At 41.0% G+C, this 142771-nt stretch overlaps 9 protein-coding genes across 17 annotated transcripts; 4 read left to right on the top strand and 5 right to left on the bottom strand.

The window, feature by feature from the left end:
• Positions 1 to 16629: 16629 nt before the first annotated feature.
• Positions 16630 to 34642, bottom strand: msrb3 (methionine sulfoxide reductase B3). Of its 6 annotated transcripts, none has more exons than XM_028570510.1 (7): positions 34442 to 34642; positions 27329 to 27414; positions 21592 to 21700; positions 20493 to 20570; positions 20292 to 20320; positions 18860 to 18957; positions 16630 to 17449 (listed from the first exon to the last, which is right to left on the bottom strand). In XM_028570510.1, the coding sequence occupies exons 1-7, from the start codon at positions 34585 to 34587 to the stop codon at positions 17270 to 17272; spliced, it is 726 nt and encodes a 241-aa protein (XP_028426311.1). In that variant the 5' UTR covers positions 34588 to 34642; the 3' UTR covers positions 16630 to 17269. The 6 variants fall into 6 exon arrangements, with proteins under 6 accessions (XP_028426311.1, XP_028426309.1, XP_028426312.1 ...); XM_028570508.1 differs by having other exon boundaries at positions 27329 to 27447; positions 34442 to 34636; XM_028570511.1 differs by lacking the exon at positions 27329 to 27414 and adding an exon at positions 26003 to 26152 and having other exon boundaries at positions 34442 to 34532.
• A 4700-nt stretch (positions 34643 to 39342) lies between these two features.
• Positions 39343 to 59243, bottom strand: lemd3 (LEM domain containing 3). Its single transcript, XM_028570849.1, has 13 exons — positions 57798 to 59243; positions 54966 to 55006; positions 53800 to 53869; positions 53201 to 53274; positions 51651 to 51730; positions 51365 to 51510; positions 50291 to 50392; positions 48690 to 48792; positions 47360 to 47538; positions 44863 to 44944; positions 44624 to 44729; positions 44466 to 44544; positions 39343 to 41543 (listed from the first exon to the last, which is right to left on the bottom strand). The coding sequence occupies exons 1-13, from the start codon at positions 59155 to 59157 to the stop codon at positions 41374 to 41376; spliced, it is 2592 nt and encodes an 863-aa protein (XP_028426650.1). The 5' UTR covers positions 59158 to 59243; the 3' UTR covers positions 39343 to 41373.
• A 4770-nt stretch (positions 59244 to 64013) lies between these two features.
• On the bottom strand, positions 64014 to 70347 carry tmbim4 (transmembrane BAX inhibitor motif containing 4). Of its 2 annotated transcripts, XR_003691653.1 has the most exons (8): positions 70145 to 70347; positions 68986 to 69094; positions 67587 to 67692; positions 66622 to 66655; positions 66407 to 66524; positions 66238 to 66283; positions 64195 to 64478; positions 64014 to 64104 (listed from the first exon to the last, which is right to left on the bottom strand). XR_003691653.1 is itself a non-coding variant. In XM_028570812.1 (7 exons), exons 1-7 carry the CDS (start codon positions 70233 to 70235, stop codon positions 64272 to 64274), a joined length of 711 nt encoding a protein of 236 aa, XP_028426613.1. In that variant the 5' UTR covers positions 70236 to 70347; the 3' UTR covers positions 64014 to 64271. The 2 variants fall into 2 exon arrangements, 1 of the variants encoding a protein (XP_028426613.1); XM_028570812.1 differs by having other exon boundaries at positions 64014 to 64478.
• Positions 70348 to 73660: 3313 nt separating this feature from the next.
• LOC114549982 (beta-2-microglobulin) lies at positions 73661 to 76683 on the top strand. Its single transcript, XM_028570368.1, has 4 exons — positions 73661 to 73813; positions 74888 to 75160; positions 76071 to 76104; positions 76188 to 76683. The coding sequence occupies exons 1-3, from the start codon at positions 73750 to 73752 to the stop codon at positions 76082 to 76084; spliced, it is 351 nt and encodes a 116-aa protein (XP_028426169.1). The 5' UTR covers positions 73661 to 73749; the 3' UTR covers positions 76085 to 76104; positions 76188 to 76683.
• Positions 76684 to 78511: 1828 nt separating this feature from the next.
• On the top strand, positions 78512 to 83078 carry LOC114550153 (beta-2-microglobulin). Its single transcript, XM_028570735.1, has 4 exons — positions 78512 to 78741; positions 80821 to 81093; positions 82228 to 82265; positions 82353 to 83078. The coding sequence occupies exons 1-3, from the start codon at positions 78675 to 78677 to the stop codon at positions 82239 to 82241; spliced, it is 354 nt and encodes a 117-aa protein (XP_028426536.1). The 5' UTR covers positions 78512 to 78674; the 3' UTR covers positions 82242 to 82265; positions 82353 to 83078.
• A 2628-nt stretch (positions 83079 to 85706) lies between these two features.
• irak3 (interleukin-1 receptor-associated kinase 3) lies at positions 85707 to 99854 on the top strand. Of its 2 annotated transcripts, none has more exons than XM_028570391.1 (12): positions 85707 to 85769; positions 87944 to 88132; positions 90129 to 90266; positions 90814 to 90977; positions 92176 to 92240; positions 92846 to 92960; positions 93793 to 93911; positions 95678 to 95876; positions 98020 to 98082; positions 98228 to 98395; positions 98555 to 98912; positions 99561 to 99854. In XM_028570391.1, exons 1-12 carry the CDS (start codon positions 85754 to 85756, stop codon positions 99674 to 99676), a joined length of 1710 nt encoding a protein of 569 aa, XP_028426192.1. In that variant the 5' UTR covers positions 85707 to 85753; the 3' UTR covers positions 99677 to 99854. The 2 variants fall into 2 exon arrangements, with proteins under 2 accessions (XP_028426192.1, XP_028426191.1); XM_028570390.1 differs by lacking the exon at positions 85707 to 85769 and adding an exon at positions 86269 to 86612.
• Positions 99855 to 104092: 4238 nt separating this feature from the next.
• Positions 104093 to 109210, bottom strand: cdnf (cerebral dopamine neurotrophic factor). Of its 2 annotated transcripts, none has more exons than XM_028570953.1 (4): positions 108988 to 109167; positions 106735 to 106862; positions 104604 to 104745; positions 104093 to 104508 (listed from the first exon to the last, which is right to left on the bottom strand). In XM_028570953.1, exons 1-4 carry the CDS (start codon positions 109025 to 109027, stop codon positions 104336 to 104338), a joined length of 483 nt encoding a protein of 160 aa, XP_028426754.1. In that variant the 5' UTR covers positions 109028 to 109167; the 3' UTR covers positions 104093 to 104335. The 2 variants fall into 2 exon arrangements, with proteins under 2 accessions (XP_028426754.1, XP_028426753.1); XM_028570952.1 differs by having other exon boundaries at positions 104094 to 104508; positions 109077 to 109210.
• A 1393-nt stretch (positions 109211 to 110603) lies between these two features.
• hspa14 (heat shock protein 14) lies at positions 110604 to 119248 on the top strand. The gene is made up of 14 exons (XM_028570684.1): positions 110604 to 110734; positions 112435 to 112515; positions 112760 to 112842; positions 113272 to 113320; positions 113933 to 114038; positions 114113 to 114203; positions 114293 to 114397; positions 114981 to 115142; positions 116010 to 116165; positions 116933 to 117035; positions 117572 to 117787; positions 117930 to 118094; positions 118926 to 118993; positions 119082 to 119248. Exons 1-14 carry the CDS (start codon positions 110678 to 110680, stop codon positions 119161 to 119163), a joined length of 1524 nt encoding a protein of 507 aa, XP_028426485.1. The 5' UTR covers positions 110604 to 110677; the 3' UTR covers positions 119164 to 119248.
• A 12070-nt stretch (positions 119249 to 131318) lies between these two features.
• Positions 131319 to 141324, bottom strand: prl2 (prolactin 2). The gene is made up of 5 exons (XM_028571362.1): positions 141282 to 141324; positions 136821 to 137002; positions 133923 to 134030; positions 133526 to 133705; positions 131319 to 131651 (listed from the first exon to the last, which is right to left on the bottom strand). Exons 1-5 carry the CDS (start codon positions 141322 to 141324, stop codon positions 131457 to 131459), a joined length of 708 nt encoding a protein of 235 aa, XP_028427163.1. The 3' UTR covers positions 131319 to 131456.
• Positions 141325 to 142771: the final 1447 nt, after the last annotated feature.

Here is a 142771-nt window from a genome sequence, read left to right as displayed (position 1 = left end):
CCCTATTGGTTTGTATGCGATCCATCTCACCTGCACATGACACAAATCACGTCACACTCCAGCACAGAAATAGCAGACGTCTGTAGCCTAGTACGAAGATGTCCATGGCAGAGACCCAAAGAGAACTCAAGAGAAATGTCCCGACCAAGCACCGGCAATTTTCTTGTCCAGTTTGGTTATCTTACATCCATTGCCATCACAGATTCCTGCATCTAGGCTTGCAAAACGCATACCGAGATTTCTTCTGTGCTGCAGCAGTAACGTTAAGGTGTCCCGAGATGCTCGGAAATGTCTGTCAGAAGACAGTGATGTGGCCAGTAACGATCACTGAAGTGCCAATAATATGACGTTAAATCAAATCTTCAAGTGTAATATTGTGATTATACAAAAATATTCACCAACAAAATAAACGTTATAATCAAACTGTATTTATATTGTGGAGCAATTCGCTCTCAGAGAAAAAACAACAGAGGATTTCTCGTCCCTCCCTGTTTAGTCAACCAGCTAACCTAAGCTAACATTAGCTTTGTAGAGGTCGTTGGATTTCACGAAAAACTTTTGGGGCGCACAAGATACTTTCTAATGTGCACGAGAAACCAATCTGAGTAGCAGTCAGAATGGCTGCCGAGGAAGAGGTATTCATAAGGAGCCCCTAAAGGGACATTTTTTTAATTCGTTGTTCTGGTGAGCGCAACATACTTTCTGGTGAGCACGAGATACTTTCTGGTGCGCACACAAAAGTATCTCATGCTCACAAGAAACCAATCCAACGCTGGCAAAATGATACCAACAAAGTACTGCTAACGTTATGTGGCTAAAGTTAATATTTCACATTCACAGCATAAAATCAGTTAACATTCGACTGATCATCTTTAAGTTTGTTGATGACACTATCAGGTACATTTCCAGAAAGGTTTTCGTGCACATCATAAAGTATCTTGTGCGCACCAGAAAAAAAAAATGTCCCATGTCCCTTTAGGGTCTCGTTTTTGGTTTCAAACGATAAAACAAATTGTACACAGACTTTTTCATTCTTTAATCCAAAAGTATAACGATAAAAGGAATTGACAAAAGTGGGCCATTTTGGATTTCTTATTTTTTTTCTGATTCTGACACAAAAAAAACAAATACGTGTTTTTCATTTTGCTGATCTCAAATGAATTATGGATTATCCAATGATACCCTGACCACTAATGTGCACATCTTTGTCACTACCCTTTGAATTAAAACACTCTAAAACCACAGTTTCCCAAAGTCTTCATGACTGAGAGCAGAACCCAATGGTCTGAGGACTTGCTGCTATAGTGTCATTTCTATAAGGAACTCATATCTCCTTTCTTCCCGATGGCTAGCTCAGAGCTGTGATCTAGTCTTTTCCTCCAGATGTGTTTGGAGGCAAATGATTTGAGTTCAGATGCCCCAGTTGCCCTGGTCAGTGTTACAGCATTGCCATGTCTTCATAAAGACAAACTGTCATCAGTCCCAGATTCTCAGAAGTCAACAGTGGGCTCAAAGAGGAGGCTCCCAGGTTCATAATTGATCCCAGAGCTGCATCTTCCACTAACTAACCCCCAATTCCCACCCCAACCCCCATTTCCGCCCCTCCAAGCCTCTTAATTAATCAAGAGTAACATGAGTAGGTAACATAATCCAAACATCCTTTGCTTCAAGAACAGCTTGCCTCTCACTTCTCCTTCCCTAAATCTGTTTCCACTCCTTCCCCCATCCCCAATTGTCATCAGTATTATCATTTCCTCCGAAATACAAACCCCTCTTTTGTGTCTCCTGTTTCTGTTTCCAGAGAGGAGGGTCTAGAGCTGTGGTTGTTGGCCAGTCCCTGCACTGTCTACAACACACAATAACACCATCCAATGTAACCCTACCCCTTGGTGCTTTAAATGGCCATGCTCCTATGAGTGATGCAAAGTGCTCCAGGCCCATTTAATAGCATTGGCATTTTTCCATGAGGCTGAAATACCCATGCTAAGTCATGCTGGCAGCAATCAAAATTCAATCTTGTAATGCCAAAAATGTGAATAGGACAGGAGGTTGGCTGCTTCTCAGGTCAGATCCACTGACTTTACACCTTTCAGACACCAGACACGCACGCGACGTGAGTTAACCCATTCATTTGAAACAACTGTCACCCTGCTTCTCACTTCTGGCCAAAACCCTGGCCTCTTCAGCAGAGTTCCATACACTCCACTGATAAAACCTGAGAATTACATTGAATTACATCCAAAAAATACCAAAACCCTAACCTGATCCAGGCAGTGATAGCTGAAGTGATGTTCAGGTGAACTAAAGGAAATATATGAAGCAATCAGGAAAACCACGGAGCTGTGCCTTACGTCATCAGCTGTGGCCTGTCTGCCTCTTTCTCCAAGGGAGTCAACCAATAGGAAAGTCATCCGCCGGCTCGTACACTTCTCGGAAGTCTCCTCTTCCTGCGTGGCAGTAAACTGGTGTGGGATAACTTGCAGACATGTTCTCTTCAGTTACCAGACTCGCTATCCAGCTGCACATGCTCCTGGTTCACCATTTAGTAGGTGACGTAATGAGTGCTGTGTTGTTGGTAGACTTTTACACGGCCTTGCTGTTTAAACGCTTGAGTCCGATTTACCTCAAGTGCCGCTAACATGCTGCATAAAAGCTGTAGATTATAGCTATGTAGCTAGCCAGAATGTGTTGAGGTGCGGATCCACATGGCCGTGCAACGCTTCTGTTGCGTCGCGCTCCACTTTATTCCTATGGGTGACGTCAAGTGACTTTAATGCGCCTGCAAAGCATCCCGTGAAGGCGCCGCTGCATTTGAAAAAATGCCTCACGTCCAAAAAGCTGCCCGATGGCCATCTTTATGCAAATGAATCCGTTGAACGCAACGCGACTATCCAGTAGACGAAAATCTTTTAAACTGACCTTTGTCGATCAGAAATGAAGACAGATTCAGCAACTGCACAGCCTATTTCTCGCTTAGAATGTTTTCAGAAACACGTTTCGGTGAACCATTTTCATAAAATACGAGATCGTATTCTCAACGAGCCGCCACGATGGTCGTTTTGAAATTCGGGAGTAGCCAGACCCACGTGACGCGTTCGTCCAATCAGCTGCTGGTCAACGGCATGTGTAAAGCACTTTTCTAAGCAGAGTAACCAATCCACAGTATGTATCACACAAGTCATTTGTTACGCACTTTGTCTTTGTCTTTTATTCCTCCTTAAGAAAAAGAAATTTACTGAACCAGAATAATCCAAAAAACTCTATTTATTCTCCCCAGATGAGTGCAGAGTATTGTATGTCATGATTCTTTTTAAATAAAAAAGTAAGTAATAGTGGTAGTATGTAGTATGTACTCTCTACACTGTGCATGCCATAAAAGTGGACGTAAGGCAGAAAATGTATTTCTTTCCTAAACCCAACAGTCCCGTTCATCTTAACTGAAAGTACCGAACCTGGTAACAACCCCCAGGGGTGTGGGGGTAAGACACTTGGAAAATCCTGGTAGCATTGGGAGTAGGAAAGTACTTATCCAAAAGCACTCCCGACTGCAGCCAGGGTTTCTCCAAGTGTCTAACCCCTATGCCGACCTGAAGGGATGAGTTTCTCGACCACAACTGAGAAGTTCCTTCACATCATTCATGCCTTCTTCATACTTCTTCATGTTTTTTAAAAAAAAAAGTAAGTAATATAAGTTGTATGTGTTATGTAAAAGAAAATCAGGTTGTCAGGTTCAAGATGTGCTCGCTGCCAGCGTATGTGCAAACACTTAGATAGGACACACATAGGAATAGACAAATACAAAGTGTGAACAACAAATAATAGAACCAACATTTGACATGTTAGCTTCAGGAGTAGTTCACTGAGATAAGCTACGGACTCAACAGTCTGAGGTTTAAGGATCAAATCCAGACTTTGTCTTGACAGTTTTTCAACTTCTCTCCTCGAAAATGTGAACGATAAATACAACTTCCAACCAGAGCCTTCACAAGCCTTGCGTATAGCTCAGCAAGGTAAGGTGAAAGTGAAAGTTAAAGTTCCTTGGAGGTTGAGAGTTCAATCCATCAGAGATGCTGTGCTTTTTTAAAATCTAAAACTGGAAGGGAAAAGTCAAATACTCAAAACAGAAGTACAGAGTAACGGATCAGATAGCTCAGTGTGATAGAATGCTAGTTAGAGGGCATGCAGGTCATGGGTTCAATGATCATGACAGAAAATTTATTTAGAGGTTTATAATACAAAGTGTGAACAACAAATAATAGAACAAACATTTGAGATGCTAACTTCAGGAATAGCTTGCTGTGATAAACTGCTGACTCAACGATCTCAGGTTGAAGGATCAAATCCCATATTTGTCATTGCAGTTTTTCAACTTCGCTCCTATGAAATTTGACCAATAAATACAACTTCCAACCAGAGCTTTCCAAGTTTTGCATAGATAAGGTGACGTTTGTAGTCTTATGAAGATTTTAGGTTACGAGTTCTGTCCCTCCTACGTGCTGTCAATTTTTCAAGTGTAAAACTGGAACAGAAAAGTCAAGAACTTGAAACAGTAGTAGGAAGTATCAGATCACATAGCTCAGCATGATGGAACGCTAGTTGGAAGAACACAATAGTCTGGAGCTCAATACTTGCGAGGTGCACAATTTATTATGAGGTGTGACACCCAGAAACACAAAGACTTCCACCCAGGAGGGTCACGGTAAAGTACTTTCCTAAACCCAACTGTCTGAGTCTCCATAAAGATGCAGAGGACAGTTAGGATTAGGAAAGTACTTAACCATGACACGTGGGACACGAACCACGGTCTCCTGGTCCTGTGTTGTCCTTATAACCGTTAGGGAAGATCATGGTTGCAGTCAGTAAAAGGTAAGGTGCACAAAATCCTTTGCTGCCTTGAAGGAAAAAGAGTATTGTCGAAAAAAAAAAACATAGCATAGTATGTCAAAAAAAGCCACATTATATTATGTCGATAAAACCCATAGTATAGTATGTCGAAAAAAGAGAAAAAAAAGCCATAGTATAGTATGTTGAAAAAATGACTTTTTTCAACATACTATACTATTTTCTCTTTTTTATACATACTATACTATGGCTTTTTTTCTCTTTTTTGGAGATATTATACTGATTTCTTTCGACATACTATACTATGACTTTTTTTCTCTTTTTTCGACATACTATCCTAGGACTTTTTTTCTCTTTTTTGGAGATACTATACTGACTTCTTTCGACATACTAAACTATGGCTTTTTTCGACATACTGTAATTCAATTCAATTCAATTTTATTTATAGTATCAAATTATAACAAGAGTTATCTTGAGACACTTTACAGACAGAGTAAGTTTAGACCACTCTATAATTTACAAAGCCCCAACAATTCCAGTAATTCCCTCAAGAGCAAGCATTAGCAGTGGCTAATGCGACAGTGGCGAGAAGAAACTCCCTTTTAGGGAGAAACCTGGGACAGACCCAGGCTCTTGGTAGGGGGTGTCTAACAGTGCCAGTTGGGGGTGTGATGAACAGTGGAGTAATAGTCGGAACAGTGACTAAAGTGGTAGTTGTAGTAGTTCATGTCATAGCTGGGCACAGCAGGGTGTTACAGGATGTAGCGTGGCCCAGCAGAACATGGGTGGACGTGGCCGGACGCAGCGGGACGTAGACGGACATTGCAGCGAATCGCAGAGCTATGAAGAAACATAAGGACTCCGGGGAGTTAACTCCCCAGAGCTAGGTTAGTAACAAGCTTTTCTGGGACAGGATGCACATAGAAGGAAAAAAAAAGAAAAGAGAGCACAGCTCATTGTGTCATAAGAAGGAAGGAACTTCCCCGGCAGTATAAAATAATAATAGAATGACTAAGAGAGGCAGGTTAAAGAGAGGTGCCTGGTTGGGCTATACTATGGCTTTTTAATCACTTATTTTGACATACTATACTATGGCTTTTTAATCACTTATTTTGACATACTATACTATGGCTTTTTTTCTCTTTTTTTGACACACTATACTATAGCTTTTTTTCTCTTTTTCAACGTACTATACTAGGGCTTTTTTTCTCTTTTTTGGAGATACTATACTGACTTCTTTCGACATACTATACTATGATTTTTTTTGACATACTATACTATGTCTTTTTTTCTCTTTTTCAACATACTATACTATGGCTTTTATTTCTCTTTTTTCTACATACTTACTATGGCTTTTTTTCTCTTTTTTCTACTTACTATACTATGGCTTTTTTTCGACATACTATACTAGGGCTTTTTTTCTCTTTTTCAACATACTATACCTTGGCTTTTTTATCACTTATCGAAAAAAGTGATAAAAAAGCCATAGTGTAGTATGTCAAAAAAGAGAAAAAAACCCTAGTATAGTATGTCAAAAAAAGAAAAAAAAGCCATAGTATAGTATGTCCAAAAAAGTGAAAAAAAGCCATAGTATAGTATGTCCAAAAAAGTGAAAAAAAAGCCGTAGTATAATATTTAGAAAAAAGTCATATTGTACTATGTCGTATGACTCTTTTTTTCGACATACTATACTATGGCTTTTTTATCTTTTTTCTAAATACTATACTATGGCTTTTTTTCTCTTCTTTCGACATACTATACTATGGCTTTTTTTCTCTTTTTTCGACATACTATACTATGGTTTTTTTCTCTTTTTTCTACGTACTATACTATGGTTTTTTTCTCTTTTTTGGAGATACTGTACTATGGCTTTTTTTCTCTTTTTTCGACATACTATACTATGGCTTTTTTTCTCTTTTTTCGACATACTATACTATGGCTTTTTTTCTCTTTTTTCTACATACTATACTATGGCTTTTTTTCTCTTTTTTGGAGATACTATACTGACTTCTTTCGACATACTATACTATTGCTTTTTTCTAAATACTATACTATGGCTTTTTTATCTTTTTGGGAGATACTATACTGACTTCTTTTGACATACTATACTATGACCTTTTTTTGTCTTTTTTCGACATACTATACTATGGCTTTTTTATCTTTTTTCTAAATACTATACTATGGCTTTTTTTCTCTTCTTTCGACATACTATACTATGGCTTTTTTTCTCTTTTTTCGACATACTATACTATGGTTTTTTTCTCTTTTTTCTACGTACTATACTATGGTTTTTTTCTCTTTTTTGGAGATACTGTACTATGGCTTTTTTTCTCTTTTTTCGACATACTATACTATGGCTTTTTTTCTCTTTTTTCGACATACTATACTATGGCTTTTTTTCTCTTTTTTCTACATACTATACTATGGCTTTTTTTCTCTTTTTTGGAGATACTATACTGACTTCTTTCGACATACTATATTATTGCTTTTTTCTAAATACTATACTATGGCTTTTTTATCTTTTTGGGAGATACTATACTGACTTCTTTTGACATACTATACTATGACCTTTTTTTGTCTTTTTTCGACATACTATACTATGGCTTTTTTATCTTTTTTCTAAATACTATACTATGGCTTTTTTTCTCTTCTTTCGACATACTATACTATGACCTTTTTTGACATACTATACTATGGCTTTTTTTCTCTTTTTTCGACATACTATACTATGGCTTTTTTCTCTTTTTTCTACGTACTATACTATGGCTTTTTTCTCTTTTTTGGAGATACTGTACTATGGCTTTTTTTCTCTTTTTTCGACATACTATACTATGGCTTTTTTTCTCTTTTTTCTACAAACTATACAATGGCTTTTTTGTGTCTTTTTTAGACATAATATAGTATGGCTTTTTAATCACTTGTCGACAAAAGTGATAAAAAAGCCATAGTATAGTATATCGAAAAAAAAATGTAAAAGCCATAGTATAATATGTCGAAAAAAGTCATATTGTAGTATGTCGTATGTCTCTTTTTTCGACATACTATACTATGGCTTTTTTCTCTGTTTTCGACATACTATACTTTGGCTTTTTTCTCTTTTTTGACATACTATACTATGGCTTTTTTCTCTTTTTTCGACATACTATACTATGACTTTTTTTGACATACTATACTATGGCTTTTTTTCTCTTTTTCGACATACTATACTATGACTTTTTTTCTCTTTTTTCTACAAACTATACAATGGCTTTTTTGTGTCTTTTTTAGACATAATATAGTATGGCTTTTTAATCACTTGTCGACAAAAGTGATAAAAAAGCCATAGTATAGTATATCGAAAAAAAAATGTAAAAGCCATAGTATAATATGTCGAAAAAAGTCATATTGTAGTATGTCGTATGTCTCTTTTTTCGACATACTATACTATGGCTTTTTTCTCTGTTTTCGACATACTATACTTTGGCTTTTTTCTCTTTTTTGACATACTATACTATGGCTTTTTTCTCTTTTTTCGACATACTATACTATGACTTTTTTTGACATACTATACTATGGCTTTTTTTCTCTTTTTCGACATACTATACTATGACTTTTTTTGACATACTATACTATGGCTTTTTTTCTCATGACTATGGCATATTGGATCTCAACCGAGTGTTAACCTGAAGAGGTCTCCTGCTCACCTTTCCAGGAGAGGAGAGGAGAGGAGAGGAGAGGAGAGGAGAGGAGAGGAGAGGGAGAGGAGAGGAGCTTCCAAAAAACTTCCAAACACAGGAAGCCTGAATGGGACTCAAATTGTCCTGAAAGGTTCAAGCCTTGTTTGTATTATACTTAAAATAGTGTCTTCTAGTCTGGTTTTCTGAAGGTTCTTCTGCAGACGTCTTGCTACACTACACAGTGATGTACACCCTCTTCATGTGGTTTCCATCAAATTGCATCATTTGTACCAGGGACTCTCTCAGCGCAGCCCCCCCATCTGCTCTCTCCCGTTGCTGAAAGAAAAATGATTGGTGAAAGTTTAAAGAACAAAATGAGATCAGTTCCTTTCCTCCCAGAAGTGGAGCCAAGTCATGGACCTGCCAGCCAGCACGTCTGTCTGTCTGTCTGTCTGTCTGTCTGTCTGTCTGTCTGTCTGTCTGTCTGTCTGTCTGTCTGTCTGTCTGTCTGTCTGTCTGTCTGTCTGTCTGTCTTTCTTCCTCTCGCTCTCTTTCTTAGCTTAACAATAGATTTAAGGGCCCCATGTAGCTAATGCATGGGGTTCATCACACTACAATACACCTTCAAAAAAAAGGTTGTGAAGTAAATTTATTATTTATACATTAGTATAAAAAGTATATCTTATAAATAGGGCTTGAGTCTTTGTACTGCAATTAAATCTTTTTCTCTCAAAGAACAAAAAAAAAAAAAAAAACTTACTGGTTAATACCAGCTAAATGGGCTCAACAATCAGCTAGACACATGAAGACACTCATTAGAGTTCATTCTGAACCATAAGGAGGAATGTGTCAGGTGAGGGCGCACACACACACACACACAGGCTACACAAGTCCTATTTTAGGCACTAGCATGCTTGAGGGAGTGGGAAGGGAGGTTTTGGTTGAGGTAGTGCTAAATGTTCTGCTGGTCTGGCTCCTTTGTTTGCCTTTGGATTTCCTCCAGGAAACAGAGAAAAGCATAATACCAGCTTCAGTTTACTCTTACCGGTGTAACCTCCAATGGCCGCCTCTAGGCTCACTGGGTCATACGCTAAATGGCCAAAAGTGCGTGGACACCCCTGTCTTTTGTTAAGTGTGTGTTGGATATACGTAGCCTTAAGGAGAATACTTCAGAAGTTGAGTTGTCTGCCTAAACTTGCTCTCGCTGTTGCAAATGTGTTTTTTTTAGACCCCAGCAGGCCAAATATAAAGTCTGCTGTTGAGCTGTAGAGATAACCTCAGCTTTACATACAGACAGGACCAGCTTCTTACTCCTAACCTGGAAATCTAGATTAATAAGCATCAAATGCTTACTATAAAACAAAGGTCCCTTACAACTAAACAAACATGGACGCCCAAACCATTTAATAGATAGATAGATAGATATTTATTGATCCCAAAAATGGGAAATTACAGTGTTACAGCAGCAAAATATCAGTCACACAGAACAGAATATACATCAAATAATAGGATACAATATACATACTGTACATACAATATACATGAAATAATAATATGATAGAATACAAGAACAAATATTTGAAATATATACATATAAGTATATATTATATATATAATATATATATATAGAAGTTGGGAATACAAAATGTACAACTGCTTAACTAGTAATGATGATGTAGATAAACCTATTGTGCAAGTTGCACTTAGTGCAGATGTGATGTCTAAGAGAGGGTGGTCGGGGTTATCCATGATAGATTATTCAATTCAATTCAATTTAATTTTATTTATAGTATCAAATCATAACAAGAGTTATCTTGAGACACTTTACAGATAGAGTAGGTCTAGACCACACTCTATAATTTACAATGCCCCAACAATTCCCTCAAGAGCAAGCAGTGCGACAGTGGCGAGGAAAAACTCCCTCTTGGTAAGAAACCTGGGACAGACCCAGGCTCTTGGTAGGCGGTGTCTGACGGGCCGGTAGGGGGTGTGATGAACAGTTAACGGTTTGTTCAGCGACCCCGTCTCCACCACAGCTTCAAATGTGTCCTGTTTGCAGCCAATAACGGAGCCAGCCTTCCTGATCAGTTTGTTCAGTCTGTTTGGGTCGCTGGCCACGACAGACTGGTAGAACATCTCCAACATTCTGCTGCACACGTTGAAGGATCTCAGCTCCCTCAGGAAATAGAGTCTGCTCTTCCCCTTCTTGTAAACAGCAGTGCTGTTGATTTTCCAGTTCAGCCTGTTGTCGATGTTGACACCCAGGTATCTGTACTCCTCAACCATGTCCACATCTCCACCCAGAATGCACAGGGGCTGTGGAGCCGTTCCCTTCCTCCTGAAGTCTACAACCATCTCTCTGGTCTTATCCACATTCAGCAGCAGGTGATTCTTACCAGACCACTCCACAAAGTTGTCCACCAGGCAGCGCTCTGTACTCTCCCTCCTGTCCATCCCTTACACACCCAACAACTGCAGAGTCATCAGAGAACTTCTGTAGGTGACATGACTCAGAGTTGTACTGGAAGTCTGAGGTGTATAAGGTGAACCGAAAGGGAGACAGCACAGTCCCCTGTGGAGCCCCCCGGTACCACTCACCACCACACCAGACAGAACACGGTCTAGACGCACAAAGTGTGGTCTGTCTGTCAGGTAGTCAGTGATCCAGGAGACTGTGGACACACCGACACCCATCCTCTGCAGCTTCTCACCCAGTAGCAGTGGCTGGATGGTGTTGGCAACGTGAGGCAATGCAGAGCGTTGGATATTGCCCAGTGTGTCAGGGTCTTTGTTGGTCCATTTGTTCAATGTGTACAGTCTAAATAATGAGCTTGTTTCAATGCTTTATTGCATTTAGGTTTAATTGTGAAAATCAATCAGAAGTACAGGAATCGGTCTCCCTTACTCATCTCATGTGTAGATAGATCATTTCCTCCTACTGATGCTCTCCCGTGTTTGTGTGACCTCACAACGGAGATGACACGTTGTAAAATGCTGGCGCTTTTAGATGCTCCAGCTGCCCCTCAGCCCCCGCCACCACCCCGGCTTTATACTGCCACTTTGCAGTCTAAACACACCTCACTTGTAAATATTCCGTATTGCATCCAGAACATAAACGCCCTCATTGCTGAGGCTTAGCCACCAGGTTTTCCCACGCTCAGACAGCTCGCTGGGCTGATGTCACACTCCAGCATGCCACCCACACACTCCATACCTCCAACTTCTCGTGACTTCCAGTGTTTAGAAAAGCACCTTGTGACCCGAAGGCTTCTAGTCTGGAATCCAATAATAGCTGGAAAATGACTCTAAACATCCCCTGTCAGGATACCCTTAGAGGCACTGAACCTCCATTGGAACTGCCAATAGGAGACTTTGACGGGCAGCGTTTACTGTTAATTGCTCTGCATGAATGTGTGGACACTACCATTATTTGACTGGAAAAAACTAGCTGAGACTAGCTAAAGCAGAATTAAGGATACATTACCACAAAGGAAAACTGGGCATGTGCCCCCATTGCCTGGAGTGGAAAATCTTAAGGATTTATGTCTAAAATAATTATGTTGATGTGTACATGTACATTGTCTATGTTCCACCAATCATGTGGAGCTAAGGTGACGGCACAGGGTGTAACTCTTATTATTGTCAATTAAGAGAGCGTTAGCAGCAGGGAGAGATAAGTTACCTAAGATAGTTTGCTTTTGGGATTTCAATTTCCTAATTCTGTTGGTCATGTCAAGTCACGAATTGTCTTTCTGTTAGAAATGGAGTTTAAGAGAGTGGTTCAAAAGGATGTTGTCAACTTTCCACATCAGGGGGCGCCCTGGTAGCTTACCTGGTTGAGCTTGCACCCCATGTACCAAGGCTCAGTCTTTACGGCAGCAGCCCGGGTTTGATTCCAGCCCTGCCGCATGTCATCCCCAGTTTCTCTACCTCTATCTGTCCTATCAAATAAAAGCCCCAAAAAGCCCACCTTGAGATATTTTTCAAATACACTGCATTGTTTCATCAGACTTATAGCTGACGCTACCTGGAGAATGTTCTTTTTCGCATATGTCAAAGTTTCTACAACAAACTCAAGAACGGCTCGGTTACGTTGTAACCTTGGTTCTCTGAGTGAAGAGACTATCTCGATACGATAGAGAACGAGGATGACGCAGAGACGTCCTGAAAATGCTGTAACTGAAGTCATGAAGTCACCTGGGAGTTGAACTTAGACAACTTCTCTTCACAGAAGGCCAGATGAAGCCTGTGTGTGGTTTTGCTGTGTGGTCATTGCTCTTGCCTCTGTACATTTTAATCTTGGACGTTATTTGATCCTAATAATACATGTTGGGTAACGATAAATAATGTAACGAAAACCACAAATTAAAATGTGACTATCCTTCGTTGCTTTCTAGGTGATAAAAGAAAGCGCTGTGGGGTACAGTGTTTGAAGTGGACAGAGACCTTAGCATCCTATCACTTATCTTCTCCAGCAGTAAGACAACATTTGTCAGGTAAACATTGACTTTTCACGCATCAATGCATGCGCTCAACACACATGCACCGGACATAGCGGTTAAAGTCATTGTTTTAAACGCCATGACAGCATTAATGCTCAGAAATACTTCAAACGTGTAAATCAACATCCCATCAATAATCGTGATTACATGCCTTTTGATTTCCTGAATAGTTTAAAGCCAGCCATACATTTTCATACTTATTGTAGTTTTCCTTGATAATATTTTATTTAGCACTATATCACAACATTTGATTCACTTGTAACTGTAAGATATAAACCTGTTCTTGGAACAGAAATGTCCAAAGCCTGTCCAAAATAAAAAATAAGTTTAGAAGAAAAGCAGCATTCCTGGTCAGTGTCCCAGGAGACCCTGACGGTCCACAGCCTCCCAACACCTCCCACTCCCCGCACACCACCTTCCTCCCTGTTAGAAAGGCTATTTTAAGAGCAGTGTGTAGGATTTAGTGGCATCTAGTGGTAAGGTTGCAGATTGCAACCAACTGAACCCCCCCCCCTTCCCTCACCTCTCCCTTTCCAAACACATAGTGGCCTTCAGGTAACTTAAAAAAAAATCAAAGGCCCTCTTTAGAGCCACTATTTAGTTTGTCTGTTCTGGGCTACTGTAGAAACATTGCAATGCTACATGGCGGGCTCTGTGGAAGAGGTCCCGCTTCCTATGTGATGTAGATATGAAGGGCTCATTCTAAATGGAAACACACCAAATCTTAGTTTCAGACACTGATGAAAACATAATTAAGAATATCATATTCCATTTCTACCAATAGATGCCCCTAAATCCTACACGCTGGTCCTTTGACTGGTTTTATTAAATTTCTAATCAACGCAATCAATTACATTCAATAACAATCACAATGTTCACTATGATTCATCAAAAGTCTATTAATATGTGGCAGGTATGGCCCTTCGCCATAAGCTGGGTATGTATTGTTGAAGTGATGCTGCCGTCATATTACGCACAAACATGGCGGACCAAAGTAAATGTTGGGTTGATGGAAAGAAACCTTTTATTAATGCACATATTGCATATTAATTCTTTGCTCGCATGTAATTTGTAATATGGTATTAGGATGTAACCGTTAGTTGCTGTCCACGTAGAGTGAGCTATTTTAGTTAGAAAAGTTGTTTATTAGCATTAACCCTGATAACAAATGTACTGGTACAGCAACAAGTCTGGGACAATCTGACCAATAAAATACAACACATCTTCTTTGTAGCGTTCCATTACTCATAAGAAATCGGTACAATGTCCAGAGAATCAGGTAGCACACAACAGGAGATTGTCCATGTCAGACGTGTTCTGACTTACTGGAAATACTCATTTGGTTTAGGCGAGGGGTGGCGCTGGGTAGAGCGTAGGGTTGGGTACTGACACCCGCTTCCACTATGGAACCGGTTCCTACACAACCGGTAGGAATCGGACCGGATTAGACCGCACATTTCAGTTCTTCATTTCTGTTCCACTTAATGTGTCGACTGAAATATTTGTCCTCTGTCGCTCCGAAACGGACGTAAAAATATCACTTTCTCTGTAGTCTACAGTTAAGCTAGCTACCGTAAATTTCCCCTCTGGGCTCACCAAAATGGACGTAAAAATATCACCCTTTCTCTGTAGTCTACCGTTAGCTAGCTACCGTAAATGTAGGCTACTTTTAAAATAACCACCAAAACGGACGTAAAAGCATATTAACCATTCACTGCACGCGATCGCTAGTAAACATATTACATCTTTGATGTCATTTTCAGTTTTTCAAGAATCGGTTTAGGAATCGGAATCATTTCAAAAGTACCGGTTTGGCTTCGGAATTGTAAAAATCCAAACGATACCCAACCGTAGCAGAGCGTGCAGACGGCAGGACATGACCCAGATTACACCGTGGTCACGTAGCCAGTTTGTCGGTGTCGGCCCCTTACCGACAAAAGTTCCTGAATCTCGTCTCTCCAGTTAGACATTTTCATTGGTGTCTCCGTGTAAATCACCCGTTTCTTCTTCACCCTTGGATGTTTTTTTTTGTTCTTCCAGTTTCGTGCCAGCAGCATGTTAGAAACGACATTTACACGCCCACTTGCTCGCTGTGAATTCTCCGGATAATGACCTGCTCTATTCACACATGGTCTCAATCAGACATTACGCAAACGTTGTTCTACAGAGCTGGCAGGGTAAGTACTGTGTCTGGTCCAACTGCTTTGGACATTTGCCCTTTTACATACATTTACATGTCTAGGTACGTTGATGGTTGCAGTGCATGTGAAAGGCGCTTTCAAAGCTCACGGACACATTAACTCGGAGGAGCATGTGAATGTACCATAATCCATGTTGTCCTCATATTTTGGAGCTTTGCTCCTGGGATTGTAACTGACGCTTCCTCTTCACCGATTGGAATAGCATGCCGAGACCACTAATCGGCTCTCGTCACGTCATCAGCCCAGTCCACCAATCAGGACTCAAGTAGTCCAGAACAGACATCCTGCACTTCTGTGATTTAATCGGAGCAGTCCACCACTGTTAAAGTGATGGTTCCGAGTAATTTCACCCTAGGGTCCTTTGCACCATGACCTCGAGCCAAACACCCCCCCAGAAGCTTTTTTCACCTGGGTCTAACATTGGGAGAGTTAGCGTAGAATAGTGTTATCAGCTGAATAGCTTATTAGCGCAGGGGCTAATGGACCCACGTTTGTATCTAGTAAATGACCCCACTAATAATGCCCAAAATGATACCAAACTTCTACACTAGTACAAATAGGTTATGTACTCATAAAACGATGGATTGGAAAGTTTGTAAGTACACCAGAAGTTTATGAACACTTGCCTGCTGGCTTCTACTCTCTGTTGCTGCTGCTGCTGCTACCTGCAGTTAGATGAGTGCTTAGGGCCGTCTACAAATTACTACACCGAAAAGAGATGCAACAAAAATATTTATTAATTTAATGATTAAATAAGGTAATGTCTCCAAACTTATCTCAGTTATTACTTGTCTCCTGCTAGTAATATTACAGCACTTACTTTAAAAAAAGAAATTTTTGTTGCATCTCTTACAAACGTGGGTCCATTAGCCCCTGCCCTAATAAGCTATTCAGCTGATAACGCTACTCTACGCTAACTCTCCCAATGTTAGACCCAGGTGAAAAAAGCTTCTCGGAGGGTGTTTGGCTCGAAGTCATGGTGCAAGGACCCTAGGGTGAAAATACTCCGAACCATCACTTTAATGGTTAATGTGAACCAGGCTTGTTGTATTGTATTCCGTTTTTAACCCATAAGATTTCACAGGCAGGTTTTTTGTTTTCCCTTTTTCTTTCTTGGAAATTACAAGCTACATATCTGTGAACTTAAGTTAGTAGAAAGTAGAGTTTGTGTTTTGTTTATTGATTTGGCTTTTCCTTTATTCGCTCACATTACTTATCCGTTTAACTTTCTAACATTTAACAGTATTTGACCACCAATGATAAATACACATTCGCCTAATGTCTCTTCCCCTACCTCTGGACCTCTCTGGGACATAACAGTGGCACACCAAAACGCGAAAGCTCTAAAGAAACTAGAAAGTACACCTTGAGTTGAGATGGTTTTGTATATACCTACTTACAGTTTTCAAAAACCATGGAACGAGAAGGTCAGCGTTTTCTAGATACTTTATTCACACAGTAACTATTTTAATGCAAGCTGTGAACACAAACTCAAAATATTTCCTACTGCAAAGAGGAATAAATACAGGAAGTGACCTAAAGACTACAGTACTCTATTTGTCCACATTTAGATGCTATCGGTCACAGTATGCTCTGTTACAGCTCACAGGAGGACTTGCATAGACAGTTTCATTAAATCAACCTCTCAGTATCAAATTCACTTCAAAAATATACTCCAATAAAATATCTTTTAGTTAGAATATAAAAAAAAAAGGCTCTACATTTTATATGCGCGTGCGGGTGTGTGTGTGTGTGTGCGTCTACTATTATACAGCACAGACCAAATGCTACTGTCCAGACTGAGAAAATAAAAGGGAATTAGTAAGGCAATCAGTGGATACAGTGTGTCTTGCAAACTGGGACTTTTTTTGGAAGCGTGTCCTTTCCTTTGTGATAGAGAATACATCCGAGTCTAAAGCCTGAGCAACTTCTTTCCTTTCGTAATAATAGAACCACCTACTATCTTTACATTGCAAATCAATAACACAGAACCAAAAACTCTTTTTATGTATGCGAGCTCTCCCTACACAGGCACAGCTGTCAGCCTGCTGGAGCTCATGAGTGTCTTTCAGAGCTCCGTCTTCCCGTTGCTCGCTGAGCTGCTGGCAGCTCCGTCCTCTGCCGCAGAGCTGGAGGTGGAGGAGGGGGCGCCATTGGGCTGGAAACCCAATGAGGCCGAGTTGACGCAGTAGCGTTTTCCTGTGGGTCTCGGTCCATCATCAAACAGGTGTCCTAGGTGAGCTCCACACTGAAACACAACGGGAAGGATTTATTGACAGCTTTTTAGAAATTTTAGTAACACGTTGTGCATTATCAGCATGCAAACAACATGCAACCAACCTGCAAAAATGATTGCCTTGCCATCCATGTAATTTACTGGGGAAAGTGGAGGCAATGTCCCCTGCCGTCTCATTTCTTACTCTAGTTTGAGTTCTAATAATAATAATAACAACTTGGACTGATATAGCGCTTTTCATGGTACCCAAGGTCACTTAACAAATAGAGGAGGGGGGGGCGGTTAGGGGTCAAAGGACTTAGTGAAAAGAAATGTTTTGAGGTGCTTTTTGGGCAGGGATGGGGCAGAACGGACGTGGAGTGGTAGATTGTTCCTGAGTGTGGGAGCATTGGCAGAGAAAGCCCTGTGCCCAAAGGTCTGCAACCTGGTGCGGCGGGGAGAGGGGGTGCCCAGCAGGTCCTTGTCAGAGGACCGCAGGGAACATGACTGAGTGTAGGGGTGGAGGAGATCTGTGAAGTATTGTGGTGAGAGTCCATGGAGAGATTTGTAGGTGATGCGTGACTTGACTGGCAACCAGTGGAGCTGTTGGGAAGATGGGAGCGATATGCTGCAAATTTCGGTTCCAAAAGCGTCTGAGCGCAAGTTTATCTGTCCTCTCTGCATATTGACACAGAGCTGCGCTCCGACCGACACACACACACGGAGAGGTGCGGACGGAGTAAACCGTCTGTAGTTTGGTTGAAGTCACAGAGAGTCACCGTTGGTTTCAAGTGTGGTTACAGTTTTTTTTAAATCTTCCCCCAGACAGCGTTTGATATTAATGGCGAGCCGAAAGTGGTCGCGGTGCTGTTGCCGTTACACTTCCTCTTAGACAAGCAGGCATAACAGTGGTTTCTCTGCCCTGATGACTGACTGACAGGCTGAGCTTGCAAGGCAAGGCACTTTTAATAATGTTACTCTGAGTGAGCAGTTTTACCAGAATCTTTTAATTTTGATAACCGTTTTGATTCACAATTAAGGTGGAAAATAAAACCTTTGTGTTTAATGTATTGTATTGTATTGTTGATGTTGAAATGGATTTTAAAACATATCGTATCAAAAAAAAGTATCGTTAGGAACCGGCATCGAAACTGAGGTATCGAAATTGGCACCGGATCGAAAGATTCTGAACGATACCCAGCCCTAGACACACAAGAGAAGTCAAACTAAAACCAAAATATTTAGATAGAGAACAGGGTTTATTTCATATTCATTGATTACAAGTATTTCATTGTTTTTCTGTGACTAGTTTTTTTTATCTGTGCGTCTGTTTAAAAACTGCGGGAAAGCTGCTGTGCATTTGATTTTATTCTCACAGACACTTTGCGCTAAAGGATTAGACAACAGGTGTGGTTCTGGTGTAATGCAGTGTTTCTAGTGTACCTGGCTGCAGGTGATCTCCACTCTGTGCATCCCATAGGAGAAATCATCGGAGACCGTGACGGACTCTTCCTTCACAAGGTCAAAGAAGGATGGCCAACCTGAACACATGACGGCATCATGTTAGGAAGGGGGGGGGGGGGAGCACACAGGTGGAGGGACATGCAAAGGACAGCACTGGTCATACTGTGTGTCTGATGTGAGCTGGTGCTAGCTTTGAAGACAAAATCAAAACCTATCGATTGGTCGGTCCAGCACTACGGTGGCCGAGATGGTTCAACACAAACACAAAAGCCACAACACAAAAGCTTAAAACACAAATAGAAAAGCTACATCACTAACGCAAAAGCTACAACACAAACACAAAAGCTACAACACAAACACAAAAGCTACAACACAAACACAAAAGCTACAACACAAACACAAAAGCTACAACACAAACACAAAAGCTACAACACTAACGCAAAAGCTACAACACTAACGCAAAAGCTACAGCACAAACACAAAAGCTACATCACTAACGCAAAAGCTACAACACAAATATAAAAGCTATAACTAGGGCTGGACGATATGGAGAAAATCGGGTATCACGATATATTCTTGACCAAATACCTCGATATCGATATTGCAGCAGGATTCTAGGGTTGACAATTGGTTTTTTAACCAAATATCTTCACACTTAGATTTTAGATGACTAATTATCAGTAACGTGGACATAATGTCTAAGTGGGGAAAAGGCAAATAATAGAACACCTAGAACATTCTGGTAAATTCAGAAAAGTACATCACTTTACTGTAATGCAGCCTTTAAAACCAGGAAAAGATATCACGATATTACCATATCCAAAATCTAAGACGATATCTAGTCTCATATCACGATATCGATAGAATATCGATATATTGCCCAGACCTAGCTACAACACAAACACAAAAGCTACAAATATAAAAGCTACAACAGAAGAGAGCGTGGTGTTGACAAACGGAGCCGGCGGATGAGCAGGAGGAAAGTTCTTGTGTGTTTGAGAAGTAAGTGAAACATGGTTCCTTGCTAATTCTGATTACGGTCACTCTCGTTGCTCAATATCCGGTTATTTTTCATATGCATGTACTCTGCCATTTAGGCTACGAAGCTACAGCTATAACGTTACCTAAATGGTGCCCAGCGTCTTTTAATGTGTGAGTGCTACATTTAAAGTCCATAGTTTATCCGGTTTAGTGAAGCTGTTTAAAATCACACAACCCCAAACCAGAAAAAAATGTATGTATATAAAGACAAAGCCAATCATTTTATGCAGTACGTTGAAAAAAAGAATTTCAGGCTTCGGAGATGTGACTTGCTCGGGCTGAAATAATCCCGGCTTGTAAAGATAGCGGAGCAGAGAAAAGACCTGCAGATGAAAATAGTGGCCTAGTGGGTTACAGTGGTTCAACTTACCCGATCCCGAGTCAAATTTAGTGTTGGAGCTAGAACAGGAAACAGAAATGGTAGTTAGAAAAAGTTTGTTCATTACAAGGTTTAAAAAAAAATAAAAGTACTGACTCATCTTTCTTACATTACTCTTTAATATTGTAGTGGAGTGTCATGGCTCCCAACATCTGGCCACGCATGCATGCACGCACACACACACACTCTCACCTGAACAGCAGGGCCCCGCAGACAACACAAGTGTAGGTCCCCTCATCTTTATGATGGGTGAACCCTCCAGTGAAGGCACTGTGGAAAGTGGCTGTATTAGTCACACTGAATGGCCCATCATGATGAACATATTAGTTATGGTTTAGGGTGCAACAAATACTGTATTCATGGGAGCAATTATTTGCTTGGTGTGATTTATTCTTCAGCTGACAGCGCGGTAAGCAGTCGGGCAGGAGACGCTCCGTAGTGCGCAAGGATTTTGTATCCGAATCACAACCCAGGACTCACATTTTTCATGTCTTCGTTCATTATTCGGGACGCGACAATTTCCCAATTTCACAGTCAAAGACATCACATAGGCTGTTAAAAGAAGCGATTGTCGGGTGTAGGTGTATTTAAGAAAATACATCAGTAATAATTTGTGTGTGTGTGTGTGTGTGTTATGGCATACAAGATTAAATGAAATGAGAATATTCAATGAAATTCTGAAAACAAGAAAATTAAGACTATAAATTAAAAAGTTGAGAAGTGTCCCTGGATATTTTCATGATATTCCTTTCCCTTATAAGCTGGGGTTGTGGATTGTCACGATAAGCGTATAAACACTGCCAAACAGCTTTTGTATTAAAGGTGCCGTAGGGAGGATTGTGAAGATCCAGGACTTAGCCAACAAATTTGAACATAGACAACTTCTCAGTCCCTCCCCCCCTTTCCACCAAAGCCCAAAACTGTCTCCTAAGCCCCTCCCCCCACAAGGGAGAATGAGCAGTGATTGACACCCCGGCCCTGATTGGTGCATCTGAACAGGGAGCGGTGGATTTTTGCAATTCTCCCTACAGGAGCGTTTTTTTTTTTTTTTTTTTTTTTTTTTTAAATGACCTGCTTCATGTAGTTCTACTGGAACATTGGGTCAGTTTCAGCAGATTTGACAGAAAGGTAGTTCTATAAGGCTTACCTACTGCACCTTTAAATAGTGCAAAAGTTCATAATATGACTTGTTAATTTATGAAACTGAGGAAAATGACAGCAGCACAGCGGAACATGTAACTTGATGTATAGGTGCTTATGGTGAGCAGGTGGTTCCAGCGGCTCGTCCCACCTCTCCGTTCCTCTCTCCTGGGTAACATGGTACTGCGTAGGTGTGAGCCGCTTCTTCAGCTCCTCCTGAGGGAAGCTCACTGGCCAGGTCTTCTTAGTCCTACATGCTCCTGATGGGGGGGCAGAGGGGGGGGGGGGGGAAGCAAGGAGGACAAAAATGATTAACTATGCAAGTTTTCTGATGCAGATTCCTCCGTCTCAACGTCATGCTTAGTCATACGATAGAAATAAAAGCAGGGTGGTTGAAAAAAAGTGAGCTCAGAGACAGTGGATGCAGTTGTGCTGCTCGTCATATTTAATTGATGTCGCCTTGACTCCTCTCTCCTCTTCCTCAACTCCTCTCTCCTCAAGGCTCTTCCTCGACTCCTCTGCTCACATCTCCCGTGGGCGGGACGAAGACGCAAGTAGAGGAATCGGGGATGTGCAAACTGGGAATTAGGAAAGTGCTATTTTCTTCAGTTTTTATTTACGTTTTACACAACATTAGAATTGGGGTTTGTAATATCGTATTCATAAAAAGGCTCATGAGAAGAAGGGCTCTGTATCTATGAATGAACTGTACGAGAGAAGTGATGGTCGTTCTGTGTGTGTGTGTGTGTGTGTGTGTGTGTGTGTGTGTGTGTGTGTGTGTGTGTGTGTCAGCTGTTCTAGATAAACTGGATAGTTGTTCAGGTTCTTTTTAGCAAGTTTTTTTTCTGACATGATAAGTAGTGGTGAAATGTAACTAAAGTACATTTACCCAAGATGTTTATTATTTGAGGTAATTGTACTTTGAGTCTTTTTCTTTTCATTCCACTTTCTACTTCTACTCTGCTAAATTTCAGAGAGAAATATTTCACTTTGTACTCCGCTACATTCATCTGTTACAGCTTTAGTTACTAGTTACTTTACACATTAAGATTTTTGCACATAAAAACATGTAGTTTATGAAATACCATGTTTTATTATAAATTATTCTACCCAAAATATAACTGCCTACAAGTCCTGTCCTGATGATACTTACATACTTTTACTTAACATTTTCAATGCACGACTTTTAGTTGTAACAGAGTACTTTCACAGTGTGGTATTAGTACTTTTACTTAATTAAAAAGGATCTGAATACTTCTTCCAACACTGATAAGTAGATCTTAAGGTAGTGCTGCTGCTTTAATACCTTGCTCTGATACTTGTGGTCCTGAGATATGAAAGAACCATCACTGCGTCATCATACACTACTTCTGCATAAGTCTCGTGCACGGCTAAGCATAAGTCTTGTTTTTATCCAAAAAGAAAAAACACAAAAAGAACCAATGTGCAATAAAACATTGTAACATTGAGTGTCAAGTGAAAACCAAACCACAACAACCAGTGCATGCAAGCTGCAGGGAAGCAAAGCGTGAATCATTAGATTATTCTGTTAGCGCTTCAACATTCAGCTGTGTGACAGCAGCGGGTGATTAGAGCTACAAACTTAACAGACGCTGAACTCAAAAGGAATAGGAGGATTATAAACCTTTTTAAAAAAAAAAAAAAAAAAAAGGTACCCGGCTGACTTTTTTGACCACCCGTGGCACAAATTGTTGTATCTTACACCAGCACGTCAGGAGTGTGTGGGTGGTGACACAGATGGGCCCATGCTGATGTAAACAAAGTAGTTTTAAAAAGCCTTTGTGAATTCCTATGTGAGGCCTTAGTGACATTTTACATTGGAAATTCCACGCTGTGACTGTCTTTAGGTCTTGAATATCTGGAAGCTCTTATACCTCTTACAAGTTAGGTTTTAAGTTTTGTACCTCTGTGAAATCACATTATTGTACAGTACAAATGTCAGCTGTTTAATGCCTACAGATGGCATGGTTTTATTTCAGTTAGCCATATAGCTGGTTTGATTTGCATTGAGAGATGATTTTATGGAAAGTACCCTATGCCAATCTCTAGGTATGGTAAAGGGTATGTGAGGATGTGGGGGGACTATTTGAATTCCAAAGGCCAAGGGAACTTCATCAGGATGCATAGTATCCTGGATCCATGAAATAACTGGCCATTAAAAATAAGAATCTGCCTGCTTCTATGGGAATTTAACATAGGAGTGTACTTACTTATGCCCCCTGTATTTTAAAAAGGAAGAACATTTATTTATTTACGATGCATTATTCATTCACAAAGAAAATTGGTGTCCTTAAAAGGTTAGATTTTTCCTCATTTGTTTTTATTAAAAGGGGTGATAGAATGATTATATAGGGTATTTCATACTATTCCTTATGGTCTCCTAATGGGGTATGTAACATTGATTGGGCTGAAAATGGCCCAGTTGCTATTTTATGGGCCCTTATGCATCCCTGTGTTTTGGCCCTATTTGGAACGAGAGCTTTTCTTCTAAATATGGTATGCTCATGAATATTTAGATGAGCCGATTGGCTGAGCGAACCACATACACATACATTGAAGACGTGACAGCAGGTCTCATATTTCAATCGTTACTAAATTCACTTGTGAGACTAGAGAAATCAACTAGATAAAGCTCAAATATGGGCCGTTTTACGAATTGATGGCTAATTGCAAATTTGGTAAGACGCGTCGGACTTCAGGAGCTCCACACAGTCGGACGAGACAGTGGCAGCCCACTGTGCTCCATACCCAGGAGAAAGTCACCGTTTCTGGGTTACTGGACTACCAGGGCTCGGAGTTCTGCAGAGCTGGCCGGCTGCCGGCATAACTATAGTATATTTACAGTTTTTGTAACACGGCACATATTTGACCTCTACATAGTTGATTTCTTGCATAAAAAAGTCTCAGAAGTGAATTTAGTAATTAAATAGCAGACAAACATGTATACAATTTCTGAGATCTGCATGACCTAGATTCAGAAGACTACCTGATCTCAGGTCAGTGGTGTAGCCTATGTACATGTTGGGGCATGAAAAAGACTACAGACTAGAGCCAAATAAGGTATGAGTTGACGTCAACTTTTAGCTTTGTTGAGATTTTCCCGTTTTCAGCAGCAGTTTAAAATTGTGAGATTTGCAGAGGAAAGATGTCAATGGAATTTTGAGGTTCTACGTATGGCCTATTTACCCTCCAAACTGACGTTTTTCAAATATGAGAAAGTAAAATCGGTTTTGCATTTTATCACCCCTTTAAGGCATTAAGATCAATTTCAAAAAAAGCTGATTTTTTTATTCCTCTTTTTAGTCAACTTAAGCATGGGTGTATTCAATAATGCTGAGCACTGTAAATTGCCATACATTAATGCAGAGTTAATGTTGACTATGATGGATTATACACGCAAGTTTGAGGAGTCTGTTAATTAATTCTTATACTGTACAGAAATGAATAGAATTCAATGGACTCCTGGAACAGGAGACAAAATACCCACACTTAAACACAAAATGGTGTAAGTGTGAGTCAGGTGTAGTAAATGTGCTAAAACATGCACAACAACTGATAAAGTATGGCCCTACAAAATTCTTATTTTTAGCTTCTTATTTAGCCTTTAATAGCATTGTGACATGAATTTTCACATGCCACATAAAAAAAAAAAAAACACTTGGTAAAAAAAAAAAAAAAAAAAAACTAGTGTTGTCCAGCATGAGAAGTTATAGGAAGCCTTTTCCTTTTAAAAAAACAACAACAAAAAGCACTTTCCATTTCAAAATAAAAAAAAACAAAAAACAATCAACTGTCCAATCACAGCTTAGAGGAGTAGAGAACTAATTGGCAAAGAGTTTTCCTTCTAGACTTTCAGCTTAATGGTCAACACTAACTGAGAATTTAGCGAGAATGACCTTGGATACTGCATTTCCACTGCATGGTACGGCTCGGCTAAATATTTTAAATTTAAAAACAGCTTATTATGTAGGTGCGTGCCTGTGTTAACGTGCGCTTGTTGTCCCGTGTGCTGGGTTCAGTTACTGCTCTGTCGGACGCAGGCTGGGCTCGGACAGAAAAATGCGGCACGAATGTGCATTCAAGACTGGGGTCTATCCGGCCGACTACCTCCCACGTTTTAATGTCAGCTTGAGTCGGCATCGATAATCTCCACCCAAGCTGCGACTGGACAGTTGACGGTTTTTCATTTTGGCATGGAAAACGCGTCTCCATCTCAGGAAAGAAAAGGCTTTACTTTTTTTTTTTTCTCATTTCTTATAATCTATATTATATTAATAATAGGGTTATTAGTATAAAATAAAACTAGAAATTTAAAATTAGGCATCATCTGAATCTGGTGGTCTAATTTGGGAGCTCTTAAGTATCGTTCACTGTAACGATTTGATTGGTATTCCTCAAGAGAACCGATCAAATGTAAGAAAAGAACTAAAAGCAGCTCACATCATTCTGAACACACGTTGACTAGGACAGTAAAGACATGCCAGGTGTTAAGGCTTTAGAGAGGCAGAGCACAGCAGGCACACAGCACCCAGTCAGTGGACCTGAGGGAAGACTGCAGGGCCTCAGAGCTACAGGCTGGCTCTTGGTTATTAGATGCAGGAGATTGAAGCCCGACATGGCTGCTGGAGAGAGGTGCTCCACCCACCAGTAGAACCAAACACTTCACAGCAGGGCTACAACCAAGGACTAGGCTGGACGAAAGGGTGGGGGGGGCAGACAGGGAGAAACAACACAGATAAAGATACTGAACAGCATTAAAAAACAAGAAGTGGAATAAAGGCGCTGGATCAGGATCTGTTTGGGAATCCCACTGATAATGCAGAGTTTGAAGGCATGAGGAAGGAACATGGACACACACCTAGAAAAACTAAAAACATGAATTAATACCTTATCCTGCACTTATGACCAATTCCTTCATTACAAACATTTTAATTAATCAAATGAAATTCATACATGACCCAACTTTTAGGTATCTATCTAATAAATCAGGGAACCCGTGTGTGTCTGTGTGTGTGTGTGTGTGTGTGTGTGTGTGTGTGTGTGTGTGTGTGTGTGTGTGTGTGTGTGTGTGTGTGTGTGTGTGTGTGTGTGTGTGTGTGGGTGTGTGTGTGTACACGAGTCTTTGAAATATCTCATGAACTGTTTATCCAATCCACTTCACACTTGGTTTCCTGGGTACCCAATGCACTTGGGGTTCGGATTTTGGATATCGGATATTAAAAAAAATGTGAATAAAACCAAACGGCTGAACAATAAAGACTAAACACTGTCATGAGTCAAATGTCCGATTACTCCACATTGTCATTGTGATATTTTGTGATTAAATTCTGAATCTGCCACATTCTCTGTCAGGTAAATGTAGTAGTACAATGTTTTCCTCAGATAGAAGTACACTGTAAGTCAGTAGTAGGCTATACAGTACAGTGGAGTTGCATATTAAGTGCTTTGGGGTCTTTCTGTAAGTAATTTTGTAGTACAATTTGGTTCTGGAGAATGCTACAAAAAAACACCACCACAAGCGAAAGCAATGGGCCCGTTCCAAACATGCACATTTTAAAAGGGGTACTCATAATATGATTCAATACACACTAACATTATCAAAAGCATTACCATTTTTGAACCTTCACTGTGCAGAATGATGCATGAGTTTGAGCTTGAAGAAGGCTGTGTTGCCAGTCACTGAGAATGTTGCACTGTGCTCAACTTGAATATGGCTTTAAGATGTGGATGTGGGAGCAGGACTTTGTGACATTAAAACTAGTTTGGAAGTGGGCTCTGTGCAGGCCAGTCAGCTTCCTTCAAAGACGGAGACAAACGCTACAGTCACACGAGGACATGTTGACACCAAAGCTAACAGGTTACTCTACCTAGAAGAGCAGCAGGCAGTGCAGGGTGGTAGACTGAGTTGCTGCCTTGCGCAAGGGTGCGATGCAGGGCCACGAAAAGTCCACGTCTGAGGAGGACAGCCATGAGAAACACAGTCACACTGAAGTGAGACAGAAAGACAGAGAGAGGAGAAAGAAAGCGAAGCACAGCGGTTGAATTATTCTCTAAGCCCAAAAATATTTATTAACCGTTCATGGCTGGGATTTAGGACTTAAAAACATACTGAGGTACATCTGCCCATATCTGTAGATAAATATATTTCTGACTACAGCTACAAAGATTCATAAGTAAATCGAATAGTTGAACAGTCTGATCATCGCCAGAGGTTGAAGTATATTAAATCTCTGGAGCTATTCTTTGTGGCAGCATGAGAAAAGATCCCCTAAAGCATTCACATAATGGAGAGACACAGTCAAAGCCAGAGCACCAAAATCCAAGAGGAAAATCTCACTCTGTTTGAGAAGGGTGCTTTGGGATAAAATGCTTTACAAAGATGGCCTTATATAGCAGTGTTTTCAGCTGTGTGTGACTAATATTAACCAGCAGGAAAACAGTATTCTACCAGTGTTTACCATATACTGTACACTGCATTAACACTTTATTATATACACCTGTACCATAGGCCTATGCAGTCAATACAAAGTCCTGCTATAAATCTACCTTCATCATCGATCATTTTTCGATTCTGGTCACATTTTTACCTGGAGTAAACATGCCATCTGAATCTGAAGGTTTTATATTAATAATCATGAATGAAAGGCTGTGTTCCAACATCACTGTATTTAATAAGGGGGCTGCATACTAAGTTTGCTAGCTCTGCCTACCTATATGTTTTAATATGATGATTATTTTTGGGGCATTTTAGGCACTTAGTTAACAGGACAGCTGAAGACAGGTAAAGGGCCACGGGTTGGAATCGAACCTGCAGCCGCTGCGGTAAAGACTAAAGCCTGTGTAAATGGGGTGCACGCTCAACGTGGTGAGCTACCAAGGCATCCCTGTTGTCCATACTCATTAAGGGTGTCACGATTTCGATTTGAATTCGACCAAAATTAAGTCACAATCTCGAACTTTGAATAAAAAAAAGGCAATCGTCGATGCTGCCACGTCCCAATGTCACGTCCGGTCGGCTTGCCAAGCGGAAAAAAAAACACGTGTTGAAGTGCTGCGAGTCAACCTCCTGTAACTTAGCTACAGCCAGTCAAAAGATAGCATGGCAACTGCAGATGCAGGAGACCCTTCGACAGAACTTGAGCACCCTCCTCTTTCACTGAAGTCACCGGTGTGGAAGTATTTGGGATTTCAAGGTGAGTTATGTTGACAAGGTGAGTTATGTTGACAACGTTTGCGTTGTCGATAAAAAAAGCCACAGTTTGGAAGCTCTGCTGTGTTCGTGTACCATACTCTTCCACTGTTAGCCTTTACAACAGAGCCGTTTCAATACCCTTGTTAGATCATATTTCATTACAGAGTTCTCTGTTGATTTGTCGCCATGTGCTCGTGGTGAAAAATGATAGTAAACGGAGAATGGCGTGCCCGAAATGCAATGCGCTGTGACGTAGGTCCCTTTCAAGGCCAGGCTAATGTTGGAAGTCCCTCTAGTGGACAGAATCAACCTGATCTCACTGAACTCCGTGAAATGAATACGGCCCCTTAACTCAAAATCTGTGGCAATTTCACGGAATCGCAAGAAATTCCGTGATGGGCCCCAGGAACCTCTTTAAGATCACAAGTTTGGGAGTCAGGTCCAGTAGTAAACTTTTGGCCTGTACTATGTATGTATGTATGTATGTATGTATGTATGTATGTATGTATGTATGTATGTATGTATGTATGTATGTATGTATGTATAGGCCAAAGGTTTGGACACACCTTCTCATTCAATGAGTTTGCTTTATTTTCATGACTATTTACATTGTAGATTCTCACTGAAGGCATCAAAACTATCAATGAACACATATGGAATTATGTACTCAACAAAATAGTGTGAAATAACTGAAAACATGTCTTATATTCTAGTTTCTTCAAAGTAGCCACCCTTTGCTCTGATTACTGCTTTGCACACTGTTGGCATTCTCTTGATGAGCTTCAAGAGGTAGTCACCTGAAATGGTTTTCCAACAACGTGAAGGAGTTCCCAGAGATGTTAGCACTTGTTGGCCCTTTTGCCTTCACTCTGCGGTCCAGCTCACCCCAAACCATCTTGATTGGGTTCAGGTCCGGTGACTGTGGAGGCCAGGTCATCTGGCGCAGCACTCCATCACTCTCCTTCTGGATCAATTAGCCCTTACACAGCCTGGAGGTGTGTTTGGGGTCATTGTCCTGTTGAAAAATAAATCATGGTCCAACTAAACGCAAACCGGATGGGATGGCATGTCACTGCAGGATGCTGTGGTAGCCATGCTGGTTCAGTTTGCCTTCAATTTTGAATAAATCCCCAACAGTGTCACCAGCAAAGCACCCCCACACCATCACACCTCCTCCTCCATGCTTCACGGTGGGAACCAGGCATGTAGAATCCATCCACACAAAAACATGGCGGTTGGAACCAAAGATCTCAAAATTTGGACTCATCAGACCAAAGCATAGATTTCCACTGGTCTAATGTCCATTCCTTGTGTTTCTTGTCCCAAACAAATCTCTTCTGCTTGTTGCCTCTCCTTAACAGTGGTTTCCTAGCAGCTACTTGACCATGAAGGCCTGATTCACGCAGTCTCCTCTTAACAGTTGTTCTAGAGATGTGTCTGCTGCTAGAACTCTGTGTGGCATTCATCTGGTCTCTAATCTGAGCTGCTGTTAACTTGCGATTTCGGAGGCTGGTGACTCGGATGAACTTATCCTCAGCAGCAGAGGTGACTCTTGGTCTTCCTTTCCTGGGGCGGTCCTCATGTCAGCCAGTTTCATTGTAGCGCTTGATGGTTTTTTTGCGACTGCACTTGGGGACACATTCAAAGTTTTTGCAATTTTCCGGACTGACTGACCTTCATTTGTTAAAGTAATGATGGCCACTCGTTTCTCTTTACTTAGCTGATTGGTTCTTGCCATAATATGAATTCTAACCGCAGTTGTTCAATAGGGCTGTCGGCTGTGTATCAACCTGACTTCTGCACAACACAACTGATGGTCCCAACCCCATTAATAAGGGAAGAAATTCCACTAATTAACCCTGACAAGGCACACCTGTGAAGTGAAAACCATTTCAGTTGACTACCTCATGAAGCTCATTGAGAGAACACCAAGGGTTTGCAGCGCTATCAAAAAAGCAAAGGGTGGCTACTTTGAGGAATCTAAAATATAAGACATGTTTTCAGTTATTTCACACTTTTTTGTTAAGTACATAATTCCATATGTGTTCATTCATAGTTTTGATGCCTTCAGTGAGAATCTACAATGTAAATAGTCATAAAAATAAAGAAAACGCATTGAATGAGAAGGTGTGTCCAAACTTTTGGCCTATACTCTTGCATGTATATATGTATGTAGTACAACGGCAAGTTTTGTGTGTATATATATATATATATACACACACACAAACAATATAAGAAGGTATTCTGTGGAGTTTTCATTCTAAACTAGTCTATATCTATAGGAGTTTGTTATATTTAATGCGTTTCCTACCTCACAAAACATTTGCAAAGCCCTTTTTAATTATTTACAACCTGCAGTTTTCACATTCTGTGTTTACATCAGTTTCCCACCCTTCTCTGCCGTCTTGCAAGCAAATCAATTTGACTTACAAAACTTGCCGTCAGTTCTGTCCACTGGGGGAAGAAGCTAACCAATATTTCTCCACTCTTTGTATTTGGCTCTGTGCACTGCTATGTAACTCTGCTGCCCATTAGCTCTGCTACAGAATGAGGTCAGCCAAACCATTCTGTAGCAAACAATGAAAATATATTCTGGTGCTGGCAGGAGCACAACAACTAAAGCCAGGAGGGGCCACAGTGCTTTGGTCTTTTATCACTGAACTACAATTAGCCTACAACTAGAAGGACACCTGGAGAGCGAGGAACTCTGGCAAGGCAAGCCCGATCACCACCTTATATATGCTTCTTCTAGGAAATATTATTAGGAAACATTCCATTAAATTCCACTGTTATGCAGATGATACCCAATTATACCTATCAATCAAGCCAGACGAAACCAGTCAGTTAGTTAAACTTCAAGCATGCATTATGGACATAAATTCCTGGATGACCTATCTGTAGCTATATCTTTAGATAATGAGCTTCAGAGGTGTTTAGGGTCCAGCACAATAACCTTGGTTTTGTCTGAGTTTATCATCAGGAAATTGTAGGTCATCCATGACTTTATGTCCTTGAAGTTTAACTAACTGACTGGTTTCGTCTGGCTTGATTGATAGGTATAATTGGTTATCATCTGCATAACAGTGGAAGTTAATGAAATGTTTCCTAATAATATTGCCTAGAGGAAGCATATATAAGGTGGTGATAGGGCTTGCAGAATACGGACCCGGAGCGCAGTAAACAACAACAAATAGAATTGGCTGTAATGTTTTCCAAGTTGGATGTGAAAGAACAAGGTTTTCAAACGAGTTATAATTTAGTTTAGGTTGCATTTCCCCCCCCCCAGACTCATTTCCTGGTTCTCCTTCTCCATAAACAACATGGAATCAAGGAGAGGGTTCACTTTTCCTGCTACAGATTTCCCACCGTAGTCACAAAGAACAGGGGAGACACTTTGTTTCTCTCACTATGGCTCTAGAGTCACTACTCGCTCTGAAGTTAATCACCATCATGCTTTCACTTTCTCCCAAGCTCTATCACCCACTCCCAACACACACATGCCGGCTCGACGCACACTAGGGCTGTCAAAATTGCTCAAAAATGACGTTCGAATATTCCCTCTAAAATAACACCGAATATTCGAACTATTCGAACATCTGGTTGCGCATGCATCCAAGGTGGTGCGCGACATCAAAATGATGTAATATCCGACCGAGCCGAGGTTTTTTTCAGCGAATGAGTTCGCCGACAACCGGATACCAGGACTCTGAGTGACTGCAGGTCTCTCTGGTAAACTTACTGGGTTAAGATGAGTTCTGTTATGGTGAATGAAAGGCTCGATCCGACAAAGTAGGTCAGTGAATCAAATCGAAGCATTGACGGCAATGCTGCTGCCAGTTCTGCCGTTGTTTACCTTTTTCTTCTTCTTCTTCTTCTTCTAGTCCGTAGAAAGGGCAGCGTCGGTAGCCTTTGCTCATTAGCGCCACTGCTGTTCAGGAGAAGACTGCAGTGTCGTGACCACCAGCGCAGGTATAAATAAGACAGCCTCTGCTACATTTTTTTCCACTTTTTTAAAAAAATTTTTAATTTGAATATTAATTTTCACCTTCGAAATTTGTTTTTTTTAAACTATTCAAATATATATTCGAATTTAGAATATTCGTTGACAGCCCTAACGCACACACACTAGCGCACAAGTATAAACGCACAAGTAACAACATCAGTACACTTACATGTCTACCACGAAAGCTCTGCATGGAGCCTCCGCACAACCACAAATCAAGCTCTGCAAGTTGTTGCGGCGCATGGTCGTTCACCTCTTTTTGTAACTCAGAGTGTTTTAACATGGTCAGCTGGGAAAACTAGCCGAGCTAGTTTACCTGTACAAATATCTGTACGATTTGTCGTGTAGATACAACAGTCAATTCCAAAACAGAGTCAATTTCCCCTGGCTTGAGGAGAATAGGCTACTGCAACGAACAATACACGGTGTCAAGCGAGAGTATAAACAAAGCTTAAAGTGCTCATAGTATGCTTTTTCCCTTTCCTTTATTGTGTTATATATCTTTTTTTGTGCATGTTATAGGTTTACAAAGGGAAAAAGCCCAAAGTCCCCCCCAAAGGGACTTACCATCTCCAACAGAAAACACTGTTCACAAACTGCTCCAAACAGCTCTATTGTAGTCCAGCCTTTACTTCAGAGACCAACGTGGTCACTTTGGAACACACGTTATAATGCTCGCCTAGCTGCTAGCGTGGCACGCCCTCATACTCTGCTTCTGACTGGCTAGTAGTCCTTACCTAGGTACTGTCAGGACACGCCCTCATACTCTGCTTCTGACTGGCTAGTAGTCCTTACCTAGGTACTGTCAGGACACACCCTCATACTCTGCTTCTGACTGGCTAGTAGTCCTTACCTTGGTACTGTCAGGGCACGCCCTCATACTCTGCTTCTGACTGGCTAGTAGTCCTTACCTAGGTACTGTCAGGGCACGCCCTCATACTCTGCTTCTGATTGGCTAGTAGTCCTTACCTAGGTACTGTCAGGGCACGCCCTCATACTCTGCTTCTGATTGGCTAGTAGTCCTTACCTAGGTACTGTCAGGGCACGCCCTCATACTCTGCTTCTGACTGGCTAGTAGTCCTTACCTAGCTACTGAGCATGTGCGACTCCCAACAAAGATGGAACAGAAGTGAGATGTCTCACTCTGTAGCTAAAACAGAGAGCTCAACACACAGGGTGAAAAGAGCAGCTGCAGCAATATGCAGTTTGTACTGCAAAAATATGGTCTTTTTTTGAAAATGAAACCATGTAAACCTATTCCGATATAACCTATAAATACAATTATGAACCTGAAAATGAGCATAATATGAGCACTTTAATGCCTCTTCTTGTTCTTTAGTCCCGAGGCCAGGCACGCAGCTGCTTAATTATTTAACCTGAATCACTAGTGCGCCATATTGAAACACAGGAATTGTTCGAATTGTTGTAGATATCTATCCTACAGGACAGGGAGCTCCATTCTGGCGCTCGTCTAATCAGCTTATACAGTACATGTAACGTTAACGTTACCTTGTGAAATGCCCATTTTTATTAAGTTACAGTAACGTTACTACGTTGCATTGCGTGTGTTCTATCTCCATTTTCTGACAGTTTGCAATCCTTTCGGAAATTCCTGCTGCCATTTCAAATTCGTCTTTGACGTTTTGAGCCGTAACATTCCTCAGCAACAGAGAACTCACCAACATTCGCCCCGTGTCGCGGTTTAAATGCTAACTTTGACTATCGTTCCCTTCATAACCGTAAGATAGTCCACAAAATACACAAACAAACAGCGCCATAATTTACCTGAGAAAAGCAGCGACAGAAAAGCAACGGTGACAGAGAAGCGTTGTGTCGCCAGTGTTAATCTGCAGGCTGACCCACCACAGCCGTCCCGTTGACCGACAGACCGTGTGTTTGTGTACGGTTGGAGTACCAGAGTGCCTCAACATCTCCAATTATGGACAGGACCCCAGCCTCGTCACAGCATGATGTAACCGGACTACAACGTCAAATGACATGAAATTATATTATATATAACTTTAAAATGACAAATAAGAACGCCATCCTGACTCCGAACATTTACAATGTCTAACAACCTCTTTAATTTAAATTTCATGCGCCCCTTTTTTTGCCATGTAATGTTTTCAAGGTGTTTGTGTATGTGTACTTGAATAATAAAGTTTTTTGAAGACAAAAAAAACGTTAGGGTTTTTTTTTTTATACATCCACTGACTGAGCTAACGAAACAAAATGACAGAATTCTCAGAATTCTGACTTTATAACCGTTATAAATATCACCATTTACACTAGACACTATACATTACGTTATAATATAACACAGATGTGCCCAAATTCTTTCAATATGAACGGAAAAAATGTATCTGGATGGAAGGCCACGGGCCAAAAATAAATGTTGATGTTGAAGAATTCCATAATTCGTGGAATTCTTTGTATGTATTTAATTTACAGGGAGGTTTGTAAACATTGCCGTAAAACTCAGATTAATCACTTTTTATCGGCACAAAATGTTTTGTGGTCATTAGGATTTTACAGCACTTTCAAAATAAGAGGAGAATAAGCATGAACATGTCAAATGCCATAGTGGGCCAAAACAAAGGGAGCACGGGCCAAACTTATAATATAACGTAATGTCAATGTAAATTGTGATATAATCATATACCATGCAAACATAATACTTAGTAAATTAAATGTAAATTATGATAAATACCAATCATAACAGAGTCTACTTTTTCATTTGCAGATTTTGGACTTCATATGTAGGCCTATTGTTGAAGGGCAAACATGTTTCTGGGAGAGGAGAGGTCACAGTGTAGATAGGAGGAGTTTGTCTGATTAGAACACTGGTTCCAAAAGTGGGGTCCGGAGACCCCCCTGGGGTCCTTCAGGGCAGTGTTTCTCAAACTTTTTTCAATATTGTACCCCCTTTGAATTGCTTTTTTTTAAGCCAAGTACCCCCTGACCAGCGAAAAACATTTTTGGTATAACAAAAAAAAGAGTATTTTACAATTACAGCACCGGCAGTGATAGATTCTCTAAACAACAACATTTAAATGCTACATTTCAAATGTTTAGGATCCATCACTTATTCGTTATTATAGTATCATTATTTTAGGAATTATGCATGACATATTTTTAAATTAGCATTTTTGCAAAAATGTCATGTACCTCCTGCAGTCCTCTAAAGTACCCCTAGGGGGACACGTACCCCCATTTCAGAAACACTGCATTAGGGGGTTCGTTCCTGGTGGGGGGCGGTCTCCAGAAAAAAGGGGAGTCATTAATTCATAATTCCATCCATAAGTAAAACAATGACAAACATGTATTGATTTAATACACTAAAATATCTACGAGCAAAAATCCTATCAGATGCAGGAACCTGGGACCAAATCTTATCAAATTAGGGTCCGTAGTCTAATTTGTTTTTTATTTAATTTTTTTTGGGGTTAAGTCAAGAGACAGAGAGAGTTGTGTATTATATACAGTACAGGCCAAAAGTTTGGACACACCTTCTCATTCAATGCGTTTCCTTTTTATTTTCATGACTATTTACATTGTAGATTCTCACTGAAGGCATCAAAACTATGAATGAACACATATGGAATTATGTATTTAACAAAAAAGTGTGAAATAACTGAAATCATGTCTTATATTTTAGATTCTTCAAAGTAGCCACCCTTTGCTTTTTTATTAATAAGGGAAATAATTCCACTAATGAACCCTGACAAAGCACACCTGTGAAGGTAAAACCATTTCAGGTGACTACCTCATGAAGCTCATTGAGAGAACACCAAGGGTTTGCAGAGTTATCAAAAAAAGCAAAGGGTGGCTACTTTGAAGAATCTAAAATATAAGACATGTTTTCAGTTATTTCACACTTTTTTGTTAAGTACTAAATTCCATATGTGTTCATTCATAGTTTTGATGCCTTCAGTGAGAATCTACAATGTAAACAGTCATGTGTGAGAAGGTGTGTCCAAACGTTTGGCCTGTACTGTACATGAGTTATGTCTTGTCTATGTGCCAATGCATTTAAATTTGAGTTTTTATCAGGGGAGATTTGGTATTTTAAGCTTGTTTCTCGGTGTGATCATGGACACACCTCCAACACAGCTGTGGATCATTATGCAATCATGTATTTAAGCAGTATGCACTATGTCACTTTAATTCAATTCAATTTTATTTATAGTATCAAATCATAACAAGAGTTATCTCAAGACACTTTACAGATAGAGTAGGTCTAGACCACACTCTATAATTTACAAAGCCCCAACAATTCTAGTAATTCCCCCAAGAGCAAGCATTAGCAGTGGCTAATGCGACAGTGGCGAGAAGAAACTCCCTTTTAGGGAGAAACCTGGGACAGACCCAAGCTCTTGGTAGGGGGTGTCTGACAGTGCCAGTTGGGGGTGTGATGAACAGTGGAGTAATAGTCACAATAAAGATAATGGAACAGTGACTACAGTGGTGGTAGTCGTAGTAGTTCATGGCATAGCAGGACACAGCAGGGCGTTACAGGATGTAGCGTGGCCCAGCAGAGCATGGGTGGACGCGGCGGGACACTGCAGGGGATCGCAGAGCGTAGCAGGACCACAGTGCAGCAGGGTGTAGCAGGACCACAGTGCAGCAGGGTGTAGCAGCACCACAGTGCATTACTACTACATGTCTTGAAAAAGGTCCTTGTGACAAAACGTCGACCAAATGCAGAGGTGACAAGTGTGTGTGTGTGTGTGTGTGTGTGTGTGTGTGTGAATTTTCTTTTTTTCTTTGGAAATGGATCTTCGGGGGAATTAATTCCCTGAGACATCGCAAGCGGTGTGCATGTTGCTTTACTCATCGTAGGGGTACTTAACATAAAAGTTTGGGACCCACTGGACTAGAATACAACAAAAATATCACAGAGAGCCATTAAAACAGACTGGACCACCAGACCCCGTGTCTCTGGTCTGAGACCAGTGGAGGATATCAGAAGTCTCTTTCCCGGTGCTGGCTGAGTGTTACTGAGCAGCCTCCAACTGAGCTTGAAGACGTAGATGTGACGTGAGCAACCTGTCTGAAAGTGTGAAGTCTTCTGGTAGCTGTGCCGAGAGAAATCTCAATCATTCCCAATCTTACAGAGACGGAGAGTGTAGGTGTATGTAAGGAGATAACATAGGCACAGGCTAATTACTGATCACTAACATTAATTGTTTAACATTAATGGTTGCCCCACCGTTACCATTCACCCTGTTTTAGTGAGAACCTGGATCAATATAAGGCCAGGGGGGATTTAACAAACATAGTTGATAAACATCAGAATGTATTATTAATAATTGAGTAGAATGATCTACGATTCATATTTGGGTGATCACGGTTTTCGTGTTTGAAGGGAGTTGGAAAAACATGTTATGCATAAGTGTGGATGGTGTTGGTGTTGCTAGTGTGTGTATGTGTGTATGAGTAAAGTGATAACTGTAAGGGAAAAATAATGAAAAGGGGAAAAAGAAGAAAAAAATAAATAAAAATGGAAATTAGAATAATTAAATTATATAAATAATGTACACCTTGTAGTTATATTTTTGTTGAATTTAGAAACGACAAATAGAGTCTTTAAACGCTTCAGATGTAAAGTTATTCACGGTCAGTGGCGCCAAAATGAACGGGAGTCAATGGGATGCTAACGGCGGGTGAGTGCTAGGTAGCATCAAAATGGCGCCATAGGAACTACACGTTGTGGAGAGAGGCTTACCCCCTTGCATTAAAGGGGTGCTATGCAGTTTTGGCCATTTCTTCAAAGTTTTCTCCCTTTTTGCTGGCAGGTTTCTCTATAGAGCCCCCCCCACCTACAGGTTTATCTATAGAGCCCCCCCTACAGCTTCAGAACAGATATTTCAACCATATTGTCAAAAAGAAATATTGTAGATGGTTCCCTACAACGCTCTTCCCAAGTAAAATAAATGATCAGTTCACTAACTTCATAGAGGCATACTCTGATACATGCAGCCATTTCTATACAGCGGCCAAATCAACTCCATCCAGTTCCATCAGTTCACTAATTTCATTGAATGTGGGTGTTTTATTCAATTTTATAGCATTTTAAGAATATAACCGATAAAATAAAGATTTAAAATAAAATTTTGACCCACGGTGGACGGGAAGACAAAACGAGCGTTGAAGCTTGAGAATTAAAATAGGGATTTTAATTAAAAACCTAAAACAGCCTTGACAGATGAATAACCGCTATGAACCCAGAAGACGGTTTCTAAAATGTTTCTGCCCCGTGTGTGCACATTACACAACAGCACAACAAGAACAATTTTAAAAACTCCTAATAAACCTTTAATTTGAGCTTTTTTTTTGTACAATTGACAAATTACATTAAAACGTGTGGATCTTCTTAAATGTCTGTAGTATATTGTACACCTATCCCTCTGGCTAGCAGGTTAGGGATACTGGTCACTCCAAACAGCCAACGTAATAGAAATAAAGCTGCATGTAATAGACAGTTATATCAATGTACAGTGTTTACATAAAATACATCATAGGAAAACAAAAAAAAGCACCCATGAGGACACATTTTAAAAGGTGAAGTGCCATCTCAATCACACCAACATTTCCATTCCTCCTCATTCCAGTCAGCTGTGGGCTGAGACCATTCTGCTGGAGACGTACAAAAATAGATTACAGTGATGCACTGATCGACTGGCTTATTTCAGAAAGTGTTGACTTTATTTTGTCATTTTACACATCCTGACAATTGTCTGGAAGCGGATGTAAGGTCGATCCCCCATGGAAAGAGAAAAAAAAAAGTTATGACACATATGTAACAGGTTTAGTGACATTAAAATAGTACATCACCACAGCTGATTTAAAAAAAAAAATAATAAATAGAGAAGCATTTGGTTTAATATCAAAGGAAACTGCTACAAAATACCAAATCTGAAAGATGTCAAACTCTACCAAAACTACATCTATGGCAGGCCTTATTCTCCACCCACCCCCTTTAAACAGTTCAAACATTTCTTAAATCCAGAACATTCTCAAGTAATGCAGTGCCAGTCTTGAGAAAGAAAAGAAAAAAAAAAAGCACAAATTTAAGGCACAGTTGGGTTGCCTGCCGCGAACTGTTGCAGCAGGTTTTGAACATTTGAAATGTGCATCATTTGTACAATTTCACACTGCAAATACGGAATCCAACTTTTAATTCACTGCATTAAAAAAAATAATAAAAAATAGAAATTAGGTCTGGCAACTCCTGGATTTCTAGCAGGTTTTTTTGGAATACACAGGGTGCTGTTAAAAACACAGGCTATCAGGAATCCCTAAATTCAGTACAGTCTTCTTAACAAGGGGGTGGGAATATTTGGAATTGAGAGTTAAAAAACAACATTTGTCACTCTTGTGACAAAAAGAGTGGTAGCATAATCCCACGAGGCTGATATGTTTCCAGAGCAGTAGTGACAGCGTCAGGGCGGACCATGAGCGGGAACATCAGCCTCTCCAAAAGGAAGACGAGCCGACTGTAAACTGGACACGAGCCACCGTGTGTGTGTGTGTGTGTGTGTGTGTGTGTGTGTGTGTGTGTGTGTGTGTGTGTGTGTGTGTGTGTGTGTGTGTGTGTGTGTGTGTGTGTGTGTGTGTGTTCTCCTCTGGTCTGGTTGGCCTTCGTGCACAGAGAAGTGACGCCACACCCGCCGCGCTTGTTCAGCACAGGTCTGGAAATACGAGGAGACGCTGCGCCCGCAGTGAAAACGACCAAACTGGAAAAGGAGGCGAATAATAAAACATAATGTGAAATAATAAGAAGAATTTGGGAATATATTGGATTACAATCTGGAGGGGGAAAGCTTTCAGGGGGACTGTTAAAAAGGTACGCTCCCCGATTCTTGTTATATATCGCTCCGAAGCCGAGAGTGGGAGCACTTGCTGGATGCTGGAACGAAAAAAAAAAAAAAAGAAAAAAAGGGGAAAAAAAAGGCCATACATGGAAATCCAGAGGTTTACCCTGTTCTGCGTTATTGGTGCTGTCGCAACCCCCCGAGGAGCCCGGGATACAGCTAGAGTCTGTGGTATGTGAGCAGTGAGGAAAAAAAATAATAAAACGTGAGTTTACGGTTTGCTTTTAATACGGAGGGTGTAATAAAGCTTGTGCCACCATTCACATGTATTTACAGCACGCCCTCTACAAGTCTGTTCATGCCTTCCTCACTTGACTAAATAATAATCATCAGAATAATAATAATAATAATAATAATAATAATAACAACAACAACAACAACAACAGGGAGTACATCAAAATTTCCGGCAAATCAACACCCACACTGTGTCGCATTGAGAGCTTACATAGAGGCATACTCTGATACATGCAGCCATTTCCATACAGTGGCCAAATCAACTCCATCCATGGCGTGAGACTGCGGAAGAGGAGGGAGGATGAAGTTTCTGCACACATTTTAAATATTCCAGAAGAGCTCCGCTTCCTTGTTCAAATCCATGACATTTTAATACAAAAGATTATTGAAAACAAACGCCGCGCCGCTCAACAACTTCTCTTGCGATCCTCTGTTGAAAAAAAAGAAAACGGGAACAACAAAAAAAAGAAAAACCCAGCTCTCTCCCTTTGACCCAGACTCAAGTCTTCCCCGTTGTGAAGCAGTGAAGGAGCAGCAGCAGACTGGCGCGGCCATGCTGGGAGGGGCACAGAGAACAACGCTAAATCTAGAACGCCGCCGCTCGTCTCACGAGAAGCCCGACGAGTTGGCGGCGCCTCGGTGCTGCAGGCGGGGCGTAGTGTTTGTGGCGCTCGTGGTGCTCCCGGAGGCCTTCAGAGGGGTGCTGCAGGCCTGGGCCTGCGGGAAGCGCTGGTGGTAGCGGTCCAAACGCAGATACTTCACCGTCACCAGCTTACCTGTCGAAGGGGGGGGGGGGGAAGAAGGCAGCCGCTCACTGACAAATCGCTCTTCCATACAATGGAGCTAAACATCACACATCAACAGTTCCCCCCTAGCTAGTTAACACTACACCTGACAGCAGATAACATTAGCCTACCGTTAGCTAGTTAACACTACACCTGACAGCAGGTAACGTTAGCCTACCGTTAGCTAGTTAACACTACACCTGACAGCTTGTGTCATTAGCCTACCGTTAGCTAGTTAACACTACACCTGACAGCAGGTAACGTTAGCCTACCGTTAGCTAGTTAACACTACACCTGACAGCTTGTGTCATTAGCCTACCGTTAGCTAGTTAACACTACACCTGACAGCAGGTAACGTTAGCCTACCGTTAGCTAGCAGCTGGAGTAAACAGAGATGTGTCACCTTTTTCAGCCCTTCTCAGTTTGCAGGTATGATTTTAATATAACATTATTATAGTCATTATGGCATTTAAAAAAACATTTTGTTTTGTGGAGGTGGGGGTAGTGCCCTATAGGCCCCTGTGGGGCAGGCTAAGCTTTTGTCCTTTTTTCCCCCCTTACATTACTTTTACTTTTATACTTTAAGTAGGTTTGAAACCAGTACTTTTACTTGAGTAAAAAGCTTAGTTGATGCTTCAACTTCTACAGAAATCTTTTCAAACCCTAGTATCTGTACTTCTACTAGAGTAATGAATGGGAATACTTTTGACACCTCTGAGGCAACTACAACTCAAAATGTATACTCTAGTTGATTTGGTGTTTTGACACATTGACCATGCTTTGTGGTTGGGACTTTTTTTTGCTGTATCATCACCATTCATATCTATACAAACAATGTGTTTATGATTCAACTGCTTACAAGAACACAACTCTGTTTACAATAGCACAGATGCTTTATAGAGCTAGCTTCTTAATGTAGCTCTCAAAGTGCACCTTGATACCATTAATTTTTAAAATGTACATTTGACATTTCACAATGACCCATCTCCCCCGCAATAGTCTCAACACTGTCTATTGCAACACACAAGCACAGCCCTTTCGTTACTGCTGATGTAAGCTACTCTAATGTAGGGCTGCAGCTATCGATTATTTTAGTCATCGGCTATTCTACCGATTATTCCATCGATTAATCTGATAAGAAATACTTTTGTTTTATTGAAGAGCAATAATATACAATAGTTTGGTTTAATTTTTGAAAAATGCAACATTTTTATTGCCTACATTGCTTAAAATATCTCTCAAAATTTTTTTTACATAATCGGCATCGGCCAATATCCCAGTATATCAAGCCGATTAATAGGCAGGCGCATCTCCGGGCAGCCTAGTGTTAAAAACATGAATAGGCGGCATTTTTTACAGCGCACTCAGACCACCTGCCTCCAGCCCCTCCCCTCGTGAATTCTTGCGCTGTGTGTCTCGCACAGTCACTTCAGGCTCCGACTCTACCGTTAGTAGTAGCTAGCATATTACTGGTGTTCTTGCCTTGGGATTAACTGTACTAATCGTACAAAACACCGCGGCCACACCGCTGTGGAAGCTCCCCGAATGTCATTTATCAAAGCCTGGTTGTTACCCCTGTGCGTGGCAGTCTCATCCACTCCTATAACGGAGCTAACTGGAGCTAACCGCTAACGGAGCTAATCGTTGCTAACAGAGCCTTCAGTTCTCCGTGCCTGTATCCATTAACTGCATCTATGGACTCGAGCATGAATAAAACCCTTAATTTTATTAAATTGGCTGGACGAGTTTTAAATTACAACTCAGAGTTTTGATCCTAATGAGTGCAACAGGACATGTAACAGTGGGATCCCCAAAACACAGATACAACACTTCAACAAATGAACAATGATCTAACAAACAAGGTAAACAAGAATTGACTTTAGATAACCCTAGTCTGATTTGATTCAACAGGAGTTAGGAGGAAATAGTGTTGAGATTAATAATAACATGTCACTTTCTGTGAAGACGTGCAGATTTGTATTCTCAGAAGTTTAATAAATGCTGCTAAGTGCACTAAACTTTATTTTTTCATTTACAAGTTTATTTGACAAAGTTTATTTTCTTCTTACCTGTTTCGTTTATTTAATATATTTTTCATATATTATTTATACAATATACAGTATGTTTTTATATTATACATTTTGAATTGAAGTATACAAGTGTAGATTGGTGAAGTGTTCAATAAATGTTTTTGTTGAGAAATTCTGTGTATATTAGTGTTACATTTTATCTTTCAAATAGAGGTTTAAAAACAAGCACATATCGGCCAAAAAAAACCTTGACCTTGATTTCTAAAGATCGGCATCGGCCAGAGAAAACCCATATCGGACCTCTAATTAGTTATACTCAACCTATTTTCATGTATATATTTGATGACAATGCTACACAGCTCTGAGCGGCTGTTTCTCCGTGGAGAGAGAGAGTGAGAGAAAATGGTGCGCAACAATCAGCTGTTTTTCTGAAGGGATAGTCAACAAGTCGGCTCTTTAGATCAAATTGTGGTCACAGCTACGTATTTTTCTTGTTTTTGGTAGTTGTGTTTGGTGTAGTTTCATCATCCATACAACTCTGATTTACTTTTGTCGGGTCAGCTTCGTGGAATGGAGGATTAAGTTAGACTCAACGTTTTGTGTTGAGATGCTGAAGCAGTGACGTCTATGTGCTATTATTGTGGTAAGCTAGTTCCATTTTGCAGCAGACACACTGTACAGAGTTTTCGTTTTACACAACATGCGTCGCAATCCTCCGTGCGGAAACACCGGGAGCAACACAACGTTGGTAACATGGATTAAAACGAAGCTTCGAGGCAAATCATTCTGCATCGAGGATTTTTAGTAATGGAATTATTTGAGTTACTCAAGGAATGGTTTCAGCCCTACTCTAATGTCAGTGTTATTAAAGAATGTGACTTACCATCAAACCAGGAGCCATGAAGTGCCTTGAAGGCTCTCCCTGAGTGCTCTGCAGACAGACACTTGACATAGACGCAGCCCTGTGGAGAGAGCAGGGGAGCACAGTGTGACATGGCTGCAGCCAACGGCATGGATGTGTGCTTACAGGATAGGGCATACCTCTCGCGAGTTCTTGTCGACGGCGATGTGGACGATTCCGTCGTTGTCGTTGCACTTCTCCAGGATGGCCTCGTGGATGGCTAGATCCCAGTTCTCCCCAACCTCCCTGACGACACAAACACATCGTGGTCACAAGCAGTAAGTCAGCTCGGTTAAAAAAAAAAAAAAAAAAAAAAAAAAGACTAGGTTTGGTTGCCCCCTGACAGCGCATTAAGCAAGCAGCAGAGACTGGTACTCACATGACTGGGTCAAACATGTTTCTGATCTTCAGACATGGAGTCAGGCTGTTGGGAGGAGAGTTCCTGCGGTCCAGCGGGAAAGCTGAAGAGGAGAGGCAAAAAGTCAATGCCCTGAAGATCATGTCAGAACACAGCGCTAGTTCAGGTCAGTAACTGGGCAGGTAGTCTACGTCCACGACGTTCCACTTCCGGGATTGCGCCTTTGCAGATCCCGCTGGATTTAACTCATGTAGGCCGCATATCCGTCAACTTGGGCTTTTCTTTGTGCTGGCATTTACCATCACAGGAAAGAAGGAAATCAAACCAAGAACAACTAAAAGCTAAAAAGGGAAAGACAATGTGTGAAAACCCCAAGTCACAGCTTGGTCGGGCTTTCAACAGATGGAGACAATTTCAGGATTGTAAATGATTCAAAATCGACCCCGAATTGGCCCTCAGGTATGTAATATATCTATTTCATTCATAAAATAACTTTACAACGCTCAATGTGGCTCCATTTAGCGCAGACGTTTTATTCCCTTTCAGTCCATGGTCGTGTTGGCCTACTTTTTTCTTTTCCCTTGTCCCCCTGTACTTGTGTATAGCGTCCGTGGGTTTTATGAAATGCGCTGTATTAATCTCAGTTATTATTACGTTGGTTGCTACAACAATCTCTTAATGCTTTGGCTCGTGACCCAGTGACAGTGATCCCTGGTTTATCTCACAATACATCCAAAGTAGGCTGAGTTACCGTACATACACTTGAAACGCACTCTGTTACTTATTCTCTTTGTAAATGAATGATTTTCTGTCTGAGCAAAACCTTCATCACGACTATATACCCTCACGGTAACACTAACTCAGTAATCTACAGTGGGTGATACAGCACCGTAAAGAAAAGAGCTTTACAGCAGGTGTGGTAAAAACACTAGCGCTTTTGTCCAAAGGGGCCGATAGAATCAACACAACCCGAGAGTTACATGTAGCCACTTTAAACAACCAATTAGATTTTTTTTTACTTATTAATCGAAGATGCCGAAACACCGTTACAGCCCACTTTAACTAGGATTGGGCACCGAGAACCGATTCCTACTTGGAATCGTTTCAAAAATTATGATTCCAGTATAATCTTATGGAAGATTTGGTTTCAAGTAGGCCTGTCGCGATAGTCAATAAATCGAGTTATCGCATGATAAAAAAAAATGAGCTCGATAATTTTTCCGGCCACGATAATTTCCATTTGCATGCTTGTTTGTTTTCCTCGTCTCTCCCTCTCTACCAAAGAGACTGGAGGACCACTCTCGGTTCCTTAGCGTAACGAGGAGTGAACCCTCGTCAGTCGCATGGTCTTTGTGTGGGCGGGACTCCAGGCGGAGAGAGCGAGAGAGTTGGAGCAGGGTTTCCTGCAGCACTTTGCAGTTAAGGCGCCGTCAAAAAAAAAATAAGTATATGAGCGACATCCACCGTGTTACTCGGCCTCCCGTTTTCTTTCTTTCATTCCAAACCACACAGCTGACAACCTGCAGGTGGAGACTGTGGAGACGGGCTCGGACATACACGCCGCTGTAGACTCGTCAGTCTCGCAAGCGGTTTCAGGAAAGTGGCTGCATGTGTCCGACAATGCACAGAACATTAACGGTACAAGCCTACAGCTGTCCGCGGACACGGAGTGTGGAAAGTATGTCAGAGTTGGTGCCTGTGTGTGTGTGTGTGTGTGTGTGTGTGTGTGTGTGTGTGTGTGTGTGTGTGTGTGTCGGCCCGCCCCCACGAAGCTCCGACCTGCAGAAGAGCAGAAGCCGCACCTTCGCCAAAATGAAGACTGAAAAACAGAACTATTTTGGTACATTTACTCGCCACGTGGCAGATAGCCATACATATAGATTTTATTTATTAATTATATATTATTTAAATGTAATATTTAGTGTTAAATAATTGTAAAATGTAGTACAGAGTCTCTAGTCTGAGAACTTACGTGTCACAAACGGCAATCCCACAACTGTACATCAGCGTGAAAGACGACATACTAAAGGAGATCAAAGACATATTGTGGATATTTAAAATGTCTTCCAGTTCCAGTGTTAAATATTCTTTAGAAATAAAAGTATATTGATCTTTGAAAAGGTGTACCTGTATTATTATTATTATTATTATTATTATTATGACATTATCATTATATTAGATGCAAATGGTCTCTCGATGACAATATTATCGTTTATTCCAATAATTTCTGGGACAATTTATCGTCCAGCAAAATTTGTTATCGTGACAGGCCTAGTTTCAAGTCTGATCATGGGTTCCAGATTTAACAAGCCAGGCGCTTGTTGTGTTGCAGCCATGGAGCACAGTAAGCGGCGCTCTAGTGTGGCTTTATTTTACGTTGGAAAAGCTGTAAAACTGCAACCCACCACTGAATCAAAACAAAACTTTCCATTTATTTGTGAACTAAATATCTGACCCGTACAATTTGAGAGAAAAAAAATGCTCTCTGGAGCCACTAGAACATTTTTTAGCGCGTTACCTTTTCCCTGCCAGACTTTGGAGGGCATCAAAGAGGTCTTGTCACAACTGAGAGAAGGCTGAATCCACCTCCAGACCAGAAAGTCCGCTCCACCGATCCTTTGGGTCTCTTTTCGAATCCTGGACTCGTTGGCTGAGAGGAACCTCTCAGCCCGCTCCCAAATCTTCTTCATTTTCTTCCTGCAAAATATCACAACTTCTTCTTTACCTGATAGGTGAACGGGTTCTGGCAATTTGACGTGACAGTTTCCCATTTCGATAAGTTCGCGAGTCCCTTCTCCGTCAAAGTCAAAATGACAACCCTACCAAGTAACATTTCTGCAACACTTTGCATACATTAGTGTAATAAACAGTGACATACTGTATACTAGATGTTCATATCAGATTAAGGTTTGTTTTAATAATAATAATAATAAAAATGATTTAACTGTCCATAATAATTAATACACATTTTGTAAAGTGTAGAGTTACAGTGCTAAGCATAAGTGAATAGACCCATGCTCATTGACTAAAAAAATTATCTTTTGGAAACACAGCACTTTCACCCGGGAGAGCCGGGTTCGTGTCCCGCGTGTGGCGATTTTTCAGCCGTTTTAAAAATTTTTTTTTTTTAATAAGCCTTACCCAATGTTTGTTTCCTAAACCCAACCTTTTCCCAACCATTTCCTAGCGTGTTTTTTTCGTTATTTTCCGTGTTTTTGTCACCGTTTTGTTACTAAAGCCTTTCCCTGTGTTCTTTTCCTAAACTCAACCATTTCTTTTTTTTATTTCTTTTTTTATGCCTTAATTTAAAAAATAGGAAAATTCCAACCTTTAAGGACCCCAATTTTCTTTGTGAATGAATAATGTATCATAAATAAATAAATGTTCTAACTTAAAATACAGGGGGCATAAGTCAGTACACCCCTATGTTAAATTCCCATAGAGGCAGGCAGATTTTTATTTTTAAAGGCCAGTTATTTCATGGATCCAGGATACTATGCATCCTGATAAAGTTCCCTCGGCCTTTGGAATTAAAATAGCCCCCCCACATCATCACAGACCCTTCACCATACCTAGAGGTTGGCATGGTTTTATTTCAGTTAGCCAAATAGCTGGTGTGATTTGCATTGAGAGATGATCTTATGGAAAGTACCCCTTGCCAATCTAGAGTCCACATTAGGACGAGAGAAGGCAGCATCAGTCAGCGGTGTAGGTGATGTTGAACTGATTTGCGGTATGGCAGGTGTTCATTTCAGGCCCTGATGTACTCGTCTTCACTTAAGGAGTTGTTTAAAAAAAAATCTGGATTCAGATACCAAAGATCAGGCTGTGAAAGTGTTAGTACTGACCGGTCCTGAGGCTGAACCAGCGAGTCTCTGACGTGGGGGATGGGCAGGTATGGCTGCAAGTCCTGGTTCTCTTGGCAAGCCTCACTGTGGCTCCTCAACACATCTGAACAACAGGATTAAAGCATATCATCTACAGCACTCATATACAGCAAAAACCAGCAGTCAATGACTTCAACCGACAAATCATCAGGACATATGATACGCAGTATTTAGACTTTCTACTATATTGAGTATTTGATTAAATGTTACGTATTAAGCCCCTTTTTCGACCGCAGGAACTAGGAACCTTCTGAGGGACTCGTTGTGTTTGGGACCAGGGTCTAAATTAAGAAAGTGCAGGAACCTTTGGAGTGGGATTTGCAGGAATGACCGTCGCTGATTGGTTAAACACACACAGCGCGGCTGCTGGAACTTGCTGACTGCTTTTTTTTTATAAAACAAGAAAGCACTCTCATATCAATTTATGACCATTTTCGGACAAGGGGAGAACCTCTCTCTTTGTTTGGCAACACTAAAGGTGAAGTTGGAAGTATGTCGGCTTCCAGTCTCAGCAGTACATTTTTGCAGTGAGACAAAACCTAAGGGTTATTTCTTTTTTCACAGTGAACTGCAGGCTACAGAGAGACATCCAGCAGCCCTCGTCCTGTCATGTTGCTTTTCATACGTCAACGGACAAATTTGACTAATCTTTACGGGTATTTATAACGCGGTGGAAATGCAGATAACAACGGGCTGAAGGAACCTTTTAGTTCCTTGAAAAGTTGTTCCTAGGGCTAAAGTTCCTGGGAACTATGGGTGGAAACGCAACAGAGTACTTCATGTTATTAATTCAGGAGTACCTTTTTTTTCTTCTCTCACTTCTGACAAAGCTAACAGCTTCCTCAGCTTGCCACTGCTTCCTAGCCTGACGTGGTCATACTCAGATTCTAAATCAGAACATGAGTCTGATGCTGCTCCACTGGGCTGTGATTATGGGGCGTGTTTCAACCGAACCAGGAAAGAAAATGCCTCTGCACTCAATTGGATAGACCTACGACCAATCAGAGCAACGGAGTATGTGACATATGTTGAGCGACGCATAGTTGTCAACAGAAGTCAACTGCACGCACGCTGGAAGAACTAGAAGAACTAGAAGAAGATGAGCGTTAACAATATCTTCTATAACAGACGCGATGGCGGAATCTACACATCTCAATACTCCAGCGGCAGCCATCTTTGTTGTAAACAAATTCAAACTCGTTGGTGACGTGGTTAATTACGTTACTGTTTATAATCTGTCCATCATCATATAAAGCCCGCCCTGACAATGTGATTGGTCCAGACAGCTCTGGTTTGACACAACGGATCAAGTCCAGACCGAACTTCCCAACCTCAAATGTTGTGGGCGGGGCTAAATTCAGCTGGCATCCAGGCTAACTGATTCCAGTCTTTACGATGAGACACGTTTGGGACCATCTTGGTACCGAACACACAGATGAAAGTGACAACTGTTCTCTAATCACTGTGGAATAGCAAACCACAGCGTTTCACAGTCCCATCACATTCACTTGCTTGAGTCGGCCAGCTTTGTTTCAGTCCAGTGAATGGGAGTTGTTCCTTACCGATGATCCTCTCCACCATGTCATACATCTGCCTGGTCTCCTCCTCCTCTCTCCTCCAGCGATACTTCATGTAGCAGACCCCACTCCACACAGAGCCGACCACTGCACGCAGAGAAAAAGAAAAAAAGACACTAATTCCTTCGGTTCACACTAAAATATCTTGACAAATATTGGATGTTTTGCCACAGACTTTTGTACAGATTTTACAGGTCCAAGGAAGATGAATCTGTCAACTACATTGAGTAGCCTATTATTTATTATTATTTTATCCATTATTCAACTGCTTACCTCTGTACATGCCTGATACGCTATTTCCCTTGTGTTTGATCTAATCTAATTCCAGCACAGGTCACATTTTTTTAGTTACAACTTACTTTTTCTCAGTGTTGTATTATCTTAACCCTGCTGTTGTCCTCGGGTCAAATTTGACCCATTTTCAAAAAGGTTCTATATAAGAAATTTGGGTTTCGCTCAACCAAATTGTAACAAATTGTAAAAAAAAAAAAAAAAAAAAAAAAAACGTGGATGGTTCCGTACAATGCTCTTCACAAGTTAAATAAATGATCAGTTCACTACTTTCATAGAATTTGGGTGTTTTATTCAATTTTATAGGATTTGGAAGAAGAAAAATTGATAAAAGAACGTTGAAAAAAGTGACAAAAAAGTCGGAAAAAACAACAAAAATGTAAAAAAATCGACAAAGTGATAAAGAACATCTGGAAAAGTGACAAAAACTCAGTGTCTTACGGTTTTAATTTTAAATCTTGACCCAGAAATACAAAAAGTCGCATGGTCGACGCGGAAGACAACACAAGGGTTAATGTAGAAAATTCAATAGGTTTTTGGGAGTTATTTACAAAGGAAAACCTGCTATATTGATTGACATTGTTGCTGTCCTCCCCTCGGCTGTGTTCTCTGAACTGTCTACAGGTGTCCGTTAACATTCAGTCATCACTGGTGATGCTGCCGGTACAACTGGAGCAGGCGCTCTAATCAACGGAACACGGTCATTGATCTACACGCCACACGTGTTTCGGGCATGCTGTTGTTTGTGTGGCGTGGATTAAATCTCACCGGCTGCAATCAGGAAGACTCTGCTGATGACGGTGAGGAAGGCTCGGCGGAAGCGGCACACGAAGGGCATCTTGGGATGTGTGGACTCCAGCTGAGAGATCTCAGACACGTCGGTCAATGGATCATCAGCTACCTGACCAGTCAGCACACACACACACACACACACACACACACACACACACACACACACACACACACACACACACACACACACACACACACACAGTAAGTGGGGATGTCACATGCAAGACTTGTGATCAGCATGAATATGTGTACCGTGTGTTACCTTATCCCAACATCCTGGCCTGTCCGGATGATCCACTCCAGAGAAGTAACAATGAAGTCTTTAAACTCCTCATTCTGATCCTGAACAAAAGACACACACTACTGATCAGAGAACAGTTCACCAGATGGATAGAACAGCTAATCAGCATCCAGGAGTTCCCACTCCAAAGGGTCCTGCTTTATTAATACAGCCTTTCAGTACTGGGCGTGCGTCCTTGAGAACTGTAACTCGTATAACTTCTGTTGTCAGTCAATTGTAGCGTTGACCGGCATGAAATCGCCATATGTCAGACTGACCTGCCGGTCGTGGCCGAACGTGAAAAATGGCCAATTCCGGTCAACGGCCGGTCTATCGGTGCATCTCTAATTAAATTGCTTAGTTGTCAATTAATCGGCAACTATTTATTATGACGGTTTCAGTCATAATGATTCTGATTCCAGCTTCTTAAATGTGAATATATTCAAGTTCTCCTCATGACAGTGAACTGAATATTAATAATTATTAATGAATAATACATTTTTCACCATTTTCTGACATTTTATAGATCAAACAACTAATCGACAATGAAAATAATCATTAGTTGCAGCTCTAAGGTGGACGCTTTAAAAATCATTCCTCTTATACACTCCACTTCATCATCACTCTCTTATCCTGCCTTCAGATTTGGATTTAAAACATCTAAACCAAAGTAAACGGGTCGGAAAATAAACTCGGCTGTATTTCTTCAAAGTGACCCTTCTGCAAAATTCCCAGACTTGGCTTAAAAAAATAAAATTAAAAACAAGTATCAAGCTCCCAGGTTACCCTGTCTGATATTCTAATTCCAAGTCTCTCATGGCAACTGGGAACCACTAACCTTGTTGCTTAGTGTGAAATCTCTGCTCATTAGAAAGATGCTGACAGGTTTTGTTGAACAGGCAGGGGGGCCTTTCCCAATTCCCAGTTTGTGCATCCCCGACTCCTCTCCTCGCGCTCTTAGTCCCGCCCCACCAAAGATTTGAGTCGAGGAAGAGACACAAGGAGAGAGGTGTCGAGGCAACGGGCATTTAACAAAATGAGACATCCGTGCTCAGAGTGGTCATTTTAAAGCGGCGTCAATTAAATATGATGTGTAACTCAGCTGTTCCATGTTAGTCAGTGTTTCCCACAGATTAGAATTTTATTAGATTCTTTTTTATAGCACTTTTTAAATGTGCGATTGTGTTGTGCCCCTCTATAGTCCCAGTAGGCTACATTGCTTTTTTAAATTCTGTCTTGTAAACGTTTCCATGCGCGCAGTAATGTCACTGCAGCTAATATGGCAAAACTGTAGTTTTCTGTCCGACAGCAGCTCTGCCATGTTCACGTTTAGAAAACGTTAGTTAGTGGATATGAACCCTCTCTCCCTTTTCTACCTCCGCTCTCCTCAATGTGCATTTTAGAAATTTGGGTGTCCTTCAGGGATGACACGCTGAGACGATTTCCAGGTCACAAGCCGGAGGATGGAGGAGTCAAGGAGGTACACATTTGTGAATCGGAAAAAGCCGAGGTATGTTAACGTGTGGACGTACCAGTAAGTACGCCGAGGCCTCATCCATGGACAGACTTCTTTTTGGATGCTGCTGGTCGCCACAGTCATGCTGGCCTGAAATCAGAATATCAAACCATCACGGAAGGAAAACCTCTGCTTGTTCCAACACCATGTGTCTTAACAGCCTGTTTATCTACTGATCAGTATACTCATGTTTATATGACAGGCACAGAGATTTTAAATATACTATAGGTATACAAGTATTGGATCGTTTCAATAGGATGTGATTTAAATAAAGTACAGTACTCTGGATTGGGAATTCAATAAGATATCATCACTTATGTCAATTACTCAGTTTCTGTTACATATATAACATTACAAGCTGCTTTCACCGGCTCTGTTTGACTGAGAAGCTCCCTCACCCGTTTTGACAATGTATCATCTTTCCTTAATCTGTGTGTACAGTATAGAAAGTGCAAGTGTATCAGCCTTTTAATGTCAGAGTCACTGTCACTATAATTCCAAAGAACTAGGAAATCGGTTTCATACATTTTCAACCCATATTGGCTACATTTCCTAATAATGTCTAGTTCCTTCACACAGCTGTACAGTCCGTGTAGTGCAGATGTTAATAGCTACCAGCAACGTGGGCCAGGTGGTCATGTAGATTCAGCAACAGCTTTAGGATCAGGTCCTTCTCCGCCTTTTCCTGCAGACGATACATACTTAGTGGACACACTCTACCAACAGAACTGCGTATATTATATTAATTAGTTCATTTGTAGACCTTTGTGATGGCACTTTGATAGTTTCAAATATGTTCCAACCAGGGTTATCAGAGTAAACCAAAACAAGCGGTAACTTTGTTTTTTAAAGTAAACTGAAGCTAAATAAAAACTAAAACCTTCAATAAAAACTGAAACTATATTGCCAGTTAAAAAAATAAAAAATACAAAGGAACGCAAATCATTTCAGTTCTCTACAGAAACTGAATGAAAACAGTTTCATACTTCTGACACATTATTAAATTAATATTAGTTATATGCTGATTAGTACAAGTATTTTGTGAGAAAACAAAAGGGGGTGAATCTCCCAGAAATTGCAACAGAAAATCTGACAAAATGTTTATTACTCATAAAAGTCTCCTCTATAAACATAAGTCCTAAGAGATCCAAGTGTTGGCAAGTATTGAAAAATACTGTAATCAGTGATGCCACAATGTCCCATTGCAGCCCATGTTAAGTGGAGACACTACAGGTGAATAGGGTCAATAATGTAACTAACAGATATCACCATGCAACTTCCCCTGTTGGTTATTTACATTAAGACAATATTTTTTTGTATTACAAGTTTTCTGACCTTTTTAGTTTGATTGTGCAAATTCTGCATTGTCTCAAATGTGTGCTAATTTGGATAAATAAAGGTGTTTTCGATCTGCTTGGGACATCTCTACAATCTAGGCCCCAAGATTTAGTGAACTGTTGAGATAACATCTGCAACCTAGTGTGGCTTACTAATAGCATTCAGTATCAGTTTTAGGAGAACTGTTTTTTCTACTTAAAAGGTCAAAAGCATGAAGGGCAGCGCTCGGCGCCACTTCTGGGACAGTTGACCTCAGCCCGGCCAGGCCAATTCATTAACAAGGCAGCACTTCAGCTGGGTTCACTGCTCACATCCACTACATCCAATCTAATTTCGGAATGATTGTACAAACATTACACTTCCTCTGCTCAATATATTGAACAAAAACTTTGCAACACAACTTTGCTGTTTTGGAAAGAGCAAGTCAGAAAATATCTACTTACATAAGAAGAGTCAAAATTGCTGCCAAAAGGGTGGTTCTTAACTGCAACAAAAAGAGAAAGAGATACATTCAAGGAGACAATCAGCAGGCTCTCTAGAGCCACACACAAACCTAAAAAAACACCACACAAGCTGGATTAGGAGGAGGAAAAACTTGATCTTTGACAATAAGACAGTGGAAGGTGAGTGTAGTTCAGACATCACCTAAAGGCCCTGACACACCACGCCGATAAACATCAGCCGGACAAACTGGTTGTGTTTACCATTGTTGTTATCAGTTTGCGTTATGGGTCTTCTGAGCCAAGTCTGATAAAGTTTGCACACCAAGCAGAGTCTGCAGAAAAGTGCATTCAAGAGTCCTTGTGTACTTAATTGTGGATTTGGGCAACCCCTTTGCACTCGCACACTTCCTTAAGTCCGCAAGTGCAGAGAAGTCTGGACATTTGTATTCGCCCATAGGATGGGTGAAAGTTTGGGCCATCAACGAGCAACTGCCTGGAGACTGCTAAAAAGTCATTTAATGCATCAGAAAGAACCCTATCAAGAGTGCGTTTGGGGCCAGGATTGGACCAGTATTTCTTAGAGGGGGTGAAGGGCTCGACAGTGCAAGCGTTTCACTCGCATTTGCAACTAAAGATAGATGTGTACTGTCATGAACTGTAAAATTTAGCAGCATGTGTACAAATAACATTACGGTATATATTTTTTTTTACACTTTCCTTGTTTTTTTCAGATGTGGTGGCCATACTCCCACGAACTTGCTACATTTAAGTTTGTTGTCTTTGTGACTGGAGCACATACAAGCGTAATTTAGAGCAAGTGTAACCACACCAAGGCCGCTTTAAGCCCCTGACACACCAACCCAACGGCTGACCGTCGGCAGAAAAGCCAGTCGGACTGATCGGCCGGCTCCCCGAGGTCCAAAAAGTGCCTCGGAACACACCGAAGCGACGCCGTCTTGAGCGTACGCTTGCGCGAGACGTATACAAATAATAAAAACTGGAAATGACGAACGTGGGTCACATGGGTCTGGCTTCTCCAGCCGATAGTAATGCCGGCTTGTTTGAAATACGTTCTCGTATTTTACAAAAACAGTTCACTGAAACGTGTTTCTGAAAACATTTTAAGAGAGAAATAGGCCGTGCAGTTGCTGAATCTGTCTTCATTTCAGATCGACAAAGGTCAGTTTAAAAGACGTTCTTCAGATTTTGAGAGACTCTAGTCACGCTCATTCCGCTCGTCATTTCCGGGTTAGCACTCCACTAATCAGATTGGTCATTGAGTCAGACTGCCCGCCCTCTGACTCAGCATGTCAGGTCGGCCAAAATGAAGGCCGACGTCTCGGGACACACCGAACACACTCGAGTCACCGACCTCACCAGACTGTCAGACGGACGATTATCAGCTTGGTGTGTCAGGACCATTAGGCTCGCCATTTTTTTTATAATGCAGCGAGCATGCAACTGCAGCGCCCGTTGTCTGCGTGGAGTTTTGTAAAGTAACCACAGGTGCTTCATCAGCAGTGACCTGACTCCCTGTTACCTGGACGAGCTGCAGAGGCGATGTCGCATCACTCCGTCTCTCTGATGTCCACGTAACCGCGGCAGTAAACTATTTTACACTATGATGGTTAGACTTTACAATGAATCCGCGTTCCACACGCGTGACTCAACATCACTGCCAATTTATGGATCAATAGAAAATGTATTTTCAAATCAGAAAACATTACATTTCATAACGTTTTGTATTCATAACATGATTGCATTATTGTACAAATCAGCTACAAGTACCACTGTATACCAACAGCAATAGCTGTATCCTGTATAAGTTTAATGGGAAAATGTTTAGATCAATGATGCTCAAACTTAGTCAAAGTTGATCGACAAGGTTTACCTGATTTAGAATTTTTTTTATGTTAAGATGACGCCCATATTATCTGCCCAATCAATTCACCAGTGTGTTTGTTGCTGCTGTTTACATTCCTTCTCATGCACATTTAGAACATGCACTACAGGAATGCACGACTGCTTTGGTTTTCTCGCAGCATTAAGAGACTACAACTGCATTTTGTTGTGCAACACTGCGATGTTAAATTACAATAAATTAACCTTGAACCATATACAGCTTAAAGCCGTTTAAAGTATAAATAATTACAAAATATGAAATAGTTTGAAGCAGAAATAATTAAAAACCTGGTATATTTTTCTATTTTTTTTCTATTCAAATTACTGAAATCACTTTGCTTGTAAATGTCTCTTCGTATTCCTTTTATTAAAGAACAACACATTATTTGATACATTTTCATTGCACCCCTAAAAGTTCTTTATGTGCTCCTACATTTTTTCCACTTAGGCCTTGGGAGGAAAAAAAGTTACCGTTGAGCTCTGGGGGTGGGATCACGTTCCTGTGAAATAGCTGGCTCTGGCTATTACAAAGCAAATGTTGTGATTGCACCTGGAGGAGGGATAGGTTGAAAATGGGACGGTACACACTGATCTGCGCTCAGCGTTGGCGTTTGTTGACAAGGTAGTGTCACTGGTTACAAGAGGTCAAGCCAATGGGTGCAAGGGGTAACAGTGATCATGTCGTTTAGTCTGTCCCAACTATATAATTGTAAATGTGTGATGTCTAAGGTACTGGGACCTTCAATTTCTCCTTGGGGATCAATAAAGTATCTATCCATCTATCTATCTAGTCCTTAAGATATTTTTGCTCAACTGTTTTTGCATTTGTGCTGAACAATTTTGGATTATTATTATTATTATTTTGAATCTTACTAAGCTTACTACAGCTGCCATATTGGGCAGCTCAAATTGCACGTGTCGGATACTTACTGACTCCATCCACCTCCGAAGATCCAGTGCCCCTCATCCTGAGGTACATCAGGCCCAGCAGCAGAAAGAAGAGGCAGGCTGCCGTGAGCAGGAACATGGACAGGTAGTGCGCGCTGAAGCTACCAGAGGAGGCCACCTCATCCCTTTTAAACTGCTGGAGCAGCTCATCCTCCGGAACGGACAGCTTCTGCTTCAGCACTGCCTGGCTATACGAGTGGTTGGGACTGGGGGTGGTGTGATTGGAGTGGTTGCCCCTGTAGGTCTGGGACAGGCTGCTATAGTTGGAGAAGCGCGGTCTCAACCCAATGGCGAACCTACTAGTGCTGCTGCTGCTGCTGCTTCTGGAGGCTCCGTCCTCGCCGTCGACGTGGTTATTTTTCCCGGCCTCTCCTCCGTGGTTCTCGGCGAGGGACACGTATATGGACTTCCTGGGAAAGTTGTGGCTCCGAAAGACTCCCGATGGGTCCGAGTCCCTTCTCTTCACCTCGTCCTCCTCCCCCTCCTGCCTCCGGCCCCCCACCATATTTAGACTCTCCGGCGGGTTGACCTGTCTGGCGGCCCCTCCCGTCTGACACCCTCGGCCCACTACGTGGGAATTAAACTCCGCTTTAGGGTGGCTCCGTCTAGGCTCCAACCTATCCCGCGGTTTGTCTCCGGCACCAAGGCCCCCAACCTCCTCCTCATCGGAGTCGGAGTAATCCCCAGCTAGCTTGCTAGCGTTCAAGTGAGACGCCCCACAGCCATTTAAAGAGCGTGAGTTCTTCTCCGTCCCCCCCTCATAATCGTCGTCGTCCCCCGAGTCGTCGCAATCCCTCCCTTCAGCCTCAGGGCTGGATCTGGCACGGACTCCCCAGCCCAGCGAGACACTTCTCTGCCCGCCCGGACCCGGGGAAGAATTGTTGCTATTTACCGTACTCGTAGCGCCATACTGACTCTTGGTAGCTGCAGTCGGCGTCGTAACGGGCCTTATCTTCAGCTGTTGCGGGAAACCGGAGCTTCGGTCTGCCCTACCGCTGTGATTGAGGCCTTTTCTTTTCAACGGAGTTTCAGCGTCAGACTCGTCGGAGCTGAAGCCGAGGACGGAGGGCTTCCTGCCCGGTCTCCTGCTGGAGCTCAGGTGCGTGACGTCATGGCTGGCTGGCCTGGATCCCGCCGTGTTGCCTCCGCCAGCGGTGCTGTGGATGGCCCCGCCGCTACGGGTTTTACCCGCTCTAGAGCCCCGCTGCTGTTGCTCCTCCCGAAGCTTCTTCAGTTTTTTCAAATACACCGGGCGAGTGTTTTCGGTAACCGGGCCTGGAGTGAAACCAAAGCGCTTTAATTCGGAGAAAAGCTCCTCATCCGTTAACTGCGTTGACGCCATCTTGGACAAAACTCTCCGGAGAAGGTTGAGTAACGGAAATGACGTAGGGGTGAAGTGGTAGACAAACTGGGCTGCGTTCAAAACCAAGAGCTGTTTATTACTGTTCATATACATGCATATATCTATGATTACTGTTTAGTTATGTGTTAGTTGTGTTCTAATTCTTCTTCTTTTTTCTATCAAAAGCTAAAACGTGCTATTCCTAGTGGGATTCTACAGCCGAGCTGATGACTCTGAGCAGCTGTAGCAAAAATCCAAATTTTTTTGTGTGCAAATATCAGAATTTACCTTTTTGAAAAATGGAATATAGCCTACCAACAGCTATAGCTAAGTTTACCAATAAACATATAAGGATTATTTTTTTCAACAGTAGTTACTCCACGTGGAAAATGTGTGTGTTTGGAACTTAGTGAGATTCAGTGGCAAAACATGGCTTCTTCCATACAAATTGTTCAAATTGTTATTCCCAACATATTAAGATAAATACACTAGAAATTTGTGCATATGCTGAACATATAGCTTATATCTTATTACATCTGTTGAGATGTCATCAGCAAATGTGATATTTTTTTGTAAACATTGACACAATAAAACACAATTCTTTTTAATTAATGTTTATATGCAGCATTGTTCTGAAGAAAACAATGATTATTTCGCCAATCAAGCACTATACAAATACATCTTAAAGTTTTTCTGCACCTTGGTTTTCTGTAATTTATTTCATGTTTTTTATTTATTAATCTGCTTATATTATTAATGTATTATTAATATTTGTATTTCTCCCCTCTCCCTTTTTTATGTTTGTACTAATTTGTATTTTATCGTAGTATTTCTCTATTGACATTTTGTGTCTTGATTCAACTCAATGTGTAACTATTGCACATTTTATTATTCACTTTACCAGGTGTATATTTTTTTTATATACTAACGATGATGAAATGGATGCCTGTGTTCTGTGAAACAGCTTGGTGAAACATGCACCACAGATTGGTCAAGGGCAGCATGTTTATCAATCAATCATGTCTGTCAGCAGGATTTCAAACTACTGGCCCAATTTTCATAAAACTTCGCGGAAGAAAAGGAATCCATTACATGTTAGAGAGGATCTGAAACAAGGGACAGATACACAAATTATATTTCACTTTAATTAAAGTGCTCATGTTATGCTTTTTGGCTTTTCCCCTTTCCTTTATCGTGTTGTATATCTTTTTTGTGCACGTTATAGGTTTACAAAGTGAAAAAGCCCAAAGTCCCCCCCCAAAGGGACTTACCATCTCCAACAGAAAACACTGTTCACAAACTGCTCCAAACAGCTCTATTGTAGTCCAGCCTTTACTTCAGAGACCAACGTGGTCACTTTGGAACACACGTTATAATGCTCGCCTAGCTGCTAGCATGGTACACTCATACTTCATACTCTGCTTCTGACTGGCTAGTAGTCCTTACCTAGGTACTGTCAGGGCACGCCCTCATACTCTGCTTCCGACTGGCTAGTAGTCCTTACTTAGGTACTGTCAGGGCACGCTCTCATACTCTGCTTCTGACTGGCTAGTAGTCCTTACCTAGGTACTGAGCATGTGCGACTCCCAATAAAGATGGAACAGAAGTGAGATGCCTCACTCTGTAGCTAAAACAGAGAGCTCAACACACAGGGTGAAAAGAGGAGCTTGGTAGAAACACGCTGCATGTGGATTGGCTCACTGACTATGGCTATGTTCAGACTGCAGGCAAAAATGGCCCAAATCTGATTTTTTTGGGGGGTTGTGACCAGGTCAGACTTCTTCAGAAGTAGTGTGAACACTCAAATCTGGCCCAGATCTGAGTTTTTTTCATATCAGATTTAGACCACTTCCATATATGGTCCTGAATAAGCCCCAGGTCTGATTTTTTTTTCAATGCGGCCGCAGTGTGAACAACCAAGGTGGATTTGATGTGACTTTTACATCAATCTACATCGACATTTGTCACAATGGATCTAGGCCTACAACATGGAGAACAGTGATGGAGCAAGTCAATGGAGGGAGAGGGAGGTGTTAGACCTCATTAGTGCATGGGGAGATACTTCAATTCATTTAAAACTAGAAGGATCATACCGTAACCAAATAGCAAATTAAATGGAAGAACGGGGACACAGGAGAACATGGCAACAGTGTCCAAGGAAGGTGAAGAGCCTTAAAGCTACATTCTCCTCCTCCTCAGCACCTGATCATTAATGTTACGGCTGTCATTACACAAACATTTTGAAATAAAAGTGAAAATTCTTACTTCCTCCATAACCTCCCTAACTTTAGTGCTGCGTCTGATGTCATTGTTATTGTTCTTTTGAGCATGCGGGCCAGTTCGAAACCGCAAACAGTTCACACTGGAACTGATATAGGCCACGTTTTAAAAAGGTCACGTGAACAGCCAAACAAAATATCCAAATTAAGCCTTAAGACTTGCAGTGTGAACGCTACATTCACACTGCAAGTCTTAAGGCTTAATTTGGATGAGATTTGCTCCCTGGGTATTGTAATTTGGTGTTGAATGACGAGGCATTTTTTCGATACTTGATACTAAGGAGGTGATTCGGTTGGTGCCTAAAAATGCTTATTGCCCTATGTGACAGTGAAAGATTTCACCCCTATTAATATTTTGAAGCCAGTTGGTATGTCCCTGCACAGTCTTTCAGAAAAAATTATAAAATTAATTTGCAAGGTTCTGGAAAAAAAAGTTATAATTGTAATACTAAATGTATTTGTTCCTGCTGCTCTGCGGCAGTATGAACAACGTTGCACGTATACAGTAGCTGAAAGATGTTCCAGAAGAGGAATCCATATGTCCAATACATCTCTGATAGTCCCCCCTCTCCCCCATACTTTTTCCATTTGGAAAATACGGCAATCTTTATTTTGACGTGACTGTGGCAGCTCCATAAAGAATGTTTAACAGAGTTTACAGCAGTTAAAAGGGCAAAAGGAGACCAGAAATTAATCATAAACCATAATCAACAAAACAAACACAAGGGCAGAGAAGACAGAAATGTGCCGTTTAGTCCAGTACAAAACCAAGAGTAAATTACAGCTCATTTAAGACATGCACTACTGTAGTTTGAAAATGAAAAACATTACATGTGGTCCTTTTATTAAATCATTCATTAAGAACAGTAAAAGCGAAGGCCTTCATAACATTTACCCATATCCCGAGGCTCAAGATTACACTCTTCACCAACAAGTACCTCGGTACTAAACTGTACATTTACACCATTACAATATGTACAATCACATATATTAATATTATTAAACTGAATATACAACGGGTCACCTTTCTGCTGACGTACATTATAAGCAGATATGGAACATGAGAGGGGTGCAGTGAAATTTATGGAATATAAACTCATTTTTGACAACATTGAAAACATTCCACAGTAATTTCAGTTTCAGAAGAAATCCGTGGAATGAGAAATATGAAACCCTGTACTGTTGGAAAAATATACTTTCAAAAATGCCCTTCCTACATTTGTTAGAGCACCCACTAGTGCCTCCTGTGACAAAATGTCCTACAACTCACCGTTAGTGTTTGAAACTCAACTGTGTTCCTTTTTTAGAAGCGCAAAACATGTCCAGGCCAGGGCTTTTTTTTTTAAAAGATTATTTTTTGGGCATTTTAGGTCTTTATTGACAGGACAGCTGAAGACATGAAAGGGGAGAGAGAGGGGGGATGACAGGCAGCAAAGGGCCGCAGGTCAGAGTCGAACCCCGGCCTGCTGCCTCGAGGAGTAAACCTCTATATATGGGCGCCAGCTCTACCAGCTGAGCTATCCGGGCACCCAAGTCTCAATATTTTGAAAGGATAAGAAATGTGAGATACTATATTCCCCTTATTGTCAACCAAGCTTCTAATCACTTTCAGTTTTTTGTCAGCTGTTTATTCTAAACATTAATATGCGTGGTAAGCGGTCACAGCAACCGTGTACGTGGATCGGATGATTGATCGCGGAAACACTGTCACGCCTAGGGCTGGGCAATAAATCGATATTATATCTATATCGATATATGAGACTAGATATCGTCTTAAATTTTGGATATGGAAATATCCTTTTATGACATAAGGGTTGTATTTTCCTGGTTTTAAAGGCTACATTACAGTAGAGTACTGTTGTAACGGTTCCATTATTTACCCACATAGTCATTACATCAACATAACTGATGATTATTTATCTAAAATCTCATTGTGTGCATATTTCGCAAAAGCACCAATTGTCAAACCCTACATTATCGCCACAGTATCGATATAGAGGTATTTGGTCAATACCAAATCAAATCAAGTAGTGTCACTCAGATGGCTGTGACATATAATGAGTGCATTTTGGTTTCCAAACTTCACTGATATACTGTAGAACTACTTCATTTTATTTTACAAAAGCTCTATTAGCTAGAAAAAGTGGATCATGGGGGAGATAAGCAGAAGTATGAAGTGCAGAGACGCCGGTAAAGACAGTTCACCGGGCACAGACAGGTTTCCACCCTGTAATCTAGGCTGTACCGAATAACGTTGACATTCAAATTCTAAATCAACATTCAAATGTTTTTTTTTTTGGCATGTCTATTCATTCTGTCTGAACCAGATAAAGGTTAGACTACACTAATATTATTAGTATTAGCCTATACTATTTGCAGAATTAATATTCCAGTAGTGGCTGCATAGGATCGTATCTGACTCGTGTTATCCAAACATTTCCACTCCAGAGCGTTGGAAACATGCAGTTACCGGACTAAATCTTCAGCTTCAATCCATATTTGTTGGCTTTTTGGGGAGCTCTCAGCAATCATAAAATCTATTTCAGCTCTAACACTATAATAATAATAATAATAATAATAATAATAATAATAATAATAATAATAATAATTATCCGTTGAATCATTTTATTCTAATTGAGGATTTTTTCTTTGTTGGTGCGATGACATCCTAAAATAGGACGACAAAAAAAAAAAGAAAAATGAAAATAAAGACATTCGGTACAGCCCAGTTTTGGTCAACTTCAGGACAGAAACTCACATGAACCCTGGGTAATCACAGCGCGGGCGTATCTGTGGGCCCCCACTGAGCCGAGTCTGAAGCTGTCCCTGCGGCTTTCAGTGCTTCTTCATGGAGTCCAGGAGACGCAGGATGTGCAGGAAGAGGTTGACAATGTCCAGGTAGAGGTTGATGGAGGCCAGGATGTGCTCCTCGGGGGAGAGCTGCTTCATCAGCAGGTGGGTGTCGTAGATGATGAAGCCGCAGAAGACCAGGGCCCCGGCTCCGGCCATGACCAGCTCGGTGCCGTCACTGTTGAAGAAGAGCTGCGGAGGGAACAGAGTCAGCATGAAGGAGGCCCGTTCTGGCTCATCAGAAGGGATCTTACGATTTAATAAAAAAGAAAGGTCCGTCTCTGTAGGGATCCTTTCCATAATGAAGGCAGACACTGAATAACAGAATAACAATCTGAGCCTGTTGGTGGCAAAAACAGAACTTGGGACTGAAATTGACGCTGCACATCTGTCCTATAGGATTACTTAGCCCGTTTTGCGGCTGCCGGTTACAGCGTTACTCGCTCAATGCTGGACCAATTTCAAAAGAGTTTTGTTCACATTAGTCATTTAGACACCGACGCATGGGACAAACTTTAGGAAGGACGCAGGCCCCACCCGCCCCCATCACCCTGGGTGACTCCACGGTCAACATTGTGGAGTCTTTCTGCTTCCTGGGCTCCATCATCTCCCAGGGACCTCGAGTGAGAGCTGAACATCAGCTCCCTGGTCAAAAAAAATAATAATAAATGCACACAACAGGGGGCGTACTTCCTGTGACAGCTGAAGAAGTTCAACCCGTCAAAAGACAACAATGGTGCACTTCTGCACTGCCATCGTTGCCTCCATCCTCACCTGCTCCGTCACCACCTGGTATACGCTGCTGCCTCTGTTCAGGACAAGGGCAGAGTGCAGCGTAACGTTGCCCTGCTGAGAAGGGGATTGGCTGGATCTGCAGTCTCTCCAGGACCTGTGTGCCTCCGGGAGGCTGAGGCGGGGCAGGAAAGATTGTAGCCGATCCCCTCTCGACCCAGACACAAACAGTTTGTTTGGTCTGGTTATAGCCAGACTACCCCTGACCCCCACTGACACTGACTCTTAACTCTTAGTTTCCTGACTGACAATATGACTTTCTATAACAACCCATACCCACAGCCATGTGTGTGGTGTGTCGGTTTCTGCGTGTAAGGCTCATTTCTGTCTCTACACATCTGTGAACAGGGACCATGCAATTTAGGATCACGGCAAAAGTGAAACAGGTTTCAGCTTGAGCTTTGCCTAACTTTGCATTGCCTACAGCAACGTTCCACTGACTCTGTATGCATTCATGCTTTCTTTACATGTATACATGCTTTCTTTGCATTGTATATGCTTTACTGTATAATGCTACTGACGGATAGCATTCATCATACTTATATCCTGCTCTCTGGCCGTTGGGTATGAAATAAGCACTCATCAGAGTGGATATATAAAAAATAAATAACACTCCACAGAGACAAACATACTTCAAAAACTTGAATACATATTTTTTTCTTACGTTATGTTATATTGTTTCTCTTTCTGTTGTTTGTTTATTTTTACTTTCTTTTTCTTTGGACATCTTTTTTTCTTTCGGTTTTCTTTTCTCTGTGGCTGACTGACTTGAGGCCATTTTTTAAGGCCATAGGAGTCACGACACAGAGTGATCTGGCAAAGGAACATGGAGTTGTAGGCGAAAAAAGTCAAACCTGGCATCTGACAAGGTGCTGCTTTGGCCAAACATACACTACAGGTACATTACCGTGCATTCTGCTAGATAAACAAGATGGAAGATTACATGTCCCTGTGATAACTTTCCAGAATTGTAAAATCCTTTCTCTATATTCGATTCTGATAAGCCTTCAGACTTGTGGATCGGTTACTCACACCAGGCTTCCTGGATCAGATTTGACCTCTAGCATCTGTAGTGCCGTTTTCTGTCTGAACGCAGGCCTCTTCGTTGTCTCCCTTTTTTATTTATATCATATGAAAGACACGCTAACATGTTACTTACCCTCATGAAGCTTGCAATGAGGAGGATCCACAGACAGGCGAACAGCCTGTGAAGACAGAACAGATCAGGTACAGTCAGTCTTGGGGGGCTCCCTCTATAGGAAGAATACAGCTTTGATTAAAAAAAAAAAAAAAAAAAAAAAACACTGCAGCAGCCATGACACACTCACCCTGCTCCCATTTTGCTGAAGTCTCTCTTGGACTGCAAGGTGTAGACTGTCAGTCCAGCAAACACAGCACAGGTCAGGAACAAGGCTTGCAGCACGGTGGAGTATTCATAGAAGGTCACTGCGGAGAGAGAGAGAGAGAGAGACTCTGCAGTCAGGACAGTCTGCAAACAGGCTCAAACCACGGAAAGTGACCAAACTCCTTCAAAAACACTTACGAGCTGTGGCCACAGAAACTGCTTCCAGCAGAGTCTGAAAAGAAGACAAAATTCTGATAAATAAAGGAGGACAGTGACGGAGCAGCGGAGCTAGCATCACAACATGAAACCTTCACACTCTACACCAGTGGTTCTCCAGCTTTTTTCAATAACGTTCCCCCCCTTTGAACAGTGTTTTTAAGCCATATACCAGCGCGAATCATTTTTTGTAGAGAAACCAAAGTCTCTATAAAGAGGAAGAATACAGCGATGTCAGCGATAGATTTACTAAACAACAGCCTTGGACCTGGAACACATTTAGATGAGGACAAATGGAGACAAAAACTTAACTTAAAAAAATAACGGCAAAACAAACAAAAACAAAAAAGATGGTAGAAGGAAGGAAGTAAGGCAAATAAGGTCGAAAATAATAATAAAAACTTCGGAAAAAACATAGTAGAAAGCAGGAAGGCAACACAAGGGCGACAAAAGGGACAAAAATTTAAAATAAGCGACAAACTTCGAAAAAAGTGACAAAAACTGAAAAAAGCAGGAAAAAAACTTTGAAAAAAAGAGACAAAAACTGACAGTAGAACAAAGTAAGGAAGAAAGGCAAGAATAGGTCAAAACCAATGACAAGACCTTCAAAAAAAAAAAAAAAAATAAATAAATGGTGACAAACTTCAAAAACAGACACAAAAAAAAGACAGTAGAAGTAACTATAGCCTTGGAGCTGAAAAAAACATTTGGCTAAAAATGTCACGTACCCCCCCCCGCAGTCCTCCAGAGTACCCCTAGGGGGACACGTACCCCCATTTGAGAACCACTGCTCTACACCATGTGTGAGTGCTGGACAGTGTAGGATTTATTGCGGTGCTCCGGCTTAACAGAGGTTACATTCACCGGCCAGCCAACCTAAATGTTACGGCCCCTAACATTTAGCCAACAATTAGGACTTAACAGACTGGACACAAAAAAGGGCTTACAAATACAAGCAGCAGGTAGAGGTTGACTGGATGCTGGTGTCTGTACACGGCCAGGGCCAGCAGGAGAACCAGAGAGCCCAGAGCCGAAACCAAAACCACAGCAGGACTGGGGGAGGAACCAGAACACAGTCACAAAACACAGCCAACACAAGCTTCAGAAATATTAGTCAGAGAAGATGTACACGACCAACCAATTCCAACATCAGTTGTTAATCAGGTTTTCAAAAATGGTCAAAATAGGACTATACAGACATGCAAACACACCGCATGTGTCTAGCTTTGCAGAAAATCATAAACGCAACGCCTATGTTATGGGGTGGCAGCACAACTTTAAGATATCTCACAATCCCGACAAATCTGTTTTATGTGATTTGGGTGAAATTTCCCTTCAACACAGGATTGCAATTGGATATTGTTGTAGGCTATATGTTCATTAACTAATGGGTAGGACTGCAACTAACGACTACTTTTATTGTCGATTAATCTGTCGATTATTTTCTCGATTTGATTAGTCGAGAAAAGTTTTGTCTCTAAAATGTGAGAAAATTTTGAAATATGTGGATCAGTGTTTGCCAAAGTCCCAAGATGACGTCCTCAAATGTCTTGATTTGTCCACAACTCAAAGATATTCAGTTTACCGTCACAGAGGAGAGAAGAAACTAGAACAATATTCACATTTAACAAGCTGGAATCAGAGAATCTTTACTTTCAACCGATTGTTTGATTATCGAAATAGTATCTAAATAATACAATTAATTTAAACTGCTCATATTATGCTCATTTTCAGGTTCATAATTGTATTTAGAAGTTATATCAGAATAGGCTTGTGTGGTTTAATTTTAAAAAAGCCCCATGTTTTGGTTGTACTGCACATTGCTGCAGCTATTTTCACCCTGTGTGTTGAGCTCTCTGTTTTAGCTACAGAGTGAGGCATCACACTTCTGTTCCATCTTTGTTGGGAGTCGCACATGCTGCAGTAGCTAGGTAAGGACTACTAGCCAGTCAGAAGAAGAGTATGAGGGCGAGCCCTGACAGTACCTAGGTAAGGACTACTAGCCAGTCAGAAGAAGAGTATGAGGGCGTGCCCTGACAGTACCTAGGTAAGGACTACTAGCCAGTCAGAAGCAGAGTATGAGGGCGTGCCCTGACAGTACCTAGGTCAGGACTACTAGCCAGTCAGAAGAAGAGCATGAGGGCGTGCCCTGACAGTACCTAGGTAAGGACTACTAGCCAGTCAGAAGAAGAGTATGAGGGCGTGCCCTGACAGTACCTAGGTAAGGACTACTAGCCAGTCAGAAGAAGAGTATGAGGGCGTGTATCTTCATTATAACACACAGATAATATATTCACTTCAGAAGTTGTCCCTTCTCATCTTGACATCTAATCAGACCGTCCTCACCTGGCGTGGACAAACTCCTTGATGGGTTGAGAGAACATGAAGAGGGCCGAGGTGGCTGTGGTCAGAATTATCTGCAGGCTGAGCAGGGTGTACACCTTCCTGAGGAAGTCTGATTAACAAAGACAGCAATGGGGTCAAAACCACACAGAAACCATCAGCTGGACTGTACACTTGAGGCAATGACATTTGTACATAACAGCTAACTATCTAACATGTGAACCCGTATTAACAGCTGGACAGTGGTGGAAAGTAATCAACTACATTTACTCAAGTAAATTTTGAGGGCATTTTCGGCCTTTATTTTGACAGGACAGCTGGGGAGGGGGACATGCATCAACGGGCCGCAGGTCAGAGTCGAACCCGGGCCCACTGCGTCGAGGAGTAAACATTTACATATGGGCACGCGTACTATTAATGATTGAGACAAGACTTTTTTGGTCCCAGGTGAAGGTTCACAAGCTACCCAGCAGTTTACTTAAGTCATATTTTGAATAAATTAGGCCTACTCGTTAACTGTATTTAACAGTATTTCTACGCTGGGATAGCTCAGTTGGTAGAACGGGCGCCCATATACAGAGGTTTACTCCTCGACGCAGCGGAGCCGGGTTCGACTCCGACCTTCTTTGCTCCATGTGATATTCTCTCTCTCTCTCTTTCCCCTTTCATGTCTTCAGCTTTCCTATCAAAATAAAGGCCTAAAAATGCCCTCCAAAAAATATTTAAAAATAAATAAAACAGTATTTCTACACTGTATTAACGTTACGTCTAGCTACTTAAATAAAAGATCTCTGTAACGTTACTTCTTCCACCACTGCAGCTGGATACGTTTCTTTAATAGTAAACATAGGTTTGGCTCGTTCAACTTAAGCCAACAACGTCAGGTAAAACCCTTAAGAGACCAATGCTAACAACATTGACACTGTAGCTAACGTAATGTTTTAACCAGTGCTATCCAGTTAATACTGGGCTGGCTTTTTGTGACACCGAGGTAATACGTGGTTGTTACGGATACAATGTTAGCTAGAATAACAACAGTCAGCGGCAGTAACGTTAATGTATATTTCTAGAGTAAGTAAGTAACGTTTAACGTTACTAGCGTTAGCTGACGTGGCTAAAGTGCCGTTAGCACTAGCTACGACGCAAGCTTTGTTTTGCTTACCCATACGTATCTGGACACTGGCTGTAGCAACATTGGTGCCATAGTTGAAGTCGTCTTCAATAGAAGACCTGGGGTATGTTTCACTACTCATCGTGTTACTGTTCTCAGCTAACGTTAGGTAAAGAAAGGTAGATTCTGTGGATGGAGGAGAATACGGAAACCAGACGGAAATACTTGTGTTTACGCTGCAGTGACGTCGGCGAGCTGAGTTTAAAAAAAAAGTAAAGCTCTCTTTTTTTCGACAATCTTTATTGACTATGTACAAGGGACAATGCTGAGTGACGGAATAAATAATAGGCTGATAAAAAAACAGTTTCAGGTTGCACACAGAGAACACAATACACTACCCTTAACTATTTTACAGCATAAATGTGTGTAAGTATATAGCTAAACATAAGGTGGAATAGAAACAACCTCTTTTTGAAAAATAAACTGTGAGTTTTTTTTTTTTTATTGGAACAGGCTCTACCACAGTGTCACATGAATAAGATAATGGACACCATTAAGGAAACAATGGAAACATCACCATTGTTCCAAAACAATAACAAAATGGTGCCAGTAGAGCTTAAATTATGAATTATTATTGTTAAGAAAAGCAAGAAGCCCTGCTGCTGCCCAAGGGAAGGAAGTAATGGCGGTTTGAGACTATTTCCAATGGAAGGAGGGCCCAGGCTGGGGCCACGTGTGATTTTAAGGGTATCAAATATTCTGAATATGTAAGGGCCTATGCTTTGTTCTAGTCATATATATATATATATATATATATATATATATATATATATATATATATATATATATATATATATATATATATATATATGACTAGAACAAAGTATACAGTGGGGAAATAAGTATTTGACCCCTTGCTGATTTTGCAGGTTTGCCCACTTACAAAGAATGCAAAAATCTACAATTTTAATCATATGTACATTCTAACAGGGAAAGACAGAATCCCAAAGAAAATTCCAGAAAATCACATCATATGAATTTATTAAAATTGAAAACCATCTGATGAGGAAAAACAAGTATTTGACCCCCTGGACAAACAGCAAGTATTCTGGCTCCTACAAGCCAGTTAGTCTTTCTTTAAGACACAGCCCCAATCCGAACCAATTATCTACATCAAATACACCTGCCTCACCTCGTTACCTGTATAAAAGACACCTGTCAACACCCAAACAACCAAAATCCAACATCACCACCATGGGCAAGACCAAAGAGCTTTCTACGGACATCAGGGACAAGATTGTTGATCTGCACAAGGCTGGGATGGGCTACAAGAGAATCGGAAAGCAACTTGGAGAGAAAAGATCAACTGTCGGTGCAGTTATCAGGAAATGGAAGAAGCACCACACCACCGCCAACCTCCCTCGGTCTGGGCCTCCACACAAGATCTTGCCTCGTGGGGTGTCCCTGATCATGCGAACGGTGAGGAATCATCCCAAAACCACAAGGGGGGGAACTGATGAATCAACTGAAGGCAGCTGGGACCACAGTTACAAAAGAAACGGTTGGTAACACACTACGCCGTCATGGATTGAAATCCTGCAGCGCACGCAAGGTCCCCTGCTCAAGAAGAAACATGTACAGGCCCGCATGAAGTTCGCCATTCACCACCTGGACGACTGAGAAGAGGCCTGGAAGAAGGTGATGTGGTCAGATGAGACCAAAATAGAACTTTTTGGCCTCAACTCAACTCGTCGTGTTTGGAGGGCAAAGAACACCGAGTACAACCCAAAGAACACCATCCCCACCGTCAAGCATGGTGGTGGCAACATCATGCTTTGGGGGTGCTTTTCAGCCAAGGGGACGGGACAACTCCATCGTATTGAGGGGAGGATGGACGGGGCCATGTATCGTGGAATTCTGGACCGACATCTCCTTCCCTCAGTGAGAGAGCTGAAGATGGGTCGAGGATGGGTGTTTCAGCACGACAACGACCCTAAGCACACCGCCAAAGCAACAAAAGAGTGGCTGAAGAAGAAGCACATCAAGGTTCTGGAGTGGCCTAGCCAGTCTCCAGACCTGAATCCGATTGAAAATCTTTGGAGGGAGCTTAAAATTCGAGTTGCCAGGCGACAACCTCGGAACCTGAATGATTTGGAGGCTGTCTGCAGGGAGGAGTGGGCCAACATCCCTGCCGAAATGTGCACAAACCTTGTCACCAACTATAAAAACCGTTTGACATCTGTGTTGGCCAATAATGGCTTTTCTACAAAATATTTACATGCTGTTTTGTCCAGGGGGTCAAATACTTGTTTTTCCTCATCAGATGGTTATCAATTTTAATAAATTCATATGATGTGATTTTCTGGAATTTTCTTTGGGATTCTGTCTTTCACTGTTAGAATGTACATATGATTAAAATTGTAGATTTTTGCATTCTTTGTAAGTGGGCAAACCTGCAAAATCAGCAAGGGGTCAAATACTTATTTCCCCCACTGTATATATATATAAACAGACACACCGTATCTCACAAACGAGTACTCCGCTCACATTTTAGTAAATATTTAATTATATCTTTTAATGGGACAACAATGAAGACATTACACTTTGCTACAATGTAAAGTATTAAGTGTAAAGCTTGTATAACTAAAATAACTCAACACACAGCCATTAATGTCTAAACCACTGGCAACAACATTGTATAAAGTGAGTATGGAAAGTACCCCATGCCAATCTCCAGGTATGGTGAACGCTATGTGATGATGTGGGGGGGCTATTTTAATTCCAAAGGCAATATATATATATATATATATATATATATATATATATATGTACATGTGTGTGTGTATGTAGTATAACTGGGCCTACAATAATGTGTACAGCTTTTACAAAACCAAAACCAAAAACTTTCTGATGGCCTTTACGCTTTTTTTAAAAACAAAATATTATTAAACAATAATTTGGCGGCAGCCCTGCAGTGACTCTGAGGACCCCCCAGGGGTCGCGGACCCCCTATTGAAGATCACTGACTTATAGTAGTTTTTTTTTCTTTAGTCTGGCCATGGTCTCTGTGATTTATTTCACAAGAGGGTCCTCGTCACCTATATAATACTATACAATACTATATAATACATGCGAATTATATAGTTTTATATAGTATATAGCCTCATGAGGAACATTGAGGGCAAGATATTGCTTATGACCACAAAATAAAGCATAGTTAATATACAACGAAATTAGATTACAGGAAGCAACGGGGGACAGGAAAGGATTGTAAGACTTGAAGATATTAAGGGAAATAGAGGAACAAACAAAGCAGGGGGGTATGAAAATAATATCTCTATATAAAATACATCCTTCCTGTCATGTTGATCTGTTCTTAGATGCAGTTTTTCGGGGCACGTGAGAGGTGAATGTGGGTCTTCAGGGAGTTTCCACAAGCCTCCTTGTACACAATGAACCAAACCTGTTTGGACATATTTTACCTAGTAACAGTGTGATGGGAATTCCTGATTGGCTGGTGTGGTGTGGTGGGGCTGTCTCAGGACACTGGATAATTGTGCTCCGCGCTCTACTTTCACTTTAGTTTAGCTCTTTTGAGAAAGCAGATAAGACGCATCTGAGTTCTGTAAAACATACCAAAAAGGATCCGATCGACCATGATGCTTACTTGGTGTCTAGCAGCCCTGGTAGCTGTCTCCTTTGCAGCTGATTCCAAACACAGTAAGTACTATTTATTTTTCTTTTTTTGAAGCTGTAACTTAATCAGAATCCGGTTTATTGCCAAGTTATGTTTTCACATACAAGGAATTTGCTTAGGTGTTTTGGTGCGTAGACAAAAAAACATACATAGATTACATAACATAGATTACAATACAAAAAAGAAACACGATTTAAAAAATGATGTACAATGTAACTGTTGGAACAAGAAATTATCTTAAGTAAAATGGCCTCCATCCTTGGTGTCTGCCATCAAACTACATCACAGATGAATAACCAGGGCTGAGTCCAAACAGGCCACAAGGTGTAGGCCTACATCTCTAATAAGCTGCTCGGGCTCTGTAAGAGGCTGATGTAAGAGTCATAGTTAAAGGAGAGAAACATTATACAACTTGTCTGTCATGTTTTTAATTCGGTGGAATTCCCCTCAACAGTCTGCATTTGCTTTCGGTTTCCTGTAATCCCAGCTCTGCTGTGACAACACCCTCCACTGGCACACACACACACACACACACACACACACAGATACTGATGAAGATTTCGGAGGATGACTGTGCAACATTTATTCCATTTTCTGTTGTTCAGTCAGCTAACATTGAAGGGGATTTGATTTGAGGGGTTCCAATATGTGCTTTTACAGGGGAGATTCTAGGATCAGACCTTTAAGGGGGGCTCAGCCCCCTAATGAGAATGTGATTCGGATACAGGGGCTTGCAAAAATCTTAACTGCAAAATCAGTAATTTCACTGGATAAATGCAAAATGTTGAACATGTGAAAAAACTACTTTATGTCCCTTTATGCACTTCCAGAATCAAATTAATTGATAATGAGGTGTAAACAATAGCTAAGGTCTTGAGCACCCCCTACAAAAAGGGTCTAAATTGCCACTGGTGCTTTATAATAGGAAAGCAATTAGTACAATAATTTTTTTTCAATGTAGATTTCTTCGTGTCCGTACCACCGGCAAACTTCATCGTTTAAAAGTAAAGTGCTTTCATTTTCTTTTTAAATGTGCTCGACTCAGTCCCTTGTGTAATGGTGGTTTGGCGTCATTCCCTTCCCCGTTTTGCCTCTAGCTCCCCCCAAGGTTCAGGTGTACAGCCACAGTCCAGGAGAGTTCGGGATTGATAACACCCTGATCTGCCACGTGACTGGCTTCCACCCCCCTGACATCACCATCCAGGTCATGAAGGATGGGGTGGAGCTCCCCAACGCCAAGCAGACCGACCTGGCCTTCAAACAGAACTGGCACTTCCATCTGACAAAGAGTGTGCCCTTCAAACCCATGGACGGAGAGAAGTACACCTGCAAAGTCACTCATGGAAACACCGTGAAAGACTACGCCTGGGGTGAGTACGGATCAGCCCAAACGTGTGTTGTAATATTCTCATAACCGAGGAGTGGACAGAGAAATTCAAACTGTATCAGCATTTGATGCAGCCAGAAAAGTCAAGGCAATGAAAAGAGACATTAGGAAGAAAGGAATGATAGCAGTAAACCTGAAGACACTCAGAGACCACATACTTTTGCCAAGGCTGACAAAACGTTCTCTAAATGTAACCCTTGTGTTGTCCTCGGGCGTGAAATTTGACCCATTTTTATATCAGAATTATGGGTTTCTTTGAACCAAATTGCCCCAAAATAACATGAATGCGTGGATGTACGTTGTATGGAAGCCATGTAACATTCTTGGCAGGTAGAATTAATGATTACTTTCATTGAATTGTGGGTGTTTTTTTTTGTTTGTTTTTGTCAATTTTATAGCATTTTAAATAAACTGTGATCCACTCAACATCTGCTGATCTTAACTATCAGTCAAAATAATCCACAATTTCTATTTTCTTTAAACAAAAAAGGTATTATGTCATTTAAATTATGTTTTTTAACCATGTCATTAAAAATGCGTTGGAAAACAGTGACACAAACGTTTCAAAAAGCGTCAAAAAAAGTTTGGAAAAGAGCCCAAAAAATCACGATCTACAGGAAGACAACACAAGGGTTAAAGAGAATTGCATTATTTTATTAATGGAGATTTTTTATATATATGCATCTTGATACATGTCTGCAGCAAAATACACAATTATAGACATGCATCAAGTCATTGGCCTGAGACAAAATTAAATCAAATGCAACGTAAAGCACGTCAATGCATAATATGGAGTAAAGATTAACTGGTATAAGTGTAATGCTGCTTCACCAGCTTTTCTGAGATTGATAAAAAAAAAGATCTTCTGTATGTTTTTTTTCTTTTTTTGATAGAGCCAAACATGTAACCGTGAGCAGGCCCAGACTGGTGAGTTCTCGTCCTGTTTATCCTCCAGTGAAGTGCGTGTCACGTTGTATTGTCAGATGTTGATTTGTCGTTGTCTGCTGCAGGCTGCTGCCACGTCCAGATCGACGCCGGATGTTTTGGGCCCCCCCCCATCCGGCAAATAATTCTTCACATCTCCAATTAACAGGATCACAGTTTCTCCGGACGTCCTAGCTTTTCTTTTAACGAAACAACAAAAATCAATATGATATTCAGGGGGAATTTTCATTTACTAATTTAATGTGAGAGAATGCATGGGCTGCGGGGACATTTTAGACATTTTGTAATGTAGCGGTGTGTTGCTTAGATTGCTTATATTCCAGCCTTTGATAATAAAATGTATGTACAGTATATTAAAATGAAGTGATAGAAGTTAGTTTTTTCTGTACACAACTCTTTCCTGTACCTAAACGAGGCAATCAAATTGTAATTGGTCAGAGTTATAAAGACACAAATTGAGTTTTCTTTCCAGACCAAGTAAAAGTTATGTTAAACTATTTCGATTTGTGATTTAAGGTAGGGTCAGTGCCCTCTATTAAATAAAATGCCTCATAAAAATGCCTTGATGTCTTCATTTTTTTTTAACATAAACCTCTACAATGTATACTTGTATCATAGGGATATTGATCGACACGTTGTCTTTGTGGCTTTATGAAGTAGAACATGGTAACACGTATGGATCCATATGTATCCATTTCAGGTGGGCAAAAAAAAAAAAGTCACCTAGAATGTTCCCTTTCAGGTCAGGGTTCCACCTGGGACACATGCATTTACGGCAGGCAGTGGAATGTTGATCACAGAGAAAACTACTATTATACTATAAGGACAGCTGTCCCTAAGTGTATATATACATTAATTACATGTCATACTATTTTAAATATCACGAGAAACGAGTCACTTAATAATCTAGAAAGTTGAGTATCAGCAAGGGAACGTTAAGATAATGTGAATGATATTTGCTGTTATTTGTGTCATAACTATTTAACATTGATCCTCTGATTAGTGGCTTCACTAAAAGTGTGATTTTTGATTTCAAACAGTTTTATCATTGTGGTGGCAGATCAGTCTATCATGCTGCTGTATTGTCATCTTGAGGACTAGCTGGAAACGGACTACTTGACAGCAGAAGAGCAAGTGAACATTCAAAAATGAAAACAAAATCAGCAACAACAACACAGAGATATTATATATTTCTTTTGCGAGTGAACTTGCTTCATCGACAGGCCTTTCCCACAGCAGGAAAAGCACAGGTGCAAATAATACTATTAAGATTTCAGCTGCCTGGTATTGTGCATGCTTGCTCACTGTACACTCTTACTAAAAACAGAGCCATCATTAGGGTAATTGGTGTGCTTTTCCTACTACTACAAAAGGTCATACTATATAGATGTAAAAAGAAAAGAAAAAATAGACAGTAAAAAACAAGAACAAAAGATAGGACAAGAAAAATCATTTACATGTTATAATGTCAGCGTTTGTGTTATGTACATCATATAATCATGTATTAACTTAAAGGTATTGATGGTTTTTAAAATCAAATACGATTGTGTTTTACTGCTGAAATGCATTAATAAAGTGCAGTAAAGTTGACTTGGTTCCTGACCCTTTTTTTCTTATGAATATGGAATTTTACAACAACAAAAAGAATAACAAATTAAATCTCAATCTGTTCTGGACTCAAATATGGCAGATCAAACGATCATCTTAAATTTCTTTTTTAGAAAGTTTGTCTGACATCCACCCAGAACATTCTTAAATAAATAAATTCACAGAAATCACAAATAAACTCAATATCCCCTGTGATCGGTGAGAAATGCCTATCATATGACTAGTATAAGGAAGTGGCTTGTTATAATAACATCAGGTGATTTATCACAGTGCTATAAGCAATATTCAGTGGAAACACTGTTTAAATGTTGTCATTCTGTACATATTTTGTGTGTGTATATGTGTACATTTATCTATTCCTTTTTAAATATTTGCATTGCTAAATTGCTACTATTTACAAATACATGCCATTGTGCAACCCGTGTTGTGAAATGACAAATAAAATTAACTTTGAACAATTTCAGATAGTATTCCCACTGCTGTGGTTGACTTTTCTTTTCAAATGACAAAATAATAAGTACTGTATGTCAATAGTAGGCCTATCTTTGTGTGTGAGGAATAACTGATATCACAAAACACATCAACTATGGCGACTAGCAAGCTAGCAACTCGTAGGCAGCTCAAACAAACATGGAGGGTTTCTTTATTTGACAGAATAGAACCATAGACAGTATAGAACTGCGCCACAGAGGGCAACATCTCGTAGTAAAATCTACCTAGCAACACTTCATCTGGATTATTCTATTGGTGGAGGAAGTGGACAACCTCCCGGATGCACTTTTTAGTCATTTCGAGCGGACCCGGACCGACAGCGTCCCCGCCGTTTAACCCAAGGAACTCCCGAATAAAAAACACATTTACTTTCGTTTTGGCTCGCGGGGCAGCTTTATTTGACGATACGACACTTTTCTGTAACGTTACGGAGACCAACGGAAGGTAAAATCATGAAGATGTTTGTCTGCGCACTTCTCGTCGGTCTGCTATGTCTCTGTCCTTCAACAGCCAAAGAATGTAAGTAATCTACTGTACTTTTATATGTGACAATATAGTTACAAATGGCGCTGTGTTGTTTCGCGGAAGCCTCTCTGAAATGGCAAGTAGGACCAGAAGGGCTCGGGTCTGACCAGGTTGAACGTTCCCGTTTAGTTCACAGCCTACTTAAACACAAACATGTGAAGAAATAGCCAAATGAATAGTTCCCCTAAAAGTAAAGTAGAAACTTAGAGAAATGCGGTGTGTTAAAGAATCATGAGTTTAAAGGGGAGGCGCTCTAGTGTCGTGTTATATGCTAATAGTAACATTTTATCAGTCTTGTATACAGTACTTAGAAAGCTACACTTAAGTCAAAGTATCTTACCAGAACATGACTGATAGAAGTTAAAGTCAACATTTAGAATATTACTTGAGTAAAAGTCTTTTAAAGTATCTGATATTCACTGTACTTAAGTATCAAAAGTCATTTTATGATATTAAATGTTAACTATTATAAGTAAAAGTAGAAATAAAATAAAAAAAACTTTGATTATGAACTTTATTGTGGCTTTCTTTATAGTGAAGTACAATAGGCCTTTTTCACGGCAGACATGTTGACATGTCATAGCAGGAAAAGCACAGGTGTATTCAAACCCATTACTGATGGCTGCGTTCCACTTAGGAGAGGTCCTGGTATTGTGCATGGTGACTCACTGAAATATCTTACTGGGACACTTGATGGAATGGAGCCATCGTTAAGGTTATTAATCTCAGCTGTGCTTTTCCTACTGTGACAAGTCAACATGTCTGCTGTGAAAATAGGTCCGTACCTTCCACACCTTCTTAAACATCAAGTCAAGAAGAATTCGATTTTTTGGAGTGAAGATTCTTTCACTCCAACGTACGAAAACATTTCTTAGCAAGTAACGAGTAACTAAGATGCTTAGGGGAAATGTAGCGGAGTAAAAGTAAACATTTGATTTAGGATATGTAGTGGACTAAAAGTATCCAGAAATATGAATAACAAAGTAAAATACAGATACGTGAAATTTCTACTTAAGTACAGTAACGTTACATTACAACAGTGCATAATACTACAGCATATCGTTGTAGTTTCAACATGGTATCATGACTTTGCGTAAACATACACGCCACTCTCCTAAAGTCAAATGGCGTGTTATCTGTACGCATTTTGAGCTATCCGCGTGTATGTCTACGCTGTATACAGCGGATGTAAACATAGACACCATGGCGTCGCCACGTGGTTGGGTTTAGGGAAAGAACATTGGGAAAGGCTTTAGTAACACAAAAAAACGACAAAAACACGACGGTGACCAACGTCACACGCTTAGGAAAACAAACGGTTGGGTTTAGGAAAATTGGGGAAGGCTTTATTTAAAAAAAAAAAAAAGAAATGGTTGATAAACGCCACACACGATCCCGGCTCTCCTGGGTGAAAGTCCTGTGTTTTTACCCATCTGCCACCCCAGCCAACCTCCCCTCCACGGACCTCAGTCCTTTCATTCTACTCGCTACGGCAATAATTTACATGTAATGTAGGTCAATGGAGGCCAAACGGCGTTGATAAACACGCTATAAAACGATTATGCGTCTTCATAACACGCCAAAACGGCATACGAATTGGCGTGTCATACATACGCCACTTTATGAGATCAGTCTGGTAGTTTAATAGTAGGGTGAAAAGGGGGCAGAATCTATAATGTATTGAGTAGAGCAAGTAAGGGAGTGAAATCTACATTAGTCCGCCAGCTCATTCATATTTACATCAAACCAGTGGTGTAGTCTACGTGATACGCAGGTATATACACAGTATATCCACTAAGAAAGCTCCAGCCACTTAAAAATGCCCAATGACACACAACAACATACTTTCCATTATATTTGATATATTTTGAATTGTCATCTGTGGTTTTCTTCTACACAAAATAAAGGTATTTCTCCCCCACCCCATATGTGTGTGTGTGTGTGTGTGTGTGTGTGTGTATATATATATATATATATATATACAGTACAGTATACCGACTACAGTACATCAGACTACACCACTGCATCAAATACTTTCTGCCCAAGTGTGAAAGTTCTTCTGTTTCTTGGTAGCGCCGCCCAAGGTCCAGGTTTACAGCCGGGAACCGGGACACTTTGATCAAGCCAACACCCTCATCTGTCACGTGAGCGGCTTCCACCCACCAGAGATCACCATCGAACTGCTCAAGAATGGACAGGAACTGCCAGGATCCAAGCAGACCGACCTGGCCTTTGAGGAGAACTGGCACTACCACCTAACCAAACACGTGCCCTTTACACCAAAGAACGGAGACAATTTTGCCTGCAAAGTGACTCACGTGGGAAAGACCCTAACATACCACTGGGGTATGTGTCTGTCTCTCTGTTTTTTTCTTTCTCTGTCTACTGTCTACCCCCATTAATTACAGTATTAGGTTTACAGTCAGAGTATACTCATTTAGAATAAGAAAAAAAAGACAAGAAAGGATTTACACATAACACTACACTCTACACCAGTGGTTCTCCAGCTTTTTTCAACAATGTTCCCCCAAAAATATTTAAATGATCGTGGAAAAATTAGACAAAACCTTAGAAAAAGACGGTAGAAAGAAGGAAGTAAAGCAAGAATAGGCCGAAAATAATAACAAAAACTTAAGTAATGAAGAAAGGCAAGAATACGTCAAAACCAACGTCAAGACCTTCAAAAAAAGGTGACAAGCTTCAAAAACAGAGACAAAAACTTTGAAAAAAGCAACAAACTTGGAGAAAAAAGAAAGAGTAGAAGTAACTACAGCCTTTGAACTGAAAAACATTTAGCAAAAAATGTCACGTACCCCCTGCAGTCCTCCAGAGTACTTCTAGGGGGACACGGACCCCCATTTGAGAACCACTGCTCTACAACATTCTCTAAATTGCACTATGAAAGTACATTACAAAGTTTCACATAAAATAAGTGTAAAAAAGACTAATACAAGTAATTGCAATTTTTTACAGTGTAAACAACAGTTTCTAAGAGGGATACTTTTTTTCCAAATCAAATGTTTAGACATCAGGTCATTGCTAAGTCTATTTTTATGAATTAAAAAACAACTCAGAGGAATCCATTACATGTACGTGTACATTTTCATTCCACAAAACAACTCGGCTACTTGATAGAAAACTAACCACGGGATGTTTTATACAAAAGGAAGATGAAGATTCTTAGCCTGTCTACGAACAACAAAATAAGAGTGGTGCATTTGGTGTAGCAGCTTTGGAGAAGGTTACTGACGGCTGATTGGCTATCGGCTCTGACACAGCCAATAAACGAGAGACACGCCCACCAAAGCAGAGAAAACACATTTAAAGTCCGTCGGACACCCTTTCACACTGTTCCGAGGAAACATGTCGCTCCGCATGGACACCGTAGGAAAACGGCGCGCACTGTTTTGAGATTGAACGTTCCCCAGATAAGCAAGATTCCGCGGATGTATTTTTTAACATGTTTTTGTTTCTCTACAGAGTCAGATATGTAAACTCTACGCTCGGCCTTGCTCCAGGTGTGTACCCATATTCATTCTAAATGTCATTTTTAAATTCGGTGAATAAGTGACACTGTTTCTAACCCTTTTGTTTGATGACCACAGGTGTGCTCAGTATCAGGAAGATGAAGAAGATTGGCATTGACTATCTGTAATCTTGGGTTTTATCGTGAAAGTTTGAGCATCATAAAAATGTCAGAAACAATTGCACTTCAACTTATCTGTATGTTTTTATACCAGAAATAGCAAATGGCAATAAAGCTCCATTAAGTAGTAGTTGAACCACTAGATGTGCCTGTTAGTGTGTAGCCACACAGGAACAGATCAATAAATAAAAATAATAAATAAGGTGGAGGGTAAGTGATCAAAAAGATAAATACAATACATACCTGTCCATTCGGTTTATCTCTTCAAAATAATGTGCATGCACAAAATATGGAATCAGTTTTTAGTTAAATTGAATGATGGATGTTGGCATCCAGTCAGCTTTGAGCCCACAACCAACTTTACCATTGTACTGCTTAATGGGGCTTTAAGGAAGCCTTTAATGTTTGGACATGTAAGTGTTTGCATTATGTGTTTTTAATGCTTAATCTGTAATGGCTAAAATATTTTAATCACATGAAATTGCTTTTTTAATTATCTTGTGCACCATTTTATCTTATGAAATATTAAGCTTATTATTTTCCAGTTCATTATGCAGAATGACTCCCAAACCTGAGCACTTCTTTATGTAGATCTCAGTTGATGAATATTGACATGTTAGGCTCATAATGTCTGTAAATGTATCATATACAATATGGTTGGGTAATAAAGGTGTTTATCACGCTTCCCTGTTCAGATTATTGTTCATATATATAATATATTACATTTCACACTAGAGTTTCAAAACTTTAGCTTTTTGGAAGGAAAGGGGCTTTTGCAGTGAAATATTAGCTGCACTGAAGAGTCCAAAGAGTATTTTTCATGTCTGTCAGGTATGAAGAAATAAACAGACTGTGCTGTAACCATTCCTCCTGTTCACACTGGAAATTAGCAAACCTCTTCCTATAACACAATTTCAATGTGAAGTAATGGAGGACCAATCTCCAGAGGGGGGAAATTCAGTTAAACGTCCTGGGGAAACAACAAAGGGGAACTTCACACTAAAACACTTCACTTTGAAACATGGCCACTTCATTTGATTCACTGCATTAAGCCTCATACTGGCTTCAGATACATTTGGGATCATATCTTTGCACAGAACAAGATATGTGGATTTTGGCCACCATAACTTAAATCGGAGGCACATTAGGAAGGAATCTGAATTGCCAGAAACATTGGATTTTTGACATTTTGACCACGGTCATAGTTTATGTTGAAAACGTTATTACGTCAACATTCTTTTAAGGGTCACTCAATACTGTCTCAAAGTACCTACTGTCAACTCTCACCGAACATATTTGAACTTAAATAAGGACTGGTAGGCCTAAGCAACAATCAGGAGTGTGTGGGACCTTTAAAATAAAGTCCTTTTTCACTGTCCTGCAGCGTGTTTGCTTTTAGAAGACAAAGACCACGGTGTCCCATTTACATTATGTTAAAGAATGTGTTGTCCTTACTTCTCTAAATCAAATATGTTAGAGGGTGACTTCAGATTGCCTATTTTATAGATAAACTAAATCTTGAACGAATTTTTAAGCCATCTTTTCAGTGGGTTCCTCTTCAGGATTCTGTGAGACTAGCTTCATACTGACTTAGTTATTAATGGTATGAATTTTAAATAAATTTATGAAGGCTACATAGCCTAACCTACATAATTTTCCAAATTGCAATGAATAGCCTACATATACAGTAACAGTAGCCTAACGTTTGTTTGGAGAGATGCAAATTGCAGTTTAGGGCAAAACGCAAACTGTTACGGGCGGCCCCATAGCTCACCCAGTTGAGCGTGTCTCCTCATGTAGGCTGAGTCCTTTGCGGCGGCCCGGGTTCGTATCCGACCTGTGGCCCTTTCCTGCGTGTCATTCTCTCTCTGTCTCCCCACATCCCTGTCTACCCACTGTCACTATATCTAATATAGGGAAAAGCCTCAAAAAATAATCTTAACCTGTTGTTAAAATGTGGGTTTCTTTCAACCACATTGCCAAAAAAAAAAGATAACGTGGATGGTTCCGTGAAATGATTAGTTCACTATTTTCATTGAATGTGGGTGTTTTATTCAGTTTTCCAGCACTTTGAAGAAATAAACGATACAAGAACATTGAAAAAATGGACAAAATGTCTAAAAAATAAGATTAAAAAAAGTGACAAAAACGTCGAGCAAAGTGAGCCAACCAATTGTAGTTTGAAATTTTGACCCAGAAAAACAAAAATTTGCATATCGACGGGAAGACAACAAAAACCGCGTTGTACTCGTGAATACAACGTGCAAGGAGGAAGCGTCTCGTCGTGGAATCCAACTTACATCCTTATATACCGTATATGTCAATGCTTACATCAGTGGTTCACAACCTTTTTTTGTGCCAGCGCCCCCCTATCCATTATCCAGGTCCCTAACGCCCCCCATCAAATATTATGTAGGCTAAATGCCCCGAATATTAATGATTACGCTAATATAGGCCTATTATTGTTGTTACTATTGTTATAAAAAATAATCAAAAAATCAAATCATCGAATGACAAACAACACATGTATTAGTTTCCCAGGTATCAAAAACGCCATGTGAATAGAAATTATATATATTTACAGGTTTAAAAAAAAAAATGCAACCATTTGACATCCAAATTAAATAACAGCAGCCAATCAGAACGACTAGATATGTAACATTCAAACTATAAATAGGTATTATCAAAAGGTCTGCTGCATGATGTGAACATCAGCACCTTATAAGATGACTATAATTTGAATGTCCTTTTTTGTTTGTGAAGTGACCTTGGGTGTCATGAAATGCGATTTAAATAAAATGTATTATGCTTATTATTATTATTATTATTATTATTATTACAAACACTAACAGTAGCCAATCAGAAACAGCTAGCAATTTAACATTCAAATCTATTTTTCATTAAAATCTAAAATCGAATTGTTCCAACGGAAAACAAGCTGGCACTTATCAAGGGGTAAAAGCAGAATGATTACACACACACACACACACACACAGAAAAGTATTTTGGTGATGACAAACGACTTGAAGAACGACACCTACTGCCGAATGGAAATAAGTTTACAACCTTTGAAAGTTAGTGAGAGCCGTTTTTTAGGGTTAGAAGAGTCTAGCTATGTTTGCTATCGCCTGTCTTGGGAGTAAACAGCAGAAAAAAACATTTGGAGAAAACGCAACCCCACATCGCGCTGCGTTTTGTGGAGGTGTGAGAATCCCGTACAGTAAACGGTGACATCACTGCTTCTATCGCTTCCATAAGAAAGTTTTAAAACACCAAACACAAGCCCTGAACTGCCCGCGAGTTTATGGAACAGATAAATGTTTCTCGCACGTCTCTTTTCTTTCTCTCTTTCTCCGTGAAATGAAGCTGCATTCAGGTACAGTAGGAAACGTTGTGTTTTATAAACCATCTGACGAAAAACGGTTACTGTGAAATATAAAGTCTACTTGTGCTACATTGGGGGGGTTAAAGAATACAACAGGATGTCACGGCGATTACTTATTTTTTTCTTATCTGAACGCAGCTTCACGTAGTAGCTACAGAGCTCATTTAAGATGATACTCTGACGTCCCATTTCCATGAACGGAGCTGCGCCAAACAAAGATGACAGAAGCACAGAAAAGTTAGGATACCCGTCCAGTCTTAGTGCAAAAAACATTAAAACTGGCAGTTTTAATGTTGCAGACTACTTATTCTTTAGTAGTTTAAGTGTAAACATGTATTGTTATTGTGAATCTTTGGTTTAAACTAGCTTTCAAACAAACGCCCCCCAAGGGCACCTCAACGCCCCCCTTTCCAAAATATTGCTTCCAACGCCCCCCATCATCTTCTGAACGCCCCCTGGGGGGCGGTACCGCCCCCGTTGAGAAACACTGGCTTACATCGTGCCGTATCCCTCCGCCACTGTTCGCTTCTTACGCGGTTGTTTGACTGTGGAACTCTGGGTTTTTCCTTTCAAATGGCAGCGTGTGAGTCAGTTTATTGACTCGCTGAATAATGCCTTCAGTCAGCTATGCAGCGCGCGGGTGGAGTTTCCATATTTGAGCAACACTGAACCACAACAGAGGTGTAGGCTAGCAAGTGGACCAGTGTCCTCCTGTCAGAGCGCCCGTTGACATGGACTCCTCCACTTTCCTCTACGATGTCCCTCCGGTTGTCGTCGAGAGGTTCTGTGAGATAATGGACAGTGGAGATGGCCGGTTCGGGTGGCGCGGACTAGGTGAGGAGCAGCTGTTGTCATGGTGGTTAGAGGTTTGGGTTGAGACTGATAGAGACAGGTCTGATAGAGAGAGACAGGTCTGATAGAGACAGGTCTGATAGAGAGAGACAGGTCTGATAGAGAGAGACAGGTCTGATAGAGAGAGACAGGTCTTATAGAGAGAGACAGGTCTGATAGAGACAGGTCTAGCGCAGCCACATAAAACAGGCTTTCACCTTTTAACTTCTCACCCAGACATATAGCCTACATATCTGTTCAAATTCAAAGAAGCTTTATTGACATGAAAGTTTCAATAAAAATGTATAAATGGTCAAATAGTAATATATTAAATATCCAACAGTCATTAAGATTGATTATATTAATAGCCTGCAGTATATCTTAGTGTGTGTGTGTGTGTGTGTGTGTGTGTGTGTGTGTGTGTGTGTGTGTGTGTGCATCTCTTGTGTCTGAATGTTTTATCGGACAAGTGTGTGTGTGTGTGTTAATATTTACAGTCTAGGCCTATGGTGTGTGTGTGTGTGTGTATTTACAGTCTATGGTGTGTGTTTGTGTGTGTATCTCTTGTGTCTGAATGTTTTACATTGTAGGAAAAGTGTGTGTGTGTGTGCGTGTGTGTGTGTGTGTGTGTGTGTGTGTGTGTGTGTGTGTGTGTGTGTGTGTGTGTGTGTGTGTGTGTGTGTGTGTATCTCTTGTGTCTGAATGTTTTACATTGTAGGAGAAGTGTGTGTGTGTGTGTGTGTGTGTGTGTGTGTGTGTGTGTGTGTGTGTGTGTGTGTGTGTGTATATCTCTTGTGTCTGAATGTTTTACAATGTAGGAGAAGTGTGTTTGTGTGTGTGTTAGGGCTGCTCGATTGAAGAAATTCTTAGTTTATTCAGCATGAAAAAAGCATCAAACATGACTAATCGACTAAATAAATCTAAGTTGACTAAGACCAAAACGACCGTTTAATCGACTAAGAGGGAGCAGTCCTAGTGTGTGTATCTCTTGTGTCTGAATGTTTTACAATGTAGAAGTGTGTGTGTCTGTGTGTGTGTGTGTGTGTGTCAGCCTCACCTGTCTAGTGACCACACATCCCTTTGTGTTCTTCTGGTTTCCATTATCTCGTGTGTCTTCCTGTTCTCGATTGCCAGTTTGTTGTGACTTAGCCTGAACTTGGTTACCGTCGGTCTGTGCTTTCTATCTCTGACAGCAGAGAGATATTATGCTCATAATCTCTTTTTAGGGCCAGATAACACTCTTAATCTACTTTGGCTTTTAGCTTTTAGACCGCTTTCCTCCTGTGAGCTCAGTGTGACGTGGTTTAATGTTCTCCGTTTGTCCTGATCTCCAGCTGTCCGAGTTGTCCCCAGCCTGTTAGAGGTCCGCATGTTGGAGCGCGTGGAGGCAGCAGGTCGGAGTCCCACCAGGGAGCTGCTGTGGTCCTGGGCTCAGGAGAATTCAAGAGTGCAGGACCTGCTTAAGGTGCTGCAAGACATGGGCCACCTCAGGGCCCTGCAGCTCTTCCAGGGTCCAGCTCGAGGTCAGTTACAAACAATTAAAGGCAATAATGACTACATCAATGGAAAATCTTACTGTGAACATAGCAGAGAGCAGAGGAGAGCAGCTGTCACCTGCTCTTCCTCTGTGCAATATCTCACCGCAAGGCAGATGTAGTAAACCTGAAACTCACTCCTTGCACGCAACCGTAGTGCTCGTGCACGCACATAGACACAGACAGATTAGACACAGATAGGCCTACTGCTCACAACATTATGGGCTATCTCAGTTAATATTCATTGAGTGAGTTTCGTGGGGGAACAACTTTATTTTGAGCTGCTGCTCAGTTCCCCCCGCACACACACACACACACACACACACACACACACGGTGGATGCAGGGAAAAACCCGAGATGAGACGACACAATGACCTAAAACGAGACCGGTAAGAAGAGGCATTGCAACAATATTTACAAATATACATTGTAATGCTGGCTGAACAGATTATGCAGGCGCAGACTGCTATGATTGACTGACACACACACACACACACATTGTTAAAATCCTACGCTGGATGCTTTACTAGTCTTTCTACATGGGTTTAGTTAATGATCGGGCTATAATAAGACCACGTCAGCTATGTAATTGCAGACAAACGGGACGATTTCACAATGGTTGGTGTAAACCGGGACATTTTAGTGTCCTGACAGGCTTTTGTCGGGACTCGGGACACGCAACTCTAAAATCGTGACTGTCCTGGTCAAACCGGGACGTCTGGTCACCCTAGGTTAGGACCTCCTACCTTATTGACATATGGACACAGCAATAAATACATGTAGGTGGACAAAAATGTAGAAATAAATGTAAAACATGAATTTCTTCTTTTATTGATACTTCTATTTAACCCTCCTCTTTTCCTCGGGTCATTTGACCCGTTTCTACATCAGAAATCGCGGTTTCTTTCAACCAGATTTCCCAAATAATAACTGAATGAAGTAGGCTAGAAGCCTAGATGTAACACAGAATTGGGTGATCATGTATACTTTACAAACAGGCAAACCAGAGGGGGCCAGCATGTGAGTACGTAGGGAAGTGCATCTGAATTGTCAAAGAAAAGCCTCCAAAAGCGTTCAAACCGTCCAAAAAAAGTCAAAAGAGACAAAAAAGCGCAATAAATGTGTCAATAATTGTCAAAATATGGCCGAGGGAAAGACAACACAGGGGTTAATAATATATTTATGCATTCATTTATTTATTCATTTATTTCAACCTTTATTTATTCTTCTTTTTATACATGTTTATACATGATTTATTTATTTAGGTAGACTAAATATGCACAACAGTAGAGAAATGAAAAGAAAATGTGGCACAAAAATGCAACACTGTTATCAATTCCTGAACAGAAATATCCAGTAGCAGAATATTTCTAAACAACGAAATACTGAATGAGTTGAAAATATGAAAAAAGGTCACAGAGTCAAATTGTGAAGACCAAGAGGGGGAATGTGTTTGTACACACTGCCACAAGGGCATTCAAATAGAAATATATTTCTAATGTCCATGTTCTGAATACAAAGACATAAGAATAAAATATTTCCTAAAATGTTTAACCCTTGTGTTGTAATCGGGTCAAATTTGACCCGTTTTCAAAGTTTTTTATGTCAGAAATATGGGTTTCTTTCAACCCAATTGCCCAAAAAATAACCTGGATGCGTGAATGTAATAGTATGTTGTTATGGAACCCATACAACGTTCTTTGTATGCATTTTGGGTGTTTTATTCAATTTCATAGCATTTAAAAAAAAAAAAAAAAACGCATCAAGACTAAACTTTGACAGGTACCTTAACTATTGGTCAAAATATTTCATAATTTCTGCTTTGTTTTAACTAAAAAGAAAAAGGTATAATGTCATATAAATTGGGTTTATTTAAAATGAAATAAGTGACAAAAACATTGTAAAATAAGCGTCAAAGGCATCGGAAAAAGGGTCAAAAACATCGAAAAAGAGCACAAAAAAATTACATTTTTTCAATTTCAGAATTGCCTGTGCCCCCCAGCAATCAGCGCGCAGAGTCCAAAGGGCCGATGTCAACAACTAAAGTGAAGGTAGAGTTGCCGAACGTGTCTTCAGACCTCCAACTGCAGGCGAGTTCTGCATGTCAAGCCTCATGTTCCAGTAAGTAATGAAAAACCATTAGAACGAATTGATTTAAATCATTCATCTCACATACATTTGTGAAATATAATGTTTCGATGGACTCTCCCTCAGTGGTGTAGTCTAATGTATTTTAGCGTGTATACTGTACTATATAAATATATGGACCAGAATGGACATATCATAGTGAGGGGGGGGGGGGTCTGGGTGTCCTCCCCCAGGGAAATTTTAAGCGTCACAGACTTCATTTTCCTGCATTCTGACTTTGTTTGCACCAATTTACAGTGGAAATCCCTTTATTTAGCCTATGCGAAGGAAAACACAGAAGACAATTCAAAATATATCAAAAATATAATGGAAAGTATGTTGTTGTGTGTCATTGGGCATTTTTAAACGGGTATATGGAAATCCTGGAGCTTTCGTAGTGGGTATACTGCGTATATACCTGTGTATCACGTAGACTACACCGCTGGTCTCCCTTTCCACTAGGATTCAGGCTGGTGTTGATTTTTTTTTACAAGTGTGAATGAAGCCGTTTGAGGTTCATACTGATGTGTCTGTGTTCTAGTGAACTCCGCTGGAGAAATTCAGCCGCCCACAATCACTTTCCAAGACATCGTAGAGGGAACCAGGGATTTCCATCATCACCTGAGGATTGCAGAGGGCCACTTTTCAGACGTCTACAGTGCACAGATAGGAAATCAAAAGATTGCAGTGAAGCTTTTTAAACAGGTGACTGATGAATTCTAACACTGTCTGACATGTTGGGAAATATGGCCTGCTCGCTGTTAAAGGTCCTATGACATGCTGCTTTTTGGATGCTATGTATAGACCTTAGTGGTCCCCTAATACTGTATCTGAAGTCTCTTTTATATAGACCTTAGTGGTCCCCTAATACTGTATCTGAAGTCTCTTTTATATAGACCTTAGTGGTCCCCTAATACTGTATCTGAAGTCTCTTTTATATAGACCTTAGTGGTCCCCTAATACAGTATCTGAAGTCTCTTTTATATAGACCTTAGTGGTCCCCTAATACTGTATCTGAAGTCTCTTTTATATAGACCTTAGTGGTCCCCTAATACAGTATCTGAAGTCTCTTTTATATAGACCTTAGTGGTCCCCTAATACAGTATCTGAAGTCTCTTTTATATAGGCCTTAGTGGTCCCCTAATACTGTATCTGAAGTCTCTTTTATATAGACCTTAGTGGTCCCCTAATACTGTATCTGAAGTCTCTTTTATATAGACCTTAGTGGTCCCCTAATACTGTATCTGAAGTCTCTTTTATATAGACCTTAGTGGTCCCCTAATACTGTATCTGAAGTCTCTTTCCCTGAAATTCAGCCTTGGTGCAGAATTACAGCCACTAGAGCCAGTCCCACAATGAGCTTTCCTTAGGATGTGCCATTTCTGTGTCTGTAGCTATTGAGGAGGAGAGAGGGGGGGGCAAGGTGGAGGGTGGGGGTGTGGCCTTGACCAACTGCCACTTTGCTCGTTTGAAAGCCATGATGTCTCTCTCTCTCTCTAATGGGTGGGCCGAATTCTCTGGGCGGGCATAGCAGAGAAAGGGGAGGTAACCTTGCTCCTTATGACCTCATAAGGAGAAGATTCCTGATCGGTCCATCTGAGCTTTCATTTTCTCAAAGGCAGAGCAGGATACCCAGGGCTCGGTTTACACCTATCACCATTTCTAGCCACTGGGGGACCATAGGCAGGCTGGGGGAACTCATATTAATGTTAAAACACCTCATAAAGGGACATTTTCATGCCATGGGACCTTTTAAACCCTCTCAGGAGGACTGCTATCAGTGTGATCTCCGTGTGTCCTGTGTGAACACAGACGTGTGTTTGACTCCTGTAAACTCGTCTACAACAGCCTTCTAATGAATGAACATCTAACTGAAATGCATTCCTCATCCATCACTCTCCAGGTAAATATGGAGCCATGGAAGAAGCTGTGGGATATCTTTAGAAAAGAAATGGAAATCCATCATTTGTACGTGTTAACCCCTCACTTTCAAAATACATTTTCTATATTTGATCTGATAGTGTGTGTTTAACCCTTGTGTTGTCTTCACCATCGTCCATGAACCTGTCATTCTGGGTCAACATTTGTTTTGGAACCTTTTCTGACATTTTGGCGCTTTTTTGTAACGCTTTTTTTAATTCATGGTCAATAAACCTAATTTCAATGACATTATACCTAATTTTTGAGTTTGAAAGAAAGCAGATATTATGAATTATTATGACTAATAGAGTAGTTAAGATCAGAGGATGTTGAGTGAATCACAGACTGGTTCAAAATTTGGTCAGGATACTGTTTTGAAACCATTTAAAAAAAAAATTTGAAAGAAATTTCAAATGCCATGAAATTAAATAAAACAACCACAATTCAATGGATGTAATCATTAATTTGACCTGCGAAGAACATGGATGCATGGATGTATATGTTGTATGGGTTCCATACAACGTACATGCACGCATCAGTTATTTTGGGGCAATTTGGTTGTCAAGAAACCCATATTTATGATATAAAAAAACTTTGAATTTGACCCGAGGACAACACAAGGGTTAATATGAAGTGTGGCGATGTGTTTACAGGTACCAACATCCAAACATCTTAGACTTGTTGTGTTGTTTTTCTGACGAAGACCGCTACTGTCTGGTGTATCTGTACCTCCCCAACGGCTCGCTCTTTCACAGACTACACCATCGGGTACGTATGTCACCGCAGTTGTTCATTTTGCTTTAGGGCCCCCAGGAAGTGTGTTTCTGCGTGTGTGACTTCTTTACTGAGCCAGAGCAGTTGCTATGTAATTCAATATCAGAAAACAGGAAGTGTGCTTTGTGGGAAGCCAAGCGTGCAGTGTGACTTGTTTTAGAAAAGTACATAACTGAAACATTTGAAGAAATATGATGCGGAAAAAAACTTGCAATGCAACTCAGGCAGAGTCTAGACTTTGTTATTAAACCACAACTGCTTGAAGAAAAATGTTCATCATGTAAATGCACTATTATTATGAGGAACTTCTAATTATTGCAGTCATGTAGTAGACGGCTCAAACAGGTATTTACTGCCAGTGCACTCTTGTGTGCATGTAAACATACATACATTTACAAACTGAACGCAACATTTATTTATTTTTTACCTGTACCATGAAGACTTTATGTCACAGCACATGCAGTATTGGTAAAATATTTCAGTTTTTTGGTCTAGGGGGTTTAAAGGGGACACAAACCTATTCTGCTCATTTTCAGGTTCACACTTGTATTTTGGTTTTCTACTAGAACATGTTGACATGATTTAATGTTTAAAAGCACTTTATTGTTCTCATACTGCCCAAGGATGCTTCAGCTGTATGCACCTACAGACAGTAAGAATAGAAACATATTTCACAGTGCTAAAAGTAACTCAGGTTGTAGTGTAACTCCACAGATAACCAGCGTTACATCCACTTTACCAATACCTAAAGTTCATTTGGTTATTTGAAGCTATTTGAAGGCATATATTTGCGTTAAATCTAAAATGGTATGTTGTCCCCGTACAGGATGGAGAGCCCCGTCTGTCCTGGCAAGAGCGTCTCGCCATCATTAAAGGAATTGCAAAGGCCCTGCATCACCTCCATACAGCCCAGCCCTGCCCAGTGATCTGTGGCAATATCTCCAGGTACAACATACAGTATCTAGGATTCTGCCTCTGTCTGTCGTCTCCTGGAAGAGGGCATGGTCCGTGTTAGAAGGAAAGTGGTCGAAATTAAGTGACTACAATTTATTACACCAAAAGAGGTTATTTCTAAGATTTATTATTGTTATTAGCTATGTGTAATTAAGATTAGATAAGATAAGCCTTTATTGTCTCCTATAAGAAAAATAATCTTGGGCATTCGAGAGAAACGAAATGGCTAACTGACCTAAGGCAGCCAATGGTACCAACGTCAATGCTAGCTTAAATGGCATAAACACACAATAAACATACAGTTAATCTACATAGAAACATAATGTTACCATTTTTACCACTCCAGAATTGATAAAAATGGTCGAAAACATTAGGACACCAAGACCTTGAGGAACACCATAGAAAATGCAATGCTTGGAGATTTCTGCAAGAATCGCATTTTTCGGTGATTGGATGGCGAGCACTTCTGTTCTGGGAACTGCTCAGAAACCCCCATTATTGTCATTGTACCTAGGAAAGCCATTGATCCTCTGAATGCCCTAGGACTCTGCTTTGGGGTTGTAAAGTTTCATGAGGCTGGGATTATCCTAGAGGTCACAACAGATCGTGTAATATAGTGAGGTTTTCCAAAAATGGTCTTAATTCAATGAAATGGCTACTATGGGGACTAACCTCATCACACAGGGTTACAATAGGGCTCATTGAATCCACGTGAGTCTCAGCTTTTCAGTCAGACCCAAATCACGTGATTCCAGGACTGTTTAGGGACCCCAGTATGCATAAATATTCAAACGCACCATTTATTGCATTTATACCGCATCAGAAAAACTGCATGGGATTAGTTTAGACCCATAGATATTACACATAGAACCTATTTTCATTCGGATATCTCGAGCTCAGAGGTCAAGATAGCCCTTATGTAATGTGTATAAATGTATTTATTTAGCCCCCTATTTAACCCCCCGTCAAGTTTTTTTGACAAGCTAGCATTAAAGTTGGTACCATTGGCTGCCTTAGGTCAGTTAGTTTCATATGATACCAATATCTTCACTCTAGCTTTAAAGGAACACCCCGACTTCTTGGGACTTTGTCTTATTCCCCGTATCCCCCAGAGTTAGATAAGTCCATACATACCCTTCTCATCTCCGTGTGTGTTGTAACTCTGTCTGACACCCCCACCGCTAGCCTAGCTTAGCACAGATGCTGGAGGTAACCGGCTCCATCTAGCCTAGCTTAGCACAGATGCTGGAGGTAACCGGCTCCATCTAGCCTAGCTTAGCACAGATCCTGGAGGTAACCGGCTCCATCTAGCCTACTGCTCCCAATAAGTGACAAAATAAAGCCAACATTTTCCTATTTACGTGTTGTGATTTGTATACTCACGGCGTGTACAAATAACAAGGTCACATGACACACAGCCATCTTCTAACCGTATACACACTGGGAACTATATTCTCAGAAAGACAAAGCACTGCTACTTCTGCTAGTTGGGCGGAGTGATTTGCTTGCAGAACTCCAGACAAACTCTGCTCCTCACCACGGATTCTAAGTGGGTGCGAGCAAATCACTTCACATCAATCATTTTTACATATAATAATATATCTTTTTTTTACATATATTGGTTTCAAAAGTTCATACCATGCATCTTCAGGATTGTGGGTTTTAGGACCTCCACTGTCAGTTGGCTTCCATTGGTCTTGTGTCTCTCTGCTGTCTGTGAAGTTCAGAAGTTGACACATAATGGCTTCTCTACACAGTGCTAACATACTCTTGGATGATGCCCTGCAGCCCAAGCTGTCTGATTTTGGGTTGGCTCGTCTCCGTCCTCATACAGCCAGTCAGGACTGCACCATCACTCTGGATACCAGGTCCCACGGCAACATGGGATACCTCCCTGAGGAATATATTCGAGATGGCAAGCTGTCCTTCGGCCTGGATGTTTACAGCTTTGGAATGGTGATTTTAACAGCTTAGCTAAACTTTCTTCATCCTGTGTGTACATCTGGCATAAGATGATTAAACGTGACAACACCAACATTAGAAATCCATTGTAAGGGGAGGACTCTAGCTCCCCAGTAAGAGCGTTCGCCCCATGTTGTCTGAGTCCTGCAGCGTTGCAGGGTTCAAATCCGACCTGCTGCCCTTTGCTGCGTGTCATTCCCCATCTCTTTCTCCCCCTTTCATATCTATCCATTTTCAATTAAAGGGAAAAGCCCCAAAAAATTATCTTAAAAAAAAAAAAAGAAATCCATTGTAATATGCGGTTGAGTGACTGATGCTGATATAAAGAAGACAAGTTATTGCAAAGACTATGGTTAATTTAAATGAATGGAACAATTTGAACAGGGGCAGTCGAGATTGCTGACTTAAAGGTTAACTACTGTTTTACTACTTTTGTGTCGAAGTGACTGATGGGAACAACAATCTTTGACATTGGTCCAGTATTAAGAAAGATCGCTGCAGTCGGCAGCAGAGAAACAAGCTACAATGTAAGTTAATAGGACAATTGTCCAGCTTGTATTTACCTTCACAAAAGTGCTCGTTTTGCCACTGACAGACTCCGATTATTATTCCAAGTGTCTGACATCATTATGGAAAGGATTTCTAAGGAGGTCGACCTTTCTGTTAAAGAGTAAGATCCTTTTTTAAACATAAAAACATCTGCGAAATTGCGTTCACTAAACCCACCAGATTCCATGTAAATAAACAGTAATTTTAGCATCGGAAAACACACTTCAGTCAAAGTCGACAGAAACAAAATAAAACTATGAAAGCTGTTTTGGGTCGTCTTTCCACTTTTCCAACCATCACAACGCTAGTTATGATTGAAATAAACACAGTTTACAGATTTACATGTGAAAATATGTTTGCTCTAGACACGCTAAAAGTATTGCTTTTTTAAATGGAGTCTGGTGGGTTCAGATCTAGCAACCTCAGAGCTGTTTCTGGTTAAACAGAAAAGTCTCAAAGAGGTTTAAGAAATCTATCTCTGCAGGGATCCTTTCCATAATGTTGTCACACACTTAGAATAATAATCTGAGTCTGTCAGTGGCAAAATGGGCACTTTTGTGAAGGTAAATACAAGTTAGACAATTGTCCTATTAACTTACATTGGAGCTTGTTTCTCCGCTGCCGACTGCAGTGATCTCCAGGTTGAAAAATAGGGTAGTTGCCCTTTAAGTGTGCTCTTGCTACTTGATCCACTACTTAATTTTTTACTTGATATTGCTATAACTATTGTTGAGGAAGTTAAAACCACTTTTAACTTCCTCTGTAAATTAATACATCAGTAGTATTATATTACTATTATATTATACATCTTTGATAATCTATAAATATATGAGGAAGTAAAGAATATATAGCTCTTATCAAAGACAGTCACAAAGTGCTTCACAGGCTAAATAAATACAAACATCATAACAAATCTATAATCATAAAAAGCACAATAACGTAACAGATCACTAGGCCGTTGCATCACCATTGATGGCTCTGTGTGTAATTACAAGATTCTTGAACTGGATCCTGAATTGAACCGGCAGCCAGTGTGAAGAGGCCAGGATAGGGGTAATATATCATGACCTCCCTGATCTTGTCTGCAGCCTAGCAGCAGCATTCTGGACCGATTGTAAACGATCTACAGATGATTTACTGAGGCAAGTAAAAAGAGAATTACAGTCGAGATCTAACGCGAGAAAACAAAGGCATATGTAACCATTTCTAACTCAGCGCAGGATACTACACGCCTGAGTTTTGCAATGTTTCTGAGGTGGAAAAAACAAGTGCAGGTTAAGGACTTAAACATGTTTGTCAAGGCTCAAAGCCTGATCTAAAGTCACACCAAGATTTCTCAGGCTGGAACGCACGTTGGAGTCAGAAACAATGCTGTCTGCAGCAACAACCAGAACCTCAGTTTTATCAGCAAAGTACAGTATTTCCCTCTGAAATGTAGTGGAGTAGAATTATAAAAGTAGCACAAATTTGAAATAAGTACTGGAATAGATGTAATTGGGAATAAATGTTGCTATTATGAAAATAGCACTATAATTTATGATGGAACCAATGTCACTCAAGCCATTAATTATAGTTTGCTTGCTTCCAGGTTATAATGGAAACAGTAACAGGACGGAAGGTGATAGAGGACGTGCCTAAACAAGCACCACTGGTGAGTCAACACTGGAGATGGAATAGGGACTTCATGGCTACGTAATACACCGGGATGTCCTACAACAACAGTTCTATGTGCTGACGTGAAGTGTTGTGCCTTTGTGATGCGCTGTACTCACCGACCTCTCTGTGTGCTCCATCAGAGAGATCTGCTTGTAACTGAGGTGGAGGACAGCGGTGGGGTGGACTCTTGTCTGCAGTTTTTGGATGTGGCGGCCGGTCGGTGGCCAGCTGCCGTGGCCCTCGGCCTTCTGCGTCTGGCCTTGGACTGCACTGCTAGCCGCCACCGCAGCAGACCAAACATGGAGAATGTGAGCAATATAAGTTCATTCTTGACTTTTAGGAACAGTTTATATATATATTCTAAGCTCACAGGTCCAAATGCTATCTTGTAGCGCTTTTCCACTGCGCCTCATGTACTGAAAACTAGTCTGGAGAAGATAAATACTAATAATTTCAACTGTCCTCAGGTACTTTTGGCATTAAGCAAGCTGCTTCCTCCGCCTAGCTACCCCCATGCCGACCAACCCCACAGCTTGGATGATGGAGACCCTTTTAATGCCCAGTCAAGCCCCTCGTCCTCCATGCCTGTAGAGCACGATGAGCAGCACAGCCTCCCAGGTTCTTCAACACAGGCGGGGCCCTGCGAATGCAGCCAGTCGGAGGTGACGTATCTGAGTGACGTCACGGGCGCCGATGGCAAGGCAGCAGCAAACCTGTACAACAGCTGGCCCGTACAGTGCAGCTGCCCCGCCGAGACAGGGGGTCTGGCCTGTGAGGACTGCAGAGCCAACGGCTTCACCCTCAAGCTCACAGACAGTTCCCAGAGTAAGTGTTGTTAAGATTCCACACAAAAGTGGTGAGACAAACCTGCGTATGATCACATTTGATCACGGCATATGGAATATACAGTGTGTTTTTCAAATCAGATTTAGACCACTTCCATATGTGGTCCTGAATCGGACCCAGGTCTGATTTTTCTCAATCAGAACAAGTGTGAACAACCAAGGCAGATTTGATATGACTTTTCGTCAATCTACATCGACATTTGTCCCAATTATGCGGCGGTTGGTAAGATTAAAAACTTGACTAGGCCTACAACATGGAGAACAGTGATGGAGCAAGTCAATGGAGGGAGAGGGAGGTGTTAGACCTCATTAGTGTATGCTCATTAATGTCACAGCTGCCATTGCAGAAACATTTTGAAATAATAGCGAAAATTCTTACTTCCCCTATGACTTCCCTATCTTTAGTGCAACAGCGTGCCGAGTCTGATGTCATTGTTATTGTTCTTTTGAGCATGCGGGCCAGTTCGAAACCGCAAACAGTTCACACTGGAATCTGATATAAGCCACATTTCACGTGAACAACCAAACAAAAAATCGGATCTGAGCAAAAAAAAATCCGAATTAAACATTAAGACTTGCGGTGTGAACTAACCTAAGTGATCAGTTGCTTGTGTTTTGTGTGTTTCAGCTGACTCCGTTGTGGTAGAAAGCCCAGCCAAGGAGCGATTGAGGAACAAACTGAGTCTTTATGACAGAGGGGTGATTAACACACAGGAACTGTTTTCTGAGACAGGACTGCAGTGACTGCACTGAGAGCCCACTTCCTGCAACAGTCCTGTCCAGTCATGTGTGTTCAGCATTAAAGTGTTTCATAAAGCCAACTTAGAGCTGGTGAAGTGATCAGGCCAAGAAAACAAACGCAACACATCATATTAGTTCACAGTAAAGAGGAGTATGAAAAAAACAAATGTGCTACGCCCGCAGCCATATATATATATATATATATATATATATATATATATATATATATATATATATATATATATATATATATAAAGCTCCCAAACTCTCCTGTCGGCTTAAAAGTGAACACGTGTGATATACAACATGGCGTTAAACAGTATGTGATATAGCCAAGTTCAGGGTAATTAGCATTTTCTTTAAAACCAATGTTTGATGCAATGATTTATTGAAATAACATCATCCTCATTTAAACCCCTTCACATTGGTTGTCTGTTGTACTAACAGTAAGAAGAGCTTTGGTTTCTGTCTCTGTTTCATTTCTTTAAAGGAATACGCTAACCATTTGTTGAAATAAGGTTATTCACCGTCTTCTCTATATTTATATAGGTGGGCAAATGCATTTTTGTCTCAGTGCATGCATTGTCTTAGTCCAGCAGCGCCGCCGCTAGCTTAGTTTAGCCAGGGCTGGACTGGGACAAAAAATCGTCCCTGGCATTTTTTGCCCAGGCGGCCCACACCCACCGTGATTGGTCAGACACATTCCCTGCAGACAGTCCTCTATAAATATGTGTGCATTCTATGATATGAGTTGCCTAGTGTTGAGCGTTCATGTGATCGTTTTGGATCCTTCAAGAGGGGTCTCAAGACTTATCTGTTGATCTTACACTCAAATAATTCATTCATTCTTAGAGTTATGATTTGTATATTTATGGTATTTCTATTATTTTTTATTATTGATAATTGATATTGTATTACCATTATTGTTATTATTACTAGTTTGCTTAATATTGGCTTAGCAACTTTAAAAACTGTTTACTGTTAATTTTAACTATTGTAAGATTCATATTTTGTTGCTTTGGACATAAGTGCCTGCTAAATACAATAACCATAACCATAACCCTTCCCAAAAGCTACAATAAAGTTGAGAGTAGTATATGCCCTGGAAAAGAGCACCAATACAAGGGAAGCTAATTAAGCCATTCAAGGAACACTGATGCTTGTATCAACTCTGATTTTATAGATCACACAGACTTTTCAGCTACCCAACAGGCTAACCGCTAGCATTTTCAATGTTAGCTTAAACAGTTAGGTTACCTGACAGCCACTAACTTTAATGTTACAGACAAACTGCTTGTTATCGTTATGACATGACACACACACACACACACACACACACACACACACACACACACACACACACACACACACACAGTCTCCCTCCCTTCCTGAGAGTCCCTGTTAATGTGCCTACTCCTTACCACATTGTCATCTACTCTCTCTTCCATCTTTTCCTCCCTCTCTCCCATTGCCCTCTCATGGTCACTCTCCTCTTCCTCGTCTTCATCCCTGTCTTTCTGCTTCTCTGTATAGCCAGCCACCTCTCCTCCTCCTCGGCTTCAGGTAATGCTGATGTTGAAGCAGCTACTACAGCCCCAAACATGTCATAAATTTTGGCACACTTTGAGGAATCCGCCTGTAGATTCTTAATCTTTTTCTCCTGTCATTTCTCTGCAACTCCCTTGCACGTTGGTGGTCGTTTGTCCATTATAACGTGGATGCTAATCTTCCAGCATAAATAACTATTACAGCTCGTGTCTCAGGGCCAGGAGGCGTGGCCATAGTGGGATTCGTAAATTTGCGGCCCGGAGGGGTTCCTGGATTTTATATTTTTTTATATCGGCGATTCGGCCCAAAAGTGCTTCGGCCCACCGGGAAAATGCCCGGTATGCCAGATGGCCAGTCCAGCCCTGAGCTTAGCGTAGTGAATGGAATCCTTTGTAGCCGTTAGCATGTCGTGAGTAAAAGTGACCCAACAACAACAAAAACCTAATTACTTGTGGCCTGCGTATTCACAACGAGTAAAAATAGCAGTGCAGATTAAGACTAGACTAAACATCTCCTCAATATCTGCTAGCTGCCTGTCCCCTGAACACACTGTAAAAAACATCTCCTCACTATCTGCTAGCTGCCTGTCCCCTGAACACACTGTAAAAAACATCTCCTCACTATCTGCTAGCTGCTTGTCCCCTGAACACACTGTAAAAAACATCTCCTCACTATCTGCTAGCTGCCTGTCCCCTGAACACACTGTAAAAAAACATCTCCTCACTATCCGCTAGCTGCCTGTCCCCTGAACACACTGTAAAAAAACATCTCCTCACTATCTGCTAGCTTCCTGTCCACTGAACACACTGTAAAAAACATCTCCTCACTATCCGCTAGCTGCCTGTCCCCTGAACACACTGTAAAAAAAACACGTCTCTGTAGACCGCCTAGGGTCCACAAACGCCAACAAAAACAAACTGGCCAACCTGCACCACCAAACATAACAGACAGTGTTCCAGCCAATAACCGACGAGAAGGATTTGGGGGTGGGGGTTGGGAGATAGTGCACGGGACGGCATGAGGAGGAGTGAGGGGCGAGCTAGTCTCATTTTGTTTGACAATACTTTGAACGTCAACAAGAACTGACGTCACCCAACATCGCTTGGAGCACCTTTTAATTTATTTTAATTATATAAAATGAAAATAAAAGGTGGAACTGCTACTCTCACTGTGAGGTCAGAGGTTAGTTTATTAGTAGTCTATATCCTTGACGTTCCACTTCCGGGATTGCTCCGGTTGCTATAGGAAATTCTGCCGGATCCATGTATTTTCCGTTACCTTCCGCTTCCTTTGTGTTGGTGTTCTAACCTCCGGTGGATTTGTGAGGACTATGGTTAACTGCTCCTCAGATCTCTGCAGGGTAAATCCAGACAGCTAGCTAGACTATCTGTCCAATCTGAGTTTTCTGTCGCAGCAGCAGCTCTGTGCGGAGCTTAGCACTTTGGCCTTGAGTACAGTACAGATAGCAGAGCTTTATGACAGTATCCATGTAGTCTCCACTGAATCAGCCATTCAGATACAGGTGTAAAACCCCAAGAATTGGTCTGGCCAAGGACCAGGCCAACTGGTGCAGTTTGAAATGTTACGGGAGAGAAACAGACTGTATCCCTCTTCATTACATCAGAGCTGACGGAAATGTTGTGTCAGGAATTTAAGAAATGTGCTTGGACGGCGAGGAGTGGAATAAATGACAACACAAGCATTGTAAGCTCAGACACGGTGAGGAGTGGAATAAATGACAACACAAGCATTGTTAACAAAATTAATTTCACTGATTGTTGAAGCATTTCTTTTACAATCCAGTTACATGAACTCATCCTCCTGTTTATACATTTCATTTGACTTTTCTTTAGATGGCTTATTTGCTACATTTGCACTTTTTAATCTTCATTGTTATGGGCAGTGTTGAGAATGCATTGCATTGTGGGAGTTATTAACCCTCCTGATGTCCTCGGGTCAAATTTGACCCATTTTTTAAAAAACGTTTCCATATCAGAAATTTGGGTTTCTCTCAACCAAATTGTCAAAGAAACTATAACGTGGATGGTTCCGTACAACCATTTCTCTTCACAAGTCAAATAAATGATCAGTTCACTACTTTTTTATTGAATCTGGGTGTTTTATTTAATTGTATAGCATTTGAAGAAAAATCTGACAAAAATGACTATTTAGTCATATATAGTTTGACGAAGTTAAAAAGTCATTCAACGATTGCGCCAAAGCGATTGAGAAAAACTGTAAACTGGCTTTTGTCTCATGTTTATAATTTTGTGTTTTTAAGTCTTTTTCAATTTATTTTTTTTCAGTTGGTTGGTATTTTATTTCTTGTTTGCTTGTTCATTTTACTGTTATGGGTCTAATTTTATGAATTGGATCATGTGAAACACTGTGACTTTGTCTGTAAATGCTATATCAAATAAAGTTATTATTATTATTATTATTATTATTAGGGTGTACTTGTTCAATAAATAAAATGAGCTGCTAACTTTACACAACCTGAAGCTCCACAGAACCAGTGTTAATATTCCTAAATACTATTGAAATGGTTTTGTCTGTTGACAACATACACAAGTTACATATGATGTACATAGTAGGGCTAGTTATTAACCCTGAGGCCTGACTATAATCCAAACTATGGTCAGAAATACCCAGTGTACGTTCTTGTATTTATTATTAGAGAATTTGTTATTTTTTGTAAAAAAATAAAAATATAGTAGATTCTGCAGAGCCCAGGGAGAGCCCAGGGTGTCATAGAGAAGAAAGCCCTATATGCACACAAATAGTAAGCTATGCTTTCAAATACAGCAACATGATTAGGAGATTAACAGAAAATTCATTTTCAAAAAGAATCTTTAAAATATTTTAATTGGTATAATATCAAAAATGTAATGTAATATTCCAGCATGAAAATTTGGTATTTTCTCTGTTTTATATGACTGTTAATTGACAAAACACATTTCAATGATGTCACATTGGCCTCTGGATACATTTAAAGGTGCCGTAGGTAGGATTGTAAAGATCCAGGACTTAGTCCAAAAAACGTGAACATCGACAACTTCTCAGAAAATTGACTTTTTTTGCAGCGTGGATGAGAAGAGGGCAGAAGCTACTAGTTCATAGTTCCGTACTGTGAGCATGCAGCGGGGCTTTCTCCTGGATGAGGCTGACAAACTCGTGTTTCTCCAGACAGCCTCTACACTCTTCACCCCACGAGGCTAGAATGTTCCTCAGCTCCAAGACTCTCAGCTTTTTGAGCCCGTCGCTGCTCAGATCCTTCGGCTGTGGCTCTGCAGACAACACGCAACACACAGAAACAAGCTTTACATTGGGTCCGTGCACAAATAAATGGTTAGTCTCTGTGGTGTATTTGAACACACTTTACCATATCTGAGCTGACAGATCTGCGTGTCTCTGCTGCTGAGACGCTGGCAGATCTTCTCAATGGGGACATGGGAGGCCAGAGGTCGGGACACTGATGCTGTGACGCGGGTCGCTGCGTCACTACTGGCTCCCAGGTAGTAACACTAACAGCACAGAAACACAGAAATCAGCCCAGTATCCTGGCAACTGTGTTCATATCGGTGAATTCTGCACTTCACATGGAGAGTCGTTAGGGTTGGGCATCGTTTGGATTTTAACAATTCTGATTCTAATTCCGGTTCTTATTGATTCTCGATTCTTTGAGGGGTGGAGTTGAAACGAGTCACATGCTTATTTCACAAATAAGCGGAAAGTTTTATTTTGATTCATTGGTGGTTTGCAGTTTTTCCCGGGCTTTTTCCAACGTAAACTAAAGCCAGACTAGAGCGCTGCTTACTGTGCTCCGTGGCTGCAACACAAGTGCCTGGCCGCTACAGAAACCAAAACTTGCGCGTGTTAAATCTGGAACCCATGATCAGATTTGAAACCAAATCCCCCAAAGGATTCCTGTAAAGAAACTAATCCACTGGAATCCTAATTTTTGAAATGATTCCGAGTAGGAATCTGTTCTCGTTGCCCAACCCTAAAAGTCGTTCATTGACATTAGAGACAATTCATTTCCACCCCTGACAGAAACACCATTTCACCGAAGCTGAGACCGCCCACCGAAGACTTGGCCAAGAGGTCCTTACTGAAAAAGGGTTGGCTGAGGAAGAATCTAAACCTATTCTTAAAGGTCAAATGTGTAGGAATTTCTCCCATCTAGCGCTGAGATCATATATCGCATTCAACTCTCTCGCACCACGCAGTTCAAAGTAGGTATTATAGCTACGGTAGCCTTCACGCTTCAGAAAGCCGGTCTCGAAGAAGAAGACTCCTGTTCCTGAAATTTGGATGGGGGAATCTACGATACCCATTAGTAGCATTAGCAGCACCTGAGAATTTATCATGTGACAGCGAAAACGTGAAAGGTGGAGCAGTAAGTCCTGTATGTCCCTTACCGGCTAACGTATTTCAAGATGGAGCATGAATATGGAGCGTCTACCCCAGTTCATGTAGCCTGGGTAAACCCTGACGAACTTCCGGCAAATTTGAGATTTGCTCTGCAAGTCAGTCTGGAGAAGAGCCCATTAAAACCCATTTCCAATGTCCCCAAAATCGAGGCACCAATCATGACTGCTGAGGAAGGCTTTACACCAATCACAACTGTTGAGGCGGGCTTTACGCAACGACGATAGCGCAACGACGATAGCGCAACGACGATAGCGCAACGACGATAGCGCAGCGACGGCGAGCAGCTTTTTGTTTACATTCAACATGACAGCTACCGAAGCGCAGCGTCACCCGGATCGTTGCTCTGATTGGTTGAAGGACTATCCAATTGCGACCAGAGGCGTTTGAGCGCCGTCAGCTGGTGATGGAAATGAACTGTCAATCTTTCACAGACCCACTCTCAGTTACAACTGAGAAGGGTCTGGTGTCAGCCAGGCTACAGTTCATACAAATGCAAATGTAAAATTTCAAGCCAAGAGGAATACTTGGAATTGATGTAAATATTCATGAAAAAGGTCAAGTTTGTGAAGGGGAAACACAGATTTTGATAATGAACAACTAAACACGTTACACACTGGACCTTTAACCCTAGCAAAAAGTGTTTAAGTTGCCTTAACCATAGTTGAATTGCCATACCCACAATCCTTCCCAATGGCCACTACTGTATGGTTACGGTTGGGAAAGAGTGTGCAGATATTGTAGAAAAAAATGATTTAAGAAACGTTGTCATTGAACAACACAAAAGATTGTCATGCAAGATAACCTGGATGGTGTGTAGAATATCTGTTTGGCAATATGGCTGTGTAGAGTGGTGTCTGTTTTAACTCTGTTGCAAAATCAAAAATGGCATTCGGAAAGGAGGACACTGGAAGGGTTGTCAGTTTAGAAAAAGAAAGGGTGGATTCAGAGCAATGGCTCTCCTGTGCCTTGGTGGTCAAAGACAGACCATAATGGACAAGTAGGTGTCCAATTGTAGAAATGCAAGTCTCGGCTAATATGGTTACGTGGCAGAACGAGTTTGGGGGGGTCTGTGTTCTCACCAGCCTCGCTTCCTTCCCCTGGGCGACAGCGCAGGCCTGGATCAGCTCTTCCTCCACCAGGGAAGAAGTGAGCTCACTGTGGGCTGACGTCAGACTGCCATACAGTCTGTAGAGAAAGTCCACACACACTGCACACCAGTTCATTGTTAGTATGTGTGTGTGTGTGTGAGAGAGAGAGACATATTTATATTATTTATATTTTGTGATTTTACCAATTAACCCCATTCCTGGTGCAGTGGACCATCTGTTATAGTAAAATGAGTTTGCGTTTTAATTTTTGTAGATGTATGGTGCATGTACTGTATATGATGTGTAGATTATTCTGACTCCAATGTCATGCTCTGTGACCCACCCTCACTCCAAATTATAAAAAAGACAAATAAATATAAATGAGATCAAAATGAATGTGATGAGTATAGCCTGGCGTCTGTTTTAATATATTCAGTAAACTTTCTTGAATACAGGAATTGAATTGTGTAATTGTGTGTTGTTGTACAGCTATTATACTATTATAATTAGCTTATTGGCTATAGGATGAGTAGACAGGCCTGTATTGGAGGCACTGTAGTGTGCAGGACATGGGACCCAAGTGTGAAATAAATAAACTCATCCCTTTATTTATGTTTGCAGCCTTTAAATTCTCTCTATATCCTATAGGCCAGTGGTTCCCGAACCTTTTTGGTCTGAGGTATTTAAAGCTTTAAATAGAACATTTAAGTTTTGGTCTAAAACTTGAAAAAATAAAACCATGTATTCAAACTAAAATTAAGTGTACCAATTTTTCTTTCAGTTTGAATAAAATTTAGATTAAATTCTGGAATTATTTTGAATAAATTATTTATTAATTTGTTTTCAGTTCCACATTTCATGTTTTCAGATTCAAAAGTAATTTTTTTTATGGCTTCAAATCTTTTTTGTCAGTTTCAGATCTGTTTTTACAGTTTCAGATCAGTTTTTTTCAGTTTCAGACTTTTGGCCCCAATTTTGCTTGGGGGCATGGCTTCAACTCAGAGGGGCATGGAATTATGAGTGACAGCCTAACAAAGAAGGCAGAAGACTCCTCTGTCATGTTGCCTTCAGGAAATGGTGTTACTGCGAGAACTATGACTGAATATTTTCTATCCACTATACACGTGATTTTTACTTAACAAACTGATGGCAGTGACAAAGTTCCATTTAAAAAAAGAATTTGGACAACACGTGGTACCAATTACACTATAAGAGCAATAAACTGTGCCAGATTGTGCAGTTCAGCAGGAACAATGACTTCTCCCACTTCCACGTACGACTTTGAATGTAGCACCACAGTATTCACTCTATATGCTCATAGAGACCAATGTTATTTCTCCACATGGGCAATTTAAGAAAAAAAACCATTTCATCTCAGCCCCCCTAAAAAATATAATAATAGAAACATTCTCATTAGGGGCTGAGCCCCCCCTAAAGGTCTGATCCTAGACTCACCCCTGTTTCTCCAGGTTGGAGGACGGCTCCTTTTGATAAAAATTAGTTTGTAACTCGTTGTTTACCTTACTACGGTAGGAAAGATGCGTCGTTTGTGATTTAATAACATTTTGCTATAGAGTAATTGATCCCGGAAGTTTGAATCTGTGAATATCTTTCTAACTTTGCTCACGTTTGTAAAACAGAGGGCACAGATTATGCATCCGTGCGAACAGTTTATAAAACCGAGGGAACGGATTTTTATTCTGTGCACACGGTTTAGTTTCTTTTCTTCTAAGCTGACCCCACGGGGGGCTCCTTATGTTTCAACCATTAATCCATTACTTTTAGCTTTTAACTATTTGAATTATTTAGTCCGTAGTTTTAGCAAATCAGCTATTTATTTCTACCATTTAGCTCATGTTTTCATTACTTTTTGCTACTAGTTTAAAATGCCTGTGCTCATGTGTTACAGCTGATATATTCCTTTAATCAAATCATAATTTCTATTTTTTTTTTTTTTAATTAGATGAGCTGCTCCACAACATTCTACATGTAAGTAGCCTACCCCCTGGCACTAGCAGAAATACACCTTGGGCTACAAATACCCCTGGTTGGGAGTCACTGCTATAGACTATAGTGATGTCATTTTACATTCATTTCCACAATATACACATAACTCATATACTACTATATTCTGACTCAAGTAATTGTAAAATGGTTTAACAACAACTCTTTCGTACACACATGCAGGGCAGATTAGGGTTGGAGAACTGTGTGGCCACCCACAGGCATGCAAAGCTGACAAACCTGTTGCTGCTATCAGCACATTGTAGTGTTGGTAACACATAGGGTTAGCAGAGCACTGTACGACTTTTGCTCACTCCATGCTGTCTAACCTTCACAGTTGCCTGCCGCAGAAAAGGTAAACCCTCTGACCAGCAGCAGAACGGCGAGGGACAACACCGACATGGCAGCGTTTGGCGTTATTATTAGCTACATGGTGTCCCAGCCGCGTATTTACCAATCCTACTATGGCCACGCCAAGACCCGCCCTTCAATAGCATTCACACACTACTATTGGCCAGGCGTCCATGCTTACGCAAGGTAACGTAACCACATACTGTCTATGCGTAACCCATAGACAGTATATAATGGACCAATAGACCCCGTTGCTCTGGACGGAGACCAGTGAAGGCTATTAGAAGCACTTTTCCGGTGATGGCCAGCTTTACTGCGCAGCCTCCAACTGAGAGAATGTGACGTGAGCAACGTGTCTGAAAGTTGTAAGTCTTCTGGTAGCTGTGCCAAGAGAAATCTCAATCATTCCCAATCTTACAGATTATGGAGACTGTAGGTGTATGTAAGGAGATAACATGGGCACAGGCTAATTATTGATCACTAACATGCTAGTTAACATTAGTAATTAAACCTAAACATCTCATGTAAGTCGAAACTGCCTGCGAGCTTCTCCTGTACTATACGGTAATTCATCTACTATGCGACAGTAAGTCACTTGGTTATGACACAATCGTTAGCTTATTTTTACAAAAACGTCTGCTACGGAGCCATAACGTGAGGTACAAGGTAATGAAGCCTTTTATACATTGTCGTGTTTCTTTGGAACTAAACAACGGACAAATAGAGTCTTTAAACGCTTCAGATGTAAAGTTATTCGCAATCAAGTGATGTAAAAAAAAAATGGCGGTCAGCGGAATGCTAACAGGAGGTGATGGCCAGTTAGCAACAAAATGGCGCCATGATGGCTCGAGTTCTGAAGCGAAGCTTACCCCCTTGGCGTAACCCAGCCAGCAGTCCTTTATTTTTTTTATATCCCCAGTTTTTTTCAAATATGTTATACAGTGTTTGAACAATTCGGCATCGTACTTACAAAATATATCAAAAAAGATATAAATTTCCATCCAAAGAACATTACAACCTTACTTAATGATAAAAAAAATAAAACTCAAGAAGAAAGGCACTTCAAATCACAAAGAGAAAAAAGGTTAAAAAAAAGAAAATACAATACTAAGAAAAGCTATAACATTAAGATGCAACTCAGACATTAAGTGCAAACGGACTAATAAAAAATATATATAATGTAGGCCTAACACAGAGAAGCCATCTTTCTGCATAACCAATCCTTTTGACACCTCAAGAACATTAACCTGTAAATAATCCTGTGCTTTTTGTGTAAGGATTGAATGCAGGCATTTTACTTGTAATAGTCATTTTTACACTGTGGTATTAGTTTTGCCTATATAAAAGGTCTTTATTTTCTATTTAGAAAATGTGTTTCTGGGTTTAAAATTCTTAATAAAAATAAAAAATACCATGATTTTATTTATACATATTGCAGTGTGTTATTGTAGCATATGATATCAAATAATCACGTTATCTTTATTCTGAAAACCTTCTACCGGAAGTTGTTCCTGGGAGCGGAACACGAGTAGGCGAGCCGCATGCGCGTGGGGCATCACCTCCATTGAGAACTTCCAGCATGGCTGCCATTGGAGTGCACTTCGGATATACTTGCGCTTGTGCTGCGATATTTAAGGTGAGTAACGCTCCGTTTTATCCACCGGCCTTTTTTTTACGGTGTTCTTTTCCTTCTGGTTCACAAGATAGTGGCGGAACTAATCTCAACTCCAAAGTCCCACTGACAAAACGCTAGTTGTTAAGATGCTAATACACTAACGTCATTAAATAGGAGATGAATGAAGTCCTTTCATATATGATAGTTCTAACTTCTTTACAGTCTGTGGTTCTAACGATAGCTATAGATATATCCAGAGCTTACCTTTAGTGTTTTGGGGGTCTGTTGTGCTGTAGACTAGCATGGACAACATAACGTTGTTTGGAACCCCAGATGCTGAAGAACCTCAACTTACCCTACACCTAAGGGTGAGCCTCAGCCCAGCCACCATGCACTTCAAGGCAGCCTGGAACCGGAATCTTATTCTTCTGGTGGGGTCAGCCCTATCTTCCCACATTTCTAAGATTTTTCTTAAAATTAGGCCCTGTGTTAGGGTTAGGGTTACATTCCATCTGTAGTCCAATGCTACTGGATAATAGGTTGGGTGTAATTGGCTACCAAACTGGGAGAAAGGGGAATAAAATCTGATACAAATTTATGAAAAAGGAAACGTGGGAACATAGGGTCTAATTTTCACTGAAAAAGTAAAATCTTAGAAATGTGGGAACATAGGGATGTGGGAACATAGGCACGCTCCCCTTCAGGTCATCCCAAAGCCCATGTCCATAACTTAGGGCTGGACTGGTAATTATATAGCTTTGTCTTTAGGCCCAGGGTACAAGCGCTGCTCCTTCGCATCGAAAGGAGCCTGTTGAGGTGGTTCGGGCATCTGGTAAGGATGCCCCCTGGGCGCCTCCCTAGGGAGGTGTTCCAGCCACGTCCACCTGCCAGGAGGCCTCGGGGAAGACCCAGGACTAGGTGGAGGGATTATATCTCCAACCTGGCCTGGGAACGCCTCGGGATCCCCCAGTGGGAGCTGGTTAATGTGGCTCAGGAAAGGGAAGTTTGGGGTCCCCTGCTGGAGCTGCTCCCCCCGCAACCCGACACCGGATAAGCGGATGAAGATGGATGGATGGATGTCTTTAGGCTCAGCTCTTTTCTCCATGGGAGTCCACATTACAGCTGAGTCTGACACAACATCAGTTCTACTGCTGATCTCATGCTCCATCTTATTCTACTCTTGACCCTGAGATACTTGATCTCCTTCACTTTGGGCAGGAAGGATCAACCCACTTTTTTTTTTACGGCAGAGTACCATGGCCTCAGACTTGGAGGAGCTGATTGCCATCCCTGCCATTGCACATATGCCCACAAACCCAGCATTGGAAGTTGCTTTAATTCCTGTCACACAAGGCCCAAATGGCTTAGCCCAGCAGTATCCACACAAGATACCCAGAGGGGATGCTGTCAGAAACCTTTAAGTCCACAAAACACATGGAGACTGGCTGGACAAAAGATGATCTTTATGTAAATCGACTAAGGTCATGAAGACTGGGTCATGACTGAAAAAAACAAGGTCCCGGCCAAATGAGTTTTTTTTCAGGATTGTGGCTGGCGTCATGGAAGACCCAGGACTAGGTGGAGATATCATAGGTGCATCTCGAATCCCTTATTTTGTGTGTGTGTGTGTGTGTGTGTGTGTGTGTGTGTGTGTGTGTGTGTGTGTGTGTGTGTGTGTGTGTGTGTGTGTGTGTGTGTGTGTGTGTGTGTGTGTGTGTTAGGATGGGCGAGCTGATGTGGTGGCTAATGATGCAGGAGACAGAGTGACTCCAGCTGTTGTGGGCTACAGAGACACTGAGCAGGTACATATAACATATACTTCACTTCGCCTCAGTTATCATACATTTTTATAGTTTTTAGGTAATCAAAGTTTTGTGCTCTTTTTTTAGAGATTTTTATATTGTGTATTGCGTGGAACGTAATATCCCAGAGTCGAATTCCACCACTTACACGTTGACGTTTGTCTTCCGTTAAACCAAATGATTCTATTATTGATCGTTGTGTGATTGTCTGCTTATTGCTTGATTTGATCTCTGTCTTATGCAGATTGTAGGTATCGCAGCAAAGCAAGGACGGGTCCGCAACGCTGCCAACACGGTTGTTAAAGTGAAACAAGTGCTGGGCAGAAGGTGACATACTTTATACTGTCTTGTTTGCACATCATAAAGCCACTGGGGACACAGCCATCATAATAGCTCGACTCACATGTTAAATATTACAATCTAAATAATATGTCAGCAGGCAGAACAATGGTGTTGAATATTATTATCCCACTGAAGCTGGAGCTCTTCATCTGTCTGGAAAGCCTTTTATGTAACACGTTTTATTAGTTCAGTAAATGCACCGTGGTTACCAACAATGAAGCCACTTAATGACTGTCTCATTAAATGTCATTTCTGAGAACATTTGTGCTTTCACAGAATAATTAGTAGCCTGACTTTTGACTTTAATGCTTGATGAGGCAGTTATTTGTGATATATTAAGGACCTTTTAGATTACTAAATGAGTTGCCTTGAGTGACTAATAGATTTTCTCTTCCTCTGTCTCTGACTGCACAGCTTTGACGATCCAGAGACACAAGCTCACAAAACAGAGACCAAGTGTCAGGTGAGTTTGTTGACTGGTCTAGTCTGTCTTGTCTTGTTAGCACGACATGTCTGCATTGATCAGAATCAGTTTTATTATTATTATATACTTACATACACAAGGAATTTGACTTTGGTAGGTGTTAACTCTCTATCCATTCAACAAATAGACCCGTAGTAGTACAATTTCAGTAGACAAATAGTAATATACACACCTATTGTACAATAGAGACAACAATATACATACAGGCACATATCAACATGATATACAAATGAGGCATAATATCAAGACAAGTACACATGGAGTGGGATGTAAACTGCAAAACGTAATAGTACAAAGTAGTGTGCAAGATGCATATTGGAATGATAAGTATGTAATGTGTAGAGAAGTGGGTGAGTGGCCAAAGTGGGGATGACCCCACTTCATCTACATCCTCAGTTCAGTAGAGTGATGGCAGTGGGAAAGCTTGCTTTACAACATAGATCTGTTGTCCTGCGTTCACGTTGATTTCTCTGATGCTGTTCGTCTTCAGTCAGAATCGATGCTGGCGTGTCAGCTTCGTCTCGTAGTTGTAGTCCTGAGAAGACTCGCTGAGCCCACAGCAACTGACTGACCGTACTGTACTGTGTTCAGGTGGTCGACAGACAACAGAAGCCTTATTATGAGATCACAGCAGGAGAACACCCACAATATATCGCTCCAGAGGATGTTGCAAAACTCATCTTCCACAAAATGAAAGGTAGTTTGTGACACACACACACAGATACATGCTTCGTAGAACAGTAGATTAATGGATCATTCCCATTTCCACAGAAACGGCTCAGTCGGCTCTTGGGTCTGATGTCACCGAGGCGGTCATCACTGTCCCTTTTGAGTTTGCACAGGCTCAGAAGCGTGCTCTGAGGTAGGCCACAGTACTACCCCACTACAACTGTAATGTCTTGTGGTCAGATCGTGAAACCTTTTAAAAAGCGGGCCGTTTGCCTTGTGCAGAGAGGCAGCTGAAGCTGCAGGCTTCCACGTGCTGAGGCTGATCCACGAGCCTGCCGCGGCTCTGTTGGCCTACAACATCGGACAGGACTGTCCTTCTGGAAAGAGGTACGCTGCTGCTGAAAAGGAAGAGCGCTGTGTTCCCAGCACATGTTGCATGTTATTAGAGTTGGTTAACCCCGGTGTTGTCCTCCTGCCCACTGTGCAACGTTTGGTTTTTCTCGGGCCAAATTTAAAAAAAACTTTATCTGCCGCTTCTTCCTACGTTTTTTGTTACTTTTTTCCAATTTTTGTGTTTTTGTAACTTTTTTCTTCTTTTTTTTTTTTTTTTTTACATTTTAGTTGTTTTTTTCCCCAACATTTTTTAAGCTTTTTCTGTCATTTTAGTCACTTTTTTCAACGTTCTTTTATCAATTATTTTTTCAAATGCTATAAAATTGAATAAAACACCCAAATTCAAAGAAAGCAGTGAACTGATCATTGATTTTACTTGTTAAGAGCGTCGAATGGAACCATCCACGTTATTTTTTGGGACATTTTGGTTGATAGAAACCCAAATTTCTGATATAGAAACTATTAGAAAAATGTTCAGATTTGACCCGAGGGTTAATTGACTCATTAAGACATAAGTGTATCCATTCTATGCGATTTTCCCCCCCTCCCCTCATATTTTCCTGTACTGTGTTGACAGCCATGTCCTGGTGTATAAGCTGGGAGGGACGTCCCTGAGTGTGACAGTGCTGCAGGTCAACGGAGGAATGTTCCGGGTCCTCAACACCCACACTGACCACAGCATCGGCGGAGAGAGATTCACCGAGGCGTTGGCCCAGCACCTCGCCGCCGAGTTCAAACGGTAGCTACTGAGTTTTCTGCTGCTCGCTCAGAAATTACAGATCTACATCGCAGCACGGTGAACTTCGTACTGCGACTTGTCCTCTGCAAAAGCATAAATATACTCGGTTGTTTTATGAAGTACAGCTGGGTAACACCAATGCAATTTAATACAACAGTCCTGTAGGTTCTAAGGCTCCTGCACGCTGGCTGTGTGGCGTGAGCGTGGCGTTTCCGTTGCGTGGCGTTTTCTACGTCTTTACACACCAGAAACGTGCCTGAGGGGGCGCTGCTGCTGTTAGCCTCGTCTGGACACATGGATGTTACCCATTGATAAAATGAAATAATAGCGTGTTCTTTATATTGTCAATATTTTTGTGTTTGCACATATTTCGATATGTATATTTTTATATTTCGATTCCCTTTCCTGAGATGATAAAGTCCATGTTATTGTTTTATCAGAATCCAATTGAAATGAAATTTGTGTCAAAATGTCATATAAACATCTTCTCCTATTCTATTTTGCCTGGAAACGCTTCCAACACCCTTGCATGTCGCGTGAAAAATAGGCGTCGGTTCTATTTCTAGACGCGCGTGTCACGCAGGCAGTGTGCACGCTCTAACCTGTTAACATGGGAGCCGAAAATAAAAACGGACACGCCTCCGCAGCGGACATGCTCATGCCACGCATATGCCACGCAGCCGGCGTGCAGGAGCCCTAATGTTTGTGTTGAAACTGTTTTGGAGAGGTGCCGATTTGACCGTACGATCTGAAATCTTGTATCCTGATTAACAAACGCACATCTGCTCCTCTCCAACGTGTTCCGCGGCTTGTTTGGGTTTGACTCGGCCAGCCGTCCTCATGTCATTTGTCTGGTTCTCTGCGCAGCACCTATAAGCACGATGTGAGCACCAACGCCCGGGCGATGATGAAGCTGATGAATGGAGCGGACATGGCCAAACACTCTCTGTCCTCGCTGGAGTCGGCCAACTGCTTCGTTGACTCGCTGCACGACGGCATGGACTTTGACTGCAATATCTCGAGGTACGCTGTTAAAGCTGACACCAAGCTTTTCCTAACCTCTATCGGCACTACACCACGCACGTGACTATTCCAGCTCTACGTAGGCATTAGTGCACGTATAGAACCAATAGATAGTCTAGATACATACGAGCTGTAACGATGCAACACAATGCCTAATGGTGTGCGCGCACCAAATGTGAAGCGAGCGTTTTGCGTGGCACGATTGCACATAAAGTCACCGCGAATAGACGCCATATTCCGCATATTCAGTCAGACGCGAAAGCCTATCGGGGTTGAGATTCTCCTGCGTAGCATAGCCCACACAGTGTTTCCTTAAGGATTTTTTTCTTTTTTAGCAGTGGGGGCAGGTGAAGAACGCATACAACGAAAATCACCAGTTAACTTAACTTAAATTTGCAAGACCAGGCTTAATGAACTGACAACAAGTTATACAACTTACAGTTCTCAAGGACGTACACACACAATCTCAACTGGTGAGAGCACAATCAATCTGCTTAAAACAGATACCAAAACACACACACACACACACACACACTACTGTAAACAGAGGCACCGTGGACTACTGCAACTGAATCAATGTGCCAGAAACACACAATGATTTGTTTAAAACTGCATAAAATGGACTGAAATGATTTGCCTTAAGGAGCAGATTTAGTGTAAGCCTTATTGTCAGTATATTGATATGCAGAAATATGTTTTTATGCTAATGGAATTTGTGGATAAATAATTGTTACCGACATGACAACCTCAGTGTGGTGTTTTCTCAGAGCTCGTTTTGAGCTGCTCTGCTCGGCACTCTTCAACAAGAGCATCCAGCCAATCAGACCCCTGCTGGAGAAGGCGGGACTCTCCACCAGCGACATTAACCAGGTGTGTGTGTGTGTGTGTGTGTGTGTGTGTGTGTGTGTGTGTGTGTGTGTGTGTGTGTGTGTGTGTGTGTGTGTGTGTGTGTGTGTGTGTGTGTGTGTGTGTGTGTGTGGGGGGGATGATAATAATAAAAACAACCCTCATAGCGAATAAAATAAATATAAATAAAAAGTAACGAAATATATCTATGTATAAGCATATATACATCTGCAACCCTATACACTTCTAATCATACATCTATACGTATACACAGACAATATATGCATACACTCCCAAACTTTTACCATAAGATATATGGGAGTTGATTTGTGTATATAAGAAATAAAAAAATCATTGCCATTTTGAGTAAAGAAAAAAACCTGGGTAACGTGCTCTCTCTCTGTGATATGACGCAGCTGCAATTATAGTTGTAATTATGAGGATGAGAGTGACCTTTTATTGTGACAGTGAATTGATGTGAATGTGAGTTCAAAGGAAACAAAGGCCTTGGAACCGTGGGTAATAAATGCGATGTTGTTCACGCGATGGGTGTGTTTTAGGTGGTCCTCTGCGGCGGCTCGGCCAGGATCCCTCGCCTCCAGCAGATGATCCGCGAGATGTTTCTCGACGTGGAGCTCCTCAGCTCGGCGCCTCCCGACGAGGTCATTGCCGTGGGAGCGGCGCTGGAAGCAGGCCTGCTGGTTGGCAAAGATGACCTCGCCCCCGAGGAAGAGTCCGTCACGGTGGATGTATCCGCCACGGACATACTAGTGAAGGTATACTGGTCAACTAAAGCCCACACGCTGTGATAGGGACTATGAATCTGTTTAGCATGTGCTTGAGTTAGTAATGGATCTTACTCTAACAGATGTAATCTCATCTTTTCCTGTCTGGCTTGGTGGGGTGTGAACGTTGCAGGAGGTGAATGAATCCGGCACTGAGGTGTTCACCGTTCTCCTTCCGTCGGGCACGCCCCTCCCTGCCCGCAGACATCACGTCCTGAGTGGAGGGGGGGAACTCTCCTCGTTCTGTCTGGAGATTTACCAGAGATCCCTCGCGGAGCAGCCCGAAAAGCTAGCCAAGGTATAGAAAGTCACCTACACGGATTAAATGTCCACCCACGTACACGGTGTAATTTTTAAGGAGTGCCTAGTACCATCTTCAAGTTCTCTGGTTAACGTCCGGTTTATGTCAACTATGCAAGGCTTTACAAAAAAATATGGTAACACTTGAAGGTATCTACATAAGAGTGACATGACACTGTCATGAACACTTGAACTCTTATCCTAACCATAACTTGTCATGACAAAAACCGAACACTTACTAAAAGAAGCGTTAGGTCATAAACGTTTGACTTGTTTATAATGTTTAGGACACGCTCATGACCGTGTCATGTCACTCTTATGTCTCTTAAAGCCCAAATTTGGTGTCCTCTGGCACATTCTAATGCCAATATTCCATCATGTATAGACTGATCTGAATCATTGCATATTTGAATGAGTTTGCCTACTGTATTGTAAATACGTGGTGAATTATTTTTAAGGAGAATGAGGGCTTCTTGTGTGTTTTAGCCCAGCCTGACTGAAAATGGTTATTAATATTTTAAACCACAGCTATTCCTGACTAATCAGAACTTTTGTGTTTCCAATGAAGTTGGGACGTTGTGTAAAACGTCAATAAAAACAGAATACAATGATTTGCAAATCCTTTTCAACCCATATTCAATTGAATACACTACAAAGACAATTGAATATAGGTTGAAAAAAAGTATTTGCAAATCATTGTTCGGTTTTTATTTACGTTTTACACAATGTCCCAACTTCATCGGAATTGAACAAATGTAAAAATGAGTATTCATCCATTCTTATTAATAACTCAATGAACCATGTGTCTGCTTGTGTGTATAATGTATAGATTGTCTTAAGAAACCTGCAGCCCAGAGAGGAGAACCACGACATTGATGCTGTGGTGACCATGAAAAGGTATATTTGTTTATATATCCCCGTCCAGGATCAGAGCATGGGTCACTTGATGGGATTGTTTTTATATCATTATTTGCGTATGTTGCAGGGACGGCTCCGTTCACGTGTCCTGTGGAGAGCAGAACAGTGGAAGGCCAGAGGTCGTCACTATAGCAGCTGCCGCATCGTGAAGCTGCTGGTCTGCCGTCTAAAGCACACACCCCGTCAGTGCAATGTTCTGTTTTGTTTCACTCAATAAACATAATCAAACCAAAACTGTATATGCTCAGATTTATTACCTTCTTCTATGCAATCATGCAGAATTGACGGTTTATTTTGATGAGTACAGTGCACATCAATCAACATTTCTGTAAAAGCACAAGTGTCATTTTCAACCATAGTCCTAGTTATATGCATGTCTTTACGGTGGGAGAATGTAAACTCCACACAGAAAGGTCTGGAATGTCCTGGATTTGAACCCAAAACCTTCTTCCTGGGAGGCAGAAGTACTAACTGCTGAGCCACCGTCCTGTGGGACTGTTCCCGTTCCTGCAGCTGACATTATACGCGCGCACACACCTCTCAAACATAACAAACTAACATAAAATCTCACGTGAGAATAAATGTTGATTTCTGCTCTCGACTACCAGTAACTCTTTCAATGAGCATCATGTGTGATGAGTTTGATCAGTCATGATTAGAGCCTGACCGATATTAGAATTTTCCAAACTATTGGTAGTACCTTGTAAAGCGCTTTGTGATTTTTATCTGTGAAATGCGCTCTATAAATAAACTTTACTTACTTACTTTACTATTCATCGAGTCATCGAGTTTGCAGTTACGGGCGCAGCCATCCTGGTTGCGGATGTGACTATTTTAGACGAGAGGGAGGAGCTGCTTACACTCTACGTTACACACTTTCACTGGCAATCACATCATAGCCACGCCCTAAAACACCCTCTGCTTTATCGCCGATCAACGAGACCATAACTCAAAAAATGAACATCATTCTGTGTTTCCGAAGACTTCAAGGACAATTCCGACGCAAAACGAACCTAGGGGTCGTTCTCTGGGACATGTTTTCATGCTAATCGAATGTGTTTGTAGCTTGGAACATGCTAGCACGGACTGCTGATTAGCTTACAACGCTAGTATATGGGGCACAGGGACACTCAAATTAAATCACTATGTAATACAACTAAAAACGCTCAAAATATCATCACACCTTAACGTTAGCATAATGAGGGTCCCTAAATGTTGACCGAAGCATTGAGAATGTTGTAAGTGTACTGATAGAACCGGAAGTTGCAAAAAGAACGTCCCCGAGGTCGTATATATACGACTTGTCAAGTCGTCTGAACTCAGAGGAGCCCGAGTTCATTTTCAAAGATGGCTACGTCGTGCATCACATGTAGTAAACATTGTGGTTTTCTACAATTTTAAGCACTTTTTTTTTTTTTTTTTAACATTCTCTTTATTACATTTTTCTACATTGGCACACATATAAAAAAAAAATACAGTGTGCAAAAATATTCTTATTTGTAAACAAACATTTCACATTTTAACACAAGTAATAATATACAAAGAAAAATATGAATAAAAGAAAGAGAGAGAAAAAAAAAGTAAAGTTGGTAGTAGTAGTGGGGTTAAGGTTCAATTATTGCTATCTTATTAAAATAATTTATAAAGGGCTTCCATACTGCATAAAAATGATCAGTCCTACTCTTTAAGGAAAATCTAATCTTTTCAAGTTGAAGGTGGTGCATAACATCTCTAATCAGGGCAGAGCAGCTTGGTGGATTTTTTTGTTTCCAGTTGAGCAAAATCAGTCTACATGCTAAGAGTGTGCCGGATCCAAGTACCATACACTGTTTTTTAGACAACTTAACATTGTCACTATTGACACCAAAAATAGCCATAATTGGGTCCGGGTCCAGTGGTTTTCCTAACACCTCTGACAGTAATTGAAAAACTGAAATCCATTAATTACAAATATTGGGAGACATCCAGAACATATGTCCTAGCGATGTTGGCGTTTGACGGCATCTATCGCATAATGGGTCCACAGAGGAGAACATCTTGGATAGCTTTAATTTAGACAAATGAAGTCTATGTAAGATCTTAAATTGTATTAAACCGTGTCTAATACACAAAGAAGAAGAGTGAACCCGTTCTTGTGCTTCTTCCCATTGCCAGTCTGCAATATCTAATTCAAGGTCTTCCTGCCATGCTGCTCTTACATGCTCCAGTGAAACATCACCTTCCAACTGTGATAATGTATTATATATGATGGATATTCCTTCTTTGATGAATGGATTCTGTAAAAACTGTGTCCATTTGAGAGGTTGATGGTTCATTAAGGAATGATGAAAAATTCTTTTGAACAAAGCTGCAAGCTTGTAGATATTTAAAAAAATGTGAGCTAGGTAGATCGAATATCTGCTGTAACTGCTGAAATGTTGGAAAGCATTTATTAATGAACAAATTTTGGAAGGAACGTATCCCTTTTTTGAACCAGGTCTGAAATATTCGATCAATTTGGGAAGGGAGAAAAGAATGATTTGCAGTTAATGGAGTTAAGATAGAGCATTCCTGCCATTTAAAATGCCTTCTTATCTGGTTCTAAATTTTGAGTGAGTTGGAAACCACTGGATTACTCAGTCGAGCTGGATGGGGGGTAGACAAGGCTGAATAAATTATAGCTGGCCAAGAGGAAGGTGAGCATGACTTATTTTCCATATCGCACCACTCTATCGACCCCTCCTGTATGCAAAATGAGAGAGCTCTTATATTACATGCCCAGTAATACAGCTGAAAATGAGGCAGGGCCATCCCACCCTTCGGTTTAGTTCTCTGTAGATACATCTTCTTGATTCTGGGGGTTTTATTATTCCAAATAAATTGGGTAATTATGTTATCCAAATTTCTAAAAAATGATTTATTAATATAAGCTGGGATACAATGGAAAACAAATAAATATTTGGGCATAATACTCATTTTCACCATATTAATGCGACCTGCTAAAGAAATAAAGAGTTTGGACCACTTCTTAAAAATTTGTTGGGTATATTCGTACAATTTTAGAATATTTTCTTTAAAAAGGGTAGAAAAACATTTAGTTATGGTGATTCCTAGATATTTAGGCGAGTTTACTATTTTAAATGGAAAAGAGGAAAGTGTTTCGAATTGGGCCTTAGGGTTGATTGGAAATATAACACTCTTAGAAAAATTAATCTTGTATGTGGAGATTTTCCCAAATTTATCTAAAATTGACATTATGGTTGGCACTGATTGTGAGGGGTTGGAGATGTAAACTAACAGGTCATCAGCATATAAGGATACTCTGTGTTCTTTTCCCCCTCTCCTTATTCAACTATAGGCTGTAGATGCACGTAGAGAAATTGCTAAGGGTTCTATTGCTAAAGCGAATAGCAGGGGTGAAAGAGGGCAACCCTGTCTTGTCAAACGGCTTAATTGAAAATAACTAGAGTTATTATTGTTTGTTTGTATAGAAGCTTGGGGGTGAGCATATATCAATTTAATAAATGAAATAAAATTGGGACCAAAACCAAATTTTCCCAGAGTAGCGAAGAGGTAATCCCACTCAACCCTGTCGAAGGCCTTCTCGGCATCCATAGAAATAAGTACCTCGGGCTGAGTGGGATTGGTGTTTGATGTGTAAATGATATTTAATAGCCTTCTAATGTTAAAAAATAAGATGCGATTTCTGATAAATCCTGTTTGATCCGTGGAGATCACCGATGGAAGAACCTTTTCGAGACGAGTGGCCAAAACTTTGGCCAGTATTTTGTTATCAACATCAAGAAGACTGATAGGTCTATAAGAACCAGGGTCTAAAGGGTCTTTATCTATCTTATGTATTAAAGAAACGTTTGTCTGATAAAATGTCGGCGGTAAACAGCCTTTCTCAAATGATTCATTATAAACCTCTAAAGCAATGGTGAGATTTGATCTCTAAAGGATTTATAAAATTCAGTAGTAAAGCCGTCAGGGCCTGGGGACTTTGAACATTGCATTTTGGACAAATGTCTTATCTGCCAATAAACTATTATCAAATCTCCATTTAAAAGTGTCATATTTAGTTTCAAATAATATTTGAAGAACTAAGGGGCTGTGGTCCGATAATACCATTGCCTCATAATCACAATGTAAAACGGCTGGCAAAAGTTTATAATCTATTAAAAAATAGTCTATTCTAGAATAGGAGTGATGGACTGGTGAGAAAAATGAATATTTTCGTTGGTTTGGGAAGGTAAATCTCCACGGGTCTATTATTTTAAGGCTTTTCATAAATGTTTGTAGCAGTTTGGCTGATTTAGGTAGGGGTACCGTTCTATTTGAAGATCTATCCAACAATGGGTCCAATACGAAGTTAAAGTCACCCCCCATTATCAGTTGATGAGTATCTAGATTAGGCAAAATGTTCAAAATAGATGAAATAAATTGTTCATCATCTATATTAGGAGCATATATATTAACTAACAATATTGGTGTGTTGTAGAGCTTTCCTGCTACTATAATATAACGTCCACTGGAATCAGAAATAACTTTTGTTGCAGTAAACTGTATGTTTTTCTTTATGAGTATTGCTGCACCTCTAGACTTACAGTTAAAATTTGAATGAAAGATTTGTTCCACCCACTTTCCCTTTAATCTGCCCTGATCCTGGTTTCTTATATGCGTCTCTTGTAGAAACGCATATCTGTCCCTAATCTCCCCAAAATGAGCAAGTACATTACCCCTTTTTATAGCTCCATTAAGCCCTTTACAATTCCATTAGACAAACTGAACTGAATTTTTCTTAACAGCATTTACTTTCATTCTAGCCATAATCGATCATTCAAAAAGTACTGTAAAGAACGGATTTTTAGAAGTAATATATAAAAAAAAATATATATATAAAAAAAAAAGAAGACAGAAGACAGAAAAAAAATGAAAAAGTGCCAATTCGTTTTCCTATACAACATCAAACAACTTGAACAATTTGAACAATAGCTCCATTTACATTTCCTTAACTGAGAGTTACAAAAAAAAGGACAGAGCAAGTTTAGAAGTCCCTTTTTGCTCATCGTACGGTACAAACAAAAAAGTTAGCAAACAACCTGACTTTCCACTTAGCTCCTTTCTACAATAATAATATACAAAAAGCTCTACATAGACTATTTACATTCTTTTGTTTTTTTTTATCTTTAACATGGTAGGTGATTAAGTTACATTTCCTTTCCCGATGAACTTGACTAATATACTTAGAGTCCAGAAATGAGTTTAAAAGTATAAACGCCTTACGTGCGTGCTGAAAATGATAACAGACATCAGCTTATCATTTATTCTAGACTTACAGATCGGCCTTCAGGTTTGAATCTTCTTCCCAATAAATTTCTCCGCATCTTGGGGGTGTTCAAACGTGTACCTGATTCCGTCCAAGGTGATTGCTAGCTTGGCTGGGTAGAACAAACTGTAGTTTATCCCGGCGGCTCGCAGCTTGGCTTTCACTGGATTGAACGCGCCGCGCAGTTTGGCAACTTCTGGGCTCACGTCGGGGAAGATATGCACAGGGGATCCTTTGTAGTAGAGACGGTCTTTATTTCTAGACAGCTTCAGGATTTTTTCCTTGTCAGAGAAGTAATGAAAACGAGCAATTATTGCTCGGGGCCTCTTTCCCTGCTTCGGTTTTGGTGCGAGAGTCCTGTGCGCGCGATCTACTGTCATACTGGAATCTCCCAAGTCATCACCTCCGAATATCTCCAACAGCAGGTCCTTGATGAATCGATTTGGATTTCCCGCCTCCAATCCCTCTGGGACACCAACGAATCTTAAATTCTGTTTCCGGCTACGATTCTCCAAATCCATACACTTTTCATGCATTTTCTTGTGTTCTTTGGACATGACTTCGTGGGATTGCTCTAGTGTCGTCACCCTTTCCATCGTGTCATTTAGCACTTTTCCCATCTCTGTGGTTTCGTTTGTCGAGTCGGCCTGTGCTTTATGCAGGGCGGCAAGCTCGGGAAAGATTTCTTCTCGGAGAGCACGCAGGTCTTCTTTCATCTCTTCTCGATTCTTTTGCACCTCCTGATGAAGGTTTTCAATTTGAGATTTAATATCCTTAATTACAGCCTCTCGGTGCGTATACAGTTCCGTTCTGAGAGCACGCAGTGAAATTGGAGAATCGTCATCTTGCGTTTGTTCGTCCATTTTCTTTTCACCACTTTCTGTCTTCGTATTACGGATTGTCGGTGTAACTTTTTGCACGAGCTCGGTTTCATGTCGAAAGGTTTGTAACGACAACTCTTTGACAAAAAAATGGTAACTTTTTTCACATGATTGACTATAGTCTATTGAGCAATAATCATGTATTTATTCGAGGAGCTCCCTTTTTCTGCTACTCACTCCATGCGGGCGGAAGCGGAAGTCCAATTTTAAGCACTTTTGTCTTTGTTGTAACCAAATGAAGAAGTGGTACACATAGCGCTGTGTACTGCTACCTATAGGCATGTTGCTACAGTCTTATTAGGAGTTAAATACCACCTAATCTACTTGTTGTCCCCAGAGTCAGAACTAAACCGGGGGAAGCAGCGTTCAGTTTTTATGCTCCACATATCTGGAACAAACTCCCAGAAACCTGTAGGTCCGCTGCAACTCTCAGTTCTTTTAAATCTAAGCTAAAGACCTATCTTTTTGATGTTGCTTTTCTTTAAATAATCTATTTTATTAACTTTAATTTCTTATACTGCACTGTAACTTTTATTCTTATACTGCACTATCAATTTTATTCTTGTCTTTTAATGTTTTTAATTTGTTTATTATTGTTTTTTAATTGTTTTCTAACTGCTCTTTAATGTTTTATGTAAAGCACTTTGAATTGCCCTGTTGCTAAAATGTGCTATATAAATAAAGCTGCCTTGCCTTGCCTTGCCTAATTAGTTATTTTGTAGCTTGTGCAGCTGAAATTGGCTAGAGACGCTCGGTTGCTATATGACAACAATGGCTTTAAGCTGAGTCTGGAGCAGAAAGCAGAACAGTAGCTTTTTTTGATAACTCTGCAAACCCTTGGTGTTCTCTCAATGAGCTTCATGAGGTAGTCACCTGAAATGGTTTTACCTTCACAGGTGTGCTTTGTCAGGGTTAATTAGTGGAATTTTTTCCCTTATTAATAAAAAAGTAAAGGGTGGCTACTTTGAAGAATCTAAAATATAAGACATGTTTTCAGTTATTTCACACTTTTTTGTTAAGTACATAATTCCATATGTGTTCATTCATAGTTTTGATGCCTTCAGTGAGAATCTACCTTTTAAATAGTCATGAAAATAAAAGGAAACACATTGAATGAGAAGGTGTGTCCAAACTTTTGGCCTGTGCTGTATGTACACCGCATTCCAAATTATTATGCAAATGATATGTTACACTGATCTTCAGTATAACCTTTAAGTCACCAACCGTTAAGGATATAAGTCGAATTTCATTGAGCAATCCACCAAATGAAAACAGCATTAGGAGGTCATATTTACTGAAATCAAAAGCTATTTCAATCAAACCCATCTTAACAGGGCAAGTTACATGTTAACATAGGACCCCTTCTTTGACATCACCTTCACAGGAACTTGTGAGTTCATGGAGAGTTTCTGCTTGAATTTATTTGCAGGATGTCAGAATAGCCTCCCAGAGCTGCTGTTTTGATGAAAACTGCCTCCCCCATCATAGATCTTTTGCTTGAGTATGCTCCAAAGGCTCTCAATAGGGTTGAAGTCAGGGGAGGATGGGGGCCACAATAGGGCTGGGCGATATGGACCAAAAGTCATATCCCGATATATTTTGGCTGAATATCGATATACGATATATATCCCGATATTTTTTTCCGCAAAGTGAGAGCAAATGTTCAGTCAAAGCCAAAATCAAATATGACATGTCACAAGTAGTTTCATAGAGACAGTTGCAAAATCAAATAAATAATAAACCGGTTTCTTCACCTGGTTCATGATTAAATGCTCAGCTGTTCAAATAACAATAAAATGTAAACCTAAATACTGTATAACAGGAGTACCTTTTTTGAAATCAAAGCTCCATATTTGTGATTCGTTCCAAAGGTCAATTAAGCTTTTGATATTAATATAATCTACTTTGTTCAAAATGTAATGCCTCATGCCTGTAAGCCTAGGTTTATAGTCCCATTCTTCCACTTGATACTGCTTCTACTTAAGTAAACTAAAAGATGAACTATCGACTACAAAACAAAGAAACTAATTAATGTGTTAATACAAAGAATATTTATTATGATCGGTTCACAGATCTGAGTCCAAACGGAAACTTCACCCTTCTGAACTAAGAGTTTCTGCTTCAAGGTGAAGTTTAAAACAGACTGAAATGTCCAGGCTCATTCCTCCACTATTTATTTCTGTATGTATTTATGCGTTACATGTCATTTTAACGGGCACTGAGCTCCAGATCCTGCAGCTGCAGACGGTCTCTGCTGCCCCGCTGTAGCTTCTCTCCGTCCGCCTGCCGCCGGCAAACTTAGTGGAACTTTCCGCCGATATCGACATACAGGTCGTCCTGGACTACGTGTAAGATCCTACCGATCACCACTCTGTCTTTGGCTGGTCCGATTTGGATCAGCGGGGACCGGCGCAGCAGCGAGGCAAAGCTGTGTTTTTCCCGGGGGAAGAGACGCTGCGGCCGGCCACGGAGCTCTCCGCCTCCCGCTGCCGCCGGAGCTCAGGTTGCTGGTCGAAGGCGGCATACATAATCATAAAACACATTGTCACCTGTTAAATGTTATTCATTGCTGTTTGTTCTTTTCATTTCCTCTATCGAACATAATTAAGCAGTACAAAAGTCCGGCATCTTTAGCGTTGATCTGAATGCTTCGCACCCCTGTTCCAAGATGGCGGCGGTTTTGACGTATGTTTAGAACCTCAAGGCGACATCTGTGTATATATCTATGGGAGCAAGGATCACATTTGAACTATATCGATATATGCGATATGGTCTAATTCCATATCTCATTTAAAAATATATCGATATATTTTTAATATCGATATATCGCCCAGCCCTAGGCCACAATGTGGTTGTTCAATGAAATTCGACTTATACCCTAACGGTTGGTCATTTGCATTGACTATTTAGGAAAATCAGTGTGTATATCATATATATAATTTGCATAATAATTTGGAACGCGGTGTATATACAGTATATATATTGCAACTGTTGCAACTTTATGATAAGGATCCAGACAGATTTACAAAGCAACTAGTAACCCTTAACAAAGTGTTAGGAATATCTGGTCCATATATCTATGTAATTTTTATAGATGTTTTAAAAATGGTTTCTTAAAGGTTTACAACATTTTTTAATGATTACCAGATACCTAATATAGTATATGAGGTATATGATGTGTGTAACAAAAATCCGTTAATTAACAACACTACTAATAATTAGAAAACATTATTCATTATAATTTCATTGTTTGTTAACAGTAAAATGGCTGTTTGCCGACAGTTAAATGACAATTTACTTAAGATTAATTAACTATCAATTGACCATCTACTAATGAAGGTTATTATAAAGTGTTACCCTCCTTTTGCAACCGCATGTGTCGGCCCCGGCTGGAATTCAGATAGAATGCAGGTTTAATTTATTATTAAAGGGGTGATAGAATGCAAAACCGATTTTACCCTGTCATAGTTGAATAATGACAGTTCGGTGGGTAAATAGGACATACATAGAAGCTCAAAGTCCCACTGACACCCCTTTATTATGAAAATCTCATATTTTGAAACTGCCGCTGAAAACGGGCAAATCCCAACAAAGCTGGAAGTTGACGTCAACCTCCCAAAAACCGGAACCTTTGTCAGCCCATGGGTGTATTAAGAGAACGGTCCCGCCCCAACATTTACATAGGCTACACAACTGACCTGAGATCAGGTAGTCTTCTGAATTTAGGTCGCGCAGATCTCTGCTATTCCATTACAAAATTCACTTCTGAAACTTTTTTATGCGAGAAATCAACTATGTAAGGCTCAAATATGGGCCGCTTTACAAAAATGTATGGCTAATTGCAAATTTTGTCCGACTGTGTGTCGGAATTCAGCTGCCGGTGCAGCCTTTGTTGTTGCCTCGCCGCCCAGCCTGCCTTCCTTCACAGACCCCGGTCTGCTATGAGGTACTTGGAGCTCCGTCACGACTGGCAGCCCACAGCACTCCATACCCGCGCAAAGTCACAGGTTTTTGGATAATGGACTACTAAACGCTGGTGCTCTGACAGAGCTCCAGGGCCTGCAGCTCCCCTCTTCCTGCTAGCTAAATGCCCGGTGTGTGTGAGTGAGAGCACGGTCAGCGAGCTTGTTACGCCAGCAATCTCTTACCACAGGTTCCAGTTAATCTTTTAATGTGTGTAATTATAAACGATTGGGGAAATAAACGCCGCTTGTCCGCGAGTCTCATTGATAGAGCCTGCGGCTGGATGTAGCTCTATCAATGAGAGCTAGCTCCTCCTAGAATTCCTCTGAAATTCACAAATATTCATTAACTTGAAATCGGACACCATTGTTAGCTTTATAAGACATTTAGGGAGATCTTGTATAAGTGGCGTGATGAAATTCAAACTGTAAATATACAGAAATTACGCCAAAAATGAAGCTAACTATCCGTGATTTGTAGCTAGCTACACATAGCTAGGATTGAAGGGACAGTCATAGCTAACGAAACCCCCACTGTTCACAAAAATTCATTAATTTGAAATCGGACACCGTTGTTAGCTTTATAAGACATTTAGGGAGATGTTGTATAAGTGGCGTGATGAAATTCAAACTGTAAATATACAGAAATTACGCCAAAAATGAAGCTAACTATCTGTGATTTGTAGCTAGCCACACATAGCTAGGATTGAAGGGACAGTCATAGATAACGAAACCCCTAATCTTCACAAAAATTCATTAACTTGAAATCGGACACCGTTGTTAGATTTATAAGACCTTTAGAGATATGTTGTATAAGTGGCGTGACGGAATTCAAACTGTAAATAAAGCTAGTTATGCTGACAGCCAGCCAAGATTAACTGGAACTGTAAGAGATTGCTGGTGTAACAAGCTCGCTGACCGCGCTATCACTCTCACACACGGGCCATTTAGCTAGCAGGAAGAGGGGAGCTGCAGACCCTGGAGCTCTGTCAGCGCACCAGCGTTTGGTCCATAACCCCAAAACGGTGACTTTGCGCGGGTATGGAGTGTTGTGGGCTGCAAGCCGTAACGGAGCTCAATCGAGCTGAGAGCAGGCCGGGGTGTGTAAAGGAAGGCAGGCCGTGCAGCGAGGCAGCAACACAGGCAGCACCGGCAGCTGAACTCCGACACACAGTCTTACCAAATTTGTAATAAGCCATCAATTTTCGTAAAAGGTCCCATATTTGAGCTTTATATAGTTGATTTCTTGCTTAAAAAAGTCTCAGAAGTGAATTTAATAACGTAATAGCCCGACAAACAATGTATAACTTTGCAATGAGACCTGCTGTCGAGTCTCCCATGTGTTTCTATGTAGTTTGCTCAAACCAATCAGCGCGTAGCTCATTCTGAATATTCATGAGCATACCATATTTGGAAGAAAAGCTCTTGTTCCAAATAAAACCATTTTCACAGGGTAGTTATGGGCCTAATAAAATAGCATTCGGGCAATTTTCAGCCCAACCAATGTTACATATCCCATTAGGAGACATTAAGGAACACTGTAAAATACCCTATATAATCATTCTGTCACCCCTTTAACAGTCTCTGTTGGCAACACTCAACAAAGGACTTTAAGTTGCATATCTTAACTTTGTATTTTTATACATTTTATTTATCACAAATTTAATATATTGTGATGTTCCTCTGTTCTGTTGTGACAATAAAACAAAAGTTTATTGTTAAACTGCATTATCATATTATTTTAGTGAGGACTCCTAAATAACTTCAAATAACTAATGTTACGGAAATCTGTTTATGTTTTGTTATGCGTTTCTGGATTAAAATATATATATATATTGGCTAATATATCGGGATATCGAATTTTTAAATCACCAAATATTTGTATCAATATCGGCCTTAAAAATCCTTCATCGGTCGGGCTCTAGTCATGATGCTGTGATTGCTGTGATTTCCTGGTTGGAAATGCATTGCAGCAGCAGTGTAAGCACCGAATTTATTTCCCTCTGTAGAAATGACCCCCCACCAAAAAAAGGCATTCCATCGATGTTTTTTGAAATGTTTTATATGGTATTTTATTCAAACATGGCATACAGGATCATAACATGCATTGCACTCATTCCATCCTGTCTGTAGTAAAGTCACAATGTCCACACTCACAGCAGAACTCCAGTCGTGATAGAAGTGAACATGCGTGCGTTATCAGTTAACATTCCGTACAGCTTTATCCGCGGAGTCTCTAACCGAAGCGTTTCCATTCCAACGTGTTGATATTTCCGAGAGGTTTCTGGCCTTCAGCATCCGTGGTCTGGCACGATGCGACATTTGAGGATTTTCAGGTAGTTTTGAACCTTGTTGGAGTCTCGGCGAAAGCAGTAGAGGAGGTCGTAGTCTTTCATCAGGCGCCACTCTGTACTTTCAGATGGCAGCAAAGCCTTGGGAGAAGTCAGGCTGTTGACGGTGTTACTTGTTACCCCCAACACCTGCATCTGGAGAGGAGAGGACACATACACACATCAGCTCAAGAAAGAAGCAGTGACGGTCTCGCTGAGCAAACACAATCACTGATTTAGCCCACCCCCATTAGATGTAAGAGATATTTTGGTTCTTATTTTGCCGTAATTTGGAAAGGCACAAACTCGAAGCATTTTCTCATATTAGTCCTGATCTAACTCCAAGCTCCGTCTGCAAGCTCTGTGAGCTCCTCCCTGCTTCTGCCGACAGGCAGGCTCCGCCGTTGCTAGGTTACCTATGCAAATGAGCTCCTGAACTTGAACTGTAGGTCAGCTCTGCTTCACTCACTTCATGCTCATTACTATGGACAGGACCTCGGCAAATCGTTTTTTTGTGGAAAAAATTGTATGAGATCGGCACTCGATTGGTGGGGTCTTTACATAAACAGAGGTAAGGATTAACACAACTTTTATGCCTTTCTGTCACATCTACTGCTGTCAAATTTGCTGTGTTCCCTCGTAAGGAATAACTGCACATGGCTAAGCACTAGTAATGGCATTTCGAACATGTTTAGAGGCTAAAAACACGTTTAAAACTTGCCCTGTTTAAGCCTTGTTTAAGACTGTTGGGTGCAAAATCTAGCAGGAGGATAACTCGGTGTAGGCGGCACCGTTTGTTTTCGTTTTTCTCGCTACTGACAGTACTCCTGATTTACAAACAACAGAGCTACAGGTTGAAATTCTCCTTTAAAGGAGAACACCACCTAAATAACAAATCCCAATATGTTATTTCCATTTTTTTGTGAACATGAGCTTCTCTCTCTGGCATTTTAGGCCTTTATTTTTATAGGAAAGCTGAAGACATGAAAAGGGAGAGAGAGGGGGAATGACAAGGAGTAAACCTCTATAAACTCTACCGGGTGAGCTACTCAGGTGCCCGTATAATACCATCTATTTTAAGACATGTTGGAAACAGAACATTTGATGTCATCAGTACGTCATTCTCTCTGCACTAAGAAAGAAGATGTGTTGGGAGATGAGTTGCGGGTGGTATGCCTGAAGGGTGCTCTTCCTTTCTTGCTAGATAACAGCTGAATGTTTTGGGCTGAATCTGATAGGTCAGCTGAGGGTGAACAACGCAGTTTTGGATTTATTTTGTGTGACGCAGGGACTTTGTCATCTGCATCACTGAGGTTACACAACCTAACAAGAAGCTACAGTACATCCCTGGAAGCTACATTACACAGCCGCTCCAAGCACATACTAGCCTGATGCCGTCATAGTCTGATACTGCTCCATTGGGCTGTGATTATGGGGCAAAAAAGAAAATGCCTCTGCACCCAATTGGATAGACCTACAACCAATCAGAGCAACGGAGTATGTGACGTATGTTTTGCCGAATCCTGTAGGAAGGACGGCAAAAACATCTTTCGATTGACAAATGCCTTGATCGCGGTTCTTTGTTCCTCTTTTAAAATGAATGTGCTGTCGATATCTTCTATAACAGACACAAATCTACACATCTCAATTCTCCAGCGGCAGCTATCTTTTTTGTAAACAAATTCAATCCAGGCGCTCTTTGGTGACGTGGTTGATTACGTTACTGTTGATCATCTGTCCATCATCGTATAAAGCCCGCCCTGACATATGATTGGTCCGAACAGCTCTGGTTGGAGCATAGTTGCTCCACAACGGATCAAGTCCAGACCGAACTTCCCGACCTCAAATGTTGTGGGCGGGGCTAAGCTCGGCTGGCATCCAGGCTAAGCATACACCATACATATTACCAAATTGTGACGTAGAGATGTTTGGAATTAACTCTACACTTAAAGCAAGTACTTTTAACTGCTCATCAAACTGAAAAATGCGCCACATGTTTTCACTTTGGCATTAATGGATACATGTAGTACCTTCTCAGCCACTTTCTCTACACCTTTGCGTAGCTCGTGCACCATGTCGCTCATCTCAAGAGCTTTATTGGAGCTGAAGTTGTTGAAGTCATCATAGTGAGCCATGCTATGATGGAAATGCCACAGAGGATCCCTCCATGCCACCAAGAGCTTCAGAATCACCTCCATCAGCTCTTCTCTCTACAGTGACAACAGGACATTTAAAAGTCAGTTCAAACTCAAGCCATCCTTTTAAGTCATGACAGTTGTGTGTAGTTAGGATGGAATTGGTAGCAATCATTGAAAAAAACTGAAAAACACAGGTTGTACAATGGATTAAATATAGAATAAAGGAAACTGTATGATGCGGACAGTGCATGCCAATAACAGGAAATAGTTTTTATAAAGGTTAATTCACCGCCATTCTCTGCGCGTTCTCCTTGCCATTTGGGGTGAGGATGGTGGAGGTGTGACAGTTGCGACTGACCCGGCCAATTTGATTCCTACTGGGCAGGAAATACTGCTCCTGACAGTACAGACATGAATGCAAGAAAGAGATGTCAGAGGTTAGGGTCACCTAAATGTCAACTGTGGCTGGAGTAAAGAAGTTATGAATGAAATAGTAGAATGGCCTGCAATTGCAAAGAATCACTTCAATCACAGGGGTCTAATGATACATCGATCTGGAACGATATATCGTTTCAACAATCAACGATCCAATATCATCGATGCAAAGTGAAAATATTGATACATATCATGTGCATTGTTTATGATTCAAAAGAATAGTTTGTTTTCTTTTAAATGTCTGGAGAAGCTCGGTAATTAAATTGTTAAATCATAGTTTAGTTGCTTTTAGTGAGTTGATATAACTGTAACTGATTGTGTTCAATGGGATTATATTATATCAATCTCAGGCCCCTGAATTGCATTGAATTAAATTTATCGTGGCAGACTTTATGAGCAAATATTGTCCAAAGAATCAATATAATATCGGATCAGGAGGAAACTCATGATTTACACCCCTAGTGTACACTCAATTGCCATTTATAATCAATTATTTTGTCCATCCTGTCATTATCCTGGGTTTTGTTTAGTTTCCTGTTTTATTTCGTAGGGTCCCTTCCTATGTGTCATGTCTTGTTCGACATCTTGCCTGACTTCCTGCCTTGTGTGTTAGTATAAGGAGGCTGCTCTAAGGGTTGTACGCCAGAAGGCTACCTCAATGCCATGGCTCAGGAGTTCATTGCCTGATTGGTTAAAGGACTTCTCAGAAGCCCCTGATTCCCTGCCTGCTTTTCTGTCAGCTAGCCTCCAGCCTGCTAGCACCCAGCACCCCAGGGTTTGTATACGCAGCCCAGCGATATGTTCGCCATCCAGCCGTACCCTGAGCCTGTTCCTGAGTTGTCTTGTCTGGTCAACGTCTCGTCTGTTCCTGAGTTGTCCTGTCTGGCCAACGTCTTGTCTGTTCCTGAGTTGGCCCAAGAGCTGCAACAGACCCCTGCTTCTACAGTCACCTCTGGTTCCCCATGAAATACGGCAGCCATCTCCTGACTCCTCACCTGCTGCAGTTCTCGGACTCTGTGAAGCAACTGCCTGCCCCCGATGAACTCCACCTCTACTCGGACTAAGCTTTGCCTTAGCAGCCTGTTGTTTCCCCAGCTGCCCTGTTGCTGGCCCCCAACCCAGCTGCCCTGTCGCCGGTCATCAGTCCAGCTGACATGTCTCCATTCCTGCAACCCAGTGTCCGAGCTAAGGTTTCCGGGTTGACCGCTGTCAACCTCCTGCTGACCTCTAGAGGGTCTCCACCTTCGCCACTGGCCATGTGAGAGACATCTCCTTCGCTGTCTACCATCGCAGAGGGTTCACCTTCCTTGCCAACCTCCAAAGGGTCTTCACATTTGCCATTGGCCTCTGGAGAGGTCTCACCGTCGTCGTCGTCCTCCGGAAAGGGCTCACCGTCATAGTCGCCGGCCTCCAGATGGGTTCCATCCTCCACGCCTGCCCCCAGTTCTAAGTCCTCTGTTGTGCCCAGTTCTAGAGCCTCTGCTGTCCCCAGTTACAGAGTTTCTGCTGGCCCCAGGTCCAGAGCTGTTGCTGTTCCAGATCCTGTGCCTTTGTTGTTCCCAGTCCCAGAGCCCCTGCAGTCACAAGGTCCAGAGGCCCGGCAGTCTTCAGTGCCTGTGTCCCTGGTTCGACCAGAAGCTGTTCCGGACAACAAGTCCCTAGACGGTTCACCAGAGGTATTCTGCCTGTCTGCCCTGCCCCCAGGCCAGCTGCCTGATGTCTTCAGCTCTGCGTCTGCCCTGCCTCCAGCTCCGCCTTTGCCCTGTCCCCAGATCACCTGCCTGAGGCATTCGTCTCCGCTCCTGTTTTTTCTCCTTCCATTCCCTGGATACTTGCCACTGAGTTCCTTCTCAAATCCCACTCCACCCACCCAACTCCACTTGGACTCTTGTGACTTTCCGTGTGTTTTGCGTCATTTAAAGGGGGGGAGGGGTACTGTCAGTTTAGTTTCCTGTTTTATTTTGTAGGGTTATTCACTTCTCACGTGTCATGTCTCATATGGTCTGCCTGACTTCCTACCTGTGTTTTCCCGCCTTTGTGACTGTCTGCCCTGCCCTAAAGCATTTCGTCTGTTCATCAGCCCTCATGTCACCTGTCTCTCGTTAACAACCCTCATTGCCTTGTGCATTTACTTTGTGTGCTCCCTTTGTCTGGCGTCAGGTTGTTGTATTTTGTGTCAGAAGTCTTGCCTGTTTTAAGTGATTAGTTTCCCAGTGTTTCGGTGTTCCTGGTTTTCTTTTGGATTTGCCTCAGTTCTTTGCCTGTTTTTGGAAGGTTTTCTTAATTAAATCATTGAACTCCACCTGCCTCCTCCTCATCTGTGTTCTGCACTTGGGTCCAAACCTGCATTCTAGATACCCTGACACATCCCATTTATCAATGCGGGTAGGCTAAATAAGAGAATCTGTGTCAGTATAACGCAATATAGTTCAACAGCAGCTCAATCGACATCATTTTGGAGTAATAAACAAACAACTGAACATTGGAACCTTCATAAAGAGAGGATTTATTGCATGGCTGTTGTGTTAGACGGCATTAATTTCAGCTAGCTGTACCTAATAAAACTGACCACTGAGTGTACGTATGTATGCAGTATAAAATGCTCCTTGTCTAATCAATGAAATGATAAATATTAAATATACAGTCTATTTAACACATTTAGCAAACATAAATATCCTGTTACAAAATCAAACTTATTTGATAAACATCACTGGAAACCCGTTGTCAGACAAATTGCATAAAGGAGACTTACAAACTCGGAGTGAAGGTCATTTGAAATGCCGTGCATCCTGGTTGAGTGCTGGATGACCCGGTCAAACAGGTTAGACAGGGAGTGGATGTGGCACCCAGCGTGGGCATTGGTACAGATAGGTGCTGCACCCACGCTGGTCAGTCTGCTGCAGAACAACAGACAGACCAACACCTCAAAAGACACTAGAAGAAAGACCAAGGGGACAACAAAAATGATAAATAAAAACAAAACAGTCAACTGAAAAGAAAAATCCAAAAACACAGAACAAGTTTCAAGCTGAATTATTCTTAAGAATGAGAAAATGTCATGTCCTCTGCTTTTGAAAAAGTGTTTAAAGTGTATTTTCCCGCCCTATATGTCTAAGTCAGGATGAAAAATCAATCAAGAACAAAATGAAATATGGAGACACAATCATAACGGAGTAGTGGAGAGAGAGGACTGACATACCTGATCTGATGTTTCGAGGCATCCTGCAGGGCACGGAGGAGCTCCTGTCTCTGAACAGATGGTGCAGAAGCTTTTCTATTCAGAGAGATCCCTGAAGCCTCATATGAGGGTCCCTTACTGACCATTTCTCTTTTACACTTACAGTACATAGCAAAGAGAGTGAGAGAGAGAATAAGAGAAGAGGGAGGGGGGTCAGTTTGTTTGTGTGCGTGTGTGTGTGTGTGTGTGTGAGTGAGTGAGTGAGTGAGTAAGACTATCATAATAGAGTAACCTTAGGCAGTCTTCAAGAGCGATGACATCATCAACTAAGGACATCATTCCAACTAAGCGTCATTCGATTGTCTGTCCAACAGATTTTACATTGACACTTTGGATCCACTTGGCACGCTTCTCCAGTCCCTATGACTAATGTCTGCATGTCCTCCAGCTTCAAAACAGATATAGAGCCAAAAGGTCATTTAGAGCACTACAAAGAGAGCTGACAAGTGAACTTCATGACCTCAGAATGACACCATAGGGGGCTCGATGGCGTTTTAAGACCCCAACGTCTACTTCAAGGCACTTAACCCTAACCTTAACCCTAACCCCTAACCCTAACCTAGGGTGACCATATTTTGATTTCCAAAAAATAGGACACTCGGCCCGGCCTCGAGACACAAATTCAGACAGGCTTCTCAGAGGTTAATGAACATGCTTTATTATACCTCAGTGGTACAACAATAACTTCTGTAATAAAATAAAATAAAATATGTAACAACCTGTAATAAAATAATATCTCTATTTTCAAATTAATAAATAATATGAAATAATGTTCTAAATAAGACCTCTTCTGTGTTAGAAAATCCAGCTTCAACAAAATAGCTCTTAATACCCTTTCAATGTAATAAGATAAATAATAAAACTATTAAAATATTTTTCCCAGGTCCAACAAAGAACTCACTCAACTTTGCAGAAGATCTCTCACCTTGCACAGCTTTTTTTATTGTTTTTGGTGTCCTTGTGAGCTTTGAGATCTTCAGCACCTTTATTAGACGCTTATTAGAGCTGCACACAAGGCTTCGGCATTTTGTGTGCAATGCTCCGCTGTCTGCTCTGCTCCCTGTGTATGTGCACGTCGCGTGGAAGTGTCAAAAGTATTCCCATTCATTACTCTAGTAGAAGTATAGATACTAGGGTTTAAAAAAAGACTTCTGTAGAAGTTGAAGTATCAACTCAAGCTTTTTACTCAAGTAAAAGTGTAAAAGTAAAAGTAATGTAAGGGGGAAAAAATGCCATTAAGGACAAAAGCTTAGCCCACCCCACAGGGGCCTATAGGGCACTACCCCAACTCCACAAAAAACATTTTGCACACCGGCGTGCAACATATTACTTTGTACTATGAAGTCTGGAGATCCTTTTTTCTTGTTGAATGGGAAATCTATTGTTGGGACACGTTTGTTTCTACTGTTTCAACTGAATTGTATTAATGTTGATAGTGTTTGGAAGCTTTCAACGGTTTGTTCAAATTCTGCATTAACAAAACAATATTCTTTTATAAAATGATGACTCTTTACCCGGACAAATGACTTTTGTGCATGGACAAGTGAAACGTAAATGTACTTGTCCGAAGGACAAGTGCCTCAAAAAGTTAATGTCAAGCCCTGGGCACTGCAGACTTTGATCCCCGGTCCCTTTCTGTGTGGAGTTTGCATGTTTTCTCCTTGTTTGCATGGGTTTCCTCTGGGTACTCCGGTTACCTCCCACCATAAAGACGTGCATGCTAGGTATCTCCTGCCATTGTCCTTGACGTAGGTACTGGCATTTACAACTGGAGTTGGTCCCCGGGCGACAGACTATGGCTGCCCACTGCTCCTAATTAGTTAGGATGGGAACGTGCGCACATAGACATCAAAAGGGGCATGAGCACCTGCCCTTTATCTCTTGAGAAAGTGCCCTTTTTTCTGGATGCATGTTTTTTGTTTGGTTTTTATTAATATGACAGTGCCTGACAGTTGCAATGATGCTGCAAAAACGCAGGCAGATGTTGACCAATCAGAGCAGACTGGGCTTTTCAGGAGGGGGGTCTTAGCGCTAAAAGGAAGCATTTCAGACCGAGGGTCAATACATGTGCTGCAGCAATAGATAGTATGAGGAAAAATGTGTTTACAATACAATACAATACAAGCCTGAAAATGACCATTATATGTGCCCTTTAAGCTAAAACAGCTGAAGCTGACAAGGGACAGAGTGGAGGTAGAAGGAGCAATGCATAAGAGTAAAGCCATCCCATTAAACCACTTGACCTATCCATCACATCTTTGTTCTGTTCCAAGAGACGTCGAAATAAGCGCTGAAAATGTGTAGAAGAAAAATTTCACAATTTAAAACGTTGGGAAAAGCAAAAACAAACTGTGAAAAAAAGGCGTCAAAAACAAGCATATCAAAGGATGGATAGTCCTACCCATTTCACTATGGGGCAGAACAGAAGGGATTAAAGTCAATATTTTACCTAGACTGTTTTTCTTATATATCAGCAATACCTCTCAAATTCCCTCCTTACTGGTTCAAAGAAATGAATACGTTATTCACAGATTTCCTGTGGAGGAATAAAAAACCAAGAATCAGCTACGAAAGATTAACCAGACCTAGGAAAAGTGGAGGACTGGGAATTCTAGATGTTTTTCTTTGCTTATAATGCTAGGTTTCCTTTGATGTGGGCTTATACGTGCAAGAGCGAATGAGGTAGTTAGAAATGGATCGAGGAAAACATTTTATCTGAACAAACCAAGTCAATCTCATTATGTGCTTTATGGTTTGACCCTAAAACCAACTTGAAAATAGTCAACCCTCTAATCAAATGATCTTGCGAGGTAGTTATATTGTTACAGAAGCGTTTACTTTTCAAAGGGGCATCCCTACCATCATGCCCTATATGGAATAACCCCTTATTGATAACTGGTGGTAGAACACTGACAAACAAGGTCAAGGTATAAACCAACTGGGACAGATAGTCAAGGATGGTAATATGGTACCATTTAATGAGTTAAAAATCTGCTATGATTTAAAGTGTAATTCTCGCCAAAATGCAACCTAGAGTCTTTTTGTGAATGTACCCGAGTCAAACTTTCGTTTAAAAGCATGTTTAGGATGGAAGCGTCACTTTTAAGATTTACCGTATTCTTGTTTTTCGGTCAAATGGCCTTTTGAATGGGAGTGGTAGGGGCACTTTCATGCTAGCCTCAAAAAAAACTATTTTTAAAACACTAAGAAGGCTCGACACAACATGAGACTTTGCTCCAAGTATCACCAGGGGCTCTACACATGAACTCCAGCGTTGAGAACGTTGGTTGTGTACCCAGAGTTTACTAAAAAGAAAGGTTTTGAACAACTCACCGTAGCTCTTGTTGTTTCCGGCTGCTACCACCTCGGCAGGCAAGCAAGATATCAAAACAAGTAGCCACAGATTTAGTATATCTCGTGGTCACCGGTGTAGTTAAGGTGTAGAGCGCCTACCACTCCGATTCAAAAGGCCATTTTGACCAAAAAACGAAAATACAGTAAATCTTAAAAGTGGCTTTTTTGTCTTAAATATGCTTTTAAACGAAAGTTATACTCGGGTACATTCACAAAAAGACCCTAGGTTGCATTTTGGCGAGAGTTACGCTTTAAGAGATGTCAACATTTTTGCATAGTTACAACTGAAATCAATCCTGGGGTTCCTGAACGGGCGTATGGGTGCAGTGCCGTGAAGCAATTTGTTACATCGCGAGACCTGATATCATTGCAAGGGTGATTTTTCTGCTCACAGGCGCTAGAGGGGAGGCGAGACGACCAGACTAATAATAAGACTAGAACGGAGAAGGTTTAGCTCAGAACAAGTTAAGGGCAAGTTGTCATGAGGGATTAGTGAACTCTTGCCCTGGCCCTCTGGACTGAAGAACCTTTATGAAAGCTGAACGCCCAAACTTTGCTTCTTCTTCTTCTTCTTCTTCTTCTTCTTCTTCTTCTTCTTCTTCTTCTTCTTCTTCCTCTCACCGTAATCCTCGCGCAGGCACACTGCCTCCGTCCACCTCTCCATCCAAGTAGGTCAAAACTTTCTTTGCCTGTAAAGTTGTGCAGGGTAGATTTAGTGAAAATAAGGGTTCTTTGTAGTTTAATCTCTCTTAGATCTCAGCCACAGTGCCTTGTTTTCTGCTTCAATAAAAGCTACATTTATAAAGAACCTGATTATGTGTTATTGTGTGTTTGAAGTATACCACGCCACTTGTACACAGAGTTATGGAAATACTTTTTTAGCAGACCTTCAGATTATGAGACCGAATTTAAGCATGGTTCATCAGCTTTCCTCCTATAGGAGAGTGGTGCCCCAAACATATTGTCTTTTGAATTTTAAACAAATAATTGCTGATAGCCAAAGCAGAGTACAGGCATTCTATGATAAATTAAATATGAATGATTGTTAATGGGGTTAGGCTACTGGCTGTAGCTGAAGCGGGAGGAGACTGTATGGGCTGCCAAGTGACCTCATGGAGCCTCCAGTGCGACACACACCCAGGTGTGATCAACATACGGTGGGACAGCCTCGGGTGACGGTGTATTGTGATAAAAGGCTGAAACACCCAATGAGGCCGGGGTGCACAACTGATGATGTGCCGTATTGGAGGCACCAGGCGGTCATCCCCCAATCCAACCCCACCCAAGAGGACACCCCCAACAACAGCACTTGTGCTGAATATCAAGGGATTCTAACATCTAGTCCTAGTAAGCTACTAATGATGGGTTAGGGTTAGGGTTAGGGTTAGGGGGTGGCAGTAGTTCAGTCAGTAGGGAGTTGGGTTGGGTACTGGAGTGTTCGCTGGTTAAAGTCCCCATATGGACCAAAGTATGGTGGTGGACTGGTAGCTGGAGAAGTTCCAGTTCACCTCCTGGGCACTGCCAAGGTGCTCTTGAGCAAGCCACCGAATCCCCCAACTGCTCGGGACGCCTTTCCATGGGCAGCCCCCCTCACTCTGACCCCCTCTCTCCATTAGTGCATGTATATGTGTATAATTCAGGCCTGTGTGTAATGTTTGTAATAACAACAGAGCAAAAACATTTTAATATCCCCTTGCAGGATTAATAAAGTGTAAATAAAAAAAATGATAATTAAATTATGAATTAACCACCCATGTAAACTACACTGGGATTAGCAGAAGTGTTGGACAGAGGCATGCAGATAGATGCAGCAACCAACCACCAGACATTGCCATCCCTAGAGCCTATTACCTAACGGCTAATTAACCCATCGCTTGTGATGATTCTCCTATTGAGAAGGCTGCACAGCGCATGCACTTCTCTGTCTTTTGAAGAATACATACTTTATTATATGTTTTTTCACTCTGTTGTTATACTTTTTACAAGCATAGAAACCCAAACGTCATTCAGGGTCGTTCACTGACACAGTCCATAGCTCTTTTTTATTTACAGAATGACTCATTATAAGTATAATTCAATTTATTTCTTGGTATTACAAACACATGACTAAA

The sequence above is a fragment of the Perca flavescens genome, chromosome 23 (assembly GCF_004354835.1).
Source record: "Perca flavescens isolate YP-PL-M2 chromosome 23, PFLA_1.0, whole genome shotgun sequence".
Classification (NCBI taxonomy): Eukaryota; Metazoa; Chordata; class Actinopteri; order Perciformes; family Percidae; genus Perca; species Perca flavescens.
The sequence above is the reverse complement of the archived record's forward strand: the minus strand, read 5'-3'. Positions and strand labels throughout refer to the sequence as shown.

Excerpts from the sequence above, each read along its gene's own strand:
- LOC114549982 (XM_028570368.1), top strand. The coding sequence starts at position 73,750 with ATGATGCTTACTTGGTGTCTAGCAGCCCTGGTAGCTGTCTCCTTTGCA. Across the intron at positions 73,814-74,887 it reads TGCAGCTGATTCCAAACACA|CTCCCCCCAAGGTTCAGGTG; the intron begins GTAAGTACTATT and ends TTTTGCCTCTAG.
- hspa14 (XM_028570684.1), top strand. The coding sequence starts at position 110,678 with ATGGCTGCCATTGGAGTGCACTTCGGATATACTTGCGCTTGTGCTGCG. Across the intron at positions 112,843-113,271 it reads AAACAAGTGCTGGGCAGAAG|CTTTGACGATCCAGAGACAC; the intron begins GTGACATACTTT and ends CTGACTGCACAG. Across the intron at positions 115,143-116,009 it reads CTCGCCGCCGAGTTCAAACG|CACCTATAAGCACGATGTGA; the intron begins GTAGCTACTGAG and ends TTCTCTGCGCAG.
- tmbim4 (XM_028570812.1), bottom strand. The coding sequence starts at position 70,235 with ATGAGTAGTGAAACATACCCCAGGTCTTCTATTGAAGACGACTTCAAC. Across the intron at positions 69,095-70,144 it reads CAGTGTCCAGATACGTATGG|ACTTCCTCAGGAAGGTGTAC; the intron begins GTAAGCAAAACA and ends TTTGTTAATCAG. Across the intron at positions 67,693-68,985 it reads AAGGAGTTTGTCCACGCCAG|TCCTGCTGTGGTTTTGGTTT; the intron begins GTGAGGACGGTC and ends TTCCTCCCCCAG.
- irak3 (XM_028570390.1), top strand. The coding sequence starts at position 86,510 with ATGGACTCCTCCACTTTCCTCTACGATGTCCCTCCGGTTGTCGTCGAG. Across the intron at positions 90,978-92,175 it reads CAGTGAAGCTTTTTAAACAG|GTAAATATGGAGCCATGGAA; the intron begins GTGACTGATGAA and ends ATCACTCTCCAG. Across the intron at positions 95,877-98,019 it reads ATGTTTACAGCTTTGGAATG|GTTATAATGGAAACAGTAAC; the intron begins GTGATTTTAACA and ends GCTTGCTTCCAG.
- msrb3 (XM_028570508.1), bottom strand. The coding sequence starts at position 34,587 with ATGTTGAGGCACTCTGGTACTCCAACCGTACACAAACACACGGTCTGT. Across the intron at positions 18,958-20,291 it reads TAAATTTGACTCGGGATCGG|GTTGGCCATCCTTCTTTGAC; the intron begins GTAAGTTGAACC and ends TCATGTGTTCAG. Across the intron at positions 17,450-18,859 it reads TGGAGATCACCTGCAGCCAG|TGTGGAGCTCACCTAGGACA; the intron begins GTACACTAGAAA and ends GTTGTGTTTCAG.
- lemd3 (XM_028570849.1), bottom strand. The coding sequence starts at position 59,157 with ATGGCGTCAACGCAGTTAACGGATGAGGAGCTTTTCTCCGAATTAAAG. Across the intron at positions 44,545-44,623 it reads TCGACAAGAACTCGCGAGAG|GGCTGCGTCTATGTCAAGTG; the intron begins GTATGCCCTATC and ends CTCTCTCCACAG. Across the intron at positions 41,544-44,465 it reads TCATGGCTCCTGGTTTGATG|GTAAGCTGGTGACGGTGAAG; the intron begins GTAAGTCACATT and ends CCCCTTCGACAG.
- cdnf (XM_028570952.1), bottom strand. The coding sequence starts at position 109,149 with ATGTCGGTGTTGTCCCTCGCCGTTCTGCTGCTGGTCAGAGGGTTTACC. Across the intron at positions 104,746-106,734 it reads AGGGGAAGGAAGCGAGGCTG|TGTTACTACCTGGGAGCCAG; the intron begins GTGAGAACACAG and ends CTGTGCTGTTAG. Across the intron at positions 104,509-104,603 it reads GATCTGTCAGCTCAGATATG|AGCCACAGCCGAAGGATCTG; the intron begins GTAAAGTGTGTT and ends TGTTGTCTGCAG.
- LOC114550153 (XM_028570735.1), top strand. The coding sequence starts at position 78,675 with ATGAAGATGTTTGTCTGCGCACTTCTCGTCGGTCTGCTATGTCTCTGT. Across the intron at positions 78,742-80,820 it reads TCCTTCAACAGCCAAAGAAT|CGCCGCCCAAGGTCCAGGTT; the intron begins GTAAGTAATCTA and ends GTTTCTTGGTAG.
- prl2 (XM_028571362.1), bottom strand. The coding sequence starts at position 141,324 with ATGGAGAGGTGGACGGAGGCAGTGTGCCTGCGCGAGGATTACG. Across the intron at positions 137,003-141,281 it reads GTGCCTGCGCGAGGATTACG|TGTCTTTTGAGGTGTTGGTC; the intron begins GTGAGAGGAAGA and ends TCTTTCTTCTAG. Across the intron at positions 133,706-133,922 it reads AGAACGCGCAGAGAATGGCG|AGAGAAGAGCTGATGGAGGT; the intron begins GTGAATTAACCT and ends TTGTCACTGTAG.